Source organism: Chenopodium quinoa, unplaced genomic scaffold (genome assembly GCF_001683475.1).
Source record: "Chenopodium quinoa cultivar QQ74 unplaced genomic scaffold, ASM168347v1, whole genome shotgun sequence".
NCBI classification, from domain to species: domain Eukaryota; kingdom Viridiplantae; phylum Streptophyta; class Magnoliopsida; order Caryophyllales; family Amaranthaceae; genus Chenopodium; species Chenopodium quinoa.
The window spans coordinates 5,891,788-6,035,079 of NW_018743175.1; the positions used below are offsets into that span (position 1 = coordinate 5,891,788).

Below are 143,292 nucleotides of genomic sequence, written 5' to 3' on the forward strand. Positions count from 1 at the left end.
AGGCTCTCTACGGGCTAAAACAGGCTCCAAGAGCATGGTACGAAAGACTGTCCAAGTTCCTTTTGGAAAATGATTTTAAACGAGGAAAAATTGATAAAACTTTGTTTTTAAAATCTAAAGGAGCTCATCTCTTAGTTGTACAAATCTACGTTGATGATATTATATTTGGTGCAACTAACGAATCTTTGTGCAAGTACTTTGCTGACTTGATGTGCAGTGAGTTCCAAATGAGCATGATGGGGGAACTAAATTTCTTTTTAGGAATTCAGATCAAACAAACAGAATTAGGAATATTTATACATCAGCAAAAATATGTCAAGGAACTCCTGAAAAATTATAACCTTGACAGCGCAAAGACTAACCACACTCCTATGGGAACTAACTCTAGATTAGACGAAGATCCCTCAGGAACTTGTGTGGACCAGACAAAGTACAGAGGTATAATTGGTTCCTTACTATACTTAAATGCAAGTAGACCTGACATTTCTTTTAGTGTTGGTCTGTGTGCTAGGTTCCAATCAAACCCCAAAGAATCGCATCTAACAGCCGTCAAGAGAATATTGAGATATCTCAAAGGAACTAACGACTTGAGTTTATTCTACCCAAGAAGTGACACATATGATCTTACTGGATTTGCCGATGCCGATTATGCTGGGGATTTGGTGAATAGAAAAAGTACATCAGGTATGGTCCAATTCCTAGGATCTTGTTTAGTTTCTTGGAGTTCCAAGAAACAGAATACAGTTGCTCTATCCACAGCAGAAGCAGAATACGTAGCAGCTGCTGCATGTTGCTCACAACTGTTGTGGATAAAACAACAATTACATGATTTTGGCATAGTTCTTGAATGTGTTCCAATATACTGTGATAATACAAGTGCTATTTGCATATCAAAAGATCCAGTACATCATTCACGTGTAAAGCATATTCATGTTAGGCATCATTTCCTAAAAGACAATGTGGAAAAAGGCTCTATTAAATTAGAATTTATACAAACTGAATATCAAATTGCTGACATTCTAACAAAGCCTTTGAGTAGAGAAAAATTCGAAAAGATGCGATTGGAACTCGGAATGATAAAGCTGAATTGAGCAGTTCTTCTTAGAACCCCAAGGTATGTCTTAGTGAAACGACTGAGCATTGCTATATATAACCTTGGTGTGAAAAACATAATCTCGAATCTTGCAATGAAAGAGTGTGTAAATCTAATGAGTATGTGATCATGTGATTATGTTGATGAAGAAGACAAATTAAGCCATATTATTTTCCAAGTTCCTTTTTGTAAAGCTCTGTACATGTTAACCAGTATTTTACTTTGAAGTAACTTACTGGAAGCTTTTTTCTTTTGTAATTTTTATTTTTTAAAATTTTATTTTTATCTTTTTAATTTTTTTGTTATCTTATAATTTTAAAAACAACAAAAAGATTTTTTTTCTCAATTAGATTCTATCTTATTTTAAATTTTATCTTTAATTTTTATTATTGTAAGTAAATCACAAAATCCTTTATCTTACCCCACTAAACTTTCAACCATCATTCATCTCTGACTTCACCCCACTTACCACACGCAACCCATTCACCTCAACCGTCACCTCCATTAAAACACCTCACCTCCATTAAACCCTTCATCTTCTCCAATACACTCACTGAAATTTCCTTACCTCCAAACTCTTTCCTCAAAACTCATCTCAAACCATGAAAACCAACCTAAATTCAAATCCAATGGAGCAAAGATCCGGAAAGAACACCACGACGGAACCAAAAAGAAAAGCCGAAGAATCAAAGGAGAAAAAAGGAAAGAAGAAGGTTCCTCGCACCTCGTCCTCAAAAACCCAACAAAGAAAAACCGACAAGTTCCTACTTGGGTACGCAATTGACCATGATTGGTGCAAGGCTTGTAAGTTTTCGGAACTTTTGGAGATTTTACATTATCAAAATTGGATTTACATGTTGGATTCGTGTGCAAAATCTCAAATTTACCCTAAGTTGATGGATGAATTTTGCTCCTCTTTTACTTGCGTTAATGGTGTATGTAGTGCTACCGTTAGTGGTGTGGATATTGAGTTTGATGCTATTTATTTGGCTAAATTGTTCAAAACCCCAAATTTTGGATATCGAACCTATGTCAAAAACAAATCCAAAAACACCGTTGATGGCCACAATGAAACCGAAATTATCAAATTTATTGGTGGAAACCCAAAAGTTACTACAACTAACCACAAATCCTTAACCTCTTTACATAAACTATTGTTCAATATTATTTGGAGAGGAATTCTTCCTCGTTCCCAGAAACGGAGTACTGTAACTCTCTTAGATGCATCCCTCATTTTCTGTTTGGCGAAGAAAGTTAGTATTAACTTTCCTGCTTTAATGATAGCCCACCTGGACCATTGCATTCCCGACTTACACATACCCTATGGTTCCCTTTTGACAATTGTGTTTAAGGATTTGAAAGTTCCTTTTCCACAAACCGAGAATTACATTCTCAAGCCTGAACACATCCTTCAAGAAAAATCACTGTTAAAGCTGAATTTAAAAGTGGTGCATGGGAATGTTTGTTTTGCATCTGATGTGCAAAGTGAGTCTGAGGGGGAACACAGTGAGGGGGAAGGAGAAAAGAGAGAGGAAGATAGTGAGAAAAATAAAGAAGAAATTGGTGAGAAAGAAACAGAAAAAGATAGTGACAAAGAGGACGAAGAAGAAAAGAGTGATGGGGCAGTAGAAAAGAAGAGTAGCAAAGGAGAGAAAACAGAAGGTAAATCAGAGGAAGCAGGAGAAAAAGAAAAAGAGAAAGACACAATAGAAAAAGAGAGTGAGAGTGAGGAGGAAGAGGATGATCAAGAGAAATTAATGAAAGAGTTGCTTAAGGAAATTGGGGGCTCTGTCAAACACACTGCCCCTGTAACAGGCAGAAGAAGGAGAAGTATCAGACTTGCTACATCTAAACCCAGAACCCTGCGATCTGAGCATGTCATTGTAGAGTTGGATGATGACTCAACCAAAGTTTCTGAAGGAACTTCCACCCAAGTTCCTCAGGGTCCCTCCTCATCTGTTCCAGAAGAAACTCTATCACCACCTCCAATTCCATCCTCTGCTCACCACACCACATCTTCTCCACCTGCTTCCCAGCCTTATACTTCTGGTTTCGGATTCACTGCTTTTAGCTCTGGTCCAAGTTCCTTGCAAATCCAGGAGGAACTTCAGCTTTTGTCCACTACACTTACACAGAGTATAACTAACCTTTTTTCTAAAGTGGATAACCTGGCTACTAAAGTTGAGGGGCTGCAAACTCAGATGCTTTCTCTGGAAGATAAAGTAAACGCTCATATGGACTCCTCGACTCAGGAACTCAAAGCTAAAGTGAAGCAAAGTTGTTACAAGACCATTCTCGATGCGATCAAGGATGTTACCTTACCATGAAGCTGCTACCATTTCCTAGCCCTTTGCAAAACAAACCTACCCCACTCTTTCTTGTGATTTATTAAACAGTGATATTGTCCTTCAATTTTATTTTGTTTGGCTTGTTTTGAACACTTTATTTTGTTTTTATTTCGGTTTGTATTAAACTGGCTAAGTTTGTCTTTGAATTTGATGTTTTCATTTTGGTTGCATATGAACTGTGTGAGCATGCTTAATCGTTCATGACTTCAGATTTACTACTCCCTCCGTAGTTTAGTACTATATATAGCATGCTCTTTCTATCATTTTGATAATGTCAAAAGGGGGAAGAGAAGAACAAACTCAGAAAGCCGGACTCAAACCGATTCCCTTCAAGTCTTCATCATTAAGTGAAGGTATACTTTCATAATTTATAAATTTCATGAATGATGCAGACTTCTTAATCCTTAGTTTATTTTACTGTTTTGTTTATGGTTACGATAATTGCCTGGATGTTTATTTTGTTTAACCGAGTTTGTTTGTTTGTCATCATCAAAAAGGGGGAATATTGTTGAATTGACCACCTTATATTTTGATGATTGACCTACATAAAACAAACTTTGACTAACGACGTTTATGAGTCTTGGTTAAAACAGAAGATTCAGGTTTGAAGTTAAATGTTCCGGAGTAGGAACAACAAAGTTTGGAAGACTTGATGATGAATGCAAGCTTTCAAGATGTCCTCACAACTCTATATTCTTAGTTACTCAGTGTACGAACTTAAGAAACAAAAGTGTTGGAAGGAATTAAGAAGAAACTCGAAGTTCCTGAAGGAACCTGACGAATGACTCAGAAAGTTTTAAACGAAAGTTTTAAAACGGTTTTCAAAAACCCTTAATTTAAGGAAGTGATAAAAATCAGTTTTGAAAAAGATTTAAAAAGATTTTATAAATAAATAAATAATTCATTAATTTTAAAAGATAAGTTTTAAATTAATTAATTATTTATGTTTTAATTAATAAATAAATAATTATCTTTTTTTAATAAATAATAATTATCTTTTGAATAAGTCTTTAACTGATTTTTAACTTGGTAAATATTGGCTGCTTAAATTAAGGAGCACGTTGAATTTAGGAGTCAAGCTAGGGAAATCATGTTCCTAAATTTCCTCTGCCTACATCCCAACTTCTCAGTCAAAGAGAACGTGGGATTAAGGGGGAAGTGGGAACTTGATGGAAGCTTGGTTTAACTCCTTATAAAAACAGATCAACGTTAAGTTTTGAAAGCGTGGAAAAACAATCTTAAGTATTCTGAGCATAGAGTTTCAAAGTGTTTAAAAGAGAAGTTCCTTCCATCCTTAGTCTCTTAAGTTCTTTAGGAAATACTTGTAATCATTGTGTAATTGGGTTTGGGTTGTGAGAGTTGTAAAGTGTGACACTTGAGAGAGTTGTTTACACTGTACAAGTGATTCGGAGTAGAATCACAAAGTGTGAGAAACTGTGATTGAGGGATCACAATTGGGTAACTTGAGTTCCTCACGGAACTTGAGTCTAGGCAACGTATTAGTGATTGTAAATCATTTTTACAGAGTGAATTTATTCATTGCCTATATCAGTGTCTTTTCTCTTAGTAGTAGATTTAATTCCGGAAAATTTACCATAGTCTACATACACTACAATTCACCCCCCCTCTTGTAGTATACATTGTTCTATCAGTTGGTTTATGAGCAATGTATTTAGTTTGGACTTTGATTATACGAGGTATTCCACACAGTCGCTATAAAGATGAAAACCTTTGTTTAAAGATAATGCTTGATGACTTATGATGATATGGGACTATTTTATTTCTTTAGATCTTTTCGTGGGAAAACAAGCCCATATTAATGTAAAGCCTCAACCCTAACTTATTTTTATTTTTAAAAACATCCAAATTATATTACTGTGATTTTCAATTGAGCAATGCAATTATTTGGGAATAATATAAGCAAGTGGAGACAGTGCAAGCTAGTAGAAAGAATGCTTGACCCACAAGCAACGGCAAGTCGGCAAAGACATATTGAGGTGAGGTGGAACCCCTTTTTTTCTTAGAATAGAAAAATGGGGTTACTAAGGCCCGTGATTACGTCCAACTTACCAAGCAACCTTCACCCAAGCTAAATTACAAACTTTTCTGATCTCTCGACGGATTGCTCGCTAGAATGCTTGATTGTTTTGCTTAATAAAGTCGTTACATGTTGTCACCAAAACATCATTATTATATAATTGAAAATTAGTATACAAACTACTATTCCTCTAACACCAAACCATTTTCAACCAATCGATCCCACCTAAAAGGTTCAATGCCAAGATTGCCAACCGTCATATGGATATGCCAATTTCAATATTTTACGCATATAGTGTAAATAATTATTGAAAGGGATTTGTACAATACTCGTTGTGTGTTACTTCCACATTAGCTGTGATAAAATTGATGGACCTAGAAAGTTGACTCTATTTAAATACCCGATATGAAATACCTTACTCAACTTCATTTTATTTTATTTTTTGTAAGGAGAAATATATTATTTTAATAAATATTCATTACATATAATATTGCAAGAGAACGATATTTCGTTACCATATTACAATAGTACATAGGTGCTCGTTCTATTTTGATTTGAATGGACATTCTAAGCAAATCTTGACCTAGTGGAAAAGATTGTAAAGAAGTTATATTCCCACTAATGACACTTTGTGGGTGGGAAAACTTTACCGTTTCCCCCTTACTTTCAAAGTGTCTAACCTGTAAATAGTAGACCAAAAAACTGTGAGGGTTGAAATCTGGTAAAAATCTTTCTCCCTACCTAAACTAAAAAAAGTGAAAAAAAAAACCTTAGAGTAAATGACATGCATTACACAATCACTACTGCAATCTTGAAGCGATAGACTTTATTTTTTTTTAGATTGGAAATTAATCAAGCTCTATATACACTTCTTGGGACTTTATTATATTAATTATACGAAGTATACATGTATTGTTGATCATGAGTATGTATCAAATTAATTAGCTAGTGATCGTAGTTCCTACTATACTTTGTACGGAGTATACTTTTTTTTTTTTTTTTTTTTTCTTTTTTCTTTTGGGTTTCACAAGATACTATTTATAATTGTATCAAAAGCAGCTCCAATAACGACTAACAATATCAATGTGTAAGTTTCTTCCAATGTCGCAGAATTAATGATCTAGATAATTAATTAAAGCTCATGGATAAATGTAAGCTTAATTTATTTGCTAAAACTAAAACAGTATTACTCCTATTTAAGGACACTATTGTACGTGTAATTATGTAAAATTTATATTCTCATAGAATTAGGTTTGTACGTGCATATAATTATTGAATTAAGGGGGCGTTTGATTCATCAAATTGGAATGAGTTGGTATGAAATCTCATACTAGAGAGGCATGGAATCTATCTAAGCTAAATAAACCCATACTAGTCTAAAATTGTTTGGTTTTTATTGTTGAAATGAATTCTACATTTCATTAATAGAATGGATTGTGAATCTTAGGGGGAGAGAAGGGTATGAGTTTCTAGGGGTATGAGGCTAGAGTTATATTAGAATCCCTTGGGTATGAGATTCCATCATTAAAAAACTCAACTAAAAAAAAAAAGAAGATGGAATGGATTCTAACTCCATTCCAACCCTTTTCATATGACAAAATTTGATCTAAATAGCCTATTTGACATAAATGAATATGATATAATACCGTTAACACATACAAAGTATAGCTGAAGTTAGAATCCAAAATTAATAATAACTTGATGAGAGAATAATGTTGTTTACCTACAATAAATAATACAACTCTATTCATTAAATAATGCCTTTAATAAGCCTATATAAACCCCTCTATAACCTTCCTCTTATATCATCCCAAACCCTTCTCTAATAATAATAATCATACCCAAATTTAACTTGTAACACAATGGCCTCCGCTAAGACCACTTCAGCACTAGCCCTCTTTCTCTCTTTCAACCTTCTTATGTTCTCCACCACCATTCATGCAAGTTATTCTCCTTACACTCCCTCTGTACCTTCAAGCGGAGGTGGAGGTGGAGGAGGCATTGTAGGTGGAGGTGGAGGTAGCGGTGGAGGTGGAGGAGGCATTGTAGGTGGAGGTGGAGGTAGCGGTGGAGGTGGAGGAGGCATTGTAGGTGGCGGTGGGGGATCATCTAGGGGAACATGTCCTCTTGACACCTTAAAATTAGGGGTATGTGCCAACTTACTTGGGAACCTTCTTAACCTTCAAATAGGTACTCCTCCAGTTCAGCCATGCTGCTCCTTGATCCAAGGCCTTGCAGACCTTGAGGCTGCTGTTTGCCTATGTACTGTGATTAGAGCTAATGTTTTGAACCTCATCAACCTCAATTTGCCTGTTAACCTAAGCTTGCTTCTCAATGCATGTGGGAGGAGAGCTCCCAGGGGCTTCCAGTGTCCTTGATTAATTAGGGGATCATTTGTCTTCTAAACAAACAAATTTGCTCTAGTTATGAATTGTGTTTAAAGTACGTGTGTGTGTGTGTTCGTCGCATTTATTATTATGCAGAGTGGTTTGTTGAAGTATAATCTCATCTATTTGGTATGGTGTAATATTGTGCTTTGTTAAAAGTAAGCACGCTTTATGTTTAATTTGTTTTTGTACAATCATTTGATGATGGTGAATAAAGGATTAAAGTACACTACGTAAATGTATGTGAGTAAGTGCTTAAACGTTTTGTTTCTTTGTGTAATATAGCATCAAAATTACACAGCCATGCATTATTAATATAATAATATATCTATGTCATAATATAGCAAGCTAACCATTTGGCTATTGGTTGGCTTTTGTCTTATTTCTTGTAAGTTTTGTGATCATTCAACTAAATTTAATGATAGAGTATAAAATATATTGCTGGACCTCAACCATTATGTTGGTGGACTAACTCAACCAAAAACTTAAGCTGATGATTGAGGCTCAGGAATATGTTTTGTACTCTATCATTTAAAAACGTACATATACAGCTCCAATGAAATTATATATATTCATGATTCAATCATAATGATGGATGCTTTAGAGATTGCTCTAATCTGTTGTTTACAAGAAATAGAGCCACAAATATACTTACCTAAGAGAACTAGTTAAACAACTTTAAATTATTTTTTCCACAAAGAACACTTAACATATGAAGACGAACACAAATATACAATTATTTCAATTTTTGTATTTATCAATAAGAGTGGATGAGTAAGATCATTATAATTCTATCAAGTAATGTACATATTAGAAATTGTCAAATTTGCTTAGGTGACTCAATAATTGTTTAATTCGATCTCTAATAAGTTTATTAATTTCAAACTCATTCAGTTAATTGCCATGCCCACCTATATAGCTATATATATGACGCTCTAAATCACTAAATGGTCCCCACCCCTCCCCCCTCCCCCCCACCCCAAAAAAAAAAAAAAAAAAAAAAAAACTCCTATATATATCATACAGTTTTAAGTTACATTTTTAAACATAAATAAACCTTTAAATAAGTATTGAGACAAATCAAATAAAATCATACATTAGTATATCTTTTCTTATCTATTCCGTTTGCTAAAGATCTCTTATATTTGTTAGATTTGTTGAGCTTTTTACATCTTCCTTGAACATTTGTAACTATGGGTTATCTATTTTTGGTAACTTTATCGACTTAATATCATTTTTCATTCATGGATTATACAAACAAGAAAAAAAAATACAAATTATTGCGATACATTATTGTCCAGTGCTAATGCTAACAATCCCAGACTATTACAACTAATAGGTAAATAATGGCCCTCAAGATAGCTTCTTTAGTAGCTCTTTTTTTTCGCATTGAATCTTTTTGGAGTAGATTGGCCTGCTCTACATTTGTATGTACTCAACCTCTTGAAACATGCCCCAAAGAGACCCTTAAGTTAAATGTATGTGCAAATGTGCGAAATAATGATATGTTGTAGCGTTATTGGAGTGTTGGTAACCTTATCAAGCTTGATGCTTCCATTTGTCTTTGTACTGCAGTCCATGCCAATATCTTAAACATCCCGGCCCATTGATCTTATTCTTGTACTCGTACTTAGCAAATGTGGACATGAAGTTCCAAAGAGCTATGAATGACCACCACCCCGTGCCTAATTTGCTACTTCCTCTTCTTTGGTGTGGTTGTAATAATTTTGTATTGTTGTACCAATTCCAGATTTTATTATTCCTAATATAATATCATCATCATTTCATGACTATATACTCTAACATTGATTCTGTTAACATCGGTTGAGCTTTGTAAAATTTTAATTTGATTGATTATTTACAACATATATTAGTACTATCACTACTATGTTTACTCTTCTGTTCGTAGCTAAATTAAGCTAAGAGTTATTTCCATTAAGAAGTAGTCCGTGGTAAAATGACGACTAGCTTACATGAAAGATTGATAGTAAAACATTTACCCTAAATTCACATATATGTAAGGGGTAAAACTCATGCATGCTAGCGCTACAAATATGATTGGAATATATTTGAATTTATACAAACAACTCATTTGTTGAAGTGTCTATTAAATAGAAGAACAATCAATTTATGAGCCTCATTTGGGAAGAGACGTATTCAAAACAATTAATAGTACATATTGTAATACTCGTACACATGCAATAGTAAAAATTGGTAAATGGTAATTTAATACTATACTGCAATATGGCAATTAAAATGGAAACAAGAAGTTAACCGTCATGCCATCGCTTTTTTTTTTTTTTTTTTTTTTTTTTTTTTGATGTCAACTACAAGAGTAGTACGTAGTACATCATATTAGATCAAGATAGACGTCATTGATTAAGACTCGTCAAAATAATAATGACACGGTCACGTAAGATGGTGGTATACGGCATATATAGCTAGCTAAGCTAGCCGCTTAAGGACACTGGAAGCCCCGAGGGACATTGGTGCCGCAGTAGTTAACAAGCAAGCTAAGAGAGAGAGGGATGTTCAAGTTGATGCCCAAGATGTTAGCCCTAATGGCTGTGCAAAGACAGACAGCTGCCTCGGCATCGATGAGCCCTTGAATGAGGGGGCAGCATGGTGTCTTTGGAGGTGTACCAATGTTAAGGTTGAGCAAACCACTAAGCACATTTGCACATACACCCAATTTTAGGGCATCAGTTGGGCAAGCCCCAATTGATGAGCCTCCACCCCCGCCTCCGCTACCACCACCACCTCCTCCCCCTCCTCCTCCTCCTCCACCACCACCACCACTTCCACCTCTACCTCCACCTCCACCTCCAGTTGAGGGGGTGCCTCCAGAGCCTGGGTAACCCTTACCTGGGGTTCCGCCACTTCCAGGGTATGGTGTACTAGGTTTGGGGCTGGGTTTGGGGTTGGGCTTAGGGTAACCACTTCCACCTCCACATTCTCCACAAGCGGAGACGAGGGAGAAGAAGAGAAGGTTGAGGGCAAGGAAAAGGACTAGGGATTTGGAGAATAATGTAGATGCCATGTTATTATTGTTTGATATAGCTCTACTTAATTAGTGTAGAGATGAAGAAAATGGTGTAAAAGGGGTGGTATTTTATAGGATTTATGCATGACATTGTAAGAACGAATTTAGACAATATTTTGGTGTATAGTTTAATTTCTCTATATAAAAAAAAAACCCTAAAAAAGATCGAATTGCATCTATAGCATGTGTTAGCTTAAAAATTTAGCTGGCAAAACACATAAAAAAGGGGGCATAGTTTTGGTCTTTTGTGAGACAATATGGTTGGAATTGGAATCATATCACAAATTGCTCAAACTAGTTGTACGTCTTCAATTTTTATAATAATGTGTCATCACTCATCAAATCAGTAGAGCGAGTGTTTAACTCTGCAGGAATATCTATTAGCAGCTAGGGTAATCTTGAATTTCGTAGTAAGTTTTATACGGAGTACAAATATAAAACGATTTGGGAATATTTTAGTTAGTACAAGAATTTGGGAAAAACTATACTTCATAATTCACAATTTGGGGATATTGAGTAACTTTGCAATATGTATAATAGTTGGGTATTTTTTGTGAGATATTAAGAAAATTCAATTATTGCAACATAATGTGAAACGGAGGAGTACTTACTTTTCAATTCTTGTAAGAGATTCATTCAATTTCATTGAACAAACAATGTTTATAAAAATTTAGAATTCTTAATGCAATATAAGGGGGTAAATAAACAAAATATAACATTATTAGGGTTTGTAAAAAGGGTGTAGTTGGAATAAAGTGAGGGTAATTAATTAAGAGTAATACATAATTGGATTTGAAAACATTGAATCTCACTAAGATAAAATTGGACGAAACTTTTTTATGTAACCAGCACAAAAGCTTCACATAAGAAGTTACTACTGATATTATTTTTTTAATGGTAGTTATCTTCATAAGAGTTAATTACTATACGAGTAGAAGGCAGTTATGGTGGTATATTATAAAAAAAATATTTTCTCACATATATTATCTAAAATTTTACTCACTCTAATCTATAGAAAAAATGTACTTGTACCTTGTTTGGTACCCTATAAAAGATAATAGTAGCAAGAATAATTTTAAATGTAAGATAAACAAATATAACATTCAAATGTCTATTTGCAATTTAACCTCCAAACTTGTAAAGTATCTGTTATTGATAAAGATCGGACTAAAAACACATTAATAATTATACGTTTTTCATTATTATATATTTATATATATATGTAGTGCTTGTAATAGCTAGGTTTATTGTCTTACAATGAAATTTTCATGAAAGGATGAGTAGTGCATTTTAATTAATCCATCTTAGCACTATGTACATATTTGTACGTTACTGAATTAAAATTTTGTAAAGGGAGACAAAAGTAAGACTGTAAGAGATGGTGATGAGATTCAGCCATGCTCTTATGAGTCTTATCTCAGACAAGGCATGAGACAGACCCAAGTTCATCTTTCCAAAAATATTCACAAAAATCGATACTTTAATTTTGGTGATGACCAAGTTGCATTGAATTATATATAACCCTTGAAAATGACATTATATGGTACTAGTACACACTAGTACTATGTTGGAACCCTCAGCCCATGTTATGGATCTCAATATTCATGTAATAATACAGCTTGTTTTGTAATCTCATAACTCACGGGTTACTTTTTGTTTACTGTATTTGTTCAACGGCCATGAATTCTGACTAATATTTACGAGTATTTGACTCAACACATTAATTGCCACGAGCTTATTGTCTAATTAGACTTTAGATTAATTAGTGAGAAGATTACGACATTATTGCCATATGATTAGGTCAAAATTTGTAAATAACATTAAAACACTTACAATCAAATTAAGTCTACATCACTACGCACACTACTCGCCTACTCATTATAACTCCTTTAGGTCCTTGTACCAAAAAAAAAAAAAAAAAAAAAAAACTACCTCCGTTAAATATTAGTTGTAACTTTGGATTATTTATATCTCACAAATAATACCCCAAAGTTACAGCTAATGTTTAAGGAGGTAGTATAATGAAAATGTAGTTTACCATCTTAATAAAATCAGCTTACTCTTTATTCCAAAAATACACAAATAGAAATTAGTTTCTAGCTTTATAATACTGTAAACCTAACCCTACAGAATTAACAGAGGTTAGGTTTTGTGACTTATAGTATTCAGCGAGTAATTAAATTAATAATTGTTTGACGAGTAATTAAATTAATGATTGTTTTTTAGTCAATTATAGAAACAGTTCCTTCCCGTGAACCATTTTTGTCAGATTATAAACCTTACACAAAGAATACTTTAATCGGATAATTATAATAAAAATGATCCATAAGCTGGAAATATTATATATCCGCAAATTAATGTTGAAATTTTGTCTAATATAAGGTGGATGTGCTCATTGCTAGTGTCATTTTCTACAAAAATTAAATCAGGCCTTACGTGGGTAACTAGATATATGGACACGTTGAGTGTCCCTAAAATGCAAAACCCCATTGTTTATATCAATTGTATATATGATAATATTACTAATTGTGTCAAGATTATTTGGACTATCTATATTGCTAGCTTTTCACTTTTTATATTCTTCTTCTTCCATTTATGGCAACCAATAATGCTAACTCTATAAATTATTCTCTAATTAATTATATGTTAAGTATTTATTCTGTAGATACTTTGTAAATTCCTTTACAATTACAGCGCTTTTTTGGTACAACACGCTGCACCATGCGGCACGCTGCCAAGTCAGCATAAATAATGAGATTGACGCGCGCATAACGAGAATTATATACATGCGCTTTTCTTTCCCAAAAAAACAACCTGAAACCAATAAAAAGCTCCAGCACGAATCCCCAAACCCTAAAAACCCATAAAATACATTTTTAAGCGACAATCAATTCGAGAAAACAACCACCAAAATTCCAACTCGATTTTTTTCGATCTAAAACCGATCAGTTTTTTTTCCTAGAAATTTCAACTCGATTAATTCGACTTAATATCGATCGATTTTTTTCCCATAAATTTCAACTCGATTAATATGAAGAAATAGGAGATTCATTGATGAATCTAGAAATCGACATAAATGATGAATTTGATGTAGAAGACGAAAACAGATGCAGAGAAATCGAAGTATCTAAAGTCAGCAATGAATTCCAAGGTAAATAAAGTAACCCCTATAAGTAATCAAACTTGAAATTTTTAATAATCTAAAAAGTAACCCCTGATTATAGCAACCCAACTAACCCTTATTTTTAAATAACCTATTATAACTTAAGTAACCCCTGATTATATAACATGTAACCCTTGTATACTTTAATAAGTAATATAAGTAATCCCTGTACATATATTGTAATAGTAACACAAGTAACCCTTATTTTTAAGTAACCTCTTATAACTTAAGTAACCTCTTATTTTTATACTTTAATAAGTAACTCAAGTAACCCCTATATATATATTGTAATAAGTAACCCAAGTAACCCTTTATTTTTAAGTAACCTCTTACAACATAAGTAACCCCTGATGTTAAAAATTCTTATAACTTATTAAGTAACTTGTTATTTTTAAGTAACCTCTTATAACTTAAGTAACCCCTTATAATTATGACTAAAGTTTAATTTAAGTAACCCCTTATAATTATGACTAAAGTTTAACCTTAAGTAACCCCTTATAACTTAAGTAACCCATTGTGTATTGTAACAAATACACACTACTAACTTTAATTTACTTTTTTGCAGAAATAAATACAACTATTACAGAAACAAGTCATACGACATTGACAGAAGAAAGTGGAGCTCAAGATGAACTTCAACAAGAGAATATTGCTGATTTTGCAGGAAGTCTAGTAGGGTTTACAGCAGCAACTTTGAATGAAATTTATGATCAATATAAGCTTCATGCTACAGGTATAGGATTTAGTATAAGAAATTCAACAACAAGGTACTCACAAGGGAAAGACAGAAAACTTATTGGAAAAGATTTTGTTTGTTCCAAAGAAGGGTTCAGGTGTGCACCAAAAGTTATAAAAACACCACCTCCATCAAATGAAAAGAGAGAGAAAGAGAGAAAAAAAAAAAAAAAAAAAAAAACACCAAGCACCTATTACATGTTATGGCACATAACAGTGAGTTGACAAGAAGTAGAAAAAAAAAAAACAAAAACAAAAACACCAAGTACCTATTACATGCTGCAAGGCATTCATTAGAGAAAAAATAAATAAAGATGGAATGTTTCAAGTAGAAGAGCATGTTATGGCACATAACCATGAGTTGACAAGAAGTGTCTGGTAACATCTACACAGATCAGAGAGAAAAATAACAAAGGACATAGCTAAAGTCATTGATTTAATGGCAGAGAGTGGATTAAGAACAGCAGAAGCATTCAGATTATTAAGTAATAAAGCAGGTGGGCAGGAGAATGTTGGACACAGTATGACTGACCACTACAATTACATCTCAAGAAAGAAAATGAAAGAAATCCAAGGAGGTGATGCACAAGCTGTGATAGAAGGATTATACAAAAGGCAACCAGAAGATGGAGATTTCTTTTTCAGGTAAACCCTCCTATAAGTAACCTTGAGTGATAACTTAAGTAACCATTTTTTTAAGTAACCCCTATTTATTAACAAGTAACCCGTATTCTTCTTCGGATTTAAGTTAGGATGAGGTGAAAATCAAAACAAACTTAATGCTATTTTTTGGAGGGACTTTGAAATGAAGGAAGATTTTCAAATTTATGGAGATGTAATATTTGACACCACATATAGGACAAACAAATATAACCTTATTTGTACCCTTATTGTTGGTGTCAAAAATTATTGGCAGAATGTTATGTTTGGTTGTGCTTTTATTGCTGATGAGAAAAACAAGACATTTGAGTAGCTGTTATCCACATTCAAGAAATCAATGGGTGGAAGTGAACCTGCTTCTATATTCACTGATCAAGACAAGGCTATGTCTAAAGCAATTGAAAAGGTAACCTCAAAACTTGTATTATAACTAAAGTAATCCTTATAACTTAAGTAACCCCTTACCTTCTGTTACAACTTAAGTAACCCATGAATATGTCACAACTTAAGTAACCTCTATTTTAATACTTTGCAGGTATTTCCTCTATCGAGTCACAGATTATGTATTTGGCATCTAATAAAAAATGTTGTATCAAGGTTTGGAGCCTTAAAAAGGGATACATCATTCAAAGATGCCTTTAACAAATGCCTTTCTGGTTGTGTCACAGAAGAAGAATTTTAAGTAACCCCTAAAAATTTAAGTAACCCCTAAAAACTTAAGTAACCCTTTAAAACTTAATTATTATCAGATTTTAAGTAACCCCTAAAAACTTAAGTAACCCCTTAAAACTTAATTATTATCAAATTTTAAGTAACCCCTAAAAACTTAAGTAACCCCTTAATTCTTAAGTAACCCCTTAATTCTTAATTATTATCAGATTTTAAGTAACTCCTAAAAACTTAAGTAACCCCTTAATTATTAAGTAACTCAACTAAACCCTATAAGTTATCTCTGTACATTAGCAACTAAAATATTATATGATTGAATTCAGACATGCTGGGATGATATGATAGAGAAATATAAGGTACAAAACAACATATGGTTTAAAAGGTTGTACAATTTGAGGGAAAATGGTGTACAACTTTAAGTAAGGATTTCTTTTCAGCTGGTATACTATCATCACAAAGAAGTGAAAGTACCAATAATGCAGTCGGGTTTAAGGCCAACAAAAACACAAGTTGTAGACATCTACTTTTGGTCCCCTGTCCCGACCGGAAGTGCTATGACGATAAATAAAATCATATTTGTGTTGGATCAACACGAAGAATACTTATGGATCAACGCGAAGAATACTTAAGGATTGTTGAAGTGACTCGGGCCCATCTGTAGCCTTCGGAAGGTCTTTCACACATTCCCATAGCTCCTCTCCTAACATAATGTGTGGAGGTGCACCCTTGTCGATTTGTTTTTGCAGAATGCAGTTCTACTATTCCAAAAAGGGTGATCTGTCAAAAGGAACTGGCGGTGGCAATCAAATCAAGAAACCTTACAACCATGTTCGAGCCAAAATGCTTTCCTTTTATCCATGCAACATTGACAAGCTTTCTTACCAGATATGGCCCAACCGGACAACATACCATAAGCTGGGAAGTCACTAACAGTCCATAGGATGGCTGCTCGAAGATTGAAATTCCGTTTCATGGAAATATCATACGTATGCGCGCCAACTTCCCATAACTGTTTCAACTCCTCTATCAATAGTTGCATGTACACATCCAAGTTTCCCTTAGGGTTTTTAGGACCACAAACGAGCAACGAAAGGAACATAAATTGTTTCATACACATTGAGGGAGGCAGGTTGTAAGGGGTCAAAGTGACAGACCAACAAGAATATTGTCCACCAAACTTGCCATGAGGAGCAAAACCATCTGTGCACAAGCCAAGCCGAACATTACGAGGCTCGGAGGCAAACTCTGAAAAGAAACTATCGAGGTGTTTCCAAGCTTCACTATCACTAGGGTGTGCCATTGTGCCTTGAACTCGAGGATTTTTCGAATGCCATGTCATTTCCTCCGAAATGTTCTTGGTTGTAAAGTGCCTTTGCAACCTGGGTGTGATCGGGATATAAAACAAAACGTTCAAAGGCACTAGGCTACCCTTGGAAGTCTCCTTGTATCGGTCGCTGCCACACGCCCTACATGTAGACAGCTGAGCGTCATCCTTCCAAAACAACATACATCCTTTCGGGAAAGCGTGAATCCTTTCATGAGGCAGTTCCAAGCCCTTCACAATCTTCTTCACCTCATAGAATGTGTCGGCCATATGGTTGTTGTTAGGAATTGCTTCACTGAGCAAAGAAACAAATTAAACCCATCAACATATCTGTGGGGCAGATTATACTCGCACTTTAGACTAGTGATTCTAGCGGCCATCTCTAACACAGACAACGAACTCCCTTCGTATAATGGCCTTTCAGAAGCCTTCAACAACTCCAGAAAATGCTTAGCTTGCGCATTAGGCTTCTCCTCTGATGAAACACTAGCCTGCTCGGAATACCCTTGATCCTGACTATGACCAAAAGCATCGAAAACCATTTCATGATATTCATTGGACCCCCATTCAGGAACTATCGGAAACCCTTCCCCGTGACACATCCACTCATAGTAATTAGGTATAAAACCCGTGCGAAACAGATGAATTTTAACCGTTTCTGGATCCCAAAGCCGTTTGTTCTTACATTTAGCACATGGACACCTAACTTCATTCGGGTTACTACTCTCGGGATTATCTTTGACGTATTGAATGAATTCATCAACCCCTTTCACGAACTCTGGATTAATACTTTGCCCAACTTCCTTTCATACATCCAGCTACGTTATGTTCGTTTCATGATTATAACTTCTAAACAACTCACGCATATGTATAAACACATTAGTCACAAAGCGTATTTCCTAGTCATTATCCATCAAAGTGTTATGGAAATGCAAATGAGATTTGAAATGCTTACAAAGGGTCCTTATCACTCCAACCTAACCCTTCCTTGTACGTTTAATCCCACCAGCGAATGTAAGCCAGGTTTTCAATTCTATGGATAATCCGCCAGCATTTCCCTACAGTTCTCCAAGTACACGATGTAGGCGATTAAACACACCTACATATGTACCCAGAGAACATTGTAGAGAAATGAGAAGGCACGATTTTCCCTAGAATCAATTACAAGGCAAACATTCACCACCTAAGTGAGAATAAGCGTACAAGGACAGTCCCAACCGGGGACTATTCAAGACATACTCCTAATGTGTATGCCTTGAACGGGTATCTAGGCAAATATGCAAATGATTCATTTACAAATATTTAAAGTAAAGGACACATGCATTATACTAAACAAATATATATCATAATTAAACTAAACTAAACAAATATATAAATGAGCAAAATTATTCAATTATTATATTAAACATTATATCAAACAAAAATATTAAACTAAATAAACTAATAAACACTATATTAAACTAAACTAACATACATTACTATATTAAACTAAACCAAATTAAACTAACATATTATAATACAACAATTAACAACTAAACTTAAGTAAACTAAACTAACAAATCATAATACAACACATTAATTTCAAATATTTCAACATATTAAAATGCAATTACAACAAATTGTATACACTACACTAAAAACAATAATAAACTAACATATATCTAGATACAATTAGTCACTAAACTAAGAATATAAACTAAACTAAGAATTTTAGGATTTATATAGTCTCTAACCTGTAGATCTGCACTTTTAATGACAATCAAACCAAGTAACTCTACAAATCCTACAAATAATTAAAATTAAAACTTAATTAGGGTTTATACTGTCAGTTTTTAATGAAAAAACAAAAAGGGGCGCGAGTCTTATTGGGGCTGTAGAACGGCGGGAGGCCTTGGAGTCACAAGGGGCGGCGGTCACCGGCCGGTGGTTGTGGTGGAAGGCCGGAGGTGGCTGTTGAAAACAGGGGTGATAGTTAGCTTAGGGTTTCCCAAAAAATTTAATCAAAAATAATTAAATTAACTACACTTACAAATGCAGAACGACGGCATAATTGCGGCGGAGCTGCGGTGGTCGCCGGCATCTTCGTCTTCCTCCTTCTCTTTCTCCCTTTCTCACTCTTCCTCTTCCTCTTTCTCTTTTTCCTTCTGTTTCTCACTTCCTCTTTCTCTCTTTCGCTCTCTCTCTCTTCCTCTTCCTCTTTCTCTTTCTCCCTTTCTCTCTCCTCCTCTTTCTTTTCTCTTCATCTTTCTTCTCTCTTCCTCTTTCTCTTTCTCCCTTTCTCTCTCTTCCTCTTTCTTTTGTTTCTGGTTTTTTTTCCGAAAAAATTCAGAACGTTTGTTCTTTTTTTTTATTGTTCCGACGGAATTTATTCCCTCGGAATGTACACCTTCCGACGGAATATTCCGTCGAAAGATGTACATTCCGAGGGAAAAACATCCATCGGAATACTTCCGAGGGAATTTTCCGTCGCAACTAAAGTTTTTCAACGGAATTTTCCAACAGACCAAAATTCCGTCGGAAAATTCGAAATTTCCAACGGAAATTAAGTTCGTCGGAATCCAGCCTATTTCTAGTAGTGATCGTAAGGGGTAACCGTCATCTCTCTCCACAGGAAGTGAAAAGTGTTGGTAGAATCCCACCAAAACTCCAACAACCCGCCAAGGAAAGCGAGTGACGCAGGCTGACTCGATAGATCCCAAAGGGCTGCCAGCTGGGGACCAATCCCGAAATCTCTATCACCTCCTTCACCACCTCGGGCAAGCTCTCAAAACGACCTCTCAGGTCACCTGAGCCGTACAGACACATGCTAGGCTCACTCTAAAAAAGAAATTTGGTTATGACATGTCTAGAGAAGAAACAAAAAATAAAATAAAATAAAGAGAGAAAAGAAAATAAAAACGCAAAGAAACTCACGATGCCACGCCAACCTCGAAGCAACACGTGGTGGTCCGGGTCCCATCTAAGGACTTGTGATCCTAGTTGGGAGAAGCCTCCCAAACAACCTCCTCGTGACGACGTCGCTCAGCACCAACGCATCCTTCTCGACCCTCCTCGCGAGGAGGTGTCACCCTCTTTCGAGGGTGAACCGGCTCGTCTGGAACTGTTCCTCCTAGAACCTCCTGAGCATCGACGAACGGGGGAAAGTCCATGATATAATCGATGGAAGATTTAAAAGAAAAATATCACACGATTAAGTACAAAGATAATCCTAGACCCATTTTGACAGTATAACGGCTGCCAAAAGGGCAAAATACCAAGTCGAATGCCACCCAATACTTGGGGGCTACGACATCTGCAATTGAACTCAGTAAATGGGAGCTTAAACACCCACAAGGCCAACCTATACCAGTTCAACTAACAATTCTAAAGATTATTTCTATAAATCTTGGGAATTAACTGTTTATAGATGAATAAAACATAATTATCGTCTATCAAACAATTATTTTGAAACATGAAAATGGCAAAAAATAAAAATAAAATGCATTTCGCGCCATTTCTTGAAGTCAAAATTTTTGAAACATGATTCATGAAAGTAATTGTAGGCATAGCACTATAATTCACTTCATAATCAACAAGTATAACCAAGTGAGCAAGCAAGAAACAGCAGATTCGAACCAAAATAATAAAAAAAAAATAAAAAATACAAAGAACGAATTTGAAGAAAGACATGCTCATACAAGGTTCAATACTTAACCATTTTTCATAAAATTTGTTGCAAAACACTCCTTAAACATAGCATAACAACACGGAACAAACAATTTCAAGAATAGTGGACCAAATCAAAACCCCCTAAATTCAAAATTTAGGGTTTTCGGATTGAGCTTTCCCAATTTTGGCCAAAACAATGAGTTAAAACAACCAAATACTTACATTGGATTTTGGAAAATATGAATAGGAGACGAGATCTACTTCCTTTAGCTTCGAAAAGTGACGAAAATCGAGCTTTGTAGAGAGAGAATGAGTCCAAAATGGCGAAGGAAGAAGAAGAAAGAGCGAAATGAAAATCGCGCCTAGCGATTAGTTTTTGCTGATTTAAATGTCGCGTGCAACTCTATAAGTTGCGCGTGACAGCCCAACGCAACTCAAAAACTTGTGCGCGCTTGGCCAGCACGATTCACTGAGTTACGCGCAGATATTGGTCACTTAAAAGACTGGTACTTGGATTTTGATCTGTTTTGGATTTTTTCTAATGGTTTTGTGCGTTGTTGTTATGCATTTGTGCCGTGCTTTGTAGTTGTTATAACGCGCGAATCATCAAAATAATACCAAGTCGAATGCCACCCAATACTTGGGGGCTACGACATCTGCAATTGAACTCAGTAAATGGGAGCTTAAACACCCACAAGGCCAACCTATACCAGTTCAACTAACAATTCTAAAGATTATTTCTATAAATCTTGGGAATTAACTGTTTAAAGATGAATAAAACATAATTATCGTCTATCAAACAATTATTTTGAAACATGAAAATGGCAAAAAATAAAAATAAAATGCATTTCGCGCCATTTCTTGAAGTCAAAATTTTTGAAACATGATTCATGAAAGTAATTGTAGGCATAGCACTATAATTCACTTCATAATCAACAAGTATAACCAAGTGAGCAAGCAAGAAACAGCAGATTCGAACCAAAATAATTAAAAAATAATAAAAAATACAAAGAACGAATTTGAAGAAAGACATGCTCATACAAGGTTCAATACTTAACCATTTTTCATAAAATTTGTTGCAAAACACTCCTTAAACATAGAATAACAACACGGAACAAACAATTTCAAGAATAGTGGACCAAATCAAAACCCCCTAAATTCAAAATTTAGGGTTCTTCGGTTCGAGCTTTCCCAATTTTGGCCAAAAAAATGAGTTAAAACAACCAAATACTTACATTGGATTTTGGAAAATATGAATAGGAGACGAGATCTACTTCCTTTAGCTTCGAAAAGTGACGAAAATCGAGCTTTGTAGAGAGAGAATGAGTCTAAAATGGCGAAGGAAGAAAAAGAAAGAGGGAAATGAAAATCGCGCCTAGCGATTTGTTTTTGCTGATTTAAATGTCGCGTGCAACTCTATAAGTTGCGCGTGACAGCCAACGCAACTCAAAAACTTGTGCGCGCTTGGCCAGCACGACCCACTGAGTTACGCGCAGATATTGGTCACTTAAAAGACTGGTACTTGGATTTTGATCCGTTTTGGATTTTTTCTAATGGTTTTGTGCGTTGTTGTTATGCATTTGTGCCGTGCTTTGTAGTTGTTATAACGCGCGAATCATCAAAATAATACCAAGTCGAATGCCACCCAATACTTGGGGGCTACGACATCTGCAATTGAACTCAGTAAATGGGAGCTTAAACACCCACAAGGCCAACCTATACACGTTCAACTAACAATTCTAAAGATTATTTCTATAAATCTTGGGAATTAACTGTTTATAGATGAATAAAACATAATTATCGTCTATCAAACAATTATTTTGAAACATGAAAATGGCAAAAAATAAAAATAAAATGCATTTCGCGCCATTTCTTGAAGTCAAAATTTTTGAAACATGATTCATGAAAGTAATTGTAGGCATAGCACTATAATTCACTTCATAATCAACAAGTATAACCAAGTGAGCAAGCAAGAAACAGCAGATTCGAACCAAAATAATTAAAAAATAATAAAAAATACAAAGAACGAATTTGAAGAAAGACATGCTCATACAAGGTTAAATACTTAACCATTTTTCATAAAATTTGTTGCAAAACACTCCTTAAACATAGAATAACAACACGGAACAAACAATTTCAAGAATAGTGGACCAAATCAAAACCCCCTAAATTCAAAATTTAGGGTTCTTCGGTTCGAGCTTTCCCAATTTTGGCCAAAAAAATGAGTTAAAACAACCAAATACTTACATTGGATTTTGGAAAATATGAATAGGAGACGAGATCTACTTCCTTTAGCTTCGAAAAGTGACGAAAATCGAGCTTTGTAGAGAGAGAATGAGTCTAAAATGGCGAAGGAAGAAGAAGAAAGAGCGAAATGAAAATCGCGCCTAGCGATTTGTTTTTGCTGATTTAAATGTCGCGTGCAACTCTATAAGTTGCGCGTGACAGCCCAACGCAACTCAAAAACATGTGCGCGCTTGGCCAGCACGACCCACTGAGTTACGCGCAGATATTTGTCACTTAAAAGACTGGTACTTGGATTTTGATCCGTTTTGGATTTTTTCTAATGGTTTTGTGCGTTGTTGTTATGCATTTGTGCCGTGCTTTGTAGTTGTTATAACGCGCGAATCATCAAAATAATACCAAGTCGAATGCCACCCAATACTTGGGGGCTACGACATCTGCAATTGAACTGAGTAAATGGGAGCTTAAACACCCACAAGGCCAACCTATACCAGTTCAACTAACAATTCTAAAGATTATTTCTATAAATCTTGGGAATTAACTGTTTACAGATGAATAAAACATAATTATCGTCTATCAAACAATTATTTTGAAACATGAAAATGGCAAAAAATAAAAATAAAATGCATTTCGCGCCATTTCTTGAAGTCAAAATTTTTGAAATATGATTCATGAAAGTAATTGTAGGCATAGCACTATAATTCACTTCATAATCAACAAGTATAACCAAGTGAGCAAGCAAGAAACAGCAGATTCGAACCAAAATAATTAAAAAATAATAAAAAATACAAAGAACGAATTTGAAGAAAGACATGCTCATACAAGGTTCAATACTTAACCATTTTTCATAAAATTTGTTGCAAAACACTCCTTAAACATAGAATAACAACACGGAACAAACAATTTCAAGAATAGTGGACCAAATCAAAACCCCCTAAATTCAAAATTTAGGGTTCTTCGGTTCGAGCTTTCCCAATTTTGGCCAAAAAAAATGAGTTAAAACAACCAAATACTTACATTGGATTTTGGAAAATATGAATAGGAGACGAGATCTACTTCCTTTAGCTTCGAAAAGTGACGAAAATCGAGCTTTGTAGAGAGAGAATGAGTCTAAAATGGCGAAGGAAGAAGAAGAAAGAGGGAAATGAAAATCGCGCCTAGCGATTTGTTTTTGCTGATTTAAATGTCGCGTGCAACTCTATAAGTTGCGCGTGACAGCCAACGCAACTCAAAAACTTGTGCGCGCTTGGCCAGCACGACCCACTGAGTTACGCGCAGATATTGGTCACTTAAAAGACTGGTACTTGGATTTTGATCCGTTTTGGATTTTTTCTAATGGTTTTGTGCGTTGTTGTTATGCATTTGTGCCGTGCTTTGTAGTTGTTATAACGCGCGAATCATCAAAATAATACCAAGTCGAATGCCACCCAATACTTGGGGGCTACGACATCTGCAATTGAACTGAGTAAATGGGAGCTTAAACACCCACAAGGCCAACCTATACCAGTTCAACTAACAATTCTAAAGATTATTTCTATAAATCTTGGGAATTAACTGTTTATAGATGAATAAAACATAATTATCGTCTATCAAACAATTATTTTGAAACATGAAAATGGCAAAAAATAAAAATAAAATGCATTTCGCGCCATTTCTTGAAGTCAAAATTTTTGAAACATGATTCATGAAAGTAATTGTAGGCATAGCACTATAATTCACTTCATAATCAACAAGTATAACCAAGTGAGCAAGCAAGAAACAGCAGATTCGAACCAAAATAATTAAAAAAAAATAAAAAATACAAAGAACGAATTTGAAGAAAGACATGCTCATACAAGGTTAAATACTTAACCATTTTTCATAAAATTTGTTGCAAAACACTCCTTAAACATAGCATAACAACACGGAACAAACAATTTCAAGAATAGTGGACCAAATCAAAACCCCCTAAATTCAAAATTTAGGGTTCTTCGGTTCGAGCTTTCCCAATTTTGGCCAAAAAAATGAGTTAAAACAACCAAATACTTACATTGGATTTTGGAAAATATGAATAGGAGACGAGATCTACTTCCTTTAGCTTCGAAAAGTGACGAAAATCGAGCTTTGTAGAGAGAGAATGAGTCTAAAATGGCGAAGGAAGAAGAAGAAAGAGCGAAATGAAAATCGCGCCTAGCGATTTGTTTTTGCTGATTTAAATGTCGCGTGCAACTCTATAAGTTGCGCGTGACAGCCCAACGCAACTCAAAAACATGTGCGCGCTTGGCCAGCACGACCCACTGAGTTACGCGCAGATATTGGTCACTTAAAAGACTGGTACTTGGATTTTGATCCGTTTTGGATTTTTTCTAATGGTTTTGTGCGTTGTTGTTATGCATTTGTGCCGTGCTTTGTAGTTGTTATAACGCGCGAATCATCAAAATAATACCAAGTCGAATGCCACCCAATACTTGGGGGCTACGACATCTGCAATTGAACTCAGTAAATGGGAGCTTAAACACCCACAAGGCCAACCTATACCAGTTCAACTAACAATTCTAAAGATTATTTCTATAAATCTTGGGAATTAACTGTTTATAGATGAATAAAACATAATTATCGTCTATCAAACAATTATTTTGAAACATGAAAATGGCAAAAAATAAAAATAAAATGCATTTCGCGCCAATTCTTGAAGTCAAAATTTTTGAAACATGATTCATGAAAGTAATTGTAGGCATAGCACTATAATTCACTTCATAATCAACAAGTATAACCAAGTGAGCAAGCAAGAAACAGCAGATTCGAACCAAAATAATTAAAAAAAAAATAAAAAATACAAAGAACGAATTTGAAGAAAGACATGCTCATACAAGGTTCAATACTTAACCATTTTTCATAAAATTTGTTGCAAAACACTCCTTAAACATAGCATAACAACACGGAACAAACAATTTCAAGAATAGTGGACCAAATCAAAACCCCCTAAATTCAAAATTTAGGGTTCTTCGGTTCGAGCTTTCCCAATTTTGGCCAAAAAAATGAGTTAAAACAACCAAATACTTACATTGGATTTTGGAAAATATGAATAGGAGACGAGATCTACTTCCTTTAGCTTCGAAAAGTGACGAAAATCGAGCTTTGTAGAGAGAGAATGAGTCTAAAATGGCGAAGGAAGAAGAAGAAAGAGCGAAATGAAAATCGCGCCTAGCGATTTGTTTTTGCTGATTTAAATGTCGCGTGCAACTCTATAAGTTGCGCGTGACAGCCCAACGCAACTCAAAAACTTGTGCGCGCTTGGCAAGCACGACCCACTGAGTTACGCGCAGATATTGGTCACTTAAAAGACTGGTACTTGGATTTTGATCCGTTTTGGATTTTTTCTAATGGTTTTGTGCGTTGTTGTTATGCATTTGTGCCGTGCTTTGTAGTTGTTATAACGCGCGAATCATCAAAATTCTTTTAAGTTGCTTTGCATTTTGTAGTTTATTTTCTTTTTTGATAGTTTTTTGCATCATCCTGCATGCACATCGTGCTTTGTGCCTGCCCTAAGCATATGTTTTGGATGTTTTTCGTAAAGCGTCTTAAAATATCCCGTAGTGGTGCTTTACGTAAGAGCTCCCATAGACAGTTTGGCATTTTCTTGTACTTGCTTTTTAGAAATGTCACGTTTTTGGTATTTTTGGCGTACATAACAAAAATACAGCGTAAAATTGTATGGCGTAAGTGCTGCGTAAAATTGCACTAGCAACGTGATCTAGCTGCCTCCCGTTCGAAAATGGTAGAACTTCTGTTACTGTCATCAGGCGTTAGCTTACTAGTCGACAGGCGCGTCGAACCATCGGGGTCAGACGCCCTCCGTTGGAAGCAAATACTAAGGGAAACAACCAAAAACAAAGAGGACAAAAGCCAAACAACAAAACAACAACAAAACAAAATTACGTGAAAAATTACAATAAACATCATATACAAGGAAGAAAATCATCAAAACAACAAAAACTAGAGATAATTCAAGTAAACAAAGAACAATAATTGTGAAAACGCAAAAAATTAGGGTTTCAAAAGTACCTGGATCATCAACGACTGAACATGTAGAAACTCCTTTCTTTCCCGTACAAACGACCTTCTTGATTTTACCAATTTTGACAATTGAGATGAAAAAAGCAGATAATTTAGAGGAGAGAGAACATAATTTAGAGAGAGAAAGAAAGAAATTGTAGAAGAAAATTAAAGAAAGAAGTGACAAGAGAGAGAATTGCAGAGGGGAAATAAAAGGATGAAGTGACATAATTAATGGCGGTTTGGGAAAAGAGGAAGGAAACTAAAAAGCGTAGTTTGCGAAATTCAAATCAAACGATTGTTTGAAAATAACGGAAAAACGGGAGAGAAAAGGGGTCCGTTATTTTTTTGGGCCTTAAAGAAGGTTGGGCCCTTTTCGTATAACAGGCCGCACGTGCAGCAGACCGTATAAGAAAATTTGTGGTACAATTATGCCTAGCCTGGAATTATACAATTATATATTCAATGATCAACTGAGAATACCTAATACTCCCTAAAAAGAATTAGATAATTAAACATTTTTATAATAATTAATTTAAACTGTGCACACAGAATCTAAGCTCATTGATAAATGGTCAAAATCAAAGTAGCAAGATTTTAGGCTAGGATCGGAGTTGAAAAGTCCATGATTGAAGTTGAATATATAGTAGCTTAGACTTTATTGAATGGGTAACTTTAATTCCTTGTTTGACAATATGTTTTTATATAACATGTTATGAATAACTTTAATACCTTGTTTGGCAATAGTATCTTTTTGAATAGCTAAAATAAATTCCCAATAACAAGAACTTTAAGTTCAAATTATTCGATTATTGCTTTAGGTTATTTGCAAAATTTTATTGCATGTTCTTTTCATTATTGCTTTAGGTTTTTTTTTTTTTCTATTGACCTTAAATATACTTTAATATAATAAAATATTTGCAAAAAAATATATAAAGTTGTTATTATGATGCTTATGTAAATACCTATCAAATAATATACGGAGTATTTATTTCATGATAAAATTTGATTTTGCAATTGATAAGCTACGACTAAAAACCATGGTTAAAAATAGTATAGTAAAAAAGAAGTCAAACGATTCAATTATACTAGGATGAAGGAAGTACGTAAGTATTATTTTGTACTATATTTATCATGAATTACTAGGTTAACTTTTCTTGGAACAATATGTTACTTTTGGGTGCATGATAAACATGATTGTGAATTTAAACAGGTCAAAGTTTATCTCATAACCATGTCAACAACATACGAATGCAGTATATTGAGGTTTATAGTAATTGGCTCTGATATATTTTATGTCATTCTTCAATACTATGCATGTCGTCTTTGTGCAAAAAGACTTGCATGGACCTGGTCTACAATAATATTATTGTGGACCCGAGGTCTATACACACGCAACTGACTTTATATTGAACATAATGACCATTATTTTAAACATAGTAACCTTATATTTAACCTAGTAACCTTTATTAAAACTAATACAATGTTTAATAATATTATGAACTTGAAATACGACGCTATTACCCTAATTTTAACCTAGTGGCTTTTATTATTCATATTGATCAATATATAAAATATTTCATTACAAAAATAACCACTTAGGCCTATATATTACCAAAATGATTTTTATTTCAATATAGTGACTTTTTTTTAATTATAGTGACCTTTTTTTTTATTAATAAAACAACCATACTTTCTCTAATGTTAGTGGTCCACAATAAATTAGTGTGAACCAGGTCCATTTAAGAATTTGTAGTCTTTGTGTATGACAACTATAAGAGATTTGTTCACGACTTAACATTAATATCCTTACTAATTGTAAACATCATTGCTATTGTAATACAAGTATAATATTGTACAAAATCACAAAAAAAATTATAATAGTATATGTTTCTACATCACTCATTTTTTATTAATTCATAATTATAAATAAAAAAAAAATCAATTTTTCTACTTAATTTTTAAACTATATATATGTACGTACATACTACAAGTACATAGTTTTACAGAGCGGTATACAAAAGGACCATTGCTTCTCTCTCATTATTACGGAATAATCACTAGGCACATGCGCTTTCTAATAATTCTATTAGTAACTTATACTCTTTACTTTGCATAGAAATTAGGATCAAAGGATGTATAGTGTATTATTAACACTGCTAGGATATCTTTATCAATCACCCCAATTATAACATTACCAAAAGATAAATATATTAATGCATTTATTGCAGTTGTCTAAATTAAGTTTGTAGTCATAGTGAAAATAACTACGGGTATATTGTAGCAAAACTTCTAATCATACAAAGCGACATACCTACAGGTCGGACATATATATGTGCATAATATTACCTCTTTTAATTTACTACAACCTTCTGTCAATATGTAACTAACGTCTCATGATAGACAGATTACATGTAACAAAATTAGATATTAAATTACTCGAGATGATCGATTTAACAATAAAGGATCGAAACTTGTAGTACACTAAATTAATTTCATCATGCATTTTCAGACAAAAAGAAAAGGTCAATCAGCTATATAATTAAGTAGCAAGCTGCTACTAGCAACTATAGAAGCCGAGTAAGGCCAACGTACAACATAGAAAACATTACAATATCTTAACACACACTTTTTCTCCGAGTAATTAGGAGATTGATAACACAACACATACGAAGTAGAAAATACTGAATTTCCTAAGAATTGTAAGAATCCTCAAGATAAACTTAATCTAATTAAGAGATAGGTGGACAATTGAAACCAGATGGAGGATTTAATCCGCATGTTGCAAGAACAGTGAGAGCTAGCGGAATGTATATGTTCAAGTTGAGAAGCTTTAGCCTTATTGCTGTGCATAGACATAATGCTGCCTCTAAATCTAGCAAACCTTGTAAAACTGGACAGCACATATTCTTCACTGGGTCTCCTAATCCAATATGCACCAAACCTCCTAGAACGTCCAAGCATAGCCCTAGTTTTAATGCATCTATTGGACATGTTTTTGGAATTATCCCTGGGCTACCACCACCAGGTGGACCATATCCTCCTCCACCTGTTCCTGGTGGGGTCCCACCACCACCATGTCCAGGAGGGGATTTACCACCTCCGCCACCTTTTCCAGGAGGAGATCCACCACCACCTCCTCCTTTTCCAGGTGGAGCATAACCTCCCCCTCCATGACTACCACCACCTCCACCTTTACCAGGAGTTCCAGGTGTACCAGGAGGGCCGGGCATTCCAGGAGACCCAGGAGCACCTGGAGGACATGGAACAGACGGGGGAGTGATTATCACCGGAGGAGGTGTAACAACAGGAGGAGTTGGAATGATGATCGGTGGCATGATTATGGGTGGTACGACCACGGGTGGTGATACCTTAGGCCCACCACCACCACTTCCTCCATGATGTGGTGGTTTCTTACCACCACTTCCTCCATGATGAGGTGGTGAGCGAGGATAGGGGCTTGGACGATAAGAAGGACGTGAAGGAGTGTGGCCGGAAGGTGGGTGACTCGGCTTGTCACAATAACCACAAGCGTAAATGGGAGGCAAAGATATAAGCATGCAAAACATGTAGATAAAAAACATAGCTGTTAATTGTGCTTTCCCCATGGTTGGGGATTGTATTAAACTTTGAAGATTATCTAAAGATGGGAAGATGTATGATGGAGAATATATCTCGGGGAATATATAATATAGGTCAAATGATTTGAGGAACCCGTGACTATAAGCTCGAGATCGCATGCAGATGAGTACGTAAAAACACGTAGTAGAATAATATCCAAAAATGAACACGTATTTGAAAGTAAATTGGAAATGTCTACGAAATTTGATTATGGACAACCAAGCTAAGTTAGATCCATGGATGTACTGTACTTTGTTTTGGTATATAATCTGCAACTTTTGGAATGTTGCTTTCTTGTTTTTGCTTTGATAACTTCGATGCTCAACTTTTCAATCCGTGACTTTGGCTTTATTAATAAAACATTACAATCCGTGATAAATTATTAAAGCTTTGATTTCAGATTTGTAATTACACGAAGTTTCATGGCTTTCAACGTTTTATATACTGTAATTGTATTACTCAGCAAATATAATTTTTTTGATTGTGACAATTAGCATAATTGAGCAATATGTATGATTAATTATGATATTACACAGGCAACTTATAAAACTAGAGTTTCACACGAAACATTTGTATCACTGAACAACATATATAATTGGATGGTGCAATCCTAATAAGTACCATAACTTTTTTTTTTTTTTTTTAAAAAAAAAAATAATAAATAAGTACCATAACTAATACAACTAAAAAGATAGGGAATGAAGAGGATATTCTTAATGTTAATGCATAATTTATACATGTGTTTTGTTAAACTTTCATTATTGCGTACAGTGTCAAGGAATGATACTTTGAAAAATGAAGTTGCATTATCATAAACATTGATTTCAAAATTTTACTTAGTACAATTTATTATCATTATTTTTTTTTTAAAAAAAAACACATTCGTAATTGTTTTTGCTAAATATAACCAATGCTTGTACTGGGAAGTGGGAATAGTGAACCGAAAACTCCTACACTATTCATAGTCCTAAGTAAGCCAAAATTTCATTATACGAATAATACAGGCATGAAAGAAGAGCAAGAAGGGGACCCTCCACTCCTTTATTTTCTTTGACTAAATATTGTTGTAATATTATTCCAAGGATTAAACTCAACTTTTATAAACCATGCAAATAAAGAGATTACACCAATCAGGGAATCAATAATGAAGGTGATTAAGAACAGAATCACCGATAATCGATTAAATCAAACAACCAAGCATGCATGAATGTAAATATTAATAATTTATGACAACAACATTCTCTGGCCATCAAATTACACAAATCAAGTTAATTAAAATCAAGCTAATTAAGCTTGATGGTACGTAAATTACCAAATAATAATGCAAGCTAAGTCGTGAAATGAATAAGTTATGATGTCTTGAATCAAGGACATTGGAAGCCAGTGGGCAGATTCTTGCCACAATAGTTAAGCAACAAGCTTAGAGATAGAGGGATATCAAGATTAATGCCCAATATGTTAGCCTTAATTGCAGTGCATAGGCAAACTGCGGCCTCAAGGTCAACCAACCCTCCAATGAGAGGGCAGCATGGTGTTTTTGGTGGGGTTCCTACCACTAGGTGGATCAAGTCACCCAACACATTCGCACACACTCCCAACTTTAGGGCATCCATTGGGCACTTGGCTTGACTTGCCGGTGGCATTATTGGCGTTGTTGGTGTTGATGGACTTCCTCCTTGGTAACCTCCATGCTGGCCATCATGGTGGCCATCGTGGTGACCGCCATGGTGTCCTCCGTGCTCGCCTGATGGGGGTTTGGGTGACGGAGGGCAAGGTACGTATGTAGAGCTTACTAAAGTGATGAACACAAGGTTTAGGCATAGTAGGAGGGAAGTTGATGCTAATGCTTTTGAAGCCATCTTAGGAGATCGAAATCACTAATAAGCGAGCTTTGAAAATGTTTGTATATAATTAAGATGGCTTCTGATTGGGAGGGTTGTGGTGGGAATCAGAGAAGTTGGTTTAGGCTTTTTATAGTGAAGATTTTTGGTCAGCTTAGGAATAATTAGATTAGGTAATTAGAAGGGTTTTTTGTATTTTTATAGGGTAACCATGTGTAGAGGGTTCAATCAATGAGCAACAAGCTGGAATTCTTGATCACATTATAGTAAATACTAAGTTGTCAATTGTCATTTGGCATTTCTCTAGAAATTGTGCGCACTTCTATTAGAATATATATGGAGTATAATTTACTCGTAATTTTTTAGTACTTAATCTTTGGAATCTTGTAGCATTGTATGTTCTACGCCCACGGTTATGATTCACGTAAACAGATCTAGATGCCTCTCCGATTAGGATTGATTATAGATAATACCATTATTGATGCTGATCTATACGCTTATTGTTTAGCTATTAATAATTCTTAATTTGATCTTTGCGATGATTAAATTGTCTAGAGAATGATTTAGAGACTAACAAAAGTACTAATTTATTAGTATGTAGAGCTCGATCATTGCATATTAATATACACATGTGTGAAGTATATAATTACGAAGAGTATGGTATCAGGAGCTAAAGAGAGTGATTCAATCTTTGAATTAAACTAACTTCATTAAAAAAAAAATTGAACATTTTTTTTTTTTTTTTTTTTTTTTTTTTTTTTTTTTTTTTTATGGTAATCAACTAATCATTTAGCAAATTACACATACTATACATTGAAATATTAATCGTCTTAACAAGACAACATGCACTAGTTGATTGGCCTTGGATTAAATGTTTGCATCACATGATGTGGTATTTTATAAGTTTGTATGAATTTACTGTAGATAATTTCTATGATTTGTATGTTAACACATGCTACAAAAGATACTATAATGCAAGGATAAATCTTTTATTGGAAAATACGAATACTTAGAATCTGAAATTCAATAAGACTAGCATGGATAATAATACAAATCCCTTCATTATAATGCTATTCATATTCGTGCTTTCTGCACATTAGTATGAGTCTTAAAGAAATACTCCAATCCGTGTTTGGGTATCAATATATTTCAAGTTCAACCCATAAACAATAATGGCCCTAGCAACTTTTTTAAGCTCATTAGCACACAAGGCCCAATAATGACCATCAAGACTACCATAAACAATCACTATTAATAATTAAGGCATATATATAATGTATTAGTTTGATAAAAGCATAAAACTCTTGAAATTTGATAATTAAGTCATCAGCAAAGTTAGATCTAATTTATGTCTCTACACATGCCATTAAATTATTAAATGAGGTGGCTTCAATTACTTGATATTCTTCTTGATTCTATTTCCATATATATATTAACCAATCCATTTGTAGTTTAGTGTTTGCACATTTTCGAAAAATTGGGTCTTACTGAACTATTCAAAGGATGGGGAACATGTAGCTAGCACTGCAAACACAACAAAAGCTCAGCAAGCCGAGATAGCTAGTCAGCTTAATGGGGGAACGGCATATGACGTACAGAATATAAGCTAGCTTAGATAGATGATACACTAATTGAACGTCCATCCCATTCCAGAAACAATATACTTGTAAGACATATGTAGCTCATTTGATAAGGCGATAATATTGGTTATGAATTTATGCATGTACGGTAAGTTGATTAAAAAGTCTTAAACCATTTTCCATAGTAATGTAATAAAGTTTGCATACTATAGTAAAAAAAAAATATACGTATATAGAAATGATTGTACTGTAGTATATATTAATCTTCAATTTCTGAAATGATAACACAATATGAACTCTTGAAGATAATTTAAGATGATGAAAGCATGAGAAATCCTCAGCGTAATAATTAAATTAAACAGTATATGCATTACATTGTTATAATCACATACATCTTAGTAGCTAGTATAGCATGAGTTTACATGAATCCAGGAATTACGACAACTTTTGGGGCCTAAAATATGCAAATGGCCGAGTGTTGACTTTGACCTTTGTATGAAATTGAGCTGTATTGTGGCTGTGAGCCACGAATATAAAAGATCGGAAGAATATATGTTAAACTCAATCTCTTGTCATGATGGCCTATGCAATACCAAGTATATATTTTCAAAACTTGTACTGTTCTAAGTATTATTTATCGATCACAGTCTAATTAGTTATCTTGCTGATAACGATATGTCTTAGTAGACAAATCACAGAACAGTTCTACATTTGGCTGATTTTATAAATTATTATAACTGTCAACTTATTATTATCAATATTACATTTATCTTTTGCAAGCAACTAACGAGATTTTGATTTCCACCACAGCCACTTTCACATGTACTCTCTTTTCGGTTATTTGCCTCTCTCAATCGCCCGCACTTTTGTTTGGGGCCAACTTTCAAAATTACACTTATCAGACACCAGAGGTATGATAATTTAATGCGAGAATTTGAAGGAAGATTATAGATTTTATTTGATGGAAGAATTTCACTGATTTTAATGGTGGAAATTCGAAGGATAGTCTTAGAAGGCAACGACTTCTAAGTTTGATCTTAGGAGCAATGATCCCAAAACCCTAGTTAACAACTAGTTTGAATCTTAACAAAGTTCTCTTAAGCAAAAGCTCATAATAAATTCATAAAAACATCCTCCTAAAATAATTGACATACAACTAGTATATATAAGAAAAATAAATCTACCCTACTTGCTCCGCAAGCAAACTAAATTAAAGTCCTAATAATTAGTTAATGAACTAAGATAGCCCACTACCTAATTAGCACAACTTTGGAAGCCCAAAGCCCCATAACTACTACTAAGAAAATAATAAAAATATTATTAAAAACTCACTTATAAAACCCCTATTTACGAGTAAGGTAAAACTAAGATAGTACCTAAGTAAAGCAATAAAGATAGTTATAAGAAAGGAGACTCGATTCACATCATTCCCTGCGCTTTCTTAACCAATATAATAACTTATAAACATTGCACTTATCTATCTCCTAAAATTTATAATTACATGAGTTGATTGAACTAATTGAACACTATTTATACTATCTTCATTCTTTAATAGTATTTGTTGATCTCATTTAGAATGATTTATTTAATTTTAAGATACAAAATCTTTGAGTATGATGAGTATTGTAAAATTGATACATATAAGAAAAAATCATATAGCAATTTGAGATTTGTTTGGTTTGTCTTGATGTGTTGTTTCAAGATATTATAAAATTGCTGCTAAGTTATTGTTGATAAGTGCTAACTTTAAATATAAACATTATAAGATATTGTTAGCACTTAGCAACAAAATCAAATACTCAAATGATGAGTATTCAAGTTGATTGAAATATGATGAGTATTCATCTGCCTATTTTAGCAACAATATCTCCTAAAATATGTTTGTTTCAAGATAACAACAATATCTTTGAGTATGATAAGTATTATAAAATTGATACTTGATCATATATTGAGCTGTGTTTGTACATGAAATGGCTCCCTAAACAGAATTTCTTGCGTGCCCTTTTATTTGGAATGAAGTGAATTTTCCTTAATCATATTTTAACCTGCAGTATATAAGTATATAATACTAACTCTTTAGCAAAGTTATTAAAATCGGGATTCTATTTTGAATCGGAAGGGGCTCTCAGAATCGAATCGTAAAATCGAATCGTAGAATCGTAAGATTCTACCGACATGTAAAATCAAGACGTCATATCCAAATTTAATTAAATATATTTAAATTATGAGTTTGAAACTCAATTATTAATAGAAAATAATTGTTTACCCATTAAGCAACCAATAATAGACAATATATATTTATAAATAACTATGTAGGCCTGCTTTAAACTTTTAAGGATTCGCTAGTTAAGAGAAATATGTAAAATCGGGTAGAATCGTAAATTGAATCATATGACATATATGAATCGTAAAATCGTAAGATTTTAAGATTTAAATCAGGATTTTAATAACAATGCTCTTTAGCATGGCATTTGTCTCTTAAAATTTTTACTTCTTGATCTAATTGAAATCTATCTACTTATAATACGAGGCATAGTACAGTGTTATATTTTACTTCATGTATGTGATACTTTATATGTGAACAAATAAATTATGTATGTTATATTTTAAAATTTTACCCCTCGTTGATATAATCATCACAATTAAAAACATCAGACCAATCAGCAATCTCATAGATTGAAACCTGTGCATTACGCAATATAGCATATATATAGCTGATCAATGAACATCACAAATCCACAATATGATATATGTTACAAGTATATATCTATAGAACATCGTAAAACCATAACCGTTCACCAAAGGAGGAGAATTTATTACACTCCTTTATAATTTCTTATATATGAAACAAACATATAGTAGTACACACATATTGTAGTACATACGTAAATTTTTTTTCTAATAGAACGTTGCGCATTCAAATCGTTTTCGCATAAGATAAGGTTGCTTGACAAGCAGTTTTTATGGGCAAGTGAAACCAGAAGGGTAGTTGCAGCCACAAGCATTGAGAAGCAAGCTTAGAGAAAGAGGAACGTTGAGGTTGATGCCTAAGACATTAGCTCTAAGGGCAGTGCAAAGGCAAACCGCAGCGTCGAGATCAGCAAGGCCTTGAATAAGGCTACAACATGGCTGCTTAGGAGGGGTTCCAATAATTACCCCGAGCAAACCATTGAGCACATTGGCACATACCTTTAGTTTAAGGGTATCGATAGGGCATGTTGAATGAGGGTTTGTCGCGGAAACCAAGGAGAAAAGGAGGAGATTTAGAGAGAGAAAGAAAATGATGGTCATATTGGTGCTCTTTGAAGCCATTCTAGCTTAGCAGTTGATTTGATAAGCTAAAACAAGGAAGGAAAGAAGGATTTTACTTGTTGTGAAGATATAAATGTAAGTAGAGATGGGAGGGTATTTATACGCTCTCTAATGCATCATGATGGAATTATTTATAATTATTATTTCATAATATAAATTAAAATAAAGAAATAACACATCATATGTACTAATTTTTCAATGTTAAGGGCACACAATCCAAGATATATGTAACGTCATACAAATTCAATTTGTAAAGATGCATTGGGTTTGACTTTGAATTTCTACCATTTTTCAAGGGTGTTGCGGCTGTGGGATCTATTTTATCAAAAGCGAATAAAAAAATAAATAGATGAAAGTAAAATGATCGAGTGGATGTAGATTATGACAGAGGAGGAATTAAGATTTTATCAATATTCTTGAAATTTTAGGATTCCTTATTTTACCTATTATAATTTACTAAAGACTTAAAGAGCATTCTCACAATAATTTAGAAGTAGTTGTTAAGGTCGTGTGTTGTTTGATTTGGTCTCGTTGTACAAATTAAATTTGAAAATTACTCGTATTGTTGTTGCTTTCTTAGCAATGATAATACAAAATATGACATGAACTATCTTCATGGTAAAAGAAAGTGTAACAAACTCTCCATAAAATTATTATTTTGCTAGCTAGTATTCAAGAATATACATTAAATTAAGTGTTCTTATTCAACAATAATAATAATTACAGATTCTACTTGGATAAAACCCAATGACACACACCTTTAAACAAATTGAGACTATGCCTATTGTTGAAATTCACCCAACTAGAAGCACTAACTGATTGTGGTTGTGGGACAAGAAGGGACCAATTAGCTTAAGGTTTCATATCTCATTTGCTTTGCAAATTAGTATCCAAGGAAAATGTGCTCTATAAATTTTGTTACTTTTGAAATACTGAAATATGATGCATCCTTCATTCCTTCCCCAACATTTGATTCTCTATAAAATGGCCATAATACCCCATACCCTAGTACATTATACCGTATGGTCTACGGAGTATTATTTAGGAATGGATCGGATGAAGTAATTGTTCTTCCCTTTTAATAACTTTTACAGTAGAGTATTTATACACTTTGGTATTGAAAAGATCAAATTTCCTCCAAGGGTTAAGGGCTAAACAGTCTATATATTAGCTTTATCCAAAAAAATCCAATTCCTGCTTGCTACAACAGTGCAGCTGCATTCACATGGTCACACTCACACCGTGTTGAAAATTTTGGTCCAGAAATAAGGCCCATTTCTACGCCACTGGCCCTAGTAATGTAATATCCTCTCAGTGAGAATTCTCCAAACTACCACTTTAAGTAGTACTTCAAGCAAATTAAGCTTTAAACGTATGGAGTAGCGCCTCTTACCCTGCTTTTACAACCATAAGAGTATTAGACCTATGATCAGATCCTTGTTCCTCTACCCTAATGCCCTGACATTAGGCCGGTTATGTATGTTTACCTTATCCCCATGTTCATGGGTCTTCATCAGGAAATTTGATGAAAATGGCAGTGATGGCACATAGGGTAATACACCCAATGTCCTATAACAAGCTTATTACCATAACAGACATTCAGTCATTCATAACAGACATTCAGTCATTCATATAACTTAAATGCTGTATAGTTTCACGAGTATATGCTTACTCTGAATTTTCATCAGTAATATGTAAATAATTGTCCACTGCTATAACATGGAAAATGGATTTGTTTGGTTGTTAGGACAAGCTGTCCCCAAGAAATAGGAACTTAAGAGTATTACATATACCATTCAAAAAAATAAGTAGCATCACATTATGACATTAACAGAAAAGTTGCCAAGCATATCCATATCAATCTTTAAAACAAAAACATGTCAGACCTTTATTTTAATCATCCCAGAGCTACTGGTGGACATAAAATGTAAAATGAAGGTCATTTAGCTGAACAACATTTGTGATACAATCGTTGGAGTTGATGCATCTATGGTTCTTCACCGAGCTCTACCCTCAAGTTGTCATATGGATAAACCTTTGGAGTCTGGTCGGCACAAAAGCATTAACAATGAGCAATTAGCTAGAAATGGAAAATTTTCAAACAGTAGATAGCCTGATGTTTGAAACAAATTCATTTAACAAATATAGATCACCCTCAAACTGAGCTATATCTTTCCCATGAAATTTTTGAAAAAGCATGTATAGTTAGCACATTGCAATTCAGGTGATACCTTCATCTCCTATAAATCAATAAGGTCTGAAAACAACCTTTAGCTTCACTAAGAAAAGATAATTCACCAAGAATAACATAAAAGGGGAATCTAAATTACAAACTCAAGCACTTCAGCAACCCAGCAGATGGGTGTGACAATAGATGAGCAACACAATATAGTAGAAAAAGAGACCATCAGTGTGCCATTATCAAGTTGTTGAAACCAGCACACAAGCAAAAGTAAACAGAAAAACAACCGGAAACCAAGAATAGTAGAATAAGTACTTGTTACCACTCATGCTGCCTATGAGTTGGTCATAGTTTACAATGACCTTTACGTCACTCCAACCTAGCATATGGCAGTGAAAAAACCCCCTGCAGTTTCACAATGGCTTAAAAGTCATACTATAAGGTAAGGCCTTGTTCTTTTGAGCTGAGCTGAGCTGAACCTAAACAGGAAAATAAGACCAAAATAACAGGTCCTTTAAGCCTCATCTAGCCTAAACCCCAACCCCCCCCCCCCCCCACCCCACCACACACAAAAAAAAAAAAAAAAAAAAAAAAATCCAGCCATGTTAAGGAACATGTGCACTGATCAAATGGTATACTGGACCTGCTGGGACACCTAACATTACTAGTGAGTTTGTTCGAGTCAACATACGCCATTGTCTAGAACTCTAGAAGAAAATACACTACATGTAAGTATGTAACAGTGCTCCCACCCAAATTTGAGATTTTTAAGACCCAGAGCCAGCAGCTAGTAGAGCTGAACACAGTTGTTTATCATGTCAATATATTTCCAATGTCTAGGAGGAATCAGAGTTATCAGACTACATGTATTAGTGCTCCTACCCAAAAAAAGAGACAACTAGGACCCTGAGCTAGCAGCTTATACAAATGAACACAGTTTTACAGATCAGCATGAATTGTTTTTAGTAATGTTATAGTACAATTAGTGTTTTGCTTTGATTAGGTACTTAACAAGGTCAGAATTAGAACCCTGAAGACTATAGGCAGTAGAGCATTCTTATCAAGATTTACTGGAAAGAATAAGTGATTATGAAATTTATGCCTAACATCGTATTATCAGCAAGTTATATAGGAAAAATACTATTGCAAGAATGAAAAAGACCTAAATTAGGTGCATCTAGCACTGTCAAAACGGTTTGACAGTCCGGTTTCGGTTCGGTTTGAAATCAGTTCGGATTGAAAACGGGTCGGTTTGAAATCAGTTCAAATGCCTTACGGGTCGATTTCGATTCGGTTTAAATTATTATCAGCTCAATTCGGTTTCGGTTTATTCTTGAGCGGTTTTAATTCGGTTCGGATTGTAAACGGTTCGGCGTAGATGGGTTACAGTTTGTTAACGGTTTAGTGTGGATGGTTTTTTATCCAAGCTCAAACGGTTTTGGGTTAAAAATGGTTCGGTTCTTTATCAGTTCGGGTTTTTTCAATTCGGTTCGTTAACGAGTTCGGTTCTTATACGGTTTAACATTATTCAGATCGGTTGGAATTAGGTTTACTAAAATACGGTTTGAGTCAGATTTCGATTTAAAAAAATCGGTTTTTAATCGGTTCGGTTCTCATTTGGGTCAGTTGGTTTCAAGCTAGAATTTTTCAAGCTTCTTTTTCAATTGATGAATTGATTAATAATATTCTTTATTATAATTTTTGTATTGACTTTAATTTGTTTTTGAAAGATCAAAGGATGCAATCATCTATTCTAAAAATTTTGAGAATTACAATAATACATCATAAGAATTTGATTAGGCCAGCTTTGGTCTAATATAATTCCGAGCACACTATGTAGCACTTTGATGATGTTGTTTAATGAGAAGACAAAGATTATTTTTTCTTAATCCTTAATTACATAAAAAAAAAGTCAGGAAAAACAATAATGTACTCCGTAGTAAACATTTGTGCATAATTAGATTACATATAAAATTCATTTTAACGTGATTTTAATCTTCCCTTATTAGTAAGCGGTTTGTAAACGGTTCGGTTCACAAACGATTCGGTTTATAAATGGTTCGGTTTGTACACAGTTCTTTGCAAACGGGTTGCGGTTTATTAACGGTTCGGTGTAGACGGTTTTTATCGCGATTCAAACGGTTTCGAGTTGGAATCGGTTTCAGGTTAGAAACGGTTCGATTCTTTTTCGGTCCAGTTTTATTTCAATTCGGTTCAGAACTGGTTCGATTCCTTAACGAGTTCAGATACGGTTTAACATTATTAGGATCGGTTTGGTTTTGGGTTTACTAAAATATGGTTTAGGTCGGTTTTCGATTTTAAAAAATCGATTTTTAATTGGCTCGGTTTTCATTCGGGTCGGTTGGTTTTGGGCAGTTAAACGGCTTCGGTTTGAAATTTGACAGTGCTAGGTGCATCCTTTCAATGTTTTGTTTGCTTTTGGCCTGTAGCTCATTTAGAACAAGAGAAATTTTTGGACCATTATCAATATAAAGTTATAAACATTCCTTTATCCTCATATTCAAACCATTGCTCCTGAGTTGATATGAAATGGTCTTCAGCCAAAAGGAACCAACTGTAGAAGTAAAGCAAATAAGCAATACCCTTCACTATGGAATCCTCCTTCGTTCAATTCAGGTTAACACAGGTTAACACTGATGCCTCTTTTATATCCCCCTCCCAACCCTTGTCTAGAAGCAGTATGTAGAGATTGCAAGGTGTGATGGACTGGTTCACTAGCCGGAGTCAAACCGGTCAAACACCCTTGTTGGTGTACTCGAGGAGGGAAAAGGGGAGAACAAAGGTCAAATCATCCAAGGTCAAAACAGCAACAAGGGAGCATAGGGAAGCATTCCTTTACTAGTTGACAAATTCAATCAAGAAGAATGGAAGGAAAGAGGGCAATCAACTTTAGCTTTGTACATTTATGGTTTTTCCATGTTAGTAATGTAATCACATGTACTCTCCCTAAGGGCAGCCTTGACCACCAGTAATCCTTAGTATAAGTATTGTAGTAGGAAGTAGAAGAAGGGTATGCAGAAATTAGTGAGGAAACACATTGAGAGTTGCTACCTAAAGTTGCTAGGAGATTGGCAGCCTCAAGTTGCTACTTATATCCCCTGTTTTTACAAATTACTCAATCAATTGCCAATCTTCCTCTTCCTTATTCACTTGATAAATTACAATAAATTTACTGGTTTATTACAAACTTGGTATCAAAGCACGCGGTCCTGTAGGCTGCCGGCACAACGGTAAAAAAAAAAAAATTAAAAAAAATGACTCTAACTTAACGAGTTGAGGAGGCAGAAGAGAGAATGACGAAGATGGAAACTCAGCTGACCACCATTGGGGGAAAGCTAGATTCCCAAGAGGACTCACTTACCCGAGTGGTGGCAGCCATGGAAGAGGAACGGATCAAGGTGGTTGAGTCACTCGCTGCCACCACCTCCAAATTGGAGGACCGCCTGGGCCGATTCCGGGTTGATATGGAAACTCAAGCAGCCACGGACATAGACAGGTTAGAGAAGCTGAGGGAATAAGCCAAGGAGAATGAAAAATTCCGGAAGGAGGTGAGGGAGTACCGGCGAAAGTTTATCGAAATGGCATTTCCATTGGAAGATGTGCCGGAGAGCTTGATGAAAGGTCAATTCGTGAACAGATTGAAGGATGACAGCCACACTTGAAAGCGCCATGGATATGGATGGGAGAATTGAAGAGAGAAATATAGTCAGTGGGGGGATAAAGGCAAGTGTAGGTCCATGGAAGGCTGGACCTAGCCACGTGGGCTCAACCTAAGCTCAATCAACGGCCCGCAGTGGAGAGGGCCTCATTCAATCTTACGGGCTCCCTTGGCCAAAAGCCCCAGAATCATATGGTCCGTCAACATAGGTCGGCCCAGCTCCTCACAACAACCTCAAAAATCTGGTAGTGCACCACGAAGGCTCTACGAGAGCGAGTTGCAAGAAAAACGGGCTAGGACTATGTTTCCGTTGTGATGAACGTTGGGGGGTGGGTCATCGATGTAAAAGAAAGGAGTTGAGTGTGTTGTTGGCGGGAACCGGTGATGAGGAGGAAGAAATTGATGTTGGGGGCGAAGAAAGGCATGACTATGACGACCTCGAGCCACCACCCGTGGACAATGTATAAAAAAGCTCAAGGCGTGTTGAAGCGATAAGGGTTATGCAGCACCTAGGTGCGCCTAAGGCGCGCCTTAGTGGCGCACTATATAAATAGTTAAAAAAAATTGGCAGAAATTTGCTTCAGATGCGCCTTAGGTGCACTTCGGGCGGCTAATCTGCCTAATCAAAAACGCCTCACCAGGCCAAATTCAGTGCTTACCCTCTATCGCCTAGTGCCTCAGCGCCTAGGTGTGCTTTTTCAAATACTGCCCGTGGAGGTGTCACTTTGCTTGGTGGTCGGCAAATCGAACACAAAGACTATGAAATTGAAGGGAATGGTGAAAGGGAGGTCCGTGGTCATGATGATAGACCCGGGAGCCACCCATAATTTTATCTCCACAACGGTGGTGGAAGCGGTGAAGCTTCCTCTTACGGAGGGGGGCGAGTTTGGAGTGTCCTTGGATAATGGGGACATGGTGAAAGGAAAAGGAGTTTTCCAAAGAATTCGGGTCAAACTATTCGGGGGAGTGACCGTGGTGGAAAATTTCCTACCTCTTAAGTTGGGAAATGCCGATCTCATTCTTGGTGTTCAATGGTTGGAAATATTGGGAAAGGTTACCACAAATTGGAAGACCTGCGAGATGCAATTCACGGTCGCCAGAATGCCGGTGACGTTGACCGGTGATCTATCTTTGGAAGCTGCCATGATATCATTAAAAGCCATGTTTAGAACAATCGCTAAGTAGAAGAATGGGCTTTGGTTAGAAATTAACCAAGTGGAGCAACAAGGAAGTGGGCCAGAAGCTAAAATTGGGCCTTTACAAGAAAGTGGCCTCCCAGAATTTCTGAAATCCTTGATTAAGCGATTCGCAAAAGTGTTTGAGATGCCTAACGGATTGCCTCCATCATGCCATTGTTTTGAAGGAAGGTAGCAACCCAATTAACGTAAGACCATATCCCTACCCTCAAGTGCAAAAAGATGAGATCAAAAAATTAATCCGAGAAATGCTCGAAGCCGGAATCATCCAACCATCAATTAGCCTCTTCTCAAGCCCGGTCTTGTTAGCGAAGAAAAAAGACGGGTCGTGGCGGTTTTGTGTGGATTACCGAGCCCTTAATCGGGAAACGATGCCGTATAAGTACCCCATTCCGGTGATCAATGAGTTGTTGGACATGTTACATGGAGCGGCTATCTTTTCTAAGTTGGATCTAAAATCTGGCTATCATCAAATACGGGTCAAGGTCGGGGACACTCACAAGACGGCGTTTCGTACACATGAGGGACATTACGAGTTTCTCGTGATGCTATTCGGGTTGACTAACGCCCCGGCCACCTTCCAATCCCTCATGAACGACATTTTTCGATCCTATTAGAGGAAGTTTGTGTTGGTTTTCTTCGATGATATCCTTGTGTATAGTAAGGATGAGGTGGAACATCATGATCATTTGCATCAAGTCTTGAAGAAACTAGCAGAAGTGGCTTATTTGGGCCATGTTATTTCAAGCCATGGGGTTGCCATGGTTAATGAGAAGGTGCCAGCACACGTAACTTGGGAGTTAAAGGGGGTTCTTGGGATTAACCGGCTAGTACCGAAAATTCGTAGCTCGTTATGCCCAAGTGGCCGGCCCATTAACGCCCCAGCTTAAGAAGGACGCTTTTGGGTGGTCCAAGGAGGCGGCCCAAGCATTTGAGAAGCTAAGGAGGCTATGACCACCGCTTCGATCCTAGCCATGCCCGATTTTTGAAAGTTGTTTATTCTTGAAACCAATGCATCCGTTTATGGGCTTGGGTTCGTACTTAACCGACCCATTGCGTATTATAGCAAACTCTTGGGGGTAAGGGCTCAAGTCAAGTCCATATATGAGAAGGAGCTTATGCCTATATGTTTGAACATTTTGAAGTGGAGGCATTATCTCCTAAGGTGACATTTTATAGTGAGAACCGATCAACAAAGTCTCTGTTACATCACTCAACAACGGGAGGTTGGAAACGAATATCAAAAATGGATGCGAAAATTGGTGGGCTTTGACTTCGAGGTCCAATACCGTCCCGGGGCATCCAATCGGGTTGCAGATGCTCATTCAAGAAAAGGGTGCGAATTAAAGTCCATGTGCTACACTTAAGGTATCAATTGGGAAGAATTGGATAAAGAGTTGGAGAAGGATCCTTGGTTGGAGGAAATCAGAAGTGGGCTACGATCCAACACATATGAGCCTATTGGATTCTCATTAGAAAATGACAAAGTAATGTACAAAGGGAGAATCGTTCTTCCTAAATCCACCAGCATAATTCCCAAATTACTTCAAAAATACCACGACTCGCCGACCGAAGGCCGTGACGGTGAAGTCAAGATGTACCTCAAAGTGGCGGCCGAATGGTATTAGCTGGCGGTGAAGTCAAGATGTACCTCCAAGTGGCGGCCAAATGGTATTAGCCGGATATACGCGAGGCGGTGGGGGCATACGTGAAAAGCTGTGATGTTTGTCAGCGCCATAAGGCGTCCCAAAAGCAGCCCGCCGGTCTTCTACAGCCGTTGCCAGTGCCGACAATGATGTGGGAGGACATCTCGATGGATTTTATCGAGGGTATTCCGCTGTCAAAGGGGGTGGATGTGATATTAGCGGTGGTGGATCGTTTTTTGAAATATGGGCACTTTTTGAGTTTGAAACACCCCTTCACCGCCATGAAAGTGGTTGAGAAGTGGGAGAGTGAGGTGGTTCGACTAAAAGGATTTCCAGCAAGCATCGTCTCAGATAGGGATCGCGTTTTTATAAGTAATTTCTGGAAAGAGCTATTCCGTTTGCAAGGCACCAAATTGAAGCGGAGTACGGCCTACCACCCCCAAACCGATGGTCAATCGGAAATTGTGAACAAGGGATTGGAGGTGTATCTGAGGCGTTTTACATCCACTCAACCCAAAAGATAGGCTTCTTGGTTACCATGGGTAGAGTATGCGTATAACACATCCCCGCATATCTCCACCAAAACCACCCCATTTAAGGTGGTGTATGGCAGAGATCTGCCCTGATTGTGGAAGGTGGGGCAAGGGCAGACAGTCGTGGGGTCCTTAGAGCAATTGCAGGAGAGAGATTGTATGCTCGATGAAATGAGGCTGAATTTAATCAAGGCTCAACAAGTCATGAAAAGGTATGCTGACAAATGCCGAAGAGATGCACAGTTCGCCATTTGGGAAAGGGTATTTCTCAAACTCCAGCCCTATAGACAAAGATCGTTAGCCAAGCGGCCATTCGAGAAGCTAGCTGCTCACTTTTACGGTCCGTTCAAAGTGATCGAGAAAATCGGAGAAGCAGCGTACAAGTTGGAGCTGTCGGAAAATTGTAAGCTACACCCAGTTTTTCACGTGTCACAATTAAAGAGGGTCATTGGGGATAGACCAACCAACCCTACAATACCAAAGCAACTCACGGAAGAACTGGAATTGGTAGTCGAACCAAAAGTTGTGCTTAATGTTCAAAAGAAATCGGAAGGTAACACTATGATTTTGGAAGTCCTCATTAAGTGGTCCAATCTTCCCGACTTTAAAGCCACGTGGGAGGAGTTTCAGGCTATGGTTAATCGTTTCCCATCCTTCCACCTTGAGGACAAGGTGAAACTCAAAGGGAGGAAAGATGTGATGGACTGATTCACTAGCCGGAGTCAAACCGGTCAAACACCCTTGTTGGTGTACTCGAGGGAAAAGGGGAGAACAAAGGTCAACAACATCCAAGGTCAAAACAGCAACAAGGGAACATAAGGAAGCATTCCTTTACTAGTTGACAAATTCAATCAAGAAGAATGGAAGGAAAGAGGGCAATCAACTTTAGCTTTGTTCATTTATGGTTTTTCCATATTAGTATTGTAATCACATGTACTCTCCCTAAGGGCTGCCTTGACCACCAGTAATCCTTAGTATAAATATTGTAGTAGGAAGTAGAAGAAGGGTATGCAGAAATTAGTGAGGAAACACATTGAGAGTTGCTACCTAAAGTTGCTAGGAGATTGGCAGCCTCAAGTTGCTACTTATATCCCTTGTTTTACGAATTACTCAATCAATTGCCAATCTTCCTCTTTCTTGTTCACTTGATAAATTACATTAAACTTACTAGTCTATTACAAACTTGGTATCAGGCGGTCCTGTAGGCTGCCGGCACCGGAACCACGTTCGTACAACGTTAAAAAAAATAAAATTAAAAAAAAATAACTCTAACTCAACAAGTTAAGGAGGCAGAAGAGAGAATGATGAAGATGGAAACTCAGCCACCACCATTGAGGGAAAGCTAGATTCCCAAGAGGACTCACTTACCCAAGTGGTGGCAACAGCCGTGAGGGCTGCCATGGAAGAAGAACGGAAAAAGGTGGGTGAGTCACTCGCAGCCGCAACCTCCAAATTGGAGGACCGCCAGGGCCGATTCCGGGTTGATATGCAAACTCAGGCAGCATAGACAGATTGGAGAAGTTGAGGGAAGAAGCCAAGGAGAATGAAAAATTCCGGGAGGAGGTGCAGGCATCGGCCGGCCGTTTACCAAACCACCGCCGGTCATAGATAGGGAGGTGAGTCAGATACATGGGGAGAATGAAGTTCGAATTCCGGTAGGAGGTGAGTTTGGGATGCCAGAGTGGAGGAGAAGAGACCCTCGATGGTGGCCGGAAGAGGGTGGCGGAGATGGTGGAAAATGGAAACATAAGAAGCTCTATATGTCGGTTTTCAAGGGCAAGGACCCCGACAATTGGGTGATGCGAGCAAAGATATATTTCGACTTCTACAAACTGACGAAGAAAGACAAAATCTCGGCGGCTGTGGTGGCAATGGAAGGCCCAGCGCTCTAATGGTACCACTAGGAGCGGCGACAGTGGCCGTTTGTCGGCTGGGTAGATTTGAGGCAACGGGTGTTGAAGGAGTTCCGACCAACCCACGCCGGAACACCACATAAGCAATGGTTGGTCGTAACTCAAGTGATGACGGTGGAGGAGTACCGGCGAAAGTTTATCGAGATGGCGTTTCCATTGGAGATGCGCCGGAGAGCTTGATGAAAGGCCAATTCGTGAACGGATTGAAGGATGACATCAAGGCCCAGCCACACTTGTGCCATGGATTTGGCTGGGAGAATTGAAGAGAGAAATAGAGTCAGTGGGGGAAAATAGGCAAGTGTAGGTCTAAAAAAGGCAATAGAGGGGGCCTCATTTATATCCCCCTCCCAACTCTTGTCTAGAAGCAGTCTATAGAGATTGCAAGGGTCCATAGATTCAAGGCATAACCTCCATGAGTTTTGCACATAACCTCCTTTCTGCAGAACTTATAGGAATCAGTGAATTATCCAAACTCTAAACTGGATTAACAGCTGGTCACCTTGTATACTGTCTGTCTTGTAGCCTTTCAAGAAATTTTTGAGCCTTCCTGAGATAATTCAAGGCATCAAACTCGGAGAACTTGATTCCATCCTATGTACCAGTCTCATATTCAAAGGAGGAAGCATCAACATGCATCGGATGTTTTGCTAGAAGAGCAAGGAAGCCCTTAATTAGCGTAATCAATCTTTTATTTTGCACCCCTGCGTGATTAAAGGCTTTTACAAATAGACTCTCAAAGACTCAAACTAGCACTTTTGTTGATCTTGGCCACAGTAGTACTAATCCTGGCCATGATATAAGCACGTCTGTAATCCTAAGGGGTGTAAGCTGTAATAGACTAGGTTTCAAACTTGGTATTCCAGAATTAACGAGACAGATGAATAAAGATGAAAGTTTGAGTGTTTGATTGTTAATGGCAAAGCTATAGGCTATTACTCTCTCTATAACTTTAGGTTACTACTCTCTCAACCTAGTTCCTCACAATTCACACATTATATCTACTGCCATGCCACATGCTATTTATACGGAAGCTCACTACTAAGGTTACCCTAACAATTAAAATAGTTTGTCTCTATCACAACAGAAGATTAGCCTGCTCAATTCACAAAGATAATGTCGCGTGAATAAACAATGACCCAAACTACAACAATGGTCGAAACTTAACCATGGCATCTAAGAAACAGGTGATTGTGCAGGAATTGGGAAGGAAAACAGTATCAACCTTGACCAGAGATCCAAAATTTGGCAAGTAGTGTATGAGCAAAGCGTAATTGAATCCTAAAGAAAGGGGAGTATTATTATAACCAAGTATTGTATCCAAATTAGGAAAATGGTGCGTACATGTATGTAAATGTCAAATGTCTTAGTTAATTAAATCGTCGGATAAAGCCTAAGTGAAAAAGTAGACTTACAAAGGGATATTTAGAAGCTTTATCATTCCAGACAGCGGCCAATCCGAGAGTAGCGAAGAACCCTAATCCACCGCATAACCAAGCCAATGCTTCGTACTGAAATTCCCAAACCAAACATTTTCATAATTAAAATTGGAAAATCAAATATATATTAAAAAAAAAAAAGAATGGAAAATGGAAGAAAACCTTTCCAACAGTGTCGGCGATGCGATCTATGCAAGGTTCAGGGAATGGAGTACCGTTATCCCACACCAGCTCATCGTTCACTGGAAGCTGATTTATTGGCAGAAATATAGAAATAAAATAAATTACGATTCCGATGAATACAGAAATTGATTGATTAGCAAACAAAAGAGGAGAGAGAAACCGGCTTGTCGGGGACGATGTGCTTGCCAACGGGGAGTCCCATACCAGAACGTTGACGGAGGGAGTTGGCAACGGAACGGGAAACCACACCATTTCCACCCAGTATTGCTGAACCTACTTTGCTTAGTCTTCCTGCCATTTGATTTTGATTTTGATTTTGATTTCTCTCTCACCGCCGACTCCACTTGGGGACTGATTTGTTTCTACACTACGAGTATTAGCCAATGGGTCGGAGCTTCATTGTTCCAACCTCAAATTGGTGCTTCGTTTCACTCTCATCTCCTGGGCCGGAGGATAGTCCATTGGGCTATGGTGTGAAGAGGATATTATAGGGTACATTTTTTGGGACCAATATTAAGCACTTGATATTGCATTAATGTTAGGAAAATTTGATTTTAATAATCTCACCTTTAACCGGTTTGTTGTTAATAATCCTATCTTTATATTATTATCTTTATATTATTAATTTTAGGAATCCTCTTCTATTGATCCCTAACTGGTTGGTAACTGAATTTAATAGGTTAAAATGCTACGTGTCCATTTGTAATTGGTTGAAAAAATTTTACTCGTAAAATAAAAAAATAAAAAAAAATAACAAAACCCCAGCTCACCGCATGCCACCACCCCCAAACCCTCCCGGCAGCCATCCCTCCCCACCCCCTCCACAATTCCGGCAGGCCCTGTCCTCACCCACACCACCGTAACACCCACATCACCCCACCCAGCAAAAACCAATCCCCCTTTTCCTAAAACCACCCGATTCCCACCCCCAACCCACGAAAACCACTCCCTCCTCTTTCCCCTCACCTCGAAAACCACCTATATCCCCTTCCCCAACGTCAAAAACGCTGGTTTAACGCCGGGGAAGGGGATATGATTGGTTTTTGGGTTGGAGGGAAAGAGGAGGGGTGGTTTTCGTGGGCAGGGGATGCGAATCGGATGGTTTTCGTGGAAGAGGGGGCCGATTTTTGTTAGGTGGGGGTGGGAATTATTGGGGTTCTGGCAGTGGGGATGGGGTTCCAGCGGTGGGTGTGCGGAGGAGGAGCTGTCGGAAGGTGGGGGTTAGGCCGGCCATTGTGGGTTGGGGTTGGGGTTGGCTGGGTTTTTTGTTATAATTTTATTAGGTTTTCTTTTTAAAAAAAAATAATTTTGACCAATTACTTAGTGACAAGTGTCACGTAAATAGAAAAAAAATGAATTTACCCAATGTACAGGTTAGCGGTCATAAGGGACCAATAGAAGAAGATGCCCTATAAAGATGAGATTATTAAATAATAATCCAAAGGTGGAATTATTATTAGAACCGGTCAAAGGTGGGATTATTAAAATCAATTTTTTCCTTAATTTTAAGCGATGACCCCTACTTCAATATGACTTAAATTGAACCAATTATACAAATACTTACCTTTGAAAACTCCTTCCGTGTTTTAATAAGCATTACACTTATCAAATATGGCAAATATGCCTGTGTTTTAATAAATTTTACTTTTTTTTTTTTGTTAAAAAGCTACATTTTAATATTATATGTTTTCTCTTCCAGGGTCATTGGTCCCCACCCAAACCTACTATTACTTTTTTTATTAGATCTTTCTTTGATTCTCACATTCAATACTTTTCAATAAACTATTAACCCCACTATCTTTCTTTTACAATATTTACATACTATAACTACCCCACTTACCTCTTATTATATTTAAGTCAATTAAATTGCCTAAAACTATGTGTCAGTTAAAGTGTAACACTTATTAAAATACAGAAGGAGTATAAATTTTTGAGAACAATAAATCTGTTGAAAAATAACCATCCTAAGTATTACCATATGTAAGTGTCTCACATTGGTTGAAGAAGAGAGAGTTGATCACTTTATAAGGTTAAGGGGCTACTCCTCCTATTGCCATATGGTTTTGAGATGGAACCTCCTAGTCTTGTGAAGTAGACTCTCTCTCTTAGTTTACGGGTGCGGCTCAAACCTGTATTTAACAAAATCACGGATTTGTTTGATAACTAAATGGAGATAGATTTTATAAAGATTGTGTGTAGAGTTGTAAACTAAATAGATATTGAAGGAGTATCAACTTGTTGTCTTATGATGTTAAAGAGTGAAGTTAATTGTATCACTGGTCTCATTGGTATTTTATAACTAAGGTATGAGTCAACAAATTTTATCAATTTATCATCAAATGAACTTTGCGGTAGTTAGTACATTTACATAGAATTTCTTGTTAACTAGTTGTATTGTCTGTATTTATCCTTTTCCAATATGCACATCAAATTAATGGTTTACATGCCAATTATTTTTAGTTGGTCAAAGTCTCGGAGGGTGGTATCAAGACTTTGGATCAAATTAACGTAGATGTCGACTAGTTTAATTAGTCAATTAAAGCGAGTTTTTGGGGTGGTAACAAAACTGAATCAAATTGTGCTTGTATCATTGTCATACCATTTCTCTATAATCTATATACTCATCAAAAATCAAATTTTTAGTATTATTTTTAGTATAAACTCATCATGACATTTATAAGAAATATCTTGTTAAATTATGTGTATTTTCTCATTGTATTACATTACAATATATATAGACAATAGCAATACCTAACCCTAATATTCCTAAATATCTTAACTTCCTAAAATCTATCACAATATATCACATATATCTTTTCACAATAAGATCTCATATGATATTATTCTCATAATATCATATCACAAAATATTCCTATCTCAATACCCTCCCTTAAGTCGGAGGTGTAGATCTCGAACATCCAACTTGGACAATAAAATAAAATCTGCATCTTGTTGTCATCATCAAGCTGCAATATGTAATCATCAAACGATCCGTCGAGAATCACCAAAAAAATCTTTTTGAACTTGAATACTTGACCATGCCACGTTCTTGATCTTCATTAAAATCATCAACTTTTTCACCATGATCAACATATTCAAAAAAAAAAAAAAAAATGATTTCTCATAAAAAATTAATAAGTTAAATTGTGAACTCTCACAATAATTCTCACACTATTATACGAATTATGAAAATAACGTATAATTAAAAAAAAAATCTTCATAATCACACACTATTGTACGCAAATAATGAATAATGCATACAATTGATCACTCCTTTTACACGAACTCTCGTGTTTAAGTTTTTTTTTCTTCGAGGGAACGTCATTCTTTTCGAACCCATTAAATGTATTAATATAACGAAAATGCCTTTCTTTTCGAACCCGTTATATTTTTTTCTTCTCCTTTCACACGATCTCTCGTGATTAAGGTTTTTTTCATTCTCTCCTCTCACACAAAATCTCGTGTTTAAGGTTCTCTCATTCTTCTAAATGAACTCTCATGTTCTTGATACCATGTTAAATTATGGGGAAAATATTTCTCTATATTTTCTCATCGTATTTTCCCTATATTTTCGCATTTATAATATTCGACCACATTATAATATATATAGACACTAGGAATACCTAACCCTAATATTCCTAAATATCTCAACTTCCTAAAATCTATCCCAATATATCACATATATCTTTTCACAATAAGATCTCATATGATATTATTCTCGTAATATCATATCACAATATACTCCTATCTCAATATATCTGCTCTCTAATAACGCAGTAAGCATAGCTGATAAGGAATTTATGAGGCAATATGAATAGAGACAAAAGACAAAATATATTTCTGTTGGAGACACTGTAATACAGTAGGGGGATTGGGGAAAGGTAAAAAACTGGTAAGCAAAACATTTAATACAGTTCATTGTCAAAGAAAAATAAGCAATAATTTAAGTGCGCTGAGCTGATTGATATTATTGAATACATTATTGTAGGCAAGAGTGATCTCGCTCCTTAATTTATAAACTAAATTAAACGCCAAGCTGCTCCTGCACCTCCAGAATAGTCTTAGCACTTCTCCTAAGATGCTCAGCTTCTTCATCACTAATAGGCACATTTATAACCCCAAGCACACCACCTCTCCCAAGCTGAGCAGGCAAGCTGAGGAACACCTCCCCATCGTCGATGTCATGGAAACCTTTGGCAAGCACCGAAACAGGATGAATCCCACGTTGATCACGTAGAATCGACCAAGCCAAGTTAGCGACAGAGTAACCAACAGCCCAAGAGGTGTAGCCCTTGAGCTGAATAACCTCGTAGGCACAGTTGATGACTTCCTTGTGTATTTTGACTAAGGTTTCTTTCTCGTAGGCAATCTGGCGCTTTTCTAGGAAACTTAAGATAGGAACCCCTCCTACGCTTATACTTGACCATAGTGCCACCGAGCTGTCCCCGTGTTCTCCTATTATGTATGCCTGGTTTCATAATCAAATTAGTTTGTAGAATAAGTAAATATGTGTGATCATAGAGAATACAAAATATACACATTGCATATTTGCATACACTACTAGAGTGAAACTGAGAGTATCCTATCGATCGTTTATGCATGTATATTGCAATTTCCACGAAATCAAGTAGCTCTCTTATTGGCGTTTGTTTCCTTAGCACAAGGACAGAGGAACAGTTATAGCCTTATAGGCGTCTGTATAAGTGAAAAAGTACAGGCCCAAGCGCTAAAGTGGGCCTCATATCTAATTTTTTTGGCCCAGAAACCTAAGTACAATCCAACAATTGCAGGTATAGGAATGAGAATAAGATATGTTGCACTAATTAATGTCAAGTGTGCTTTTTGCGTATTGGGTTGAGGCAGCTAACTCTTCACTAATAAATGGAGTATGGAGTGATATTTTATACTCTGTAATATCAGGAATAAATATATGGATCAACTTGGAAAGTTGGAAAAAGTTGTTCTAATCATATTCATAAAATTTCAAAAACGTAAAATAAGATTAGATCTGAAGGATAGAATTTTTAAGCTATTTCAGAGAAATAATTAGTATGCATGATGGAGTATTTTGGCATCAGTAATTAGATAAAATGAATATTCCCTAATTGTAGAACACTAGAACTGAAATGACATAATCCAAAAGAACAAAAAAAAAATAAAAAATGAAGAGTACCTGAACATCCTGGGCATTGACATCAAGATGATCAGCGATCAAAAAGCGAAACCTGGAGGAATCAAGGTTTGTGCCGGACCCGATAACCCGATTAGAAGGGAAACCGGATAGCTTCCAGGCAATATAAGTGAGGACATCAACAGGATTAGAAACAATCATGAGAATAGCATCAGGAGAATATTGGACCAAAGGAGGAATAATTTTCTTAAACAAAGAAACATTCCTCTGAAGAAGATTAAGACGAGACTCCCCAGAAATCTGGCGAGCCCCAGCAGTGACAATACATAGATCAGAAGCGGCGGTGACGGAATAGTCAGTGGAAGCGACGATCTTAGTACGAGGGAGGAAGGCGGCGGCGTGTTGGAGGTCCAACATCTCACCGCGGAGTTTGTCGGGGAGGGCGTCGACGAGAGCGAGTTCATCGGCTAAGTCTTGAGTGAGAAGGGTTTGAGCAATGGCCATACCAACGTTGCCGGTGCCGATGATGGAGATTTTAATGTGACGTTTGGTTGGAGATGGTGGGGCGGCTTGTTGGATTGGAGCAAAGAAGGATCCTGCTATGTCTAAACCAGACATTGATGTGGATGATGGGTTTTTGTGCATTGCCATTTGTACTGCTGTTGTAATTTGTGTGATCTGATTTTATTTGATACAGTTATTCAGAAATCAAGATCACAACAGGGGTAGAGTTATCGACTTATGGTGAATAATATTTTTATAAGTCAGGGTCTGAGGGAGGGTTTTGGTTTCCTACACTTGGGAATGGTCAATTTTCAAAAAGCTACAGGTACACAAACTCAATAGCGTACTAAAGACGACGCGCTTGCCTGCTACCAAAGAAACCAATTTTTCTTCAACGGGGTTTTGCTTTCTGGATCACGAATTGTCTAAACATTCTTCAATTCAATTGCGAAGGCTATTTTGACCTTGGATTTGTCTATCAAATTATCAACTTTGCCTTTAGACTCCTTACTTCATTAACTCGGAATTGTCATGGGCATTTATGCGTGATGTGACCAATCACGGAGTATATATGATTCTAAACAACAATATATGGTTAGGGATGCATCCCTCCCTTACCATTTAGAAAGTCATTGACATCAAATCCCAAAACCTATAAAAATAGTCTAAATTCGTGCATTATAACATTCAAATTTGTTTTTCCTGATAATATTTTCGGACTGTAGTCAACAAACGCAACAACAAAGATCTTACTCGTACATCACAGAGTCAAGAATTAAATCACACTTGCATACTAGATTACGAAATAGTTAATACATGCACCAAACAAAAGTATACTTGTAAATATATTATGGAGTAATAAACCACTCATACTTTGTAGATAAACCCATAAATAATTTTAACACTAACAATGTTTTATAAGCATATAATTCCATGGAATACTTTATTTGTTATTTCATTCTGAAAAACTTGGAAGGAAACATTTTGACTCTCTAATTTGAATAGGTCAACTCTATAAAGTAATGTAAGGGTTAGTTGAATGTTTTCTAAATGTGCCGTACTAAACGTTTGAAAATATAAACATTCCAAAGGACTCTTATGCATCTAAAGTTCTAAACCATGTGCCATTGTCCGACTTGGCAAAAACTAGATGTTGAGTCACTCGAATGGATCCTATAAGTCTGTGTGCTAAACTTTTTCTTATAAGTTTAATTTAATCAGCTTTTCTTTCCTTATCTAGCTTTAAAACCTTTTATGAAAATTCGCATAGATATTGCTTGAACATTTAGAAACGTCAAAAGTTTGCATATGGATGTCCATACACATGAAAATCTAAAGTTCCATGAATTAATTTTTTTATTTTTTTAAAAAAGTCTTACTATCATCAATTTCAATATATATACTAGATCAAAACTCATCATTTACGTGTATATTTATGGTAATTGTAAGTATATTATGTTCTACGTTCTCATTTATCTGAAATATTGAATTGTTTCAATGGATTATTAAAATACGATATGAATTATATTTTTGTTAAAACTATTGCCCCACGTTAGTATATAAGAAAGAGAATGTGACTTGTAACGCTAGTAGATTGCTCCACCACGATAGTTTAAATATCGATGGTATATGTGATTTAACAATAAACGATCCAAAATAACTTTAGTATTATATCATCAATGAATCATGTTTTTAATCGTAAAGTATAATTTCCTAGAATATGTTGATACCAATAGTAATCTAAGGTACGGGCTCAATGTTATACGAAGTACTTTTGTAGTTTTGTTATACTAAGTAATTTGTCATATTCATATTTTGTTAAAATTATAAAATCATACAAGCTAAGTATACTATTGCCAAAAAATTCACAAATCAAAGAATTTCATTTACATAGTAATTTAAAATCCTAAGAATTACACGTGTGATGGATTTTAACGACTTCATATTCTCTGATTCTATCTATCATCTAGTAAATTGTATATCATGGAGGTATGTTGTAAATATTAATTTCAAATATCGTCGCATCCTACTGTACGATTGATAGTGTTTGGCCTATATGCATACTTGTATAATACGGAGTACCACTCTATTAGTTACTCCGTACTTAATTTGTTCTGTTTACCTAATTTTTAGTTACTCCGTATGATTGATAGTGTTACGCTGTTGTTGTTTGTGAAATAATCTTGAAGCCCAGGAACTAAAAAATTGAGGCCCAAAGCTGAATGGTTAAACTGTGGGCGTTTGACTCGGCGGTCCAAAGAAGAAGGAATGGGAGTGGAAGTGGAGATGGAAATGGAGATGGAGGAATTAGAAAGAATTCAAAGACGAATCCTCGAAAGAATAGCAAAACTTGAGCTCCAACTCTCGTCCTCCGATGACGCCGCCAGTGACCCCACCGCAGAGCGTCTTTCCGGCATATTGCGGTCCAATGCTGTCACCGATTTTAAGTTCAAGGTTGTCCCTTCCGATTATTATGAGCGTTCTCTTGAAGCTAGACGAGATCTCTTATCTGCGCCATCCATTCATCATCTTTGTAAAAGCATTGTTTTGGTAACACTCCTTATTTATTCATCTTATCATTTTTTTTTTCATTCAATTGATAATTTGCAATTGCTTTAGTGTACTGTATATTATGTAATGATTCATGGTTATAACGGATAATTTGACTTTGCGGGGTTTTTGATTTTGGAAACAGAATTGTTTATGTATTACAGTAGCTTATTTAATCTGGAATTATGAAATATTATTGGTTCAGGTGAATACTCAAGCCCAGTCTGACGTTGTTGATTGTAGCAACCGGTATAATTCAAAGTACTATGTGGTGGTTGTACAGGTGCTCTTTTTTTCTTCTCTTGACTTGTTAACTTACTATTCCATGTCTTCTTGTTTTAAATTTAATTAATGTTGGTGGGTTTTGTAATGCAGTACACTGCAAGATTCAATGCTGAAACTGTCAAAAACTACCTGTACGCTCTCAATCAGGGCAAAGTTCCTAAAAAGAAATTCAATTGTCAGTACTCTCCTCTTGTGCTTCTCATTTTTTATCTTCATTGTGTTTTAACCAAAATAAGATAGGCTGGAAATGAAATGTGTTACCAACTTACCACACATCTCATATCAACCCACAGGTAATGAAAACACCTCTCATACCAAACAATAGGTAATGGAAACGATTAATTGATTACTATACCAAACATGCTCTAATGTTACTGAATCTTACTTTTTTATTCCCTTTGTGTTGCATCTGTTAGACATTGGCATTAGATAATTATATTAAAAAATATATAATTCATCGAGTGAATTAGCTTGTTAATTGCATCAGCAACAATGAATTCCCATCCTGATTTTTTCCCAGCCTCCTCTTGCAGATTCTATGCCTAACTTCTTTCTGTCTTTTTATCTGAAAATAAATGAGATTCTTCTTCAGTATTTTATTGTTGTTACAGCTACTGAGTTTATTTTTTTGGCTTAGTTTTCGCTGCTCCTTTCTAACTTTCAGTGATTAAAAACCTGATTTTTTTGTTTCTTTGTGGTCAGTGAGGCTTGCTCCAGAGGAAATATCAAACAACTTAACCGGATTTGAACATAATGCTGTTACATGCATTGGCATGAAGACTGACATACCGGTAATCAAATGCTATACACAACTATAAGCACATACTTATTGTGATATGAAGATTTTATTACATTATACCTGGTTGTGTAATGTGTCATTGTCTATGAATTAATGAATGTTCTCTTCAAATGCATATCCCTGAGTGTTAAGGATTATGTATAAGCATACTAAACAATCTTTACCATTCCAAATTGTCGGTATGTGGCATTTATAGAGAAGATCAGATTCATGGTCTCTTTTTTTATCCTTCACATGTGGTTGGCTTTCTCCTGCTGCTTATACCTGCAACACATAAGCCCATGACCATCTTTTGTCTGGGCAAGCTATCAAATTCTGCTGTCCTGTTTTGGGCCCTACCCTTTGCCTTGCAATCAATCCGTCAAACTGTCCAATGACCTCACCATTTGTGATCCCTCATTGAGGTTAAATGTTTAGGGTCTAGGCTGGAGTTTTGAGTGTACACTATTTAGAGTTCTAGTTCTGTTACTATTTGGTTTAATGTGTTTTTACGTTCGTCAACTAGTAGTTAAAGCTTTCTGGCATGCCATCCTTTTGGAGTAGTTGGCTTTTAAAAGTTTAGGTTTATTTTATTCCTTTATTGCATTCTGTGATATCAGCTGTTTTATTTGATGGTTAGTTTTGCTGAACATAGATTGCTGTAATTCTGGTAAGCCTTTTAGGCTCTTTCAAATTAATTCTATTTTTATGTGAAGTAGCTTGTTTCTAAGACTGAACTTTGTACAGCTAGTCGGATATTGCCAGTGTGCAAGTTCTATAAAAATACAAGTTTAAGCTACGTAGCAAGTGCTTTACTACTATGTTGCTGCGAAGCTCAAATGTAAGCTTTAAAACTGTAACAATTTTGCATACTACTGACTACTGATATAAAACTGTAGCTTTAAAAGTTTTCAAGTATCTACTATGTTGGAATATCAAGCCTCCTGGGAAAGTTGGACTTCTTTTAATCTCTGAGTTCCTGAATAGCATAAGACTCCTGTTGTCCATGTGATATGGAGTAGATCAGTAGATGATTAGATTATCTCTAAAGAGTATTGTGCAAGCTGTGCATGCGTAGAAATTTTTTAGTTTGAAGTTGATAACCTTCAGTGATTGTTTTTGTTTGTTGATTGTATCAATTACTTACACATCATATAGAGTCAATAGTAATACCTTGAAGTAATTTGCATCAGAAGAGTATTCTTATACTTCATATATTTTATTTAGCAGGTAATTGATGAAAGATCTTTTCTTTTCAGTATAAAATTGTAATAGGCCTGTAATACATAAAAGCTATGACCTGAGACAAAATGCTCTGAACCTACTAACAAAGGCCATGCTTCTGCCTAAAAGTGTGCAATGTCACTTTTCTAGTGTGTAAGACGCGATCTCTTCTCTTACCAGTTAAGGTTCAGAGTTGCACCTTCAAATTATTCAGTGACGTGCATTAGCATTATACTTTAGCAAGAGTAGATCATTTGAAAATTTTCATTTTAGCTACTCTGTTATTCTTGGTTTACGTGTATGTGTGTTGTTTGATGATTCTATTTGAAACATAGTCGATTCAAAACTGTTTTCCTTCTGTCTTTGTCTGTTTCCAGGTTATATTGGATGAAGCAATTGTGAAGCTTTTGCCTGACTTCTTCTGGTTGGGAGGAGGGGAGATCTACTTAAAGATGGGGATCCGTACATCCGAATTCATTCAATTTGTGAAGCCATTTATATTCAGCTGCAGCACTGCTTGATTGTTCAAGATCAATCAAACAGGCATTGATTCAGTGCTACTGTAATTGTACTGTGGTCTTATACAAGATGTTTTGCTTCAGGTGGTTTATTTTACCAGAGCAATTTTCATCTTATATTTGATTTTTAAAATAGTATACCAGTCAACAAGTTATATGCACTGCATGAGAAAGTACAGGTTCCTTGGATTGACTCATGAGTCATGAGCAGGACAATATTGTTGAGGTCCTTTTTTGGGCTCCAGTTGAATGGACCAAGATGTCTCCTGACTAGCTTTGTAAGCGGATCAATGTCCCATGATGTCTTCTATAGCTTACATGATTTTTAATAGTCAAAGATGGCCGGTTACAGGATTTGTCCCAAACGTTTTTCTTCTTGCCGAACTTGATAAGTCGGTACTCATATGGGTTAGGGTCACCATCTCTTATGAACTTGTATGATTCATATAGATTAATGTTTTCAGTATTTGCTACTCTGTACAAAGCTAGCCCTGCATACATGACTTTTTTTATTTATTTATTTATTTATTTATTTTATTTTATTTTATTTTTTATATGGCTTGAGACTTTGCCATGTTTGTCATCATGAGTTACAGAAAATGAAACTGAGGTAAGATAAAATGTACACCTTCATTCATATCTTAGTTTCCATATTTTTAATTATTGGGACATTTATTTCTTAGATTTCTCATATCATATTACGGAGTATCTGTTTGTTTAAAGTGCCGACATATCAATATTAGCTACGAGCTCCAACACAATTTGTAACACTAATTAGCAGTTGTGTAAGCCTTGAAAACTATATGAATTGGGTGGAATGAAATATTTTAAGGGTTTAAAATTTGTGGAGCACTAATAGAATGAAGTGATACACCATACGCCCAAGAGAGCAAGGAAATTGAACTTATTGCCTTATTGGAGACTTCAACTAATGCAGAAGAAACAAATGAAAAGCCTTCCATTATATGCCCACACAGGCTTGGCTCACTTAGTAACTCTAACTTTAGGTCTTAGAGATAGATTTGGGGTTCAATTCTTACCAAGTTTGGGTGTTTGGGGATATGTGGAGATTTTTTTTACCTTTCAAATTGTCTAATCCAAAAATACTAGACGAAGAAACATTGAGTGTTAGAGTCAAATAAAAGTCCTTACCTTCGGCCAAAAATAAAATGAAACATATACGAATTAAAATACTAGTATAACAAAAGCGCACACTATCTTTATATAGCAAAATCAATCAAGTGCTTATACTTGTATATTGTATATATACTAGCATTGCTAGCTAGCCAGTACTAACAATAATGCTAGTATAGATTGGTTGGTGTAATAATCTAGGCTGGCGTTGCTACGACCTGCAAGCTTACAACCTTTTCTCTTTCTTTTTCGCCTAGTGCTGACCGGAGCTCCCTGCTTCGCCCTCTTCTTCGCCCATTTCGCTTTATTCTTTGCCTAGTGCTAGGCGGAACACAACACCACAGTTGCCCCTTAGTTCTTAGGATGGTGTGTCTCATGAGGGTGGTTCTCGGTTTTTGCCGTAGTGTTCCGGAGCAAGAAATTCTTGATGAATCTATTTCTATCACACCCTTAGAATTAAGGGGGAGTTCGACGGAAAATTTAGGTCGCGGTCATCGTGAAAAACGACCTCCTTCGTGGCATCGACATTATGTTATGAACAACGTCATCACTGAAAATATAGACCCTGCTACATCAATTGTCACCCCTCCTCAATCTTGTTCCTCAAGTAAACCTTTCCCTATAGCTTGTCATGTTGAATATAATCGTTTTTCTATGAGACACAAGTGTTTTTTGGCAACGATCACAGAGGGAAAGGAACCGTCTTTGTTTAAGGAAGCGGTTAAAGACGTCGGTTGGCGTAAGGCAATGCAAGACGAGATTGACGCTTTAGAGCGTAATAGCACATGGACCGTTGAGGATCTTCCTCCCGGTAAGAAGGCGATTGCAGTGGTTGGGTGTATAAAATCAAGTGCACTGACAAGTCAAAGGTGGAACGTCTCAAGGCTCGTTTGGTTGTTCATGGCAATCGACAGGTTTCCGGAGTTGATTACAATGAGACGTTTGCTCCTGTTGCAAAGATGGGTACGGTACGTCTTTTTCTTGCTGTTGTTGTGTCTTTGAATGGGAGTTACATCAGATGGATGTTCATAATGCGTTTCTTCATGGTGATATGGATGAAGAAGTATGTATGCAGTTTCCTCCAGGGTACGGAACTCAGACACCTGGCAAAGTTTGCAGGTTGCGGAAGTCTTTATATGACTTGAAACAAGCCCCAAGGCAGTGGTTTTCGAAGCTGTCTCGTGCTCTGAGAGATTTAAGGTTTAAAAACTCATACTCTGATTACTCTCTGTTTAGCTATGTATACGGCAATGTATATATCTTTGCATGTTCTCGTATATGTCGATGACATGATTATTGCAGGACCCTCTCATGATGCTATTGTTCGGTTTAAGGCCTATTTGTGCAAATGCTTCTATATGAAAGATTTGGGTGTGCTTAAGTATTTCTTAGGCATTGAGGTTGGTCGTATTGCGGAGGGTATCTTTCTTTCTCAACGAAATTACGCTTTGGATATCTTGTTTGAGGCAGGAATGTTGGGTTGTAAACCCATTGATACTCCGATGGAGCAGAATCATCGACTTGCATATGCTTCGGGCGAGCCGTTTGATCAACCGGATCAATATCGTCGATTGGTTGGACGATTGGTTTATTTGTCAGTTACTCGGCCAGAGTTGAGCTACTCGGTGCATGTTTTGGCTCAGTTTTTTAGTGATCCGCAGGTTTCTCATTGAGATGCAACTATTCTTGTCTTGTGGTACCTTAAGGGTAGTCCGGGACAAGACATCTTGTTACAACCTGTGAAAGATTTACGGTTGACAGCATTTTGTGATAGTGATGGGCGGCGTGTCCTCTAACTGGACGTTCTTTGACAGGTTATCTTGTGTTTCTTGGTTGCTCACCTGTCTCTTGGAAAACAAGAAACAACCTACCGTATCTCGTTCCTCGGCTGAAGCTGAATATCATTCTATGGCAGTTGCTACTTGTGAGTTGAAATGGTTGAAGGGATTGTTGTTCTCTCTTGGAGTTGATCATACAAAGTCTATGCAGTTGTTTTGTAATAGTCAGTCGGCCTTGCATATTGCTAAGAATCCGGTGTTTCATGATCGAACGAAGCATATTGAGGTAGATTGTCATTTTGTTCGTGATGAGTTGTTGAAGGGTAATATTTCCACCTCATATGTTTCAACGCATCATCAGTTGACAGATATTCTTACAAAGGCTCTTGGACGACAACAATTTGGGTTTTTGTTACGCAAGTTGGGCATTCGTGATTTGCATGCTCCAACTTGAAGGGGAGTAATATGAGTCGGTTGGTTTATATATGTTAATATTGTATTTATGTCATGTTTATCTTGTTAGGAGTTTTAGGCATGTTAGGTTTCTTTTTTGTATTGGGTATATATATTGTGGTATAATCAATACAAGGCCTAAGCCGTTTTCTCCACATCTTTCTCTACTTTAACACTTTTTATTTTTATTTTTAACTCTTACACCAATATTTGAATCTCCTAACAAATAAAAAAAAAAAAAAAAATGTGAATACATTTTGTGTGTAAAACACATGGACTCATAAATAATCACCCAAGAAATAAATGCATATTGGCACAAATATCGGCAGGCACATAAAAGAGGAGATGTATATGAACCAACATTGATATCGACTCGGCCCTCACATAATTGTTCCACAAGATTATATCACGAGACAAATATCCATATGATAGAGATTTGCTACAGCAGAAATCTATATCTCACTTTTGGCCATTTAAGGATGATAGTCCAAGCAATCCCTATGCTAATGTCTCCATTCATGCATTATATTTTGAAATTTTCACCACGGCATGTGCACAATGTAGAGTCCGACAACTTAGTTGGTGAAGTCTTGATTAGGAGTTGAATCATTTCTAATTTTACCCTTTTTTGTGATCTATTTACACTTAACCAAAAGGAGGCTTATTTCTTGCTAGTAAAGACTACTATTTCGTGCTATATAATTTGGATTAGACGATTAGTACCTCTTTTTGATTGTTATCTTTCAACTAGTTAAGAGTTCGGTAGGCGTTTATCGAACTTAATTTATGTTTTTCTGATCTAATTGCATAAAAAAAAAAAAAAAAAAAAAAAAAAAAAAAAAAAAAAAAACCAAAACCAAAACCAAAACCAAAAAAGAAAAACTCCTTATTTAAAATGGTGGCTAAAAAACAAGACCTTGTAATATATATATATATATATATATAGGAAGACGTATGGTCCATGACTTCATGAGTGAAAATCATGAACATATAGCATGTTGATTATAATCCATAGAATAATTTTTAATCATCTGTTACAGTTACATGGCGGGAGATTGGTAGTTGAGCATAACTGAAATAGCAGTTAATAACAGATACCTGCCGCCTCTCCCTCAGTGTATTGTAATAAAGAGGAACCAAGCACCATACTTGTCAAACATGGCCCTCCACTTGATCTTTCACGTTAAACTTCAATTCATTAATATAATTCCTTGACCGCAATATATATATAATAAGTTACAAAATATATTCACACTTCATACATATCGTTGTTCAAGGATACAAACACACACAAAAAAAATAAAAAAATAAAAAAAAAAAAAAAAGGAAAAACTGTGGTCCTGTGGATCCACTACATACTTAATATTATAGGTTTAATCATGTTACATGTCTGAAAATCAGACTCAAAAGAGGGGAAATGATATTTTTGTTTTATGTTTAAACGTAAACATTGTTTTAAGAGCTTAGATTGATAATCATATAAGGACTTTATTATATAGCTAGCTAATGATGGTTGTGAATCGGAGACTTGCGATGGGGATGAACATAATCCATGACCACGGCGTCCTCCACGGATTCACCTTCATTTGCATCACTAGTACTCGGTTGTTTGGTCTCATCATGCGACTTAGATTCTAGCATTGATCTTGCCTTCACTTTGAATAATCCCTGCCAATAACACAATAACGTACAGAATGTGTGATTGTCAGTAATGTTCGTTCTTAACTAGTTGAGCTTCTAATTATAATTTCTATTATAAGGTAGCTATCTACCTGCATTTCCTTTGACGGCCTTGAGTTATTTTCCAACGTAGCAATTGATAAGTCATCTGCGAAGTTCATTCCAAAAGACAAAATTATTATTTAACTGAAAACAAAGCTGATTATTATATTAATATATCTGCATGTTATTGTTAATTCATTGGAAATACGGTCTTTATTATTACTAAGATAAGGTTGTGTACGTATATAATAACTAATAAGGCATATATATCCTCCTTTCGGCCTTTCCATGCCTACGGCATGAGTCTACAAAGCTAAGGGTCGCATGCGCATGATCATATATATATACATGTCCTGGCTAACAACTTATTATTAACTAGGGCTGTGGCCTGGCTATACTATAACATAGCTACCTAGATTATATTAGTTGTGATTTTTGTCACACGTCACGTCTCGGTTAAATAATGGGACAAATTTATCTAGCATAACGTACCTGAAGATGTATACATGATATCCTCAAATATATGAGATCCCTTGAGATCAATTTCATGATGTACTAGCTTTGTTTTCTCACCAGCATCCACCACCTTAAAAATATATCCACATCATGTATATATACAAGATCAGATCAGCATGTATTATTATTTTGTTATATTATCAATAAGTTCAGATCAAATAGAAATACAGAGATTAAATTATTCATATACCTTGGTATAGGAAACAAGATCAAAGGTGTGCCTTGCATTGCATGCATGCATTTGAAGTAATAACAAGGCAGCCAAAAATTTAAGCGCAACCAAAGACATGATAAGATAATGATCTAAAAAAAGTGTGAGTATATATATATATTAATGTGTATAATTAGGGCAAAAAAAAAAAAAAAAAAAAAAAGTTTAAAAACTAGCTATCTAGTATTTAAATGAGGGGATTAAAGCTAGGGGTTTTTTTTTTTTCCTTGAGTTATGTTGTTTAGGATAGAAAGGGTGTAGTAGTGTGCTAAGAGACCTTTTAATATGAACATATATATAGAGGGTTATAAAAGAAGGTTTTTCCAATTAGAAAAAAAAGAAAAGAAAAAAAAAGAAGCTAAGGAAGAGGAGGTCCTTAATTGCGAGAACATGGAGGTGTTTGGGTGATGATGAACCTTGATATTGCCAATTCAATATATCTTTTGAAGGACTACACTTGTCCCCCTTTCTTCCTAACACTTTTTACTCTTGTGGGGGCTTACATTTTACATTTTAGCCCCACCACCACCACCACTACTACTACGGTACTACTCCTACTATTCCTCACTTCCCTTTACATGTCAATTGAGCAATCTAGATTCCTATATCTCTTCTTGGTAATCAATGATACGGAGTATGAGTACTAAACGTACAATAATCAATCAACTATTCTGTTTCTCTATGATACTATACTAAGATTAGAAAATAACTTCTCATCCTAAATTAATTGTCTTATTTGTTTATTGTTTAAAGACATTCACTATAACTTCACACATATATCACTTATATAATAGTAATTTCGACTAAGTTAGCTTTTGTTTAAAAGACAAAGGTGATTTATTTTTTTGGAACATCCTGCAATGTAATATTATGCGACGTCATAAACAGTAGCTGAAAAGGCATTAGCTTCCTTGGCTATAGCCTCTTGCAAGTTATAGGCTGTTACATAGAGTTTACTCCAAATCAATGAAGAAGAGGGAGAATAACTAAACGTATATTGGTAGCTAGTGTACTAATTTTGATCTTCTATTGTCAAGTAGTTTTATAATGGACCCCAACTAGAGTAGTATGTGCACTTGTCAAAATTTCCTTTGAATCTCAACATATATTTGTTCTTCTCGATTATCCTAGGAAGACATTACCTTGTGAAGATAGGAATACAACTACTACTCTACTTGTATTCTGTCGGGCATCATAAACATGCACACTGGCAAGTCTCTCTACCAGGAAACAATAATCACATAGTTTCAACACCTTATAACCAAGTACATGATACGATTATTACTTATACACCCTTTATGAAAGAATTGAAATACATTTAAATCATGTATTTACATACATGTCTCTATAATATAAAAGTAATGTTATAATCAGTAATCGCAAGTCATCACTACGTACATGCGATAAAATATTATGGACGCAAAGAGAGTATATAAAAGATATGGTGGTGTTTGTAAATTAGATTGATAGAAAATTAGAAACAGAAACAGAGAATAAGGGGCGGTTTGCCCATTTGTTACCCAAGTGGAACACCATTCCATGTCCTGGTTCTAGGATTACTAAGTGGGGTATGTCTTGTGTTTCACCCCAATTTAATTAGGTGCTACAAAATCTTGAATTTATCTTAAACCTTAGCTTATTTTCTTGCCTAATTTACTGAGCTAGCCTGCTTAGTTTGTAAAAAGTTGGAATGGTAGAATTTTGGTCCCTTAAAATGTATTTATTTGGAAATTAATGTCTTATGTCCGATAATAGTAGTAATATGGGTAGCTAGTCTTCGCACCAATATCTAGTAAGTCTTAATTACTGTTAATTAGCATGCTAATGCTATTATGCTAATGCTAATTTAAGTAGTTATGTCAGTGCAGTACGAGTGGCTGTGTCTTCATGAGTGTGCCATCGAAGATCCACATTTGTTAATGTAGACTGCATCATTTTAAGCTACTTCCTCCCAACGAGACTACTGTTACATGCATTTTTCTCATTGGTCCACCTACTTGCTTATGTCCTTGAAATCATTAGCACTAATTAGGACGTGTCATCTTAATAAAAACATAAACTGTATCTTATGGTACGGTCCAATTCATAAATTAAACTAGCTATTCAATCTCAAGATATATGCTTTGGATTTGTTTTTAAGACATGGCTGAGACCGTATTTACAATATACATATTTGTTTATATATGTGCCTTCCTATATCCCGTATACTCCTAAAATAGTCGATTAAATTTTAAAGAGACGGAAGGAGTGCGATATGATAATTGAAGCAGCTAGAGACAAAAGGGGAGGAAAAGAGCCCAGAGAATGGGCGTTGGGCGATGGAGACAGGGTATGTAGTCAAAACCACCAAATTGCTTCCTTGGTAGAAATTGGGAACACAAACAAACAAAGTAGGCCCATTTTCATTGTCCACACGCAATATGCTAAGTGGCAGAAGCTCACGTTCGCTCCACATGATATTTACAATCTCAATTTTTGCCTTGCATCTGAGAGCACGAGTCTCATTATCTTTAACAAGTCTTAAAAGCAGTAAAAGTTACCATTTAAACATCATAGGATCAAATTATTTACAGCATTTACAGTGTTTACTCCTTTTTGAGTGTTGAAATAGCAATTCACAATAACTATGAAACCAAAATGACAACTATTCAATTATTTAGGTCCGGGAGAATCCATCAAGTTACATCACATTACTCCATAGCAAGAAAACCAAATGTGTTCTCGCCGCTGTAAGTAACATACAGGAATCCATCATCATCTTTCTTCTCCTCATATATTGCAGACATGATTGCTCCTGCAGAAAACAAAGTGGGGGAGATTCATCAACACTGAACACTCTCCATATTAATTAGGAAATGAAAGCATCAAAAGCGCAAAAGAGAGTGAGAAAATTAGCACAAAGATTACCAGTAGGTGGGAGGACATTATCCACGAAAATGAAGATTGCTTTCTCTGCACTTAGCTTGATCCTTTTGCGGATCACATAAACAAACTGTCCTACGGTCAAATCAGCTGGGACTAGGTATCTGCAATATTGTGAATTAGCAACTATGTCTATCAGATAAATTCATTGTATACAGAAAATTCAGCTACTCTCAAGTCTTAACATATTCAGTCTAACACGAAATCATATCATACTTCATATTAAACTATAGCAACAACTAACCACCGAATAAAAGCCCTTACAATAGGCTTTAGCCATTGTAGCAGGTAGTTTTCTTCCGCATGCAGTGAGGAGGAGCGAGTGTAACCAGCTTTACCCCAGACCAGCAAAGAAAACAAGAACTGCTTGGTTGAAATTAGACAAATTGTTCTATTATCAAAAGTTTGACTGTTTGTGATAGTGTTGAATAGCTCCAAATTGCTATTTAAATCAAGGTTCTTCTAACACTAGAATTAACAATACAACAATCATGCATAAGATCATATGATTCATATATCCTTGAAAAGTAACTAAATTATGCACTAGTAAAATTCCAGAGCCAATTTTAATGTTAAGAAACTCCTCTTGGTCTTGACATTGACCTTTGACAGAATCCTAAGCCTTTTATAACTTGTCATTGCAAAGAGCAAAACATGGAATCTAGATAACGGCTTAAGCATAGAAGCATAGCATAAGATGAGCTTCAAGCAAGTACTACACGAGCTTCTATGCTTATGCTGTTCGCTAGATTCCATGAGCTTCTATACTTGAGAATCCATGCAAGTAAGCAAGTACTAAATGGAGGAACAAGTAAAATAAATGACCTCAATTCTAAATTTAAAGATTGACAATATTGACATTGCATCCAAGTCACTCTTTCAAAGGTTTCATCTTATAAGGTCCTGAGAACTTACAGGCTAAATACAGAGCATTTCTAATAACGTGAAATGCTAAATTATACATTTTGATTAATCTCATGGAGATTATGTTGCTGCATGAAGATTGTAGACCCATTGTTCTCTGTACCCCATTAATGACATTGATTATCCGAAGCAACATTAAGACAAAGACAATATTGACATTGCATCCAAGTCACTCTTTCAAAGGTTTTATCTTATAAGGTCCTCAGAACTTACAGACTAAATACAGAGCATTTCTAATAACGTGAAATGCTAAATTATACATTTTGATTAATCTCGTGGAGATTATGTTGCTGCATGATGATTGTAGACCCATTGTTCTCTGTACCCCATTAATGACATTGATTATCCAAAGCAACATTAAGACATAAAATGCACATGTTTCAGGAAGGTGACAGCTCAGCAGTCCATTAAGTAAAGAAGGGGGCATTGCCAGATCAGTGTTCAATATACAGGCTAACAAGTAGGACTCTCAAGTTAGATTATTCAACACAAGAAAGCAAGAAAAGAAACAATACATGACTTTGTTTATGTTTCTTGTACCCATCCATAACTTAGCTCCGGAATTTTTTCTTTCTTTATTCATCACTTATTTTTTATTTTTTTATATTTATTTTTATTGCCAGCTAAACAAAAGATGAGCATTCCCCAACATTAGAAGACAATCTTCCCTTTTTTTTCTTTACATTGCAGACTTGCAGTAAGTTTAATGCCCGTTCAGAAAAGAAGGAATTAAAGGCATTTACTGCTGAAAGGTCTGAAAACTTTTCAGATTATTGGACTTAGACAAAAGGGTATTTTTCTGATATGATTCTAACAGAATTAATTAAAAATAATAATAATGATAAATAAAAAAAATATTCAGGTCAAAGCAGTCAGCAAAGTCTTTGTTTTACATGCCAAAACTTAAGCACCCCTGCCTAAGATTTCTGGATCCACCACACTAAATCTCCTATTAGTTTTCCAATCCCTATCAAAATGAAAGATACAGATAACCCCATGAAAGATTAAGTAGCCATGCATCATTACTATTATACCAACAGATAGTTGCTTTGGTAAGATAAAGACAAATCAGAAATAAGTAGTGCAACGAAATATCATGCAATACCATCAGAATACCAGATAAAAGTTCAGATTTGATATAGTGATTCATACAAAAATATAAGGAACAAAAATCTTACTTTTTCTTGTCAATATTAGGGATATCACTTCTCTCTGCTTTCTCCACAATCACCTTCAAAACACACCAACAAACAATGACCAAAATATAAATGAAAACAAGAAGATAGAAGAGACCCAATAATAGATTGAGGAAAAACAAAATCTCTCAAAGCAAACTCACACCAAAGACATGGTTGGAAAATTCAATATGTAAGATAAAGGTCATGTTTAACAAAGGCAAATATGTAAACAGACTTGTTCTATTAGGTAGTAACAGATGGATAACCCAGATGATGTAAAGCCATTAAAAACAAAGTGATGCTAGCATCATTTAGATTTCATTATCAGTCTGCAGATGTGATTTAATGCCAATCACCATTTGTACAAAGGAGAGGTACATATTCAACAAAGAGACTAATTAACAAAGGTAAGTCTAAACAACCAGTAGACATTAACAACCTGCAGAACATATAAAATTGCTTACCGGTATTCTATCTGGGTATTTCTCTCTGATCCTGGCAGCCTCAGCACGTCTTTTCTCTGAAAACAATCAGGGTGGAGGATAATTATGAGAATCAGAATCCAAATAGTTCCAACAAAAACCTAAGTTGAAAACCTTACCAAGATCATGTTCTTGCTTGAAGGAGCTCTTTGCCATTAGATCCTGAAATTATGAGCCAAGGACTTCAGAATTTTACTTTGATGTATACAAGTTATAGAATATGAAAAATTAGCAAACAGTAAGTTATATAGTGCCCACATATGTATCAGGCCAATATCTATCATTATCCCCACAGCCAAGCCATATATCATTGACTTTCACCACCATATATTAACAAGTAACGATGTAAATGTTTGTTTTGCTGATTATAAACCAGTTAAGTGAAACCAGAACCATCAAAAGGAGGACGCATTTGACAATTTAATAAGCAGGTAACCTTCAATAAGTCGCAAATGTGACCAATTGGCAGGTATGGGTGCCTATTGGAAGGTTTGACACACCATTGTGCAGCATTCACAAAACGTATTTAGTTTCCAAAGCATTTGCTTGTTTGCAATGTGATCCAAATACAAATGACCATGAAGCAGTTGATTACTTTCCTAAATCTTTGTCAAAATTTTCATGTCAAACCCAATTGCCAGCATATTTGACATAGTTATCTGTCCTCTCTCCCTTTCTTTTCACATCCATACATAGTTTTACTTGTACAGCCAATCCATATATAAACTCGAATGTCTGATATAGATATCATAGTCCAACATGGGTACTTGAAATAAAGGAAGAGTTTAAAAAACATAAGCTATCAGAAAAAACCAATAACTGTCCTCTTAATTATGAATGCACTCAAGAAACTAGGGTCGAAGAGAAATAAACAAAGACGTGTAAGTTCATAATTAAACTGCATATAATCTGCACGAGTTAAGAATTATGCTTAAACAAGCTATATCTCTATGAAGTCAAGAAATCAACCTTAACAACAAATAAAGAGAAGTTCTTTTTATAAGATTATGATTAAACGGAAGGGATTTGACAATTACTAGTGATCTATCAATCTAATCTTATATTTGGTTCATCAAGTATCAGGCATAATCACTAATTTCACTGAAATTTACAATACCTTAGTCAATCTTTATAATTTGGAACAAGCAGACAATCAATAATTAACCCATCCAACCTCACCCCACAAAAATAAAATTGAAAATATTAAAAATTAAAAAGAATTACTGTAACCGAAAGATATAGATACAGAAAACTGATCCGAAGCAATAAAGCCAAAAAGATTGACATATTCAAGTAGCAGATTTCATAGATTATATCTAATTCACTGATCAACCATGTTCATACCCAACAAAGAACAAGCAAATTTGAAAAAGTTTAAAAAACAATTAAAAAGAAAAAGGTAGAATATTTAAGAATCATCAAACCTTAAAAGCGGATAATTTGCAGGCGATTAGAGCAACGAATTAAGAGAAGAGAAGGAAAATTTGAGTTATTGTGAAACCCCGTTAAGTTATGGTTAGGTCTGAGGTGGGTTTGAGTTTGAGGATAAAGCTGAGATTATGATGACTTTTAAAAGCGATCTCTTTCTCCTTTTTTAATCCTTTACAAATTTCTTGTTTTAGATTGTTTTGCTTTCTTATTCTTTCTGCCTTTTTTAAAGGCCTCTTGATGTTGAGTGCTCTGCCTCATACGCTTTCTCGGTATGATTGGGCCGCAAGCAATCACCTCTTACTAGGTCAGCGGGTCAGGCCGGGCGGGGTCGGGTCGAGCTTTTAGTCAATAGTCATACTTGTATTTGAATTGGATAAAGCGAATACGACTACTGCCTTTGCCTGAAATGCCATATATTGGGCTGTTTAAATCTGTCATATTAATAGGTCGGATTATTAATGATCAGCTCTACCCAATCACTATATTATGAACTTTAAGCCAACAATTTAATTGTGCACCAAAAGTATTTTTAATACTAAAAGATAATTATTGACATTGATTATTACTCCGTGGGTTAATTTGGTCAATCAAAGTAAACCTAAGGTTAGGCCTTCGATCACAATAAGAGGTTATACAATCCTCTATAACCACGCATGCTCTTATACTAAAGCTATATGTCACGACCCACACATTCCACCCCTCACTAGGGCCATTGGTCGGTAGGCAACAATCGTGGCTAGGGGGAATGCCCTTGGTGCGCGCTGGCTAGGCCAGAGACACCCTCCCCCTATAGAGCTTTATATTGCTCCACTGCTGTCACCCTAGTGAACACCCAAGTGACAGTAACACAATAATGGGCTATTTGGGGACCCAAATGAAGTCCGATTGAACCCAAATTTGGGGGTCCACCATTTTTAAGCCCAATAAACATCATGGTGGTGTTAGATTTTGAAGGAGAAGTCCGGAAGGTTCCAGAATACTCAAGGAGACTCGAGATGCATCCGGAAGCTTCTAGAACCTCCTAGGACATCCTTGAATCATCTGTGAATTCTAGAGTTGTGTAGATAATTCTAGAGCCTTGCACATAGAGGGAATGTACTAAAGAAATGTATAGAATACTCTAGAAAGGATTAGATCTAGAACCCTCCATTTGAGGAGGTTAGTGAAGGTTCTAGGCCATGCTTAGAACACTATAAATAGGGGACTTGGCCTTCATTTGGGGGCATCTCAGAAAATACTTGTAAACACTCTCTCTCAAGCAATCAAAGCATTCAAAATATTTATATCCTCTTGTGTTCTCAACATTCCTTAACTTTCGTTGCACACTCTTGCTTGAAGCATTTCGGGGTTAAGCCTTGACTAGCATCCGAGGGAGGGAAGTTAGTAGGCTAGCGTGCATAAGACTAGGGGGATTAGTCAGCACGTGACAACGTGGTATCAGAGCAGCTACGGTCGCGGGGGACTATAGTGCTGTCGAGCTTTGTTAGCGAGTTGTGAGCGAAGGAGGAAGAATGGCAAAGAGCAAGGACGGAAAGGACGCTAGTGCTTCACAAACAACCGAGGGCTATACGCCTGAGGCTCTCATTCAAGCTGTCCAAAAGCTTGAGAAGCGAGTGAATAAAGTTGATGAGAGATCGGCCAAAGCCGAAGTTGCTGCTTGCGACATGACGGATTCTGTCGGCAAGGTCGAGAATGAAGTTATTACGCTCAAAGGGCAATTAGGGGAACTAGACAATCGTCTAGAGGAGGTATCCCTTGATGCTCAATCACTCGCTGATCAGGCTTTTGAGAAGATGATGGGCGAGATGGCGAAAATGCGTGAGGAGTTCACGGGGGAACTCCTTGCTTTGAAGAAGGAGAATGAGCTCCTCAAGGAGGAACTCACGTTGCTAAAAAGGGCTACGGTGGCTGGGGGCGCCACCATTCAAGCCGGTCCTAAGGTGGAAATCCCCAAGCCTCCAAAGTATCATGGAAAGAGGGATGCTCGGGAAATTGACAACTTCCTATGGAGCATGGAGCGATACTTTGAGGCTGTGCACTTGGAGGAGGATGCCTCCAAGATTAATGCTGCCACTATGTATCTCGGAGATGATGCCATTCTGTGGTGGAGAAGGCGTGAACAAGACATCAAGAGTGATTCATGTTCCATCCGAACATGGGACCAATTCAAGGAAGATTTCAAGAAGCAATTCCGCCCGCATGTCGCAGCCAAGGTCTCCATGATGAAGCTGCGTGAACTCAAGCATAGCAGCACCATCAAGGAGTACATCAAGAAATTTACAATCCTCGTGCTCGAAGTTGATGATTTGCCGGAGGCTACACAACTTATATATTTCATTGGAGGGTTGCAACGATGGGCTCAACAAGAGGTAGAAAGGAGGAACGTTCAAACACTTGTTGAGGCCATCGCAGCCGCAGAGTCCTTGGTTGATTACAAGGACACAAGGAAGGAAGGGCGCAGCAACGGCAGCAAGGGAAAAGGTGGGGGAGCCAAGCCCACCGATCGAAGCAGCACCAGTAGCAAAAAGACGGTGAAAAAGGACAAGGAAAAGGGATCATCGTGGTCCTCTTCATCATCTGACAAGCCCAACAACAGGGACTGTTACTTGTGCGGAGGGCCGCACTGGGCAAGGGATTGCCCTGGGAGACAGAAGCTCAGCGCCATCATAGCTTCGGGCGGTGAATCGTCGGGGGACGATGCACAAATGGGGTCGTTGCGCCTCTTTAGTAGCGTACGGGCCACACCAAAAGCTGAGGAGAGCACCAAAGTGGTCAAGGTAAGCACGTTACCTTGCCCGAAGGGCTCACTTATGTTTGTTGATACATTAGTGAATGGGAGAGCTTCTAAGGCACTCGTGGACTTTGGTGCCTCACACAACTTCATTACGGGGAAGGAAGCAATGAAGTTGGGAATCAAGTACACCAAGGAACCAGGGAGGATCAAGACAGTCAACACCTCGCCCGTTCCTATCCTTGGTGTGGCGCACAAGGTGCCTATTTTTCTGGGACAATGGAGTGGCACCATAAATCTCACAGTCGTGCATATGGACGACTTCTCTTTGGTGTTGGGACTTGAGTTCATCGACACAGTAAGGCCCTTTTCTTTTGAAGCGGACGGGTCAATTATGATCAAAAGGGATCAAGGGTCATGGTCCGTCCCTGTCACACGAGAAGAAGTTGAAGCCAAGACAATTTCAGCAATCCAGGTGTCCAGGGGGATCAAAAAGGGACAAGAGACTTTCTTGGCTGCATTAGTGGAGGAAGAGGAGCCCCATGGGAATGAGGTTCCATCAGAAATCTCCGGAGTCCTTGTAGAGTATAAGGATGTGATGCCTCCGGAGCTACCGAAGAGACTACCTCCTAGAAGGGAGGTGGATCACGAGATTGAGCTGGAGCCAGGGACCAAGCCTCCAGCCATGGCACCATACCGCATGGCCCCACCAGAGCTCGAGGAGTTGAGGAAGCAATTGAAGGAGTTGCTGGAAGCAGGGTTCATTAGGCCCTCAAAGGCACCATTTGGAGCACCAGTACTATTTCAACGCAAGCATGATGGCAGCTTGCGAATGTGCATTGACTATCGGGCTCTCAACAAGATCACTGTCAAGAACAAGTATCCAATCCCATTAGTCGCCGATTTGTTCGATCGACTCGGCAAAGCACGGTACTTCTCCAAGTTGGACCTGCGATCGGGGTATTGGCAGGTGCGCATCGCCGAAGGGGACGAGGCGAAGACGACATGCGTGACCAGGTATGGTTCTTATGAGTTCTTGGTGATGCCTTTTGGACTCACCAACGCCCCTGCTACTTTTTGCACCTTAATGAATAAGATTTTTCGGCCTTTCCTTGATAAATTTGTAGTCGTCTATCTCGTCGATATCGTCGTGTATAGCGGCAACTTACAAGATCATGTGGAGCATTTGAGACAGGTGTTCCAGGTCTTACGAGAGAACGAGCTTTATGTGAAGCAAGAGAAGTGCTCGTTCGGACAGAAGGAGGTGTCATTCCTGGGACACCATATTAAAGCCGGAAAGATAATGATGGAGCATGACAAGGTGCAAGCCATCAGGGAATGGGAGGAGCCCAAGAACGTGTTGGAACTACGTTCTTTCCTTGGGCTTGCCAACTATTACAGGCGGTTCATCATGAGCTACTCAGCACGGGCGGCACCATTGACTGACCTGTTAAAGAAGAAGGCACAATGGTGTTGGAGCGACAAATGTCAAGAGGCCTTTGATGACTTGAAAGATGTCGTCACCAAAGAGCCCGTATTAGCTGCCCGACTACTTAAAGCCATTCGAGCTATACACTGATGCCTCAGATTTTGCTATCGGAGGAGTTCTCATGCAAGAAGGGCATCCAGTGGCCTATGAGTCACGTAAGCTCAATGACACTGAGAGGAGATACCCAGTGCATGATAAGGAGATGACAGCTATCATTCATTGCTTGCGTGTCTGGAGACATTATTTTCTTGGGAGTCGGTTCACCATCTATACCGACAATGTTGCAACAAGTTACTTCCAAAATCAAAAGAAGCTTAGCCCCAAGCAAGCTCGATGGCAAGACTTCCTGGCTGATTTTGACTACGCTATGGAGTACAAGCCAGGGAAGGTGAATGTAGTTGCTGATGCTCTAAGCCGTAAGGCAATCTTTGCTAGCGTGAGCAGCATAGCTAGCACCCTCCTTGATCGAGTCAAGGACGGTTTAAAGGAGGATTCTATGGCCAAGAGTTTGATGGACTTGGCTAACGAGGGAAAGACCCGACGCTTCTGGATAGAGGATGGGATACTCTACACCGTCGGACGTCGCACCTATCTGCCTAAGTGGGACAACCTTAGGCGTGACATCATGAAGGAGTGTCATGATTCATTATGGGCTGGTCACCCTGGGATACAGCGGACAATGGTACTCTTGGAGGAGGTATACTACTGGCCTCACATGCGGGACGATATAAAGGCCTATGTGAAGACTTGTCTTGTGTGCCAACAAGACAAGGTAGAGCAACGTGTGCCGGCAGGACTCTTGGAGCCCTTTCCTATACCAGAGAGGCCATGGGAAAGCGTCTCAATGGATTTCATATCTGCCTTGCCCAAATCAGAGGGGTTTGGCTCTATCATGGTGGTAGCTGATCGCTTTTCCAAGTATGGGACTTTTATACCGGCACATAAGGATTACACAGGGGAGCAAGCCGCCAAGTTATTCTTCAAGAATGTGGTCAAGTACTGGGGTTTGCCAAAGAGCATCGTCAGCGACCGTGATCCAAGGTTCACCGCCAAATTTTGGACGGAGCTTTTCAAGTTGCTAGGGTCGGGTCTACATTTCTCCACAAGCTTCCACCCGCAGACGGATGGGCAGACAGAGCGAGTGAACGCTTTGTTGGAGCTCTATTTGAGGCATTTTGTGAGTGCCAATCAGCGAGACTAGGCAAAGCTCATAAACATTGCCCAATTCTCCTTTAATCTGCAGCGGTCCGAGGCAACCCAGCAAAGCCCCTTTGAGATAGTCATGGATCAACAACCCTTGACTCCACAAGCAGTTGTATCGGGCTACACGGGTAGCAGTCCCGCTGCCTACAGATTAGCTAAGGGATGGCACGAGCAGCTCGACATCACCAAGGTTTACTTGAATAAGGCCGCTAAGAAGATGAAGAAGTGGGCCGACAAAAACAGGCGCCCATTGGAGTTTCAAGAAGGCGACCTAGTCATGGTGAAGCTCTTGCCGCACCAATTCAAAGTCTTCCGCAAGGTGCATAAGGGGCTAGTGCGGAAGTATGAAGGGCCATTCCCGATCATTAGGAAGGTCGGGAAAGTTTCCTATAAGCTTGAGCTACCTCCCAAGCTGAAAATACATCTGGTGTTCCATGTTAGCATGTTGAAGCCTTACCATGCCGATCTGGAGGATCAGACCAGGGGAAAATCACAACGGGCACCTACGGTCGTGGTAGCATCGTTTGAAAGGGACATTGAGAGCATCGAGGCAAAGAGAGTCATAAGGCGTCGAGGTGTGCCAAGCTACAATGAATACTTTGTTCGTTGGAAGGGTCTCCCGGACAGCGAGGCCTCGTGGGAAAAAGAAGAAGATTTGTGGCAATTTGCGGACAAGATCGAGGCGTTCGAATCGGGACCTTGACGAGGGCGTCAAGACTTAGGTGGGGGAGCATGTCACGACCCACACATTCCACCCCTCACTAGGGCCATTGGTCGGTAGGCAACAATCGTGGCTAGGGGGAATGCCCTTGGTGCGCGCTGGCTAGGCCAGAGACACCCTCCCCCTATAGAGCTTTATATTGCTCCACTGCTGTCACCCTAGTGAACACCCAAGTGACAGTAACACAATAATGGGCTATTTGGGGACCCAAATGAAGTCCGATTGAACCCAAATTTGGGGGTCCACCATTTTTAAGCCCAATAAACATCATGGTGGTGTTAGATTTTGAAGGAGAAGTCCGGAAGGTTCCAGAATACTCAAGGAGACTCGAGATGCATCCGGAAGCTTCTAGAACCTCCTAGGACATCCTTGAATCATCTGTGAATTCTAGAGTTGTGTAGATAATTCTAGAGCCTTGCACATAGAGGGAATGTACTAAAGAAATGTATAGAATACTCTAGAAAGGATTAGATCTAGAACCCTCCATTTGAGGAGGTTAGTGAAGGTTCTAGGCCATGCTTAGAACACTATAAATAGGGGACTTGGCCTTCATTTGGGGGCATCTCAGAAAATACTTGTAAACACTCTCTCTCAAGCAATCAAAGCATTCAAAATATTTATATCCTCTTGTGTTCTCAACATTCCTTAACTTTCGTTGCACACTCTTGCTTGAAGCATTTCGGGGTTAAGCCTTGACTAGCATCCGAGGGAGGGAAGTTAGTAGGCTAGCGTGCATAAGACTAGGGGGATTAGTCAGCACGTGACAACGTGGTATCAGAGCAGCTACGGTCGCGGGGGACTATAGTGCTGTCGAGCTTTGTTAGCGAGTTGTGAGCGAAGGAGGAAGAATGGCAAAGAGCAAGGACGGAAAGGACGCTAGTGCTTCACAAACAACCGAGGGCTATACGCCTGAGGCTCTCATTCAAGCTGTCCAAAAGCTTGAGAAGCGAGTGAATAAAGTTGATGAGAGATCGGCCAAAGCCGAAGTTGCTGCTTGCGACATGACGGATTCTGTCGGCAAGGTCGAGAATGAAGTTATTACGCTCAAAGGGCAATTAGGGGAACTAGACAATCGTCTAGAGGAGGTATCCCTTGATGCTCAATCACTCGCTGATCAGGCTTTTGAGAAGATGATGGGCGAGATGGCGAAAATGCGTGAGGAGTTCACGGGGGAACTCCTTGCTTTGAAGAAGGAGAATGAGCTCCTCAAGGAGGAACTCACGTTGCTAAAAAGGGCTACGGTGGCTGGGGGCGCCACCATTCAAGCCGGTCCTAAGGTGGAAATCCCCAAGCCTCCAAAGTATCATGGAAAGAGGGATGCTCGGGAAATTGACAACTTCCTATGGAGCATGGAGCGATACTTTGAGGCTGTGCACTTGGAGGAGGATGCCTCCAAGATTAATGCTGCCACTATGTATCTCGGAGATGATGCCATTCTGTGGTGGAGAAGGCGTGAACAAGACATCAAGAGTGATTCATGTTCCATCCGAACATGGGACCAATTCAAGGAAGATTTCAAGAAGCAATTCCGCCCGCATGTCGCAGCCAAGGTCTCCATGATGAAGCTGCGTGAACTCAAGCATAGCAGCACCATCAAGGAGTACATCAAGAAATTTACAATCCTCGTGCTCGAAGTTGATGATTTGCCGGAGGCTACACAACTTATATATTTCATTGGAGGGTTGCAACGATGGGCTCAACAAGAGGTAGAAAGGAGGAACGTTCAAACACTTGTTGAGGCCATCGCAGCCGCAGAGTCCTTGGTTGATTACAAGGACACAAGGAAGGAAGGGCGCAGCAACGGCAGCAAGGGAAGAGGTGGGGGAGCCAAGCTCACCGATCGAAGCAGCACCAGTAGCAAAAAGACGGTGAAAAAGGACAAGGCAAAGGGATCATCGTGGTCCTCTTCATCATCTGACAAGCCCAACAACAGGGACTGTTACTTGTGCGGAGGGCCGCACTGGGCAAGGGATTGCCCTGGGAGACAGAAGCTCAGCGCCATCATAGCTTCGGGCGGTGAATCGTCGGGGGACGATGCACAAATGTACGATGCACACAAGGGATTGACATTTAATGATTGCATATATGTTTGTTTATTACAGTTTTGGTTTGAAGAGTCAACAAATGTGAAGTCTATTGTATTGCTTGACGTGCAGTGTTGGCTGCTATGTGGAAACAGAGAAGAGAGGGACAGGTCACCTTCTGTTCTCTAGCCAAACAAAAAACAAAATTTAATTCCGTAGAAGCTTGAATCAACCTCAACCAACTTTAGAAACCATTCTTTACATATACCTATTTTAGAAGAATTAGTTGAGATAAATCCCGTAAAGATTCATAAAAACTAACCATGCATTGAAATTCAAACAAATACTGTAAGTTGATCGAGAGTTAGATTAGGATGAAGAATAAAACAATAGATGTCCGGCTGTGGATATGGAAAACTCACATGGGCCAAGCTGAGTTAAGCTTAAGCCCATTAAAAAAGTTGTGTATTGTCAAAGTCAGCAATCATAGTAAGACCCAACATTAGCTATCTCATTCTCAGCAATCATAACCATATTATCATATCATATGTCCCTTTCCTTATCTCCGTCGTACAATTTGTGAATATTGACAAATTTCAAATACCTACTTGCTCTATGTTTTTGTTGACGCCCCCCTGGCCCCACTTTTCTTTTAACCTTTACATTTTACGTTTAATACTCTCTCTTATTGTTTTTATATGCACATGCAAAGGCTTGATAATTTATAAAAGCTAAGTGGGCTATTTAATAAATTAACAAAAAATAAATCAAATCTTAAATCACATGTGTATCTTAACCTAATTCGATTAGGACTTTGAGGGCTCCTCAATACTATTTCATTGACTCCATAAGTCCATACATGAAGTTTCTTATATATTTTGCTTTTACATGCATGTAGTTTTGTTCTTTTGTGTACACAATTAGATACTACGGAGTAAGATATACACAAGATTAACAGTAATGCTCTTACAAAACTTGCATAATTAGTTTTAGTTCAATACTTCAGAATTTCCATTCTCTACTACTCTCCAATCATGTGCTTAGTTTTAATTAATAGGTAGTATTAATGAATAGGAGTACGAGTTACCCAGTTTCAGTTTACAATTGAAATAGGTTGTAGCTATTCTTAAATGTGCTCCAATAAGATTAGATTATTAGTCCTAATATGAATAGAAACCAATAGCACATGGAGTTTAGATAAATTTTGAGACATAATATGACAACATCCAAATCATGTTTTACCTTGAAAAAGACCAAATTATACTTAAGCATGTTCCTCCTAGTCATCCACACAATTGCCAAAGTCTCTAATCTGTAATGCTATTGACAAATGTAGACAAATTAACAATATCGCAAGTCAATATTCTTTGTACCCAAGCATTAATTATTATTTCATCCATTCATCTGATCTCCACAAACATATCAATAATATACAAGAACTAAGAAGTATACATTTTAAAAATTATAGTATATATACAAAGCTAGCTACAGAACGGTCAAAATCCAATGTGAATAGAAAACATTTAAAGTTGTAAATGACAAAGCCTAACCCAGATTTATATAGCTAATTTTCTTGTAAGTTGAGACGTCCATAACCCTAGAATTTTGTTACCGAATATGTTTAGGATTTATAATTAAGTGGACCCTCAATGTTTCTTGGGTACAATGGAGTGTAAAGCCCATCAATGCTTTAATCTAGGAGCCTAGCTTAGCATATATAGTTAGTTGTGAAGAAATATAAATTATTGTATATAATTGTGTGCATAAGGTTGGTAATTAACTAATTAGATTTCCCAAAAGCATATTAAGATTATTAGTATAAGGGTCAATGATTAGAATCAGCATAATTATAATTAAGAAAAACAATAAGACCACCACTATAAGACAACCAACAGGCAACAAAGAAAACTGGTGGAAGGTTAAACAACATCATGTCCCTTTTAGAGCTGGTGTGTTATCGGGTCATTTCGTGCTCCAATATTTCTAACATAAATGCCGGCATTATGATGATTCTAATATTTTGATATTATGCCGAGGCAGACTTCCATGAACGGTACTCGGCTCACAAGTAAAAGTGGCAATAAAAACTACTTTGATTAGTTTAATCTTATACGAAGTATATAGTTAAATCCATGAGGACTGAATCCATTTTAACGCATATTTCAAAGTTGATACTAGTTGGACTAATTTCACAGAGATTGATCAATTATCAAATGTATGTAATGTGAAAAAAGATCGTGAAATTAAATTGAAGTTTTAGCTTGTCACTAGAAATATTATTTTACCTTGTTCACCATGAAATAATGCATATGCTATGCAAGTGTGAACATATGGTTAATTACGAAAATGAATGGAAAAGATGAACTATAAGATGAGGATATCGCATTGATTAAATTAGCATGTAAGACAATATTTAGCTTAGCTTCCTAATTACTCCATAAAATTATAGAATTTTCCCTATGTCTCAAGTACACCCATGTTTTAACTTTTAACCTTGCTAATAAAGCATGTTAAATTCTTCTCTTTTCTCCAAGCAAGTTTGTTTATGGCGGTCGATATAGTTGGAATGATTCAGGATATTGGGTTTTACTCACTTCGATGGTGATGTTGTCTTTACAAAAATTACAAGTTAAGGGTCTTTACCTGGGTACTTTATATTTTTTTGGCTACCACCTTTTTCCTCTCTTTATTATACAAGTACGAGTATATAAAATTCCTTGTTCCTTTTTCTTGGGGATACAATACAAACCTTTCTTTTTATTCAAATTTTAAATTCTACACAGAATGAATCATATATGCGAAGTATATATAAGGACTAAGGAGTATTATTATTAGACTTTATATATAAAAATGGACCCCAGCACTTGCCTTGTTGGTGTTCCACAACTTTATTTCTCTTTTAGAAGAAGATCGCGCGGCCTGAGTTGCAATCTCATGAAACAATAATTAATCCTTTTTTGTACTAAGATTTCATAAACTCCTTTTTGGTTCATCTTTAGATGACGTTAAGGAAGTTGTGATGAAAGTGCACCCATTAAGTTGGGATGATTGAGTGCGAAACTAACTAACTAACTAACATATAGAGAAGAAATTTAAATAGATCAGGAAGATGATCTATCTGACCTAAAAGGTAATACATAACGTACATGTCCAAACGGCATGGGGTAGGTACTAGTTAGTGGCTGCAAATTAGTGGGGAATGTATGGGAATGCCATTTTATTGTCTTGCATGATAGTATATTTAAACCAATCATGGACTTCAATCATATAGTTTAACCTTTTGGTTGAGTTGATCCTTTAATATGGTCGTATCAGACCTAGCGTGACACAAAGGTTATGAGTTCAAATTAAATCTCATTCACCCCTCACCTTCAAGTGGAATATTTCGCGTTAGGTATGGAGCCCATATCGCATCCACATTTCAAGCTTAAAGGGCTCTTATGTGAGGGGGCGTGATAGTATACATACATAAATCTTCCCGGACTTCTCATTTAGCTTAATAAGCTTTTGATTAACACTTTGTTTGGATAGAAGGAAATGAAAGGAAAAGATGGGAGGAGAAAGGGAGGGGAACAAACTCTCTTGTTTGGGTAATGGATTGGGGGAAGGAAGGGAAAGGAGAGGGGGGAATTATTTCCCTCTCTCTTTTAATAAGCATAATCTCTCCAAAATTGGAGAGGTTTGGAGGGAAAATGGAGTTGACCTCCCCCTCTCTTTCTTTTCCCTTCCCTTCTTCTTCTTCTTTCCCTCCCCTTCCATCCTTTACTTCCATATTTGCTATCCAAACAAAGCGTAAGTTGGTCCTTAACAGTGCAACCCAACATTAAACTATTTAGCTAAATAAGATCATGAGATTATTGAAAGATCAAATTTTACTATGGACACTTTAAAGGTGTAGATTTTTTTACTCTTTCCTCAATATAATCAAGTCTTACCTACTAACCAAGATCAGATTAATATATGCAAAATTCTAACATAATAAGGCCTTTAATTTCCTTATGATTTTTTTAAAAATAAAAATACCAAATATATAAATATTATTCATATTCATAAGTCTCACTAGCTCATAAAAAATAATTAGTCCTGGCTACGTACGTATAGTAAACATCAGTAGCTGGGTTCGTTCTCCCAGAGTCCCACTACTTAGCTACACACTCCAAGGAAGAGGCTTGTTACTCACAAAAGCACTTTAATTAAAACAACAAAAATATTGAAAAAGGTTAATGAAATCGTCGTCGTCTATAATTTATTAACACTTTCTATATGACCATGAACGTGTACTGTAATGCCTCTTTCCAGAAAGCTTCTGCCTTTTTCTGCTTCTCTCCTTTCCAGAAAATCTTATTTTCTTTTCTCTTACTTAAAACATTACCATACGGAGTACTACACTATACCATACTCGCTGTTTTCTATGTCTGCAATTCATTTATGTATTTATTAATTATTATAATGAATCAAATCTGTATCTTATTATTTACAGTATTATATAATTTATATACGGTACGTACTGTTTAAAAATTACTTAAAGAGACGAACTTTGATTGGGATGCCGATAACTAGATTAAAAGAGATTGCGAAATGTAAACGATGGAAATAGAAGAAGATAGGCACGATATGGTGACGCAGATAACCCCAATTAAGGAAGGTAAAAACCGCGGGTGGCTAAGCTACTTGTCCACCAATTCACTATGATACAGGCGTTATTGTCATTATTGATACAAATACAATGATTATTCGGGCGCCTAAGGCCAAAGATAGTAAAGAAATACATAAGAACAAGAGATTAAGTATACATTAAATCAGTTGAGAAAAAGTATAAACATTGGGTCGATCCTCGAGACTTGTAGAACAATCGGATGAGACATGACGTTGCTTAGATCATTGAACGGAGCCTCGTGACGTATCTATTTTGATGATGTATTTTGTAGTGTATTGAATATGGGTGTTTATAATTGGAATATGGTGTGAATTCTCTACCTTGATGGCTAGTCATTGCCCCTCTTTTATAGGCCTTTTGGTGGTAGAAATCGGTTGAGGAAGATAAGGGTGACTTCCTTGCATGATTCTAGGAAGTAGTTGGTTGACTTCATGACTTGGTCTTTTGATGAATATATACTTGTAGGCGTCATTCAAAGCGCGCCTACATTAAGCATGTTGTGAATATGTTTGGCACTCATAGGAAGTGGGAATTGACATACGATTAGGGACACGATTAGGGACAAGGAAAGTAAGGAGTCGTCAACAAGTTTTTAAGGAACTTGTAAACCGTTCACGGATCATTTAAAGGCCACCACGATAAAGGGACAACGATAGGCAACAACAATTGACCCGTGAAGGTTACACCCCATTCATAATCCATGAGATTACTAACTCCATATGGTTCGGAACCACAAAAGGAGGATCGGGGATGATGGTATGAAGTGAGTCATGAAGTCACATTCGCCCCCGTATTGGCCTCTACTCGATTCTTATTGTGAAAAGTGATTCCTGCAATCTCAAAGGCATATAAACAAAGATTCAATTTGCTCCAAACTATTATTAGGCTAAATTGGTCGAATATTAATGCAACACATAATTCTAAAATATTGTGATCACTTGATTAAACAACAAGATTAAAAAGGAATCTAAATCGGTCGTCCAAATTATCTTATTAAGCGTGATATTCAATTACATATTCCCTTTAAACATGCAATATGGTGATCAACAATAACAATAGAATAAACAATAATATTGAAAGCAATTTAACCATAATAACGTTAGTCAAATCAAATCATAATAAACCTGATCATGATGCTAGCAACAAGAATAATTAAGTGAATAAATTACTCATGTTCCGCGTTTCTTTGAATTGCTACATCATGAATAAATTGTTAGTAACTTCAATAAAAATATAAAATCAAATTGAAATTAAATTAAATAAATGTAGAATTGATTTGGTCCAAACCCTCAATTGGTTCTACCTTTCACGCCTTTGTTTAAATATGGAACTTCGGGTGCTGTATGGACTTCGGGGAGTGCTTAAGGGATGTATGGTGAGAGAATAGGGAAGGCTAGTGTTTAGGTTAGAGCATAAGAGAGAGAAGAGAGAATGATTTTGGTCCCCCGAAACTGAGGAAATCGGCTTCGTATTTAAAGAGAAAATATGGGGGGTAAGGTATGAAACCCTAGAATTGATGCACTGCGAAGAATAAAAATCTAGAAATTGTCGTGTCACGGCAGATTTGTCGTGACGCGGTGGAAATAGCCGTGACGCAGCAAATTTTGCCTTGTCGCGGCGGATTTTACCGTGTCGCGTCATTTTTGTTTTCCTGAATTCTGTTTAAATTCATTTTTATCTTTTGCTTAACAATTAAGTACGTGATATTTAGGCGCCGTTTAAGCTATTAAGGACTTATTTTAGGTTTAAGGTTTTAATATTTATTAATCGGGCTTAATTAATAAATATAACGAAATGAATTAAATAGTGTTTGGGCTGAAATGATGGTTGGACTATGCTTTGACTAAACATTAGAATTGATCTGTTAACTGATTTGTAAGCTATGTTTGAGTGAATGTGGATTTTAAGCACTCCCGAGATTAAATACTCGACCCGACCAATAATGGCGGTGAAAGGTTGTTCATCATCGGGTTTGGTTTTGGGGAGACATTTTTAGGTGACTACAATACTGATTTAGGCTTCATATTCATGTTAACAACCTCCTTGACTGGTTAAAGGCGTGTAGAAATACTCTCCTTATTTTTAGGAACCACTAGTAACAACCTTGACTTGTTCCGCGGCTTTCTGGCGTCGCACTACGAGACGCGTCATGTTTGAACGTTGGGTGTCGGGCGTCGTGCGTCATCTTCTGACGGTGTCATGTCAGAGGTCACTGGAGGTCGACGGAGGTCACTATACTTGTCGGGCGTCAAGTATTGACGCCCGTCACTAAGGTACGTCATCACTTAGATGCGTCATTGACGTCAGTTGTTGCTTGGACATGGACATTAGTCTTCTTGGCATTCTCCACCTAATTCAACCTTGAACACCAAGACTCGTCCAACACACGACTGTCTTGGTAATAGGACAACCCTTCGGATTTCAATTTGTGTCGTGGGAATTACGCCCATAACACGTGCTTAATTAGTATATACAACACGTCAAGATACTTACTATTCTATGCACAGTTACAGTCGCAATTAGCCAAATAATATATAAGAATATTATATCTATACTCATGCATGTACGCATTGTTACTAGCTAAGCTAGTAATAAGTGGCCTGGTAAGGAAAAGGTTTCGATCTTGGAGTCAATTGATTTTGTCCACCTTGATACTAATTGTTTTTGCCAAATGAAAACTATTTAATATATATACACTAAATCTTTGTTGTCAAACGTATTACATGTTTTAATTTGAGCTAAATATATAGTTGACATGGCATAACTGATCTATATGTCATTGCGGGCCTTAAGTGAATGAGGGGTTTTTAAGTGGCATATGTATTACGGAGTATTTTTTTCTTTAGATCGCTTTTTAATATTTACTTTGTATTGGTAGTATAAATTGGTATAGATATAATTACAAAATATAATGGTCAACCAAAGCTCTTATTCAGAAGATAATTCACCCCACCTGAGTTCCAAGCTACAAGGTTTCTAGTCCCTCCGTTCTTTGATGTTTTTCAACCAGTTTATAGTTTATACAATTCCTTAATTGTTTTTTTTTTTTTTTTTACCACTTTTAGCTTTTTTTTATTTTGTAAAAGAAATGTATTCCTCTCATTTGTCCTAGCTAATATTGGACACAACTACGTACGCCATAAGACCTTAGTCTTTATCATCGCACTTGATGATGAGTTGGCTGGCCCTCCTTTTCTCCTTGTCTTTTAAATTACAGTACGTTATTATGAGAAGAAAAAGGAAAAAGGGATTAGTTAAAAACAACCTAATTAACTAACTCACCAGCAATTAAATAAAATGAAGTGAAAAGGGAAAGTATGATATGAAAAGATAAGATACCTTGCTTTTGGGCAATACAAGTGTAGGTGGCTTGAAGGATAGTATGAAATGATATGATGTACTCGTTTTTGTTATTCCTTTCTTCGTCATGTGATCTTAAGCACCACCAGATAAATCACCATCCATCTTCATTCATTGTTTTTGAAAATTATAATATCAAAGGTCATCAACAGTACATGCACTTTAATTACATGTTACGTTCATTCAATAATCCTCTTCTTTTATACCTATAAAATGTAATTAAATTTATTTACATATCATGCACACAATAGATAAACCAAGTGTATATTTATTCAAATATAAAAAAATAAAAATATGTCTCAACCAAAAATACTTAAAATTCTAAAACACATAAAAAAAAATACAACTGACTACATATCGTTAAATCAAGGAATGAAGGTGAAATTAAAATAATATATTGTCAAATTAAAACAAGCTAACTATATATTGGTATGACGATAAAGAGGGGAAAAATTGATATGGATGGGGGAGTATTTGAAATAAATTTATTAGGAGGAACTATAACTTTATTTTTTTGAAAGAACGAGAGCAGGAGGAACTATAACTTTGTTGTATTGTATGTCTGTAGGAGTATGACTCTTGTACGTTTTAAATACATACAGTTTTTTATTTCAATATTTTAATTTTTATGCTTGTCAACGTGAACTTCATTTTTTAATATTTTAAAGAATATATAGGAGTTTAATAAACTAAACATATTTAGTATTTTGCGGATATACACTGAGACAAATCTAATTAGATTGAATGTGCCTAATTTAATTTTAAAAGATAAACAATAAAAAATAAAAGTAAACTTAGAATATTTAAAAAATGCGGGCATGTGTCAAAATATTACTCCGCATTAAATTACCCCTGCTGAAAAAAATTATAAAAAAAAAAATTGAAAATAAAAGGTGAAATTTTGCTTCAAAAACCAAAAAAACAAAAGGGGAGTAAATAAGGAAAGTGGCCTAACTTCGATACAAAAATAAGGAGGGATGAGGACGAATCATGAAGACAATACAGTGTATTTAGATGACCAAGCTTTTAATCTTCCATTTTCGATGAGACGATGAGGTGACTAAAGCTTGGAAGGATGAATGGAAGCTAAGCTACTTGGACCACTCCACTCGAGCAACTATAATCCAAATAGAGAAATTGTACTACACTTCTATTTTTTTTCACTTTATTTATATTTATTGTAGTAATAACAGACGCAAGAAAGAACAAAAATTAAATATATTTTTTAAAAAAATAAATATAAAAAATTAACAAGACACAAATTTACGTGATTCGCCAACAATTGGCTACGTTCATGAGCAGGCGATAGTAATAGTTTTATTGATTTTGGGGAATACAGATTATAGATTTGAGACCATTCACAGAAAACAAATTGATTGTCACTCCGATTTCTAATGTTATCTCTTTCAAAACTCACAAATGAGAAATACACAAAAGACTCTCAGATTTCTGAATAACGCTTAATGACACAATCATACGGCTACGAAAAAACCCTATAGGATACATATAATTATATAGCACTCCGGAATAAGATAGATAGATCAGACGCGCAGAACATCGATGACGCCTCAGCATTGAATGTTGCAGACCCTCCGCGCGCAACTTCCACGCTGGCATGTGCAACTTTTCGAGTTACGCGCGGTTGAGCTCTCGCTTGATCCAACTGCACCTACATACCTCCGCGAGCTATAGCTCGCTCACCTAGGAGCTATAGCTCCACTTTCGTCGCAACTCCACATTTACCTAGCTACAAACTACTGAGCTACCTCGCGAGCTATCGCTCACTACTCCAAGACCCGAAATTAGACTCAATGCATATTTTTTACACTTACAAATTTTCCAAAAGGCAGGTGTATGTTAATTTATCGTAAGACGGGTTAAACTAATCTTAAAAGTATTTAAAGTTACCCTTTATACTACAAAGTTTTTTTTTCTAATAATAAATTTTATCTTACAAAAAACTTATAATGTACTTTCTCCGTTTCTTTTTAGTTGACACGTTTCTTTAGTCACGTTTGCCAATGCACAAATTCAACCATTCATATCTTTAATTACCGATAAGCAAAAATAATGAAAAGTTGATATTTTGAAAATATATATCGTGACGAATCTAACAAGATCTCACATGACTATATTTTTCATTACGTATAAAGTACAAAACACGGTCAAAGAGGAGTGTGTGAATAGTGCTAAAGTCAAAACGTGTTAACTAAAAAAAATGGAGGTGGTAATAGATTAATCATGTTAGCCTTTATAATATGTAATAATGAATCTATAAGAAATTACACATTAAAATAAAACTCAAACCAACGACAAATTAAAAGTTACCCTTTAATGGGTTAAAGTTACTATAAAAATAGTTAAAGACTTAAAGTTACCCTCAAACTGACCGTTTTACAATAAAATTAACGTGCACCCGCCTTACACAAGACTTTATTAAAATTAAGTTAGATAGAATTAGTAAGTTTAGATTAATAACTTTGGGAAATTAAGTTTAGATATAGATTCTAATTAGATAATTTTGGACAAATGAGTTGAGTTAGTTCAAAACTTCAAATAAGTTAACTTCATGATACATAAGGGATATTGTATAATGTCATCTGAAATTAATTCACCCTCTATATTTACATTTATCTCGATTCACCGTATACAGAGTACTAAACATGTCATCTAATACGTTGAGTACACCTTACCATCCATTTAGATTAATTCATCCTTTATATTTACATTGATCCTAGCTCACCATGTACAAAGTGCCAAACATGTCACTCCGTATGTTTACTTGCCTAATAGTCCGTAACACTTAAAATACACTTACTTTTTGTATAATCATATGGTTAACAACCCACTTGATACCTTTCTCCTTTTGCCTAAATTATCATGTCAATTAAAGTGTTGTAATTCTAATAGATGAAGTATTATCATACTCTTATACCCATGAGAGAGACACATTCGATAGGATATTTGAATTCAAGTTTCATACTACGAGGATATCAATTCAAGTCCTCAAAAGGGTACACAAACTTTCAAGATGGATATTTACTATAGTTAATGCAACGAACTTTTTCTATTTTCATGAAATTGCAATAATTTGACTAGCATATTTGCAACGTAATATTTAAGCTTTAGTTTCCTAAATTTATATTAATAAAACCATACTCCTTACCTTTTTTTTTTTGAAAGAACTATACTCCTTACTATAATATACTATGTAAAACTTTTATCTTAAAAATAAGACTTATCCACCAATATTTTAGTAAGTACTGTCTTGTCAAAAAAAAAAGTAAATACTGTATATGATAATACACAGTATTTTTGTTTGAACACATACTCCAAATTTGTTTAATTTGTAATCAAAGTAATATATCATAACTAATGAATCCACTATTAAGGGCACTATCCTTCAACACTACGTAACTGGTATACATGGGCAACATGGACGTTGTTTGGAAAATACATGGCTAAGCCTAAGCTATTGGATTGTTGCTTATGTAACATGTCGGACTCCCAAAAGAGTTTTTAATTTAAGAATTAAGATTACCGTTTAATTCCATGCTAAAGAAACTGAAATGGGGAAAAAAAGAAAAAAAAAATTTAAAAAATCTTTGAGTAGCTTAAATAAATAATGGTTAAGGGAAAAAAAGAGGGGGGGGGGGGGGGGGGGGGGGGGGGGGGGGGGGGGGGGGGGGGGGGGGGGGAGAGTTAAAAGTGTTCCTTGGCACCAAACAGAAAATGAGCGGCATCCCTGTATTTTCCCAGCAAAATTAATGGAGACGTAAAGTAATTTCACAAAGACAATTTGCCAAATGCCAACCCATTTAAAGCAAATCCCATTCTTTATTACTCACTTTGTTTTGTACCCTCTTTTACTCATTATTATACTATACAAACACAGAGAGATTAGGTGATTTTCTTTATTAAATTAAAGGGATTATTTTGGTGATTAAAAATAAAAGAAATAAGGGACCATCAACTAATTAAATAAATAATAATGGCTACTAAATATTATGACAAAAAGCTACTCCTTAAACTGTCATTGTCCATACCTAGCATGTTCTTGTGGAGATTTTTATTAATTAACAATGAAATTAGCCCTGTTTTAGCTCTATCTATCATCTTCATCACCCCCCAAATAATTTTAAATAAATAACCCACTTGCAAACAAAGCTACATCACCCTTAAACTTATGATTTAGACATCAATAAACTTAAAAAAATAACAATAATAAGAACAAGAAGATTATATTAATAGCAACTATAATGTAACCCAAAATTGAATAAATGAGTAAACTAATGAAGCTAATGGATCAATCAAACATGACCCATGTGGTCTGATTAGCAGCTGTCTACTAAAACAATGCAATGCCTGAGAAGGGAACCAAATTCAATGCACAGTAAGACAAGCTTTCCTCTTTTTTTTTAATCCTCAATTACCAACATTTTTTTAATTATTAATACTTAGCCATTATTAAAGATTACACCTTTAATAATTCAATGACAGTCTAACATGTTACCAAATCCCAGGGCCAGGGGTATTCATGTAAATCATTGCTTACTGATGGGGGTATATTCATCCACATTGTCCAGACATTCCAAGCAAACCAAGGGTATCAACAACATGACTCTCAACTCTCAAGCCTACAGTTTAACCAATTATAGGATATAACTGAATTTAGGCAAGTATTCTTTCACAGATTCATGTTTGCCAACGTAACATCTTAAAGTGTAGATTTGGGTATACAATAGATATGTTCTAAAGTTATGCACCCCCCTTCCTTGCAATTTTGTTGGGAACTTACCTACTAATCTAGCAGCAATGAACAGATCTTAAAAAAAATATAAAGCAGAGAAAATCAAGACTAATTCTTTAATCACACAAGATCTATCCCCCACCAAACAAAAGATTTTAGCGGCGCCATAATGCATAGATAATGACCAACTTGATTAGTGCAACTTCAATGGAGTAGAAAATTTTCAGTAAACTATGTCCCTGTCCCCAAGTTAGGAGGGGGGGTGGTTTATCATGTCAACAATTGAGTTTTAGATCCAATCATTTACCTTATTATAAGAGGAAATTCCATACGAACTTCATGGATAAGCATTAGTACTCCCGATTACTCACTTCCTCTCGATGTTTCACAATGAACAACTCACTCCCGGTACCTCCCGACCATCATCACCCTCCAAAGTACTACCACCTATCCAAAATATCACAACTACTAGTCAACTACCCTCTCTAACCTGTAATTGGAATTTTATTATTTTCGCACCCCCTGGGTGATTTGTCAACCATTTTCTCCATCCCTAGCCTTTTCAGAGCTTGAGAATACCAGATACTAAATTTAATATATACTCTTGAATATTCAACTTTGACAATTCTAGAAGGATAAGATACATATATGTTCTTGACAATCTAAAGGTTAAAAGAAGTAAAGCAGTATATAATTATTATAACACAAAATCAGGGAATGAGAATGGGAGAATGAAGAGTAAATATCCCAGAGAATCATACTCCTAGCTACAGGTTTCATTCAGCATACTCAATAGAGCAAAGTAGAAAATTTCAAAGTAGCAAGTTCACTGAAACGAAAAATTTATGCAAAGAGGGTTGAGTAGCACAGTAAAACATACCTGGCTTCACTGGGAATACAAGAAGGATAAGATAACCACTCACATCGAAGACGGGTGGCCAAGGTAATCAAAATGCATTGCAGATCAACGCAAGAACAAATATATGAAACATCGAGCCTTGATGTAAGCTTTCATCCAATCAATATGACAAGGTGACAGATGACAAATTGACAATAACCAAATATGATGATGAAAGAAACATACCCAAAAAAAAAAAAAAAATGCATAATCACTCAAACAGTTAAGTATTCAATTGCTAATTAGTGCCTAGGCAATCTCCAATAATGCTAACTCACAGTGGTATTACCTATATCCACTCCTCTCAAGTCACTGGAAAATTTTTCTACATTTCTGATCATCATGTGTCATAATTTAGTTGTTTGTAGATAAATTAAACATGGACAAATATACACATCAAGTAAAAACATTTTCAACATTGAGCAAACTTGCCAGAGAATTAAACATGGACAGAAAAATATGATACTTAACAATTAGAATGTCAAAGGACATGAAAGCTACGAATACTAAACTTTGAAGTTAATTGTTTGGTTGTACATAGCAAAATAATACGCCGGCTTGAAAGGCACAAAGGCTAGGATACTCACAAGCAAGGAGATAGAAAAGAGTTTTAAGCCACAAAGAGAGGTGTCATCATCACCATAGCTTCTAATTATTGACAATATCATGTATCACATAAAACATTTAAAACCTCCGGGAATGCAATGTGACCAATATGCGAAAGCAAACCTCCTAGCTTGATGAAATTGAGTCTTCTCAACACCTCCATGCCGAAGCTGCCACCAGTTCCCGCCTCTGCCAACTTAGCACTAGAGATGCCTGCCGCTTCTCTACATGAAATCCCCTTCCTGGAGTTCTCTTTACCACATAATCTGCCTGAGTTTCGGTGAAATTGCTAAACTGCACAGGTGAAAAACCAGCTGAGGCGAATAGGTTCTTCCAGTGGGGCATCTTTTCAGGGAAATGGACACGCCCCAACACAGTGTTTTCAATCCTAGGCTGGATAAAAAACTTCTCAACCTTGTTTACAATGTCTGTGGCTACATTTAGACCATCAAGTGACTCTAAGAAATTAGTGCACGAGTCAAGAGTATGGACAAGATGTTGTGGGAAAGGAACATCACAGCGATCAAACCCTCTGTCCAAAGAGACCACAATTTTGGGGGAACGCTGCTTAATGAACTGGAGGATGGGTGGAAGGATAGATGGGCGATTGGATGACGACCAAATGGGTATACTAACAGCAATTGCTTCATCCTCCGAGGTTCTGAAATTGGGCAAGGAGCACGAAGACAGATCAAACAAATCCAAATTGACAACTTGAAGCTCAAAAGCAATACCAATATCATTGGCAAATTGCACAAGGTTTTCACGGATTAAGGCAAGTTCAAAGGGGTGACTTGAGGATGGAGCTAAGGCAGTGATTTTGAGGGATGGAGGACCTCGTTTCCTCAAGGGAAGCTCTTGAATAAATGACGCCCATTGAGCACCGCAACCAATATCAAAGTCAATAATATGAATCGCATCAGCATCATCAAGAGCCTCAAGAATGGCTTGTGTGCAAGTGAAATTCATAAACTGAGTAATGGGGGAGACCTCAGAAAACAACTTGTAGGCATTCATCTTATGAACAACATCATAAGGGGTGAGGGTCTTTGACGAAGGAGCTGCAACTGGGTTGCCCGTCAGGAGCATTTGTAGAGCTTCCTTCACATACAAAGCAGCCCGTACTAGGGGCTTTGCCGGGAGGGAGAGCTGGTGATTGAGCCGCGCCAATATCTCTTGCGCGAGTGAGAAATTCCCAGTTAATATCAGGTCTGCCGCCTTGAAGAGCTGGTCTTTTATAGCCTGCTCTTGCAATTGCTGCTGCTGATGAAGGACGGGCAATGGGAAATGGTTCTGTTGCTGCTGCTGCTGCTGATGGTTTTGTTTAGGCACCATCATTGGCGGAGGCAAACCCATGGGAAACTGCTGGAAACCCACACCCGCCTGCTGCTGTTTCCGCAACATTAAGTCATGACCCTGATCATGAAACGGGTTCTTGACAGCAAGATTCGGGTCTAGAACAACGCCAGGATTATGACGTTTGTTGGGAGGTTGAAATAAATGTTGGTCTAGGTGACAGTAACCCAATGGGGGCATGAAGAAGCTAGGGTTTCCTAGGCTCTGAGCCTGGTGTTGGTTCATCACCAATTGTGGGTTGAATATCTGGGGCTTTTCATCACCAACCTCAAATTGATGCGGATAATTATTATTATTGTTATTAATTGAACCGAGAAGCATAGCATTTGAAGGATTTATCCCCCCATTTTTAGTATCTAGATACCCAGATGAAGAATTAGGAGAAATCAAACCAATCTTGGCATTACCATTAGCGAATGATTCAGACCCCCCAAGAAAGGTGACACCTTCAGAAGCAGGCGCGGGGAGAGGATGAGGATGCTGTTGCAGCAGGTGGTGCCTGGACGGCGGCGGCGGCGGAGTGTCGAATCCAGGACCTTGATCAACAACACCAAGACCAGCATTACCCTCATAATCAACGAGAGTACCAGATTGCAAAAGATGCTTCAAACCCAAAGAAGGGTCTTCAGCATCTCCAATGATCCAAGGCAGTAAAGCACCTTCCCCGGTTGGAAACAAGGCATCCCAATCTTCTAAAGCGGCAACTCCGAGTCCGACGGAAGAAGCAGCGGTGACATTGTCATTGTCAGATCCTTGTTGTTGGTGGTGGTGGGAGGGCCAATCCTCTTTGCGGGCACAAGCGGGGTCCGCCACACCGGCAGTAGTGGAGTTGTTGTTTTTGCAGTTGTTTGTGAAGGAAGATGAAAGTGTGGATGTGGAGGTGGGTGGACTGGGGCTACGCCTGGTAGTATCCAGAGTAGATGTGGGTTCACTCTCAATCGAACTTGCCGAGATTTGCTTTTTCGCCGGATTCGGATTCTGTAAGAATTCGTCGTCGTCGTCTTCTTCGTCTCCCTGAGAAAGTTGTTGGTGGTGCTGTAAATTGTCCAGGGTCTTCCAGGTTGGAGTAACAGAAGAAGAGATTTGTGAAATTAAACCAGAAACCTCAACCACACCCTTGCCTTGCAAATTGTAGGGCATAGCTCGCATCTACATCCAGAAAAGCCCCAAGTAACAAATTAAAACTTAATTAATTAATTAAAGAGAAGAAACCCTAAAGACAATACATTTAAAAAAAAAATAAAAAAAAAAAAAAAAAAAAAAAAAAAAAACAGGAAGGATTCAGGAAGAGATTTGGGAAAAGGGAAAGCATTACATTACCATAGTGAAATGGGTGGTATCAGAAAAGAGGAAGCAGAACAAGTGGATGAAAGTGGTTCAAGAAGAAGAAACCAGGCATATCTAATCCCTTGAGCAACAACAGCATTTCTAATTTCTTCTTCTTCTACTTGTACAGAAGAAAGAGGAGAGGGGTTGCTTCTTCATATCATAATCATAATATCATATGATAAAATTTATTAAAAAAATAAAATAAAAAAAGAAAAAAGAGTGGGGGTTCCTTGTTGGTGAGCCTAGGGGGTTGGTTTTGTAATGTAGTCTAGAAATGAAAGAGGGTAGCAGTAACTAGTCTGTATGGTTGTTCTGGCATGGATGCGTGCATCATAATAAAGTTAAATAAAGTTGCCTCTTTTCTTTCTTTCCTATTTTCTCTCTCCTCTTTCTTTCTTTCTTTCTTTCTTTCTTCTGGGTTTTAGTTTTCTCCCTCTTTTCAATTTCTCAAGGACATTAACATTAACCCTTTCTTTTCTCTATCTCGTGAGTAATGTACAGTACTTGTATATTTTCTCTGGGGTTTTATTATGTCCCCTCCTGCCTCCAAGTGGTCTACTACTGCTCAACCCATTCTACACTCCTCTCCCCTTACCTTTCCTTTTTTTTTTTTGGGGTTAAACTCCTCCCACTCTGTTGTTTTAATGCTTCATTTTGACTTTGTACTATTCATATACTCCATTAGTCTCCAATTCTCCATAAATCACCTTAACTAATACATACTCTCTTTGTTTTTATTAAGTACCCCCAATTTGACTTAACACATATGTCAATGAAGAACTTTAACCAATTATATCTTTAATTATCAATACACACACATATATATATATAATGTAAAAAGTTAAAATTCGAAAATCATACATTGAGACGATTCCAACAAGTACACACACATACGTGGCAGTTTTTGCTTACCTACGAGTATAAATCACTACCATTGGTCAAAGTAATTTTACGTACATAGTGTAAAAAATCAACTTGGAGCACTTAAATAAAATGGAAGGAGTACTCATACCAATGTTAGTATACAATACTATCTTCACATTTTTTTAGTTGTAACATTTACATGTTTTCACGTCTTCGATTCATTACTTTTGATAAAGTATAAAACATATTCCTAGACCTCAACCATCAGTTTAAGATATTGGTTGAATTGGTCCTTTAACATGGTATTAAGAGCTAGTATGATACAAAGGTCACGGGTTCGAATCTCATTCACCCCTCCTTTCAAAGTGGAATATTAAACGCATGGTATGAGAAGGGCCTATGCGTTATACGTATAACACGAAAAATGAAAAGTAAAAAACCAAAGGAAGTATATAAGATTACACATAGTTTTAAAACCGTCTCAATGTATAATTTTCGAATATCTATTTCTATCATTATATAATAAAGAATGAAGAAAGTACGTTATATAATAAACCAACCAGGCAAGCAACAGGTGTCAACATCAGTCCGTTTACAAAGTTTAAGTAAACCAATTTCTTAAACTTGATTACTTAGCCAAAAAAAATTCAAGGCCTAAATTAGTTTAAGGGGTTGGAAAAACATTTGTTAAGCTTTGGAATGGGTCAACAGGAAGAAAAAGTGACAAAAAAGCCCCTGAGATAAGAGCAAATTTACTACGGAGTAGAAAATGGCTACACCAGATTTAAGGCACCTGTTGGTAATTAGTACAGTAGCAGCCTTTTAAGTTTTAACAAGACAGAGTTTGTAGTTGGAGTTAACTTCTTTTTCTTACTGTGATAAATAAGGCTGTCAATTCTTTTTCTACTTCGTAGTACTTTGTCGTGAACCCCCCCTCTTCCATTTGTATTTTTTCAGATTATAGCAATACCTCTCCATATTATTTGATTAATGACGCAAATCAATATATACTTCTATGTACATTGTTGATTTGTTAAGGAGTATTTTGTAATAATACTAATACGAGTAGTATTTATAAATTTACATGTACGTACATTCCTAATATGAGCATTTTGTAAAACTGATCACCAAGATCAATATTTGCTTAGGAGTAAGGGGATTCTCTTATCTCCCCCTTTATATTCAAACGTTAACCTGCGAAGTTAGGCTGGCTTAATCTGTGAGAGGTGCTGATTCAATAGGATCCATTTATCTTACCATTAAAAAAAAAAAAAAAAATTATAAAGCTGATCAAGTTGGACTTGACGTCATATCAAAAACTAAAAGCAGGCTGTCTAGACTTAATCGCCTTAGAGACCGAGAAAGAGCCTTGGTGGCTTGGTGCTAATGCAAAACATTGATGATCAACCTTAGCTAGGGAATGGTAGTCTCTCTATGTTGCCATCAATTTTCTAAACTTTATAGTTGCTCATTTGACAAGCCAAGCAATGCAAATAGAAAAGCAAACAAATTCCTATTTTCATCTACTGCCTTTTTTCAATTACAAAAGACCTTCTACGATTATACCCTAGTGAATTGATTTGAACACTTTCTTATTGATAAATATTGGAAGCTACTCTTAAATTGCACTGCAATGGTCATTTAAAAAAAAAAAAAAAAGAAAAAAAAAATCTGCTTCTATATGGACTACATATAATTATTTTACTGATCCTATTTTTTTCTTTTCTTATTTTTAATGACTGTATGATGAAATATTAAAAAAAAAAATATAAATTACCCACTACATATTATAAAGGACAAACATAACTCATCCATTTTGAAAAATTTAGGTTCCTATATTTTTCTATTCTAATCAACAAAATAGGCAACATAGCAATACAAAAGCAACATATCTCAATATTGTTTCACTCCTATAAATCTATTAGGGTTTCATAAGAAAAATGACAATGCTTGCTCCTGTTTACTCATCATTTTCCCCTAACCAAATAACTATGTCTTTTTCAAATGATCACGTTAATTTTATAACTTCTATAGGAGTTTTCCAGCACTATGATTACATTGTATATGCATATTATGACTCTTAGCAACTTAAAAAATTACTTAATAATTACTCTTTACAAAAATAGTGAAGGGTTTAAAGAAAATTACTTAATAATTAATTTAAGCATGTTTGAGTGAAATAAATAATTTAAATTTTCTCCAATCACAAAAAGGGATTCGGAGTAGTATTTAGATTAATAGATTATATTGTTGTCCCTCTCCTCCACTACTTTTATTAGAGATGATTAAGTTGACGGTAGGAAGGAAACATACAAAGGTTTATATCAATTCTTTATAGGTTAAACCATTTTTTTTTTTTTTTTTTTTTGGTGGGAAGGGAATAGCCGGGTAGTGAAGAGATGAGTAGTTAGAAAAAGAAAGGGTACGATAGACTCGTAGTTAAGTCAACAAGTGCAACGCTAAATAATCCCAAACTCCATGTGATTAATCTGATGATGTTTTAAGTCCTGGTAACGGAGTAAGTTGATCTACGGTTGTGTAATGTGGAAAAGTGATCGTAGGGCATGTATTTCTTTCATTTTAAGTGTAATGCGTATATAAACACGTACTTTAAAAACAACTTTTTACTTTCAAAATTTACAAGGGGCAATAAAATAATACTACTAGTGATATTAATGGGAGAGAAATAATATGAAGTGCAACCATTAATCTTTTTTTTTTAAAGGCAAGTGCAACCATTAATCTGAAACAGATGGAGTTGTAGAGAACATATCATATGGATGTATGACTGTCATACATATACTAAACTAACTACTTTTCTCTAAACATTTCCTTCTTCTACTGTTATACCGATTGAGACTTCAAATAAATGATGTCTTATTCAAGTGGGCTGGTTTTAGTTTATATCGATTGTAATGCACTTTTTCAACTCGCCAGCAATATTTTCTTACATGGAGTACTAATTAAACGACTTTTGTAATATCGTGTTGTATCTGGGTGTAGAACTGATTCTGGCTGTTATGAATAGTGTCTGGTAAAGACTAAAGAGTAGGAAGATAGATCACTTATCCTGGCTGGTATGAGTAGTTTGGTATAAGAGTAGGAAGATAGAACTACTACCAGTATAGCCATTTATGAAGATAATATATACTTAAGAATGTGAAAAACCACTAATAATTTACTTATTCTGTAAATGAAAGCTTTAAACAGGAGCAAGAATCATGTGGTTTCTGTTTCAAGCAGCTGCAGTTCTGGCTGGCCTTTATATGTCCCTGTTTCTGAATAACATTGATAATCAGAGGTCCGGCATCTTGCTTCGCTTAGATAATTCACTCTTTACATGTCCCTCAGACCTAAATTAGTGATGTATTGATAGTGTAATTTAATGTGGTGACAAGACAACTAAATTCAGAAGGGGAGGTAGTACATACTATCAAGTTTTGAATCTTGATAGCACACTGATTATGCTAGTAGACCCTGCTAGAGTTGATCACAATCATTAAAAAAAGGCAACACATCTGGCTAGTTATCAAACCGATTTCAGACAAGAGTTAGTCTTTTCTGTATAACAGAAGACATAGTTTGCTAAGCCACTATCCAAAATCTATTTGCTGTAAAGCTCATGGCATCAATTTTACAATCAGATATATGCAAAAATACTAGGGTAAACGCAGTGGTCAGTACTCAGTAGTATCATGCATCTCCTAACAGACATGGGCACAAGGCCATACCCAGGACATCAACAAATAAACACTCTCCGGCAATCCAGCAACACACAAAACATTGTCGATTAATGTAACAGTGTCAACTCTTTCAAGGACACAATATAAAGTAGAATGGGACATAAGCTCCCAGCTAACAGCGAAACAAGGTTTAAATTTACACAGTACTAAAACAAACAGTGACCATTTTCCCTTCAAATCTCTCCAATTTTGGAGGCATGGTGTTTACCGGAAGGGAAAATCCCCTTCCTCCCTTCAACCCCTCGTCCAAACAAGATCTCCCTTTCCCATTTTTCCCTTTACTTCCATGTCCTCTTATCCAAACAAAGTGTGAGGCATTTTGGCACGTACTTCACCCTAGGGCCTCCTGCCTTGACAACGCAATAAACAATGCAAGTAACCTCAGCTTGGATGGAAGATATGTAGTATGTTTTAGGTAAGCATTGGCGAAGGAGAATGGTAGGCCTGATCCTCTGGAATTTGGATCAGGTCATAGCGCTGGACCGGTAATCTGTAATAAGCAATTTCAGGGAGTTCATTCCAACATCCACCAATACAGGACCCTTGGGACTTGAGTCAAATTCAGGTATACAGCTCCCTCCCCACCAATCCACCAACAGCAGTCTCTGTGACACTTGCACTCCACTCTCAAACCTAACTAGTATAGTGCTACGTCATATCTGATTTATGTGCATGTCCTGTCAATTCTAAGCGTATAAAGTAACAATCGAAAGAGGTGTAACAGTTAATCTTCCTATCATAAGATTCGGTTTGATTTAATTTTGCTAGCTCTCCAAGTAAAATCCATGTATAAGGCTATAAGTCACACAAGTATATGAGTCGATAGTCCCAACTTCCAGGCCATCGGAAGAAACAGTATATACGTGTAAAATTTAAAATACAGCACATTCGACAGCCATTAGTCCATTACTATTCTAATTGGGGCTATAATACAATGGGCTTGAGCATCTAGCATAGGTATATATACAACGGACTTGAAGTTTCAGTATTCTATAATCCCAAATACCCCTTAAAACCCCATCAATTAATCAGGACACGAATATATCCAATTAGAGTATTGCAAACTTAATCAATCAGAAATGTCAAGCGTAAACACGATTAAGATTTAAAGCCAAAATAATAGATAATCTTGAAAATCCAGAAAGATAAATCAAAAGCTGGTAGTTGATATAATAAATCAAAGGAAAAAACCATAAATGATGTCCAGCAGTATACATTGAAATAAAAATAAAGAAAAAGGGAAGAAGAAATACAGGTAAATTAGTGATCGTCCTCCTCCCCACGCTTCTTGGGTTTGCGATAGGTTTGCTCGAGGTGGTTGAACATGGCCATACCAGTATCAGCAAGCTTCCTCATGTTGGGGACGTTGTAATTTTGAGCCACATAAACACCGAATACTGTTCCCACTATGAATGACAAGCTTGATCTTATAATACCAGCCATCTATATCTTCGTCTGCGTCTAATTTTTAAATTTGATTTTAGGGTTTATAAAAATTGGGGATTTCAATTTCAGAAACAAAAATTAGAATTGAGGAAGATGTGAAATTGGGATTGGGTTTAGGTAATACTCGTAGAAGCAATGACCCCTCACCCAAGCAACAGGAATTTATTTACTTGTCTCTCTTCCTGCTGCTGCTGATTGCTGAATGGTGATGAAATAACCCCTCCGCCAAGACTCCTTCACACGCCCCCCGCCCCTTCCTACTTGTTTCTTGTTTCACTTCTGAAATTGTCACGCCCAATGACAATCACTAACTTTGACTTTGTAAATTGTCAATTCATACTTCAGTATCTCTATACCCATTAGAATAATATTATTATACAAAATGATGACTTATTTAAGGGGTTACTAAATGATACAATAGAATTACTTATGTCGCGGTATTAATTAACCTCTCTACCCTTATAAATTTAATCTTTGACCTCATCCAATTTTTTCACCGCCCATGCCCCCTCCACCACCATAAACCCTAAACACCATAGGCTGTGAATTTGACCTCCGACGTGCACCACGAATTTCGCCGGAAAACACCTAGTGCACCACTTGTCGCAGCAATATTGTCGGAATCAACCACCTATCGCACCAAATCTACTGGAAAAAGCAGGAGGTGGGCGAAAATGGAATCGCGGCGTGGGAAGGCGGTTCGTTTGCCGAGAAACACAGGGAAATCGCCGGCCAACGCGACTATAAGTTTTTTTTAATTTTTTTATTTTCATGTTGTTCGTCGGACTACCTGTAATATGCGGTTACACCGCGGCATAGTCGCATTTAGCATGCGACCATGCTGTGGTTGGGTTGCATATTACACGCGGCTGAGCCACGGTGCAACCGCATATAATATGCAACTCAACTATGGCGTAGTCACATGCAATATGGCATGCGACTACTCCACGGTGTAGTCGCATATTACAGGCGATTATGCCTATATTTTTTTTTTAATTTTGAATTCGAATTTAAATTTCGAATTATGGTGATTATTTTTAAAAAAAAAAATCGAATTTGAATTTGAATTTATGGTTTTTATTTTTGTTAAATATAATTTATAATATAACTTTTATTTACTAATAGTAATAACTATTTAATAATAATTAATAATTGTAATGTTAGTTTAGTTGTAAATTTAATTTTTGTTATTAATATGTAATTATTGTTATGTTATTTGCAAATATAATTTTTGTTACTAATTATGGAGTAGTAAATTTTTTTTTGGCATTTGCTTTTAATTGGTAAATATTTAGGATTATCAATATTGTTAAAAAAAATGATTTCAATAGTATATTGTTTAATAGTAATAATAATTGAAATAATAATAATTATTATTAGAATTATGAATATAATAGTCGAAAATTTTATTATTATATTAAATAGCGACAAGGTGGAAAATCGATTGTGGCAACTGATGTGTTGACTGACTCAGGGCCGCGACACACTCGAGCCCGAAACATCGATGCCTCTGTTAGGAGAGAGGGGGATGTTGCACGATTGGGAAAGACTGTTGTTCACGGTGCTTCTGATGATGCATCTGTTTCTTTTGACGATGAGCCTGAGGAGATGGTGACGGAGGAGTTTGAGGTTTATTTTGATCAGAGTGGTGGGCATGATGACACATCAGGTGTAGTGGTAGCTAGAAGGGCTACAGATGGTAGGTTTGTCGTTTTTGACACCGGTAGCACCACTAGTAGACGACGTACTAATAAATGTCAAAGACAAGTTGATGATGATTCTTGGATAGTGAAGGAGGACATGCCCGGTGGGCCACTAGATGGTAGTGTTATTCCTAGTTTCGGAGGCCATGTTGCTCGTATGATATGGGATGGAAAGGAGAGAAACTTGCTAAGGTGTCAGAATAGGGAAAGAGCATGTTACGAGCTTCAGTTATGGTTTGCCTGGCTTTCACCCGAGGAGGCTGCAGTAGTTTAGGGTACAGGCTTGTCACACTTGCCTCGGTGTATGTTTGCACACCTTGATATACCTCTTATTTGCGCTCTCATCCTTCATAAAAGCATACTTGATCAAAAAATTCATGTTACAAGGAGTAACACCAGCGAGTTCCAAAAAAGGCATTTTGTATTTGTTTGTCTTGTAAGCTGAATCAATGCCAATAACCCATGGGTACGTGCGTAAGAGCGCTAGCGACGTAGGATGTGCCATAAATACATGGGTCAAAACATTCGTATTTGGGTCAACCAAGCTCCAATGTGTATACTGCGACTCGGTACCAAGTTCAAGGAAATATGTAACAACAACTCGACCATCAACTTCTTCAAGTCTCAACCGATCCCTAAAGTTGTAAATTTGTCTACGATTGGGATGATCATCAGGAAACTGCTTACGCACAGCCGCTTAGATATTTTGTGGCGTCACTTTTCCATCAGTTAGGTCACGAACAAGTTGCTTCGCAGACGGACTAAGCTTGCTCATTTGTCGATTGCCTTCTTCATAGACAATTAGCTCATGATTGTGTTTGCCATATGCATTGGGTCCCAAGACAATCTTCCATCCTTCATCGTCAGAAACTTTATAACCCTTGATCAAAAACTTGCAACCGTAATATTGAGTTTTTGTGTTCGGTCGTTGCCCAACACTAAGATCTCTATTTTTCCCTCTATCTCTTGCACCACGATTGCATTGCAAATACAACCATTCGTTATGGTTGTAAGAAATCACAATTTGAAGCTTGAGTGTTATTGCAATGTCTTTCGCCCATCGTGACAATTCTTAGTACGTTGGAAATAATTGGTCGGTCTGAAAGTGTGGGTAATAATTTACCCCATCGCCACCAAAATCTTCAGTCGGATCCTATTAAAAAGAAAAATACAAAGTTAACAATTTTTTTTTGGGACTTATAAACTATTAAATACATGATATAACAAAAATTAAAATTGAATTTAACACAAATTAAATTAAATTCCTTTGAAAACAAAAATAAAATTAATTTTTTTTTTTTTGTAAATTTGCTATTTTTTTTAAGTCCGTAAATTTACTAATTAAAGTAAGTGTATTTTGTTATTTTTTAATTATTATTAAAAAATATTTAAAAAAATTTAAACGGTACCCAGTCGTATGTAATACGTGACTATACCATGGTATAGTCGCATGTAAAATGCAACTGTACCATGGTATAGTCGCGTAATACATGCGACTATACCATGGTACAGTCGCATGTTACATGCGACTTGGTACAACGGAAATTGAAAAAAAAAGTCCGACATATACCTGACTTGACGGTGTCAAATGAAAGTTTGTCGTCCCCACCAATTGCCTCCAATATGAACGTGGACCGTCGTCGACTCATTTTAGTGGTCGAAAAGTACAATGTTGGTGGTCAACCATCATGAAATCGGTCAAGCTGGTTAAGGTAGAGTCGTGGTGGTGGATAGTCAAGGTTAGTGAGGTATGGGTAGTGGAGCTGATGGTCAAGGTGGAGCCATGGCTTGAGTAAGGTCAAGGTGGGACAAAGTTAGTACTTAGTAATGGTTGGATTATTATGTCATTTCAAAAAATTAAAAGGGGCATGAAGGTCATTTAATACTATAGCTTGAGTAATTCCATTGTGGCAAATAGCAATTCACTATTTAAAGATAATTTTAAGTCATACTACCTCCGTTTTTTTAGTTGACACGTTTTGACTTTAACATTATTTACTCACTCCTCTTTGACAATGTTTTGTGCTTTATACGTAATAAAAATTGGGATTTGTTAAACATCGCCCACAAATTACTACATAAAGCCCACAAAATTCACTTGGTTTGACAATATTGCCCTTGACCTAAAAAAAACACTCACACTCTCATCACTCACACTCTTATCGCTCATCTTCTTTCAACCTCTCTAAAAAAAAAAAAATTCAAACAACGGCAATGTCAAGGCGGCAAGGCAAGGAATTGGCGGCGGCGGCGGAGGCAAGGAGGTCCCAAGGAGGCAAGGTACAATTTGTAAAAAAAAAAAAAAAAAAAAAAAGGAAAAACCGTCGTGACGGAGGTGGGGCGCCCTGGCTGGACGCCCAGCCAGCGGTGGTGGCGCCAGCTGCAGACGCCGCCACCAGTAGGCTGGCGCCTGGGCTGGACGCCATAGCCACGGTTGTGGCGTTTATTCAAGGCGTCGCAGCCGTGGCTGTGGCGTCCAGCCCAGGCGCCAGCCCACTGGTGGCGGCGTCTGCAGCTGGCGCCACCACCGCTGGCTGGGCGTCCAGCCAAGGCGCCCCCCCCCCCTTTTTTTTTTATATATTTGTTTTAAAATATTGTTTTTTTTTTGTGTAATATCTTTTTGAATTGTTTTTATATTTTGTTGTTTATTTTTATAAATTTTTTCAATTTTGTTGTATTTTTTCTATGTTTATATTTTGTTTACAATTATTTGTTTGTTTTTTTTTGTACATTTTTATTTTTATTCTCTATTTTGATTTGTTTTAAAAAAAATTTTGTGACTTTGATATTGTTTTTGGTTAGTTAATTTATTTTAAATTTTATTATTGATATTGTTTTTGGTTAGTTAATTTATTTTAATTGGGAATGAATTATTTATGTTTATATATATTCTTCTGTGTTGGTTTTATTTCCTTTCTAAGTGTATTTTTTATTCTATTATTTTTATTTAAGTGTTTTGTTAATTTCTTTATTATGTTAATTTGTTAGTATGTTTTTAGTTTATTTGATTTGGGTAGTGGTAGCTATTTTTCGTATAAATTTTTGTATGTTTATATATTTTAAAATTTTGTGTAGAATTCACTGGGTCGTCATGGTGCGGGGAAGAATGTAGAGCTTCTTAGTAGAAGCTATTCAGTGGAGAGGTCGGGGCATAGACATGTCAGATCCCGTGGTATTTCGGCCTCAGCTCGTAGAGAACGGATCCACCGTCGGGATGAGGATGACGATGACGATGATGATGCTGAGGAGGGTGACCAGGAGGAGGAGCAGGAGGAGGGCGCAGATGAGGATGAGGATGTGGACGATGGCAGTGGACCGTATGATGATTACGGTCCATTCAGTCAGAGGGTTGATGACATGTACGAGACACATATGGTGGAGGTGCGTAAGGGTAGGGGTGGTAGGTTTGTTAGTAGATCTGGCACATCATCTGCGTCCACTGTATCTGGGGCAAGCAGGAAACAGTCGAGGGCCGGTAATGATTCTTGGGTTGTTAGGAGTGAGGTGCCCGGTGGGCCTGTTGACGGGAGTGTGATTCCTAGCTTTCTAGGACACATAGCTGCCCGTATTTGGGAGGACCAGGAGAGGCCTTCAGTTACGGGGTTGTTGAAATGTCATACCCGGGAAAAGACTTGTAGCTTTTTGCGTACATGGGCTGAGGCTTGGCCGGCGGAGAGCGAGATGTTCGAGCGACTGGAGGGCACTGGGGTGAATCACGTTCCTGCCACCATGCACGATAAGATTGACAGTACGCTGATCACGGCTTTCATTGAGCGATGACAGCCGGATACAAACTCTTTCCACCTTCCGTTCGGTGAGATGACGATCATGTTACATGACGTCGAGGCCATTCTGGGGATTCGTGTTGAGGGTAAACGACTTTGTGATGTGGCTGATGCGGATCAGGCAGATTTGCTGGCGGAGTTGTTGGCGGTGGACAGGGCTGCACAGTACACCGAGGCGCTAGGTGTTTGGGAACACGGAGGTGTGAAGATCGCATCCGTGTTGCAGCGGTGTTTGTACCCCAGTGCACGTAGGACGCACGACGCACAGCTGAGTGCTTATGTTTTTCTACTCCTCGGATGTACCTTGTTTCCGGATAAGAGCGGCGGAAACAAGCTCAGGCCACGCGACATAGTAGAGGCGTGTGACCCCGACAGTGTAGGCCAGTTTTCCTGGGGATCGGCTACGTTGGCGTATTTGTATCGCCAACTAGGATTTGCGAGTCGGGCTGACGCGGCAGGTATCACTGGGTGTCTGACTCTATTGCAGACTTGGATATACGAGTACTTTCCTGCATTGCAACCACATCGTGACCCGGTTCCTATTGATGAGGGGATGCCGCATGCTTGTGCGTGGAGTCCGCGCTCGGAGAAGAAGTCCGTTGACCGCCTCCGATCGATACGGTTATTGCTGGACAGACTGTCCCCCTTAGTGGTAACGTTTATAAATTGTTTCTACATTTTATTACTTGCACATATTATATTCATGTTATTAAATTTTAAAACTATGTGCAGGTGAACTGGATGCCTTTCGGCCCGAACCCTAGTGTTAGGGTACCCAGGACCCTGTACACGGGACTCATTCAGTATCGTGAGATCGTCGAGGCGTACATGCCCCAGCGTTGTCTTCGCCAGCTTGGATTTGTCCAAGTTGTCCCTCCTCCCCCGGCATGCCTGATGAAGGCGGCCCGACCTGCATCGTCGAGGGACTACGTCGTGCAATGGCCGGATATCATGACCGGGACGTGGGACCAGTTTCCGATGGTGGCCCGCTTATGGACTGCGGAGTTGCAGCGGCCGCCCTCTGGGGTTCCTCCCATGTGTGACCATTACTACATGGAATGGTTCAACCGGTATTCGCACCCGAGGTTGATCGCAGATCTCGACCACAACGATGATGATTATGTGCCACCGCCTACTGCCATGGAAGCGGTATGTCTCATATTATATTTATCGTTGTCTTTTAATTAAGTTTTATATGTTGTTATTGTATTTCATCTTTTGTTTTTTGTTGTATGCAGTGGATGGGAAAGATAATGCAGGACGTACAGAAACTCTCTCTTGAGAAGGACAACATGAGTGCAACAGGGAGAGTTGTTGTTGATAGTCTGGAACAGACCCTTGCGCAGTGGGAGTCGTCGTCGAGGAGGGATTACTGATGGTTTTGTCATTTTATTTATAGAGCACTTTAAATATTATCGTTTTAATTTATTAAATTGGACATTATGTTGTAAGTTTGTAACATTTTAGATTGTTCTTTTAGGTTCCAACTTAAACATATTATCAATGCTGTTTTTAAATTTTGATATAACCGTTCGTGGATCCGCGCAACTTACCCATGCAACATATAGAATGCAGTAAGCAATACAATATAAAAGATTAATGTTCTCATTAAAAGAGCAACGTACAAATAAGATTACATAGGAAGAATGTAAACATGAAAAACTAAAATGCAGCTAGGGTGTTCCATTCGTGGATCTGGTCATGATATAGCGCATCCCAACCCACTACGCTCACTGTGCGAATGTTGTACCACCGAGGTATAATCGGTGGCACTGGAAAATCGGATGACATGTCTAGTCGGATGAAATGTCTGTATGACGACCCAAGAAACGCAATAGCTAGCTCTCTGACCGGTGTGGTGACAGTCTCACGCGACCGCCAAGGGAGAACCGTGGTACAAGGATAATAAGCTTGACTATGCACTCCCAGGCCGAAATGCATGACTGCGCATTTGTAAATGTTTGCAACGGCAAACAGATCTAGGGGCGCGTCAAAATAATGATTTTGGCCGCAAGGTCCACCTCCCCACCGGATACGCCGCAGAGCGCCATCCAAGTCATCCTGGTACACATGACGATAAACATTTCGGTCTGCATGCTCACCAATAACAAGCGTCCTCCAGAATGAATGGACCTGATCAACATGTAACGACGCCCTTTCTTCTGTAATAACGCGGTGAATGGTGCATGCGCAAGGTAATCCATGAGTTACTTTAATAGCACACCCACACCGAGCATACACTTCGTCAGCCAAGTCCCTCATCATGTTCAGCTCGGTGAGAATCAACCCCAAGCAGTAGTGCGACACACGACCATGGAGAATCTTAAATATAAAATGGCTATACATCATACCATGTCGTCGTCTGGAGTCCTCTAGAGAGTTCCTGATGTTGTTCTTCTGAGTTTCAATTGACTTGTTAAGTCTATCGAACAGTGTATCCAAAGCAGCGGTCGATGAATCAATCCAATCCTTGGTAGCTCTATGAGCGCTCTCAACTCTACATGTTGTAGTGTCCCGAAATGAAGTACCTGGTTTGTCCAATATTTGACAAACTTTTCCCTGTGAGGGACCCATTGCTGCATCACATAGTCCACCAGTGCCGAACACCACTGGTACGAATCCCTGAAGTTAGCCAATGCTCGCTCATACGCTTCCTTTGTGGTAGCCTGTAGGATCTTCCGCCACTTACCATTCACCAATCTCTCTGCCATTTCCAAATTCTTGTTGAAAAGGTTGTAGGCTTTCAGTTTCACGCAGTTGTTGATGTGCCATGTGCACAATAAGTGGTTCGATTCTGGAAACAGCTCTGCTATGGGGGCAAAGAGACCTCCCTCACAGTCGCTGACGATGGATGCTGGATGAACATTAGGCCCGATGTAGTTTCTCAGCTTCTCCAACACCCAATAATAACTTGGAGCCGTCTCATCCTTGATTATTGCATGACCAATCAGAAAGTTCTGGTTCGTTGGAGTCATCCCCATGATCTCAACCAGTGGGAACTTGTACTTGTTTGTCTTGTACGTTGAGTCGATCAAAATCACAAATGGCCAAGACTTGATCATATCAGCACAATCAGGATGCACAAGGAAAAGATGAGTCACCTCCGCTTTATCTTCATCAGAATCAAACCAGAACAGGTAACCACGTGATTGTGCCTGGTGTAGCAGCTGCTGTATAGGGTTCCTTCCCTCTGACCGTTCAAACCTGAGTTGCTGTCTGACGTTGTAGATGTGTCTTCGGTTTGGATGGTCTTCTGGAAATTTCTCTAACACAGATGCTAATATTTTAACAGGCTTGACTTGAGCATCACTCATTTCTTTCACAACTACTTTCGCAGCAGGACTTAAGCCGCTCAGCTGTCGATGACCCTCTTCATATACTATCATCTCATGGTTGTGATACCCCCATTTAGAGTAACCAATCACTTCCCAACCGTCACGACTCCGTAGTTGTCGAACCTTTACTCTAAACTCACACCCACAACCTTTCCGCTTTGTATCAAACCGAGTGGCTGTACGAAAATATCTGTCTTCTCTTTTGCGATAACGGTCACATCTCAAAATGCGATCCATTCTACCATCCCGTTGAGATTTATGAGTTACTACTACCAAGCAAAATCCAGCTGCAATTGCAACCTGTTTTGCCCAATCAATCGCCTGTTGAGCTTCTTCGAATGGACCATCATGTCCAAATATCCCACTGTAATCATTTCCGTCTCCACCATAATCCTGCATCAATTATATATTACAATAAATACATTTAACGGATAATACATTTATTTCTATATTTACACAGAATTAACACAAAAAAAGCATAATTATGTATAATCAAACTTAATTTTTATAAAAACCCAATTCGAATTTTCAAACTAAATTTAAAAATATACCATTTCGAATTTTCAAACTTAATTTTAAAAAAACCTATTTCGAATTTTCAAAATTAATTTTAAAAATACCCATTTCGAATTTTTTTAAAAAATCATTTTCGATTTTTTTTTAAAAGAAAATAATAAATAAAAAACAACAACAAAATCAAAAAAGAAAAAAAAAATTAATTTATAAGGGTGGCGTCTGCCAAGGCTGCCACAGCCACTGGACTGGCGCCTGGCAGGGCCGCCTCAGCCAGTAGAGTGGCGCCTGGCCAGGACGCCAGTCTGGTGGTCTGGGCGTCTGGGCTGGACGCCACTCTGGTGGTCTGGGCGTCTGGGTTGGACGCCACTCTGGTGGTTCTGGCGTCTGGCTTGGACGTCCAGGTTACGGTTTGGGCGTCCATCCTAGGCGCCAGAGCCACTCCGACGGTAAACCGTGAATTTTAACGGTGACTTACCTCGTTTTCCGTCGACGACGACGTACCTCCGGCGTCCCCCGCATCTCCGGCCTGCCCTCCGGTCTCCCCCGGCGAGCCAATACGGCTCCACATTTTTTAAACCGAGATTATTTCAATTTTAGAAAATGGGCATAATGGTCACACCAAGTCATATTTGTGGGCTTTATATGGTAATTTGCGGGCGATGTTTAGCGAGTCACTAAAAATTTATAGTCATGTAAGATCTTATTAGATTCGTCACAATATATATTTTCAAAATATCAACTTTTCATAATTTTTGCTTATCGGTGATTAAAGATATTAATGGTTGAGTTTGTGCATTGGCAAACGTGATTAAAGAAACATGTCAATTAAAAAGAAACAGAGGAATCATATGATTTTAATGTAAATAGACTATGGAATACGTTTTGTAATGATAATATATATAACTTCACACACTAAATTGGGTAACGCTATATGTAGCCCGGAGGGCTATATATAAGCATTAAATACACTCTTGAAAATTGTATAAAATTAGGAATATATGACTAAATCACACGTGAATAAGTGTAATTAGTGTTTATATTTTTATGATTTCCTAACTTTATACGATTTTCTAGTGTGTATTTAATGCTTATATGTAGCCCTAAGGGCTATGTATAACATTTTCCCACTAAATATTGATTTTCACTCATATAAAGAGGTAACTATATCAATTAAATATAGATAACTTTTATGTATGATAGGATAACTTTTAATCACTTTAGGGTAATTTAATAGCCGATTTACAATAATTATTATACATCCAATTTGATCAAAGGTTTGTCATTTTAAATTTTCATTACCCATCATTACATCTAATTATTTCACCACATTTTTAAGCATAGACTATACTAAACTTGTACATGTACTTATTAAAATTTTCCAAACTAATCAAAGTCCTTTTAGTGTATTGCTGTTATTGCCTAACATACTGTACTTTGATTTCAATCACTTCTATCTATCTTAGAATTAAAGATGTCGATTTAAGAATATAACAAAAAAGGAATTAAAGGATTGAAATTGGTTTGTCTTGACAAATCAAAACCACAAAATTAAAATGATAGTTGGTGAAATGGGGTGCTAAATTGTATTTGCTGTTGTGTTTCCTTAATTAGCATGTACAAGCGCACTTTTGGGTAATAGGTTGAAATTACATGAATTCTTACACAAGTAGGATAGGTAGAAGATTATTTGGAAAACTCGAATAAGTAGAAAGAAAACTAGAGTATAACAGATGTTTCGGGTGAAAACAATGGGACCTTGCCGAAGGTCCGCTGAAATGGAGAAGGCTGGATTCGGTCCAAGTTATGTTGGGCCCAAGGTTTCCTGCACAGTAAACACACGTAAACTAGCCTCGGGGGTGTTGCCGAGGAAGGCCCCTCCGATGCTAAAGTCAGTACAATGTGTAAGAAGAGGACACTATGCAAGAGAGTTTGTTGCTTGAGGCTTTTATGGAATATATCAGAATATATGAATGAACATATGAATCTATGAATGAATCAGAATCCCTCCATGAATGAATCAATATGATGGCTTTTATACCTCATCATACACGGAGAGGTTGGGCCTTAGCCCAATTGGCTTGCTTTGTGGGCTGACCTTTGACTTTAGCACAATTGGAGAGTTGAACCTTGACCTTGGGCTTTTAATTGGATCATTTAGTGCTTAGGCCCAATTGGACTAAATTGGACCCAAACAACTTGCCCCCCAGACCCGATTTGGAAGGATAACGGGTCGGGTTTGATTTAATTCAGAAAAGGAGGGAAGTAAATGATTTAATTAATCCAAAAATTTGAATTTAAACCGTAATTAATGAGATAACAACAGTTAAGGCAGTTGATTGTGGAAGTTGGACGGATAATGGGCAGTTTAATCACAAAATCATGTGTTTAACGGTTACTTAGTGGAGTATTTAAGAGAAATTAAAACGCAGACTCCTCGTATCCCATACCTGGAGATATAAACAGAGGCGCGTCATCTCTCCTCACTTATTCACCAACACAAACCCAGAATTCTCGAGAGAGAAACCAAGAACCCGCATCAAAACTTCGCAAATTCCCCGAGCATTAAGCTTAGAAACTGAGACTTGCCACTACGAACTCGTAAATCGGCAACTTTCGCTTCAGATTAAGGTAAATTCCTTTGATTTCAGTTTATTTTTCTTCGAATTCGAACTCCTTCCCCTTTTCTTTTGACTTTTTTCTTCGAAATAATCAATGGCAAGAGGAGTTAGAGGTAGAGCCCGTGCTCCAAGAAGAGCAAGGCCGATTCCCGATCCTAGGAACAGGATTGGGACCTGGAATGGACAAAGGCCAGAGTCTGACCCTGCTGAAGGGATTAGGGCGACTCCCCTTTCCTCGGCTCCTCCTCAGAGAACGGAGGAGCCGAGCGCTTCTGGACGGGATGATGAAGTTCCCGCTGTCCTTTGGGATATCCTCCCCGGGTTTTCAGAATGGGAGAATGCCGAAGTTGCTTCGGCCATGATAAAGAACCGCCCCTACCCATGGTGGGTGGAGAATGCCGATCAATATCGATTTGCCGAGCAAATTGAGTTGCATTACGGCATTTTTGAAGCTGATGGGTATTGGTGCCGAATGCCCACGACATCCGATAGAATCCATCGTCCACCCCCGAGGTATGTGGGGGTGTACACAAGACAGCTTCAGTACGGGTTGAGGTTCCCTTTGGACGTATTCGTCCGAGACTTGCTGATCCATTACAACATCTCTCTATGTCAGTTAACTCCCACCAGCATCCGAAGGGTGATGACATACTTATGGGTCTGCAAGTTCTTCAAGTATGTGCCGAACCTGCACTGCTTAAAAAAGCTCCATCGGCTAGTGCCAAATATTCAAAGTGGGCACGGAAGCCATGGTTCTGGGTGGTACCGGATTGAGTCCCGGCCCCAATACCTAACCATGTGGCCAAACGACTCTTCAGACAAGGACTGGAGAGGTCAATGGATTTGGGTTAGGGCACCCACAGATCCGGGCCACCCTTGCGTCTTCAGCGCTCCCCGGTACCTCGCTGAGCCTGATCCCGAAATGGGAAGTCTAGGTCCCCCCGCAGATAACGGGGTGGATCCGAACCTTGATCAGCAACATATCTTCGGCAAGCTGCCGAACCGGGGGGGCAGTGGCCGAATGCAGCATATCCCGGAGACTTGGCTCCCCGATACGCATTACGTTTTCCAAGAGAACATGCTAGCAGCTGTTGGCCTCAGCCGAAAGTTTAAGGATGGTAAGCTTCTTCGGCTGGGGCCGAGGCTTTTTAACTATCTCTTTCTTCTCTCGCTTCGCTTTTTCATGCTGTGCCAACCTATCTGAACTAACCTTTCCCCTTTCCTTTTTTAGAGCGGGACGAGACCAACGTTGGCATTAACTACGCTCGTCTTGGTGTCAACCGAGAACGAGTTGTAACTGAACGGGCCCCGTCTATCACTGAGCCGAGGCATAGGGAAGTTCATCTAGACTCTTCCCACTTCCAAATTGAGGCTGTTGCTCTGTATCAGAGGCAGAAGCCTTGGTGGAAGAAGAGAGACCCCTGGTTTCAGCTGCTGGACGAAGAAGCTGAAGCTGCCCGTACAGCCGAAGAGGTTGCACGGGTTCTCGAAGCTTGCGAAGGAGGAGAAGGGTCCTCCAGAGCTGCTGAAGCAGAAGCTGCAGCTAGAGCAGCTGAAGAAGACGAGGCTTTGCTGAAGACCTCGGTGAGTTTTCAGACAACTTTGTCTTTATTTTTTCTTTCTTTTTTTTTTTTTTTTTTTTTTACTCACATTCTTCCTCCCCCCTGTCTGTTACAGTCTGAAGAGAGTAACAGACATAGAGAAGGGAAAGCTCCTGTTCGTCCCGAAGACCAAATACAAAGAGAGTCTTCAGACTCAGATATGGACGAGCAGCCCCTTCAGAAAAGGCGCCGAAGGATGGCCATCATCGGCCCTCATGACTTTCAGCGGAGGCCGATGACCATCGGCGTTGCAATAAGGGAACCCGAGGAAGGCAATGGATCGCCGAGGGTTCCCAGGCCACCACCCCAATCACCTCAAAAGACCCCTCCGCCACCTCCTGAGATGGAGGTGGATCAGAGAACTCCCGAATCTAAGGGAGCGGTCCAAGAAGAAATTAAGGCGAGTGCTGCTGAGCACGAAAACAAGGATGCCGTGATGTCCAGTGCTGAGGGCTTCACGGCGGACATCGCAAGAGAGGTTGAGGCTTTCGTCCTCACCCCTGAAGAAGAGGAGGTCATAGTAATTGACTCCTCTGAGAAGGATGATGCTGAGCCATCCAAAGCTAATCAAGCTCCATCGTCATCCTTCCCTTCCTTCCAGACTCTGCAATCTGGAGAAATGGGTTTCTCGGCCCCCCGAATTCCAATCCCAGACCACATCTGGGACCTCATATGGGGTCAGAACCGAGAAGGAGCTGCAGCCTACTTCGGCGATTTTGCTGGCATGTCCGAAGTAGATAGGGCAAGGATCTGGTCGCTGAAGGCCACTGCTGGGATGGGCGAATCCAGCAGATCAGTTCCTGACCCAGCCAGGTCTAACCAACTGCTGATGATGCAGGTAATTTTCCTTGCCTTCATTTCCTCTGAAATTCAGCTCTTTTTTTTTTTTATTTATTATTATATTTTTTTTTGTCTTCCTGTTTTCAGTTCGTACACAATCAGACTCTCACTGTAGAGCTGATAGATACCCTACAAGATAGGGTAGACGCTGCTGTGCACGACAAGAAGGTAGCTGAAGAGGAATTAAAGCTTGCTAAGCTGAAGCAAGCAGCAGCTGAAGAGAAGTGGCAGAAGGGTGAGGAGTATGAGAAAAGAGCTGCTGAAGCCCTCAAAACCTTCTGCGACGCTATGGAGAAGGAAGTTTTTCCCCCACTGATGGAAGGGGAAAAATTCCTCCAGGAGCATATGGGAGTGGACGTCTCAAATTCAAGGCTGCTGTTGAGAGCCGTATTCAGGAAGGAGCTGCTGCACAAGCTGAAGTGCAGCAACGTCCAGAAGCTCTTGAAGCCAGCCGAATGGCTGCTGAAGAGCTGCTCCAGGCCAAAGATGTCCAACTCTCAGAGGCTGAGGATCAACTGATGACCCAAAAAGTTGAAGTGGCCCAAGCTCAGACAAAGGCTTCCCAAGTTCAGCAGGAGCTGAATGAGCTGAAAGGTTCCTCCTCCAAGCTCGCTGATGAGCTGAAGAAATCCAAGGAAGACTTGGAGGAGACCCAGAAGAAGCTGGCTGATGCTGAGGCTCTACTCAAAGTCCGTGTCTATACCCAAGAGGAATATGAGATGGGTTTCAGAAACGGGTTCCGAGTATGCCGAAGAGTCTGCCTTCATGCTGAGCCAAAGCTGGACTGGTCCAAGTGTGCTGAATGGGTCCAAAATCCCGAAGACCCTCATATGAAGTATGCAACTCCAGTCGAAGCTGAAATCCTTAAGGCTGAGGAAGCCGAAGAGGAAGCTGAGAGAATGGAGTTGGAAGCTGAACAGAGGGAAAGGGAGGCTCGGCAGAGTGCAAAGCCCGCTTCTTCTGCTGCTGGGGCTGAGGCCACCATGGGGCTCAACGCTGATCAGTCTGATCCTCAGGCTGAAGCATAGGAACTTGGGCAGTCGTCTTCAGAATCTTGCGGTTCATCATGTGCTTAACTTTAGACTTGCCGCTTTCTGAATTTTTTGCCTTGTTTTTTGCTTCAGCTTGCCTTGTCGTACAACAGTTTATCATTTTTTTGCTTATGTACGTATTTCGGCAGCTGTTATTTTCCGCTTGTGGGCGGCTGCCGATACAGTTTAATTGAACTTGTAGCTCAATTTCTGAGCATGAATTATTAATCTGATGCTCTTTTCTTCAGTTGCTTTGTTTTTGAATGCTTTACTGTTTCTGTTTCTTCAATTCTGCTGTACATACTTGCACTGAGAGTGCTTCTTGCCCCCCAGAAATTGAAGTATGACTTCAGCGGAATAAGCAATTTCTTCACTTCTTCAAAATGGGTATCCGAAACACAGGGCCAACTGAAGGCAATGCTTCTGGGATACAAGTCTTACTGAAGTTTGACTTCATCTCAAAGTTGGATATCCGAAACACAGGGCCAACTGAAGGCAATGCTTTGGATATTAGCTTTCTGGGATACAAGGCTCAGTTAAGGCAATATCCCAGAATTGTCCATGGACTAATGTCTTTGGAGAACAAGTCTTACTGAAGTTTGACTTCAGCTGAAAGACCAGTGTTCTTTAAAAAGACGCATATCCGAAACACAGGGCCAACTTAAGGCAATGTTTCGGATAATGGCTCTCTGGGATACAAGGCTCAGTTAAGGCAATATCCCAGAATTGTCCATGGACTCATGTCTTTGGAGAACAAGTCTTACTGAACTTTGACTTCAGCTGAAAGACCAGTGTTCTTTAAAAAGACGAGTTTTGTCAGCAATCTGAAACCCAGTTACCCGAAGGCGAAGGTTTCAGACGAGGCTGAATAAAAAATTTTCAACTGTTGCTGTTATCCTTGATTTTCTGTCTATCTTTGAAAAATGGATACCCGAAACATAGGGCCAACTTAAGGCAATGTTTCGGATAATGGCTCTCTGGGATACAAGGTTCAGTTAAGGCAATATCCCAGAATTGTCCATGGACTCATGTCTTTGGAGAACAAGTCTTACTGAAGTTTGACTTCAGCTGAAAGACCGGTGTTCTTTAAAAAGACGAGTTTTGTCAGCAATCTGAAACCCAGTTACCCGAAGGCGAAGGTTTCAGACGAGGCTGAATAAAAAACCCTTAAAGAGTAGATAGAACAAAGAAAATTTTGAAAGGATAAAAAGTTGTAGACATTTATATAAATGGCGGCTCCAAGGCCTTTCATTAGTTCAAAATGTACTTACAAAGATTGTTCTGCCCCGAAGGGTTCACACATGGTATTTTTTCAGTACATCAGCGTTCTAGTGATTTTTCAACTCAGTTCCATCCAACTGCCGAAGTCGGTATGTCCCTGGTTGAAGCTCATCATAAATTTCATAAGGTCCTTCTCATGCAGCTGAGAGTTTCCCATGGATTCGTCCTTTCTGAACTGCAGCAGCATTCCGAAGGACAAGGTCTCCAATTTTGAGAGGCCTTGCATGGACCCTTTGGTTATAAAATTTGCTGATTCTCTGCTTATAGGCGGCCATTCTATCTCGGGCTGAGTCTCTTACTTCGTCGAGGAAATCGAGGGATTCCCTCATCAGTCGCTCATTCTCAGCCGAGAAGTGGTGCACTCGAAGGCTCTCAGAGCCAATTTCCACTGGAAGGACGGCTTCGGCACCATACACCAGTTCAAAAGGTGAGCGGCCCGTCGCCTCTTTTTCAATTGTCCGAAGGGACCAAAGGGTTCCAGGGAGCTCCTCTAGCCATTTGGACTTTTGATCTTCCACCCTCTTCTTGAGGGCATTTAAGATCTGTTTATTTGCAGCTTCGGCTTGTCCGTTACTTTGCGGGTGGCATACCGCTGAATATGCCAGTCTGATGCCGAACTGATCTGTATACCGCTTCAGCGGTAAGTTATCAAATTGCCTCCCATGATCGAAGACAAATACTCTCGGGATGCCAAAGCGAGTGATGATATTCTGCCAGATAAATTTTCTGACAGTTTGCTCTGTAATGTTCGAGGCTGCTTCGGCCTCGATCCATTTACTGAAGTAGTCGACACCAACTATCAGCCATTTTTTCTGGTATACAGCCTCTGGAAATGGTCCCAGTATATCCAGTCCCCATTGGGCAAACGGGAGTGGATTAAGGATCGGCTGAAGATCCCTTGCTGGCTGATGGATAACTGGAGCGTATTTTTGACATTTTTCGCATTTCCGAACCAGCTCCTTAGCATCTGCGATCATGGTGGGCCAGTAATATCCAGCCCTCAATGCCTTGTGGGCTAAGGTTCTTCCCCCAATGTGGTTCCCACAGATGCCGAGGTGAATCTCCCGTAGGATATAATCTGCATCTGTTGGTCCCACGCATTTCAGCAATGAGGCTGAGAAGGACTTTTTCAGAAGTTCCCCCCTGAAGACAATGAACCTAGAGCTGGTTCTCTTCATCTTGGAGGCCAAAGCTTTATCTTCAGGAGTTTCTCCCCGAAGCTTGAAAGCTAGGATGGGGTCCATCCAACTAGGCTCTGGGTCAGCGCAGCACACTTCAGGTGCTTCGTCGACACTTCTCTCTCGACGCACTTCTACATACACAGATCTGTTCAGCTCGGTAAAAGATGAACTAGCAAGTTTGGAGAGTGCATCGGCTTGAGTATTCTGACCCCTTGGGATCAGCTGAACCTCAAAACTTTTCAGCTCTGCAATGACTGATTTGATCTTGGCAAGATAAGCTATCATGGAGGGCTCTTTGGCCTCGTAGCTGCCACTGATCTGATATGCAACTAGCTGAGAGTCTGTTTTTAAGCAGACATGATCGACTTCCAAGGAGATGCACAATTTTAGGCCGGCGATTGCTGCCTCATACTCGGCTTCATTGTTCGAGGCCTTAAAAGAAAACTTTAGTGCATACTCAAAGGATTTGCCTTCGGGAGAAGTTATCACTACCCCTGCCCCCGAACCGTTTTCGGTGGAAGATCCATCCGTAAACACGGTCCAGATTTTCTTTTCACTGTCTAGCGCTTCTTGGTATGAGCATTCGGCCAAGAAATCCGCTAGAGCTTGAGCCTTAATGGCAGCCCTCGGACGGTAGCTGATGCTGAATTCGGTGAGCTCAAAAGCCCACTTGGCTAGCCTACCAGATTTTTCAACCTTGCCGAGAACTTTTTCCAACGGTTGATCAGTTAAGACCACTATCTGATGGCAATCAAAATAGGGCCTCAGCTTCCGAGCAGCCACTACTACCGCGAAAGCAACTTTCTCGAGTAGAGGATAGCGAGTCTCGGCATCCGTCAGTGTATGACTGACGAAATAGATCGGTTGCTGACTCTTACTCTCTTCCTTCAGCAATACTGCGCTGATGGTGGCTGGGCTAACAGCCACATATAGGTATAAAGTTTCTCCTTCAGCTGGGCTAGCCAGCGTTGGGAGTTGAGCCAGATGCTCCCGAAGCTGTTTAAAGGCGTCTTTTTGCTCTTCCTCCCAAACGAGCTCTTTTGTTTTCGGGAGTTTCAGGGCTTTGAAGAAAGGTAACCCCTTATCCGAAGCTCTGGAAATGAACCTCGAGAGGGCTGCCATTCTTCCAGTGAGCCGCTGAACATCCCGCTTCGTTTTCGGCTCAGGAAGGTCGAGCGCCGCTTTGACTTTAGAGGGATTGGCATCAATCCCCCTTTTGCTGATCATGAACCCAAGGAATTTCCCTGACTTCACGCCGAAGACACACTTTTTCGGATTCAGCTTCATTTGATGCTTTCTCAAGGTGGCGAAAGTTTCAGCCAGGTCCTTCACATGGTCCTCTAGTTTTTTGCTTTTGACGATCGAATCGTCAACATAGACTTCCATGTTTCGGCCCTTTTGATCGGCGAAAACTTGATCCACCAGCCTTTGATAGGTTGCCCCCGCATTTTTCAATCCGAAGGGCATCATTTTGTAATTGTACACCCCAGCGTTCGTGACGAATGATGTCTTGGCTCGATCGTCGGGGTGCATAAAGATCTGATAATACCCCGAGAATGCGTCCATGAAACTAAGCAAGGCATGGCCACTTGTCGAATCGACTAGCTGATCGATCCTCGGCAAGGGATAGAAATCCTTTGGACAAGCCTTATTTAGGTCCGTGAAGTCAACGCACATCCTCCAGGTACCATTGGGCTTCTGAACCATCACCACATTTGCCAGCCATTCTGGATATTGGCAAGGTTCGATGAATCCTGCCTCCAATAATTTTTTGACCTCGGCTGCGATGTCTCGGTTCTTATTGGCGGAGTAATTCCGCTTCTTTTGCTTAACTGGTCGACACGTCGGGTCAACATTAAGCTTATGGGAGATGAGGTCTGAACTTATCCCGGGCATATCAGCTGCCGAGAAAGCAAACACATCTCTGTTGTCCCGAAGGAGCTGAATAAGTTCACAACGGGTGTTCGGATCAAGGTCCATCCCAATTGCTACACATTTCTCACCGTCTCCTTCGGCCAACTCAACTGTTTCAGTCTGTTGGTCCATGTCCATTGCCGATGGACTGGACTCTTCAGAATCTGGCCTGCTGCCAATGTCAGCAGGTGTCCCAGTCTTTTTGTTCTTCGGCTGGCTTTCTGAGTCTTGCGGCTCAGCTGAAGAGCTAGCCTTTTCCCTTTCGGGCCCTTTTTCTCTGGGCACAGATCCTTGGGCCGAAGCACTTAGGCCTTTTGGCTTTTTTGTGCTTGGCTCTCTTTCTTTCTCCTCCTCTTCCTTGTCGTCATCTCGGCGACTTCTGGATGGCTTGAGGTAGTTGCACCTTCGGGCGTCCTTTTGGTTGCCCTGTATCCTTTCGGGGAAGCCGGCGTCTGAGACGTAAATCATCAGCTGATGATAAGTTGAGACGACCCCTTGGATCTCGTGAATTATGGGTCTCCCCAAAATCACGTTGTACACTGAAGGAGCGTCGATGACCAAAAATTCAATCATGACGTTCCGGGCTGCCTCATCGCAACCGATGGTGACAGGAAGTGTCACCTTCCCATCTGGATAAGTTGAAGCCCCATTGAACCCGGATACCGGATAGGGTACCGGCGTAAGGTGCTTGGGCTTCAGCTTAATTTGATTGTAGGCCTTTCGGAACAGAATGTTTGCTCCACTGCCACCGTCAAAAAGGACCTTACTGACGTCGTGGTTGGCCACCGTGGCGATGATCACCAACGGATCCTCGTGAGGGAACGTAATCCCCCGGCAGTCGGCGGCTGTGAACGTCATGTTCGGCACCGGCGACTGGGGAGATTGAATGTCAGCGTTGTTCACCTGGTGAGTCAAAGCTCTAAGGTGGCGCTTGTGCTCCCTCCGAGAGTATATTCCTCCCGAGATAACATTGATCGGAGGGAATTTCCCCCTCCGGCTTTTTACTGTTTTTCCGGGGGAAGTCGAGGTCCTGCCGAGGGTCCTTTGCTGACCTCTCGGATTCTTTTTTCTCGCGGTGATCCGCGATGTATTTTTTCAAGTATCCCTTCCGGACCATGTCCTCTATCTAGTCCTTCAGTTGGATACACTCCTCAGTGTTGTGGCCCGAAGACTCGTGGAACTCACACCACTGATTTTTATTTTTTCGCTGATACCACTCTGGGAGTGGTCTCGGCTTTCGGTAACTCTGCTCCTCCTTCGTCACACTGTAAATTTTGGCGCGTGGAAGAGAGAGCGGAGTGTAGGACTCGTATCTGCCTGTGTATGAGGCAAATCTTTCCTTCTTAGGGTCGTTGGCCAAAGATTGCTCCGGGGCCTTTGACTTTCCCTTTGCCTTATGGCCTTGGCCTTCAGACAAGGGTATTTGCTTCTGTTTCCCTCCCCCGAATTGAGGTTGGGTTTTCGCTTTGTTCCATTCTTCGGCTCGGATGAACTTATCCGAAGCACTAAGAGCTTCCTCCAAGGTCTGCGGGGTATGCATGACCATGAAGTCTAGGAACTTTCCTGGCTGAAGGCCATTCTGCATTGCGAAAACGGCTAGCCCCTGGTCCAGCTGGGAGACGCTTGATGACTCGTTACTGAAACGGGTCAGGTAGTCTCGGAGGCTTTCGGTTTCCCCCTGTTGCAGACTCATGAGCTCTGCGGTAGTCTTCTCTCGGCGGTTTGCCGTGGAAAACTTGCTCCTGAACTTGGAGGACAGATCATCCCACCCTGTTACGGAGCCTTGCCTTACTCCCTTGGAGATCCACGCTTGCGCGACCCCCTTGAGAGTGGTTGGGAAATATTTGCACCAAGTCGCCTCGGATCTGGGGCAAAGATGCATATGAGTCTCATACGAGGCCACGTGATCCTTCGGATCCGTGGTCCCGTCATATGTGATGTGCGACGGTATTTTAACCGTGGGTACGCGCTCTTCCAGTATCCATTGCTCGAATGGTGAACTAGCGGGTAGCATAACGGCCTTGCCCTTGTTCCTGGCCGAAGGGACCGCGCTCCGCCCTCTTAGAGAGGTAGGAGTGGTTTTCGTCCCTGGCTGGGAAGTCTGGGCCTCGGCTGCAGGGAACGAGAGGCGACTGCGCACGCTCGGTTCCTTGCCGCCGAGTCGGTCAAGGACGCTTCTGCGAACAGTCTCAGGTTCTCGGTGAGTAGATTCTGGCCGAGAAGCTGAGCTGCTGCTCTTATGCGCTTCTGGTCTTGAGGATGAGGATCCTTTTAAAAATTGAGGGTTCTTTTTCCTCTGTTTTTCATTTTTCCAGGAATCCTCCTCCCACTCTTCCAGTTCCCGGAAGGAAGGAAGCTTCCCACCTTCATGGTCTAACTTCCTCCGCTGATGCCGGGTATGCGGAGGAGTTCGATCACGAGGTGGTGGCATATTTTGTGCCCTCATCGCCTCCATGAGTACTGCCAGCGCTCTTGCCACCTCTTCCGAGCTGGGCCCCGTCAAAGGGGTCCTCGGCCGAGTGTGGGAATGAGGGCGCGCAGCCGATGGTTGGCTTTGGGACACTGAATGTGTCCTATGATCGGACTTACCCCCGCTAGACCGAGAGTGACCCGGCCTATAATGAGAGTCATGAATTACGGGAGATAGGGAATCCTCCTTGTATGATCCTCCCCCCGAGCCGGCACCCTTGGGAGAGTTCCGGTCCGGCGAGGGTGATGGTGTAGGGGTTTTAGGCTTTTCGCCCGCTCCTTGACGGAGGCTTTTTCTCTTGCGGTTCTTAGCCATTGCTGCTAAGATAATTGCAAGATGATCTTGGTTAGGAATTTGGCTTAAAGATTTTTGAAAGTCTTCCCCACAGACGGCGCCAAATTGTTTCGGGTGAAAACAATGGGACCTTGCCGAAGGTCCGCTGAAATGGAGAAGGCTGGATTCGGTCCAAGTTATGTTGGGCCCAAGGTTTCCTGCACAGTAAACACACGTAAACTAGCCTCGGGGGTGTTGCCGAGGAAGGCCCCTCCGATGCTAAAGTCAGTACAATGTGTAAGAAGAGGACACTATGCAAGAGAGTTTGTTGCTTGAGGCTTTTATGGAATATATCAGAATATATGAATGAACATATGAATCTATGAATGAATCAGAATCCCTCCATGAATGAATCAATATGATGGCTTTTATACCTCATCATACACGGAGAGGTTGGGCCTTAGCCCAATTGGCTTGCTTTGTGGGCTGACCTTTGACTTTAGCACAATTGGAGAGTTGAACCTTGACCTTGGGCTTTTAATTGAATCATTTAGTGCTTAGGCCCAATTGGACTAAATTGGACCCAAACAACAGATTAACAAGTTTTACTGCCAACGGCCATTAGGTGAGCAACCAAATTTGTATTTTCCATAGCCAAAGTGCTCAATGTTGCTTGCAAGCTCAATTGGGCCGCTTAGCCCAGGCAAGATCCAGTCTCTACCTTCCTTAATTTACAAACTATACCTCCAAGAAACTTCTTTGTATGATAATATCTGATTTTGTTTGTATTGAGTCGTTTAGGATTTGATACAATATTTATGGTTTATAGAAGTTGAGACATTTCATCCTATTTAACCTAAATGTTTTTAAATATAATTTATTTTTTGAATTCTTTTGTAAGAAATTGGTTAGAAAAATAAGAACATAGAAAAAAAAAAAAAAAACCTTAGCGGCAAGAATTTGATCTAAATGTAGTGATCTAGATAATTTTGTCAACAACTACCAATTTTAAGTCTCTGTTTTGAAAACATCTACCTTTTATTTATTTATTTATTTTTTAAAACAACTACCACAAACTTGTAAAAAGTTAGAGTAGCACTACCATTCTTAAATTTCCGGCAAGAATCTCCGGTGAGTGGGTCCCACTTTCTCCCTCTCCCTCCAATTTGACCATCCGAATTTACCTAATTCCAGACCCAACTACCTTCCCTTCTGTTCATTGAATTCCCGCCTAACTCCCCTATACTCTCCCTCATCTCCATTTCCAACAACCTTTGAAATTCACAGAGAATATTCTCACCTCACACTTTAATCTAGCTTAGGTCACTGAATTTGCCCCACTGTTTCTCACATTTTCTCTCTCTGTCGCGGTGGTCCAAACTTTCAACCAAATTGGAGTTGTCGTTTCTACTTTGGGAAAGCCGAAGCTTTAATGGAGAAGGGGAAGATGGTGACAGCTGCTGAAGGACAAATTCCACCTGCAAATACATGGATAACAACCAATTAATAAACCCTAATGTCGATAAATCCATTCAATTTAGTCAAAACGCAAAAAATTGCTAAACCCTAATTTCCCCAATCTCGAATCATTAAGAACCCAAATTAGCATATAAAATTCTCAAATTATCTGATGTAATGTTCTAGAAATTATTCCTCTTGCTCAATTGTTGAAAAAAGGAAGAAATTTGGAGGGAAAAAATAGAAAATTTGTTCAATTGGAAAACTAACATTAGCTGTTATATAGAGAGGAGAGAGAAACAAAAATTAGAGGGAAAGGGAGAAAGTGGGACCCACTCATTGGAGATTCTTGCCGGAAATTTAAGAGTGATAGTGCTACTCTAACGTTTTACAAGTTTGTGGTAGTTGTTTTAATTTTTTTTTAAAAGGTAGTTATTTTCAAAACAGAGACTTAATTTGGTAGTTGTTAGACAAAATTTCATAAGTTATACGAATGTATATGGATCGATTTTGGAGCCGGTTAAATTCGGTGATTTTGGTCTAAATCAATTTGATCACTACAATTAGATCAAATAATCAAATCGCTCTACACTTTTACCTCCTTCCCTTTCCCAAAAATTTGGAGATGACGGCATGAGAGTAGTCTAAAATGATAGTGGTGTCTGTAAAAGAAGGGTAGAGACTAGAGATAAAAGAAGAGTGAAGAGAAAGATGTCGACTCGGTCGAATTTGTATAAGAACCCTTCCTTTTCTTACAAAAAAGCTTACAGCCTCTCCTCCATTATTCAGAATCTTCAAACTTACAATGCCATCACCGGCAATGCTACGCCGTCTAACGATTCGCCGGCCCCCGCTCTGAATCCCAAGCCCCGCCCTAAACGACGTCGTCGGCAATCCACCAATCCCTGCCAAGGCCAAATTGAAGTCGATGATGGGCCTATGTCTCACCAGGATTACATCCACTTACGAAGGTCTACTTTGATTAATTGCTTGCTATTCTTCTTCTTCTTCGATATTACGATCTTCTTCTATGTTTCATCCTGAAATCAATTTCAATTAATTATTTGACAGGCAAGAAGCTGCTTCTTCTTCTTTTCAGGGGTACCAGAAATTAACCCCAGATGTTCTGGTAATTCATTCTTCTTCTTAATATAACTATTACCGAGTTATTTCTATTTTGATATGAATTTATGTACAATGACAGGGTTCATCTGCTTCTGGTTTACATTTGGTGGATTACGCAAGTGACAGTCAGTATTCTTCCTTTCTATTTTTCCACCTTGTACCATTCATTTTCATATTTCACCTTACATTTCACTTCTTCTATTGTTTTCCATTTGTTACTTATTTGCTACTTGTTCATAATGATGGTTGAAACAAAATTAACAACTCCATGCTTTTCTTTTTCTTGTGTCTTTCAGCTTCATTTTATGTATTATTCATTAATCATGAATCCACAAATTACCTCAACTTTCTGATCTCCACTTGACTCCTGTTTTCTCACTGACCAGTATTTGTTTTTTGCCTGTATTTCCTGTTTACTCGTGCAACGCCCAAATCTGCCCAATACAACTACACTTATCATGGTTGACAAGTATTTCATCCTGAATCAGGAGACTAACCTGTCATTTACGCAATTGCACCTTTTACAATACAAAATAAGCTATGAGATACTTTTCCAGCAAGTTTTCATACGATTTTGGATAGCTCTTTATGATTCATGGTTCTGTTTTAGGCCTTTCTATAGAATCTTCTTAATATAAAGATTAGAACCTAGGGAATCGTGGCTATACATACTATTGCTTTCTTTTTTCTGTTATTCATGTGTTGCTGACTTCTGATTTTCTGTATTCCTCTTTGGCATCAGGTGATGATTGTCCTTCAGTATCAAAACAACTATCAGGACAGCCAAATTTAGGTGTTTTTCCTTCATCACTTCATCAGACTTCTTCACTTTTGCCTGAGATGTTCCTTTTATTTTCCTGCTTTATACCGAGCTTTATTTTTTACGCAGTAGTTGGTTTCTCAACTCTTCTTAATGCCTTTTATTTTCCTCTGTGTTATTGAGAAAGGAGCCACCAACTCCCATCTCTTGTAATTTTGGGTTGGAGTTGAAGGATTTCTAGCATACCAGGTTGTTCTGTTTTGTAAAGGTTCTTCAATTTGATGTTCTACAAAAATCCTGGTCTGAATGTGTGTTTTTGAGGCGTATTGTAATATTGTTACAAGTCATTAAGTCATTGGTTGGCCACTATTATCTGCTTTTAAAGCAATTCTGATTCATCCATGCCATTCAATCCATGATGTATAAAGTAAAATCGATAAGGTGTTTCTTGTGCAAGTCCATCTGACCATCACTCTATGACTGTTACTTCCACAGAATCAATCAATCAAAGCCTTAATCCCATAAGTGGGATCGGTTACATGAACCAAAAGTGATTATTCCTTGTAGTCATCGACAAAAATTTCCTCCTCTATCCCTTACGATCCAATGCCTCATCCTTATGCAAATCTATATACTTCATATCCTTCCTAACTCCTTCCAACCAAGTCATTTTCGGTCTCCCTCTCCCTCGTTTAACCCCGCCATGGTCCCACTCTTCCACTCTTCGTCTTACATGCACAGACCAACGCAGATAATTTTCCCTTATTTTGTCTGCAATGCCTGCCACACCTACTTTCTTGTGAATAAGCTTATTTTTTATTCTATCTATTAGAGTGTTCCCGCACATCCACCTTAACATGTGCATTTCCGTAACCTCCATGTTTTTAATGTGCTCCTTTTTAGAAGCCCAACATTCGGTCCCATAGAGCAACATTGGTCTTATGGCAGTCCTATAGAATTTCACCTTTAACTGTAAGGGAAGGGAATGCTTCAGTCACATAATACTCATGTGTTTGCTTTCCATTTAAGCCACTCCGACTTAATCCTGTGGGCTACGTCTTGATCAATGTCACCATTTTCTGGATGATTGACCCAAGATATTTAAAACATTCACTCATGGTCAAGTCCCTTCCATCCAAACTCACCACATCATCGCTTGTCTCCTTCTGAGTACCAAAGTGGCATACCTAATATTCAGTCTTACTCCGACTTAGCTTAAACCCTCTAGATTCCAACCTTTGCCTCCACTGCTCTAAATTGGCATTAACCCCATCTTTAGTTTCATCCACCAAAACGATATTATCCAAACAACATATACCATGGAACCTTATCTTAAATTGGTCTGGTTACTTTGTCTAGAATCGTTGCAAAAAGAAAAGGGCTTAATGCAGACCCTTGATGTAATCTAATTGTAATGGGAAAATCTTTTGTCAGTTACTTCCACTGTGACCTGAATATTTTTCTATGGTTTTGAGCATTGATACTCACCAACAAACTTAAATTTACGGAAACAATTGTGGCCAGTGTCTTGAAACTTGAAATATAACTCTGAGTGTTGGATAAATTCAAATAAGCTCTTTTTAGTTTCCACACCGATAGATTTTATGTTGTTGACTTTAAGTAAAAGTGAATGCGATCTATGCTTAGGGTTTATTTAACATAAAGAATTAAGGCTTCGTTTGTTTTGATGGAAAACATTTTTCATGGAAAATAATTTTTGAAACAAAACTACTTTTAGTGGAAAACATGATTGTGAAGAAGGTTTTCCTTTGTTTCATTATAGAAAAACTTTATGGAGAAAAAGGGAAGTGTGGAAATGAAAGAAAGGGGAAGGATAGAGGAGAGGAAATAGAGAAGTGAGGAATAAAGAGGAAAATGTGGCACACCTTATTTACAAAACGAATACAGTTTTCCTTCTCTAAGAAGCAACTTTCCACCGATAACAAACGGAGCCTAAGAGTTTAGACTTTAGAGGCATGATTAAGGGTGAAAGTTCGGTGTTCAGTTTGGAATTTGGCCCAATCCAAATCCAAACCGAATTAATTCGGTTTTGAATTTTCCAAACCGAGTTGAATATGAAAACGAACCAATCCTATCCATAATTGTATAATCTAATTCGGTTCCAAACCGAAAACCGAATAATTTATTTATTTATTTTTGCCAGATTTTTGATGATAATAATAAAACTAATAAAAATACAACTAAATTTATACTTTACAGATCTTCAAATTAAAGTAAAAATAGGAGTAATACAACTACAACATCAGATAAAATTACATAGTTTACAACCCTTAGATTTGAAAGAAAGCTAAAATTTCGAAGACGAGCATGCCAAATTTCAAAGCTTGTTTCTTCAATTTTCAATCTTTTGAGACGAATTATATACACTACAAACTACAAACTTTTGTTGGAGTTCGTAGTTGATTTTTTGGCCAAAATTGAAGAACAACTTATATGTGAGATTAGAGAGGAAAGAGAAAGTTTAGAGTGAAAGAGAGTGGAAAGTGGCGGATGAAACTCATGAAAGGATGGGAAAATGGGTCTCAGGGTTTTGTTTTGATTATAAGACAAGAGGTTTGGGCTTATTTCATTTGGGCCAGGGACCAGGGTATATTTAAGGTCTGACATATGCCTAGTATTAAAAATTCGGTTTGGTTCGGTTTTGAGATCCTAACCGAAAAACCGAATTTCTAATTTTTTCAATCCAATCCGAACCGAATTATAAAAAATCCAAACCGAATTGCTTATTCGGTTTGGTTTTCGGTTTGGTTCAGTTTTAATCCAAATTACTTTCACCCCTAGGCATGATTATCTACCTAAAAAGCATTTCATTCAGTTTAAAATGTCTGTTCGTTGTTCTGGTATTCTTATGTGATGAGGTTTTCTTAACAGCATTTTCTCACCTACTAACAGATTCCTAATCAAATTTTAGATCATGTGGAGCAAGCTGATCATACAAAAAGTAGAAGTGAGCAACGATTTCCTCTACCTGGTGAACCTGTCTGTGTTATTTGTGGTAGATATGGGGAGTACATATGTGATGAGGTATGATGTAGATTGTAGAATTTTGACCACGGTTTCATGTTTTTTCTGAATCCTGAATCTTATTTTCACCTACTTTTTTGTGGCTTTCCTGCTACTCATTGGCTTATTTGGGGTGTATTGTTTTTTGGCAGACTGATGATGACATTTGTAGCATGGATTGCAAGGCTGTGCTGTTAAAGCAAAAGCATGATGGCCCTGCTGAGGTAGCAGTCTGTCTATTCTTTGAATTAGGCTCTGACAAATTTGAAGAAATCGTTCTTAACAGAAATCTGATTTATGCAGGGTGTTGTTAATAGTGAAGTGATTTTGTCTACAAATGAACCCCAAGGATCATTAGTACGATCTGAATTAGAAGAAGACACTTGGGACTTTGATCTTAATAGATGGTCTACAAAGAGATCTTGCTTATCGACTTATGAATGGTAAAGTTCTTCAATCATGTAGAATATATAACTTTTTCACAAAGTGTTTTAGCATGGCCTGTTTAACGTAAAAAAATGGTAAAAAAAAAAAAAAAATCTTTCATTAGAGTATCAATTAATTTTAGGAAAATTTGTCAGATAACACCTTAAATAACCCTTTTGTTGTGAAAAACCACCTTATAATTTTTTTTGTTTGTTAAAACACACCTAAAACCAGTTTTTTTTTGCGAGAACACACCTTACCCCGGTTTCAGGCCATTGACTTGGTTTACTGGCGTTGACCCCCTCACGTGAGGGTCACGCCGGTAAACGTAGATAATGGCCTGAAACCGGGGTAAGGTGTGTTCTCGCAAAAAAAAATTCTGGTTTTAGGTGTGTTTTAGCAAAAAAAAATTATAAGGTGGTTTTTCACAACAAAAGGGTTATAAAAGGAGTTATTTGACAAATTTTCCTCAGTTTTATGCCTTGATAAAGTGACAAGCCATAATGCTGGTAACGGAAATATGTGATACTAGTCTCCTTGTGAAACTATGACTTTCTTGCTTCTTGCCTTTGAATTTGCTATCATGATTCATGATGTTACGATAAATGATGCTCCCTCTAGGTTATGAAACTTGTGATCTTGTACATCATCAATCGTGTCTTCTGTTTCTGCTTCTTACATATTATGTCTTGATTCTCTACTATTTTTTGTAGTTGGAAGTGCAATAAACCTGGTCATCTTGCTGAAGATTGTTTAGTATCCAAACCTTGCCTCCAAGCTTTAAATTTGACTCGAATTTGCAGTCAGGTGCTCTTTATGTTGCCACTCTTCCTTTGTTCCCTTCTCTCTCTCTCTCTCTCTCTCTCTCTCTCTCTCTCTCTCTCTCTCTCTTTTCTTCTTTGGCTTTGTTCAATCTTTGTTTGATAGCATGTATCTCAGGACGTTTATGCATGTTACATCATTTTACTTTATGTGCCTTAAACCCCTCTTCCTACAATATGTAGGGTGCAGTAAAGCCAAAGAGACCTGTGTTCATATCCGCAAAACTTCGTGAATTGTACAGAAGGTTTGTGTCTGTCATTATTAAAGAATATTTCTATGTTTATCTCTATAGGGAATTCAACTTCCTTTTCCTTTTTTTTTTTTTGCTTCTATGTTGCTGCTATTGTGGTTCATTGTGATTTAATCTAATGTTGATCAACGTTTAGCCAATTAGTGTTTTAGTGAAGGTGCGAGATGACTAATGCCCTTTAAATTCCCTTGCATACCTCATATCAAATCAATGAAGAATTTTACATGAAGTGTCGTTTTTTTTTTCATGCTCCCCCCCCCCCTTTTTTTTTTTTTTTTGGGGGGGGGGGGCATGTTAGATTGTTAACATCTAAAACGAAACATAACTGTTTCTCCTCCCCCTGTCTTAATCGCGTGGGCAGCTTTTGATTTTTGACCCTGTTAAAACATAAATGAAAAATTCTTTGCCACCTCTTAACTTCATAAGAGGTAATTTGTCCCAAAATAGATGCAGCATTTGTCTTTTCATGGTCTTCAATGAACTAGTTTGACCATAAATATCTGTAATTATGCATTGATAAAATTATGAGACGCTTCTAACAAGATCCCACTTGTCATGTTTTCTCTTATGAACTTGTTACAATTTATGATCAAAGTATTATAATTGTTCATCGAAAGAGAAATGGTGCAACTATTTAGTAAAGCAAGTAATAAGTAGTAAATTTTAGCTTGTTGGCACATTTATGGTGTATCTAGTGGTTTTATTATAGATTTGGTGGGCAGCTTTGGGATCACTTTGGATCTTTAGAAAGATGATTGCACTACCTTCCAATTTGCCAATATTCCATGCCATGTGTGGCGTTCTCACGATTTGACATGTTGCCACTTGCCAGTCTTCTGAATGTTGCAGTAATTGGTGGAAGCTCTCTATAAAATTTGGGTCTCACAAATTTACAATCTATTATTTGCTCGAATTCTTGATTGATGGTAATGATATGCAGTTTTGTAGCATTGCAAATCTGATAATAGTAAAGGAGAATGGAGGAGAAAGGGAGGAGAGAGATAATTTATAAAATAACAAGAAATATAATTGAAAATAGAAATTGGAATTTGGGAAAATCTGATGAGATTTAGGAGTTTGGTGCTGTGGAGCATTGTAATTTAATAATATACCCTATCATTATGTTTATTTGTAGATACCTGATTGATAAAAGGTGGTAGTCTAAAACACGTGTCAGGAGTGCCCAATCTCCTCCAGCTCTTCATTACTATTACGCTTCTGAGAATTTAGAATTAGAGGAGGGTATATAATTGTTTTTGTCTTGTATATATATATATTTTCTTTTTTCCAATCGTTCCCTTCTACAGTAGCTTTCTGTCAATATCATGTTTCAGATGCCACCAGATAAACAAGACCTTGGTGAATGCTAAGTGCAATGCATGCTGCAATTCTATCTCCTTGGCGACATGCCTTGATTGCAGTACCATAATTTGTGACAGGTATTCTGGAGCAATGTTATTTTCATTGAGCTCAGTATTAATGAAATTTATATGATTATGTGAAACTTTTATGTGATATGGTAATATGGTACTATTCCCAAAATTTCTGACCTGCCTGAACCAACTCATCGACTAAGGCCTCTTTTGGGTCTGATTCTTGCTGGTCACATCTTCAAGCGATTCCCAAATTTAGAGTGCAATTATTTTTTGTACGCTGTAATTTTTTAGCCTGCCTGTTCTCTATCCCTGTGTTTTATGATCTTTTGTGAGTGGTGGATACATCCCTAAGCAAGGAGGGTGCTCATGCACCCACTTAACCATTTATGAATAATTAAACAACTCACTACATAGTATGTGCTATTAAAGTCATCAGCCTCAAGTTTGAGTCTTCAGGAGCCTATATATGCTCAATAAGCCCCCATTATCATTTAACTTTTTCTTTGACATGTTTAAAAAAAATTTAAATATGGTGCATCACTTGTTAATTCTCCTAGATCCTTTAATTCAGTCATTATTCTTTAATAGGAATATAGGATCTCTTACTTGCTCTGTCCTCTGACATTAAGAACTTTTGCAGTGCAGGCCATCTCTCTGGGCATATATCAGCTCATCCTGCACATCAACATATATACTCTCATAAACTTGAGCGCTTGGTATGTATTTTGCTTAGAAGATAAAATCTGCTGCTTGTTTTTTACCGCTAATGTGTAGCACTTGTCATTGTGCTGGTTGTTCAGCTTTCGCACTTGTGACAACAGATACAAAAATAAGTTTGGTTTCTTGAGACTATGTTTATCCCAGACTATGCTGAATTCTGTCATGCATTACTTTTACACGTCTTCTGGCTTCTGCTGGTTGTAGTTTGTCTATAAAGTGAGAGTTATTGTTTCTGCCTCAGTTTATTCATCTTAGTACATGACAGATGAGAATTCGTGTACAAAATAGTCTTTCTGCTTGTTGCTTGCGTACAACTTTAGGGTGGCAGGTTTGCTGACTGCCTTTTTAGTGATGTTTACTTATATTTGTAGTGAAGTCGGGGAGTGACTGGATCCAACTCACGTGAGAGGATAATATTACTATACTGTGCTTCAAACATAATTTTACATGTCAATTCCCAAGTTGCTACAATGTACAATGCCACTTGCAAATGACTATTTGTATAGAGTATGTGTTTAAGTTCTGTTTTATTGAGATAAGTCCAGCTTTTACTTCCATATAGGTCAAATGCTGCAAGTCAACTTGTGAAGTGACTGATGTCAGGGATCTTTTAACTTGCCACTACTGTTTTGACAAGGCATTCAACAAGTTCTATGATATGTATACTGCAACATGGTATGTTCTATTTTCCTTACATTGTTCCTCTGAATTTTAATTCCTATGTCAGTTTGGCTTGAAGTTTTTGAGCATTTTTTATCATACAAGATGATTGAAAAGGGCATGTGTCCTGTGTCCAGCAGCTAGTCTGCTATCTAAATGCTTATATATATGTATGGCTTAGTCAATCTCCTTGCCAAAAGTCTGGCATCCGAAAATTTGCATGAATTCAAATTAACTAGAGTAAAAATTTTAAAACTTATGGATGGATATGCTGGATTGATGAAAGAGTGAAAATTTCACTAATCCATATCAAGAAGAATTTGAAGCACTGCCTTATGGTTAACAGCTAAGAGACTTAGTTGAAACATCGCATTGAACTTTTTGAGATTGGTTTAATCTGTTGGCCCAACATGTAGCGATTAACTCCTTGTCAATTACAGGAAAGGAGGTGGGCTTGCAATGGTCTGGGGATCCATTTGCTGCGAGGATCATTTTGAATGGTTAGTACTCTGTGCTTCCTTTGTAGCTGCATTCAGATTCTGTCATTTGAATGAATCTCTTCATGAAATATATCCAACTAACTCCTGATTTATCGATTCAGGCATAGGATGAATTGCTTGAATGCAGATGCAGAAGATGGATCATACATCTTCCGGCGAGGTGCTGGAAGAGGAAAGAATGAGCAAATCAGCAACTTCATATTTTAGTAGGGTCAATCTCCACCAACATTCAGTCGTGCAATCACTTTGCCAGATACAGCGGTTAGTGCACTAACTGAGTTCATGGAGCCTGAGATACCAGGGACAAGATCAAGGTCTAGAAGAAAGCTCATTGTAGTTCCTTGGAATATGCAGGTTTCTCTGATTCCATCTATGAATCATAGAATTGCTACATAATTTCACCTCTAATCATATACCGGACATTGGTCCAGAGTTTTCTCTTCAAAATCCTTTTATAAGATGTTAGTATGGTCGCCAGAGTCAAGACAAACCCTTGGTGATCGTGGAATATTGGAAAAAGATCTGGTCACTAATTGACTTCCTGAAATCTGCTTGTTTGCCACTGAGTTGTGCAAATGTATATGCATTTATGCAGTGTATCATGATTTATTGTAGGACTGTAGCAGATAGTGTTTGTTGTAAATATGTTTTACCCTCTGTTTCCTCTTATAGCTCTCAATTAGACATCCATTTTTTGGGATCGTCATCTGTGAACATTGTACTCCATATTTCCTTGTTCTTGGTTTTATTAATAATTTTATTGTCTGTTTGCATTTATAAAGCAATTTATTGAAGCCAATGTTTTAGAATAGAAACAAAAAATAGTTCTGGCCCCATTAACCGGAGAATTCCTTGAAAAAGGGAAATATAAAAAGTAAAGGTCTATTTAAAGATGTATGATTGTATATAAATGTAAGGAATTATGTAAAATTAGATTACATATATTGTTGAATGTGATGCAATTATGGCATTAAATTAGTTAATAGTCAATGAATAAGATAAGCTTAGATTGCTCAATATCTAATTAAATAATGCAGTCGTTGAACAACAGAAGGTACCAAATGTCCAACAACTGCGAAAAGTAATACAGGAAAACAATGACACAAATAAGTAGAGCCAAAAACTGCAGAGAGTACAAGGTTTATGAATCCAACCCTTGCGTCGGAACGTCATCTTCATGGGGTTGTTCCGTGCATGTTAGCTAGTCTACCTTAACCCACTTTTTTTTTTTTTTTTTAGGTTTATATCAACCCTTTACGCTAAAGTTATCCATCTATTACACCTTTAAATTGTTATTACAATCATCCTTTATATTTCTACAAAATTGGCCTCACTGAAAATTCCTTTAAAAACGTGGGAAAGAAGAAAGGAAAGTCCCAACAACAATGAAATAGATAGGATTACACGAAATATAATCCTTCTAGGAATAGGAGTTTAAACAACATACTTGTTATTATCTTCGTACTATATTTTAACATTCTTATCAGATTACTAAGCTTTAGGATCTCAACTATGGAAACAAAGCAATTATACCTGAAGATAGCTGATGTTGATATGGAAAACCAAGGGAGTAACAATGAGTCTTTGCCTCCGTCACCTCCTCGCCATAGGAAAGGAATTCGTATAGGGGTGGTTATTTTCTGTTTGTTTGCCGTTGCATTTTTTATCACCCATTGTTGTCCTCTCTTCCAAACTTACAAAGCTCATCATCATCACTCGCTTGATTACTCTCAAGCTGATTCTTTCTATGCCTCTAACGACCCTCCATATCCATATTATGATGATGATTATAATTATGACAGCAACAGCAGCAGCAGCAACAGCAACAGCAACAGCAACAGCGGCAGCAACAACAACAACAGCAACGAACAACAGCAGCAGCAGCAGCTACAACAACAACACATATATGTCGAGGCTCCTATTGCTTCACCAACAGGTCAACAACAACACATATATTATGCTTGGAACGACGTGAGCCACACCAACAGACGTCTAAGAATCAGGAGACTATGACGACACAGAAACAAGCTCAAGATTCAAGAGATTTTAACTCGTTTTAGAGAAGACTTCATGTCATTACGGATTACAACTTTGGGATAACTCCCTTCAATTCTTACTCCATTCATATTGTTTTAAAAGTATGTCATTGAAGTGGTATCAATTATATTGTCATGATCGTAAAATAATGCTATGTATATAATACGTAGTATAATGTGATTCCATCACACCCCCCCACCCCCCTTTTTTTTGAGGTATTTGACGACAAAGCTAATCCAGGCCACTAGTATAACAGTTACAATGTCACATGTAATTTACTTGAATAATAAATAAAAAAAAAAGTTATCAATTAACGTACTCAAGAATACTACATTATAAAATATAAGAGTTTGAATGAAAGTGCTTAAAGACTTGTGATTGGTAAATAAGAATCCCTTGTATATTGTGTAACATTGTTCTTTGAGGAGAAATTGTTTTAATCCTTTAGAGTACTAACGCAATCCAATACTTAATCCGCTACTTAGTTTAAGTTTTACTTGCGTTTCAATCTTCTACTTGCACCGATTTTGATTTTTTTTTTATTAGCTTGATTTTCATTTATTAGAATTTAATTGAACTTAATTTATCTTGAGATGAGTGACCTTTATAAAGCAAATCTTGGCACATGACTTAAGGTTATAATTAGCACATGATTAATACAAACAAGAAGAGATTTAAAACCAAGTAACTCGAGTAATTAGCACAAGGTTTATGTAGATATTAGAACAAGTATGCAGTTATGCCAGAGAAGAAGAAAAGGTGGAATAGGGAGGTGAATAGGTGTGCCTTCCATAAAGGTCGGGATGGACTAGCTAACGTGACGAAGATGGGTAATTACTAATTATTTCTTTAAAGAGTTAAAAGGGGGATGGATGTGTTTGGTGCACCTCTTCAACAAATTCTATTAACTGAACAAGTAATAAGAATAACGCCATCAAGGTCATGGTAGATCAAGATTTGAACCATTTGGGAATCTTGACTAATAACGAACTTAGCTTAAATATGAACATGAATTTTATTTCATATAAGCTGATAAATATAACTCTTTTGTTTTTATCTTATTATGTAGTAACTTTATGACATTAACAATTTTTTATTAAATTCTATATTACGAGTAATATATTAAAAGGCGTACGTAGACTCCTTTTATTACGCCACTTATGTGACGCCACCCAAGCAACCAACATCATTCCATATATAAACATAAGGATAATGAGATTCGAACACTCAACCTCTTATAAGAAAGTTAATTATTGTTTAAGCCAATTATTAACCATGTTATAATCATGAAAACAAATTTATATAATTGCAAATCACAAGGTCTAAATATAAAAGAAAAAAAAAACACCGCAAATATAATCTCAAGGTTTAATAAAAGTATGAACCCAGTGCAACGTCCGGGCCACACACTAGTTTTAAATTATATTATGATTAATTTTGAGATTAAAAAACACAAAATTGGGTTTTAAGAAACTATGAAAAACATCTAAATATACGTTTACTACTCTGTAAAGGGTTTTTTGAAGGGAATTTTCCCTCAAAACGAGCATGGTTCAGGATTTATGTAGTTGTTCTTTTTTTCTTCTAAAGGTAAAGAGGATTCTACTAAACCGACATCCTCACAGATTAAGCCAGTCCATCTACACAGGTCAATGCTTGAGGGGAGGTAAAAAAATCCCCCTAATCTCAAGCAAATATAGTTGGTGGGACCTGAACTCGTGACCTCAAAGTCATAGAGTCCTTGGATAATTATCTAGGACTTCGTACTTGGTATAAACTGGTGATTCACGTCTCGAATACGGAGTAGACTACTTTGTTGTTGGAAAAGGGGCTAGGCTAGCGATGTTGAGTACTGGCGATTAACTGAAAAAAAGTACCCGTAGTTGAATTCCAAGTGAAACCCTAAGCTCCCGCGGAAACGATCATTCACCGGATCTTGAGATATGGGAGGTCATGGAGGTCTAAACATCCTTCCACAGAAGAAGTGGAATGTCTACAACTTCGACAACCGCGAGAAAGTTCGTAAAGATGAGGAAGCCGCCGCCAGAGATGAACAGCTCAAGCGCGACCAATCTCGTAAGCGCGACTCCGAATTCCGCCTTCTGCAGCTCCGCCGTGCTCGTGGCGTTGATCCTCATTCCGAAGCTGCTGAACCATTG

General features: G+C 37.8%; 15 protein-coding genes across 19 annotated transcripts in view; 4 read left to right on the plus strand and 11 right to left on the minus strand.

Annotated features, from left to right (window-relative positions):
• The first annotated feature begins 7,259 nt into the window (after positions 1-7,259).
• Positions 7,260-8,205, plus strand: LOC110732760 (putative lipid-binding protein AIR1). The gene has a single exon (XM_021912757.1). The coding sequence runs from the start codon at positions 7,342-7,344 to the stop codon at positions 7,855-7,857; it is 516 nt and encodes a 171-aa protein (XP_021768449.1). The 5' UTR covers positions 7,260-7,341; the 3' UTR covers positions 7,858-8,205.
• A 1,794-nt stretch (positions 8,206-9,999) lies between these two features.
• Positions 10,000-10,975, minus strand: LOC110732761 (14 kDa proline-rich protein DC2.15-like). The gene has a single exon (XM_021912758.1). The coding sequence runs from the start codon at positions 10,904-10,906 to the stop codon at positions 10,325-10,327; it is 582 nt and encodes a 193-aa protein (XP_021768450.1). The 5' UTR covers positions 10,907-10,975; the 3' UTR covers positions 10,000-10,324.
• Positions 10,976-16,944: 5,969 nt separating this feature from the next.
• On the minus strand, positions 16,945-19,540 carry LOC110732212. Its single transcript, XM_021912130.1, has 3 exons — positions 19,490-19,540; positions 17,848-18,263; positions 16,945-17,755 (listed from the first exon to the last, which is right to left on the minus strand). The coding sequence occupies exons 1-3, from the start codon at positions 19,538-19,540 to the stop codon at positions 16,945-16,947; spliced, it is 1,278 nt and encodes a 425-aa protein (XP_021767822.1).
• A 10,383-nt stretch (positions 19,541-29,923) lies between these two features.
• LOC110732762 (36.4 kDa proline-rich protein-like) lies at positions 29,924-31,235 on the minus strand. Its single transcript, XM_021912759.1, has one exon. The coding sequence runs from the start codon at positions 31,125-31,127 to the stop codon at positions 30,120-30,122; it is 1,008 nt and encodes a 335-aa protein (XP_021768451.1). The 5' UTR covers positions 31,128-31,235; the 3' UTR covers positions 29,924-30,119.
• A 790-nt stretch (positions 31,236-32,025) lies between these two features.
• On the minus strand, positions 32,026-33,248 carry LOC110732763 (14 kDa proline-rich protein DC2.15-like). Its single transcript, XM_021912761.1, has one exon. It carries the CDS (start codon positions 32,865-32,867, stop codon positions 32,373-32,375), a length of 495 nt encoding a protein of 164 aa, XP_021768453.1. The 5' UTR covers positions 32,868-33,248; the 3' UTR covers positions 32,026-32,372.
• A 3,870-nt stretch (positions 33,249-37,118) lies between these two features.
• LOC110732764 (putative lipid-binding protein AIR1B) lies at positions 37,119-37,809 on the minus strand. The gene has a single exon (XM_021912762.1). The coding sequence runs from the start codon at positions 37,739-37,741 to the stop codon at positions 37,391-37,393; it is 351 nt and encodes a 116-aa protein (XP_021768454.1). The 5' UTR covers positions 37,742-37,809; the 3' UTR covers positions 37,119-37,390.
• Positions 37,810-39,409: 1,600 nt separating this feature from the next.
• LOC110732765 (NADH dehydrogenase [ubiquinone] 1 beta subcomplex subunit 8, mitochondrial-like) lies at positions 39,410-50,880 on the minus strand. The gene is made up of 4 exons (XM_021912763.1): positions 50,670-50,880; positions 50,489-50,575; positions 50,303-50,398; positions 39,410-39,785 (listed from the first exon to the last, which is right to left on the minus strand). The coding sequence occupies exons 1-4, from the start codon at positions 50,805-50,807 to the stop codon at positions 39,729-39,731; spliced, it is 378 nt and encodes a 125-aa protein (XP_021768455.1). The 5' UTR covers positions 50,808-50,880; the 3' UTR covers positions 39,410-39,728.
• A 3,442-nt stretch (positions 50,881-54,322) lies between these two features.
• Positions 54,323-56,539, minus strand: LOC110732766 (L-lactate dehydrogenase B-like). Its single transcript, XM_021912764.1, has 2 exons — positions 55,683-56,539; positions 54,323-54,977 (listed from the first exon to the last, which is right to left on the minus strand). Exons 1-2 carry the CDS (start codon positions 56,289-56,291, stop codon positions 54,534-54,536), a joined length of 1,053 nt encoding a protein of 350 aa, XP_021768456.1. The 5' UTR covers positions 56,292-56,539; the 3' UTR covers positions 54,323-54,533.
• A 1,722-nt stretch (positions 56,540-58,261) lies between these two features.
• LOC110732767 lies at positions 58,262-62,036 on the plus strand. Of its 2 annotated transcripts, XM_021912766.1 has the most exons (6): positions 58,262-58,694; positions 58,900-58,977; positions 59,070-59,154; positions 59,682-59,770; positions 60,505-60,598; positions 61,359-61,475. In XM_021912766.1, the coding sequence occupies exons 1-5, from the start codon at positions 58,413-58,415 to the stop codon at positions 60,550-60,552; spliced, it is 582 nt and encodes a 193-aa protein (XP_021768458.1). In that variant the 5' UTR covers positions 58,262-58,412; the 3' UTR covers positions 60,553-60,598; positions 61,359-61,475. The 2 variants fall into 2 exon arrangements, with proteins under 2 accessions (XP_021768458.1, XP_021768457.1); XM_021912765.1 differs by lacking the exon at positions 60,505-60,598 and having other exon boundaries at positions 58,268-58,694; positions 61,359-62,036.
• A 3,779-nt stretch (positions 62,037-65,815) lies between these two features.
• LOC110732251 lies at positions 65,816-67,873 on the minus strand. The gene is made up of 4 exons (XM_021912165.1): positions 67,293-67,873; positions 67,079-67,172; positions 66,637-66,692; positions 65,816-66,532 (listed from the first exon to the last, which is right to left on the minus strand). The coding sequence occupies exons 1-4, from the start codon at positions 67,389-67,391 to the stop codon at positions 66,368-66,370; spliced, it is 414 nt and encodes a 137-aa protein (XP_021767857.1). The 5' UTR covers positions 67,392-67,873; the 3' UTR covers positions 65,816-66,367.
• Positions 67,874-69,687: 1,814 nt separating this feature from the next.
• LOC110732768 (autophagy-related protein 8f) lies at positions 69,688-74,439 on the minus strand. The gene is made up of 6 exons (XM_021912767.1): positions 74,244-74,439; positions 72,939-72,981; positions 72,802-72,857; positions 72,338-72,390; positions 70,221-70,339; positions 69,688-70,107 (listed from the first exon to the last, which is right to left on the minus strand). The coding sequence occupies exons 2-6, from the start codon at positions 72,973-72,975 to the stop codon at positions 70,004-70,006; spliced, it is 369 nt and encodes a 122-aa protein (XP_021768459.1). The 5' UTR covers positions 72,976-72,981; positions 74,244-74,439; the 3' UTR covers positions 69,688-70,003.
• Positions 74,440-96,531: 22,092 nt separating this feature from the next.
• LOC110732770 (scarecrow-like protein 6) lies at positions 96,532-100,114 on the minus strand. Of its 2 annotated transcripts, none has more exons than XM_021912769.1 (2): positions 99,361-100,114; positions 96,532-99,194 (listed from the first exon to the last, which is right to left on the minus strand). In XM_021912769.1, the coding sequence occupies exon 2, from the start codon at positions 99,192-99,194 to the stop codon at positions 96,840-96,842; it is 2,355 nt and encodes a 784-aa protein (XP_021768461.1). In that variant the 5' UTR covers positions 99,361-100,114; the 3' UTR covers positions 96,532-96,839. The 2 variants fall into 2 exon arrangements, with proteins under 2 accessions (XP_021768461.1, XP_021768460.1); XM_021912768.1 differs by having other exon boundaries at positions 99,366-100,113.
• Positions 100,115-105,079: 4,965 nt separating this feature from the next.
• On the minus strand, positions 105,080-105,737 carry LOC110732771. The gene has a single exon (XM_021912770.1). The coding sequence runs from the start codon at positions 105,422-105,424 to the stop codon at positions 105,242-105,244; it is 183 nt and encodes a 60-aa protein (XP_021768462.1). The 5' UTR covers positions 105,425-105,737; the 3' UTR covers positions 105,080-105,241.
• Positions 105,738-129,731: 23,994 nt separating this feature from the next.
• LOC110732772 lies at positions 129,732-139,851 on the plus strand. 3 transcript variants are annotated; one of them, XR_002513515.1, is made up of 15 exons: positions 129,734-130,404; positions 130,505-130,562; positions 130,638-130,683; positions 131,301-131,351; positions 134,251-134,363; positions 134,495-134,566; positions 134,646-134,785; positions 135,482-135,575; positions 135,773-135,834; positions 137,175-137,279; positions 137,857-137,932; positions 138,499-138,611; positions 139,037-139,096; positions 139,198-139,357; positions 139,451-139,851. XR_002513515.1 is itself a non-coding variant. In XM_021912771.1 (14 exons), the coding sequence occupies exons 1-14, from the start codon at positions 130,145-130,147 to the stop codon at positions 139,301-139,303; spliced, it is 1,356 nt and encodes a 451-aa protein (XP_021768463.1). In that variant the 5' UTR covers positions 129,735-130,144; the 3' UTR covers positions 139,304-139,851. The 3 variants fall into 3 exon arrangements, 1 of the variants encoding a protein (XP_021768463.1); XM_021912771.1 differs by having other exon boundaries at positions 129,735-130,404; positions 139,198-139,851; XR_002513516.1 differs by lacking the exons at positions 139,198-139,357; positions 139,451-139,851 and having other exon boundaries at positions 129,732-130,404; positions 138,482-138,611.
• A 3,072-nt stretch (positions 139,852-142,923) lies between these two features.
• LOC110732773 (leukocyte receptor cluster member 1 homolog) overlaps positions 142,924-143,292 on the plus strand; it is a 1,422-nt gene continuing 1,053 nt past the window's right edge. The window contains exon 1 of the mRNA XM_021912773.1: positions 142,924-143,292. This exon is cut by the window's right edge and continues 455 nt beyond it. Within this exon, the coding sequence (XP_021768465.1) occupies positions 143,077-143,292 (216 nt within the window). The 5' untranslated portion in view covers positions 142,924-143,076.

Bases quoted from the DNA above. Each gene is read 5' to 3' on its own strand.
- LOC110732760 (XM_021912757.1), top strand. From the start codon at position 7,342: ATGGCCTCCGCTAAGACCACTTCAGCACTAGCCCTCTTTCTCTCTTTC.
- LOC110732761 (XM_021912758.1), bottom strand. From the start codon at position 10,906: ATGGCATCTACATTATTCTCCAAATCCCTAGTCCTTTTCCTTGCCCTC.
- LOC110732212 (XM_021912130.1), bottom strand. From the start codon at position 19,540: ATGCCGGCGACCACCGCAGCTCCGCCGCAATTATGCCGTCGTTCTGCA. The intron at 18,264-19,489 runs GTAAGTGTAGTT...GATGTATGAAAG, and splicing joins TATGCCGTCGTTCTGCATTT to GAAGTTGGGCAAAGTATTAA. The intron at 17,756-17,847 runs GTTAGAGATGGC...TTCTTTGCTCAG, and splicing joins GAAGGGAGTTCGTTGTCTGT to TGAAGCAATTCCTAACAACA.
- LOC110732762 (XM_021912759.1), bottom strand. From the start codon at position 31,127: ATGCGATCTCGAGCTTATAGTCACGGGTTCCTCAAATCATTTGACCTA.
- LOC110732763 (XM_021912761.1), bottom strand. From the start codon at position 32,867: ATGGCTTCAAAAGCATTAGCATCAACTTCCCTCCTACTATGCCTAAAC.
- LOC110732764 (XM_021912762.1), bottom strand. From the start codon at position 37,741: ATGGCTTCAAAGAGCACCAATATGACCATCATTTTCTTTCTCTCTCTA.
- LOC110732765 (XM_021912763.1), bottom strand. From the start codon at position 50,807: ATGGCAGGAAGACTAAGCAAAGTAGGTTCAGCAATACTGGGTGGAAAT. The intron at 50,576-50,669 runs GTTTCTCTCTCC...CCAATAAATCAG, and splicing joins ACATCGTCCCCGACAAGCCG to CTTCCAGTGAACGATGAGCT. The intron at 50,399-50,488 runs GTTTTCTTCCAT...TGGGAATTTCAG, and splicing joins TCGCCGACACTGTTGGAAAG to TACGAAGCATTGGCTTGGTT.
- LOC110732766 (XM_021912764.1), bottom strand. From the start codon at position 56,291: ATGGCAATGCACAAAAACCCATCATCCACATCAATGTCTGGTTTAGAC. The intron at 54,978-55,682 runs GTACTCTTCATT...TTATGAAACCAG, and splicing joins TCAATGCCCAGGATGTTCAG to GCATACATAATAGGAGAACA.
- LOC110732767 (XM_021912765.1), top strand. From the start codon at position 58,413: ATGGGAGTGGAAGTGGAGATGGAAATGGAGATGGAGGAATTAGAAAGA. The intron at 58,695-58,899 runs GTAACACTCCTT...TTATTGGTTCAG, and splicing joins TTTGTAAAAGCATTGTTTTG to GTGAATACTCAAGCCCAGTC. The intron at 59,771-61,358 runs GTAATCAAATGC...GTCTGTTTCCAG, and splicing joins GCATGAAGACTGACATACCG to GTTATATTGGATGAAGCAAT.
- LOC110732251 (XM_021912165.1), bottom strand. From the start codon at position 67,391: ATGTCTTTGGTTGCGCTTAAATTTTTGGCTGCCTTGTTATTACTTCAA. The intron at 66,693-67,078 runs GTACGTTATGCT...TGAACTTCGCAG, and splicing joins TATCATGTATACATCTTCAG to ATGACTTATCAATTGCTACG. The intron at 66,533-66,636 runs GTAGATAGCTAC...TGTTATTGGCAG, and splicing joins GGCCGTCAAAGGAAATGCAG to GGATTATTCAAAGTGAAGGC.
- LOC110732768 (XM_021912767.1), bottom strand. From the start codon at position 72,975: ATGGCAAAGAGCTCCTTCAAGCAAGAACATGATCTTG. The intron at 72,391-72,801 runs GTAAGCAATTTT...TGTGTTTTGAAG, and splicing joins AATACCCAGATAGAATACCG to GTGATTGTGGAGAAAGCAGA. The intron at 70,108-70,220 runs GTAATCTTTGTG...TGTTTTCTGCAG, and splicing joins TAATGTCCTCCCACCTACTG to GAGCAATCATGTCTGCAATA.
- LOC110732771 (XM_021912770.1), bottom strand. From the start codon at position 105,424: ATGGCTGGTATTATAAGATCAAGCTTGTCATTCATAGTGGGAACAGTA.
- LOC110732772 (XM_021912771.1), top strand. From the start codon at position 130,145: ATGTCGACTCGGTCGAATTTGTATAAGAACCCTTCCTTTTCTTACAAA. The intron at 130,405-130,504 runs GTCTACTTTGAT...ATTATTTGACAG, and splicing joins GATTACATCCACTTACGAAG to GCAAGAAGCTGCTTCTTCTT. The intron at 134,364-134,494 runs GTATGATGTAGA...GTTTTTTGGCAG, and splicing joins GGGAGTACATATGTGATGAG to ACTGATGATGACATTTGTAG.